Source organism: Ictidomys tridecemlineatus, chromosome 14, assembly GCF_052094955.1.
Source record: "Ictidomys tridecemlineatus isolate mIctTri1 chromosome 14, mIctTri1.hap1, whole genome shotgun sequence".
Classification (NCBI taxonomy): Eukaryota; Metazoa; Chordata; class Mammalia; order Rodentia; family Sciuridae; genus Ictidomys; species Ictidomys tridecemlineatus.
In genome coordinates this window covers 16,679,341-16,823,519 of record NC_135490.1, presented here as the reverse complement: position 1 = coordinate 16,823,519, position 144,179 = coordinate 16,679,341, and the positions used below count along the sequence as shown (strand labels likewise).

Below are 144,179 nucleotides of genomic sequence, written 5' to 3'. Positions count from 1 at the left end.
CATGACTTACAGAATGTTTTAGCAGCATGCTTGGATTTTATAGACTTAGGTGCCTGTGGCCTTGTTCCTCCTAGTTATGACAACCAAAAATATCTCCAGACATTGTCAAAGGACCCCTAAGGGTAAAACTGCCTCCTTCTGAAAACCACTATTATGCAGTAGCAGAGTAAAAACAAATAAAAAATAAATAAAAGGAAAAAAACATTTTTAAAAAACTTGGTGCCAAAGGAAGAGATATCCCCCTTTGTCCCTTATATCATTTCCTTTAGGAAACATGTAATTATATGTTCTTTCTCTATTCCTTCTAATTGTATGTAAGTCTTTAAAAATTAAGGACCTCTTGGCAGTTTTACAACCCTGGAGTATTTTTCTGAAGGGGCTTGGAGCCTTGTCTTTGAACTGCATGCATTCAGAAAATAGAACACCTTGTCCCTCTCTCTGTGGGAGTTTACCCCAGATGCCTGGTTCCAAGTTATAACTACCTGATTGCTATAGAGCCATAAGGCACTTATTTTTGATAAAGCTTAGCTAACACAGATGCCCATGCAGCACCAAGGGCATTTAGGATGAACCGTGCACAGAAAATGGTCTATCAAGTCCTCTTACCTATGGACAAGTTTCATTTATCTTGAGAGCATGTGGGTAATGGGGTGGCACCTACCTGTTTTTATAAAAAGGTGAGATCTCTTTCTGTCTTTACAATCTCTTTAGCAAATTTCCTGTGATGGGCGTTGCAATCTGGTTCAATATGTTCTAATAATAAAACTGCTTAATTCGTTTTTCCCATTGCCAAGGAACTTCACTTGGGCTGGCAGGAGACTTTTTTTTTTTCCTTCTCTAAGGACATCAAAAGTGAGGAGAAATGAGGAGAGATGAATTAAAATTGAAAGGGGCAAGTAAAACTCTATCGACCACCAGAGGTAAACACAAGGAGCAGTCGGCATTTAGCGTACCCTTTTCAAAGGCCACATTCATCTCATATTTGGCCAAAGATGCTCTCTTTCCCCTTCTCACTTCTGGTCTTCAATTAATACATGCTGAAAACTGCCTCCCACTGTGGCCTGTCTTCTTATCATTGTTCTGGGCTCCTGTAGCTGCTACCCTCTTTCTTTGCCTGGGACCTCCCTGACGTGAAGTATCATGCCACTTCATTTATCCCCAAAGTGACCCACTGACAGCAATACCAGTGGGTGCTGTAGGTTTCCCAGAAGCAAGAGGAGAGGGGGTTCGGAGGAAGAAGGCACTACTATAGCACAGCACAGACAACAGAGGAAACTGTATACGGCCTTCCATGTTCTACAGTTCCTCCCTCCCTCTGGGACTACCCTACCAGCCAACTTTCCTTTCTTCTCACCACTGGACTTCATTCTTGGGCCCTTCTGTCTCTAGACCAAGGGTAATACAATTGTCCAGTACATATGTTTTTGTATGTGACTATTTTTTTAGTCCACATTGGTTAAAAATACCGTGTACTTTGCAGGTCCTATGCTTGGTCCTAATTATGAAAAAATGAAGCACTTTAGCCATGTGAAGAAAGCTCAAAGGGTGCGATTAAGAGAGCCTAGATTTTATGTTTGGGATGCTGAGGGGTAATTTGTTGAGAAGAAGGGATGGTAATGGTCAGTGGAATTTTGGAGAAAGCAGGCAGGGAAGAACAGGGGGTGTGAGAGAGAAGACTGAATACATAAAGAGCTGATAGTTCACAGACAGGTGAGAAATAATTAAACGGACTCAGTTACTGGGTTCATAGTGCCTTGTGACTGAGTTCTCCAAATATATGTAATTCTTTGGGAGACCTTGCTATGTGTGTGTGTGTGTGTGTGTGTGTGTTCTGAGATTTGGTCTTAAAACATTTCTTATATTTTTGATCACCTGCTCTGTTTCAAGCCCCCAAAATAGACTTATTAGAACATAATAATGTCTAATTCAGACAGATCTCTGCCTTCAAGAGATTATATTCTAGTGAATGATCTCAAGAGTCCTTAGCTTTCTCTTGTGCCAGGTACCCTTATAGTTAACCCCGTGTTATTTAATAGAACTTAGAGTTTTTGTAAGCAAAGAAACCTAAACTCTACACAAAGATAAAGATGTGGAAGAAAGCAGACTTGAACAATTTGGAATCTTCTTACCTTTGTCTTCTTATTGTTCTGGGCTTGCTTGCTGTCAAGCAGACAGCCAGCTTTATTTATAAGGTGAAGCTGTACCCACACCATGAACGACTGAATATTGAGTATTAGTGGAATGGTTGAATATTGGTCAAAGTGATTGAAACATAGGCAATGCCATAGGTCAAACAGCATATTTTTCTCAGTGTGTACAGATTGTTCTACAAAGAAATTTCTTCTTTAAATTCTTGTTGACATTAAAATTTATTTTCAAGGTCATGCTTTGGGCTTAAAAAATATAAAATAAAATACCAAATCAAAGTAAAAAACCACCTGATACAAATCCTCTGGAAAGGAAAGAGTATAAGAAATTCCTGATGTTGGGGAGTAAGTGATGTAAGTGAAAGCTGAAAACTGACACTAGGATGTGTAAATATACTCAAATGCATATTAGAAACAATAATGTGGTCTTTAGAAAGTTAGCATCCAAAACCCCTGCAGGGGCCAGGTGTATAGCTCAGTGGTACAACATGTGCTTAGTGTGTACAAGGGCTGGCCCCCCCAAAAATTATAAAAATCAGTGAAAGCCAGTGGTGTCAGTAGAGCACCCCACAGCTGGTTTCTATATAATATTGAAGACTGACATCTGGTTCTTTCAATGTATGGTTTCCTTACACAGAGAAGGAGACATATTGGCATCAGGTTCTACTTCTCCTTATATTTAATGGCATTGCAATAAAACAGTGGATCTAGATGTAAGTTGGAATTTGAATGTTGAAATAGGTAGCCTCTTGAGTCTACTCACAGGGTGTTAGAAATCACATCCAAAAAAGTTGGAGTTCAAATAAGATTTAAAAAAAAAAAAAGTAAGTCCAAAAATATATTTCTGAGTTGGGGGAGAATGAATTCCTCCTTTTTGCAGGTTCTCTGGTCAGTTAGGACAATTCCAGCTTCTATACCTGTTTCTTGTCATGGTTGTCACTAATATTGGGAGGAAACTGAGAAAAGGTTCAGGCTCATTCTAGTACTCTGTGACCAGCCATAGTGACCAAGTTACCCATTACCTGGTGACAATTTAACCTCAAGGAGTATCCTTCTCCAAGAGGGACAGGTCCTTTTATCCTGTAATCAAATGGCAAGCCAGTTTACTGCAAAGAGCAAAAAAAGCAGAATAAGTAAAAATAAGCAGGAGGAATGCATGAAAATAGAGGTAAAAGAAACAATAGGTAAAAGAAAATCAGTCAAGCAGCCATCGCTAGTAATGAACAAACACATTCATCCACGAAAGAAATTGTCTCAATAAGTCCTATTAATGACAGTTGCTGGGACAACTGGATGTACACATAAAAAAATAATAATCCTGAGGCTCTGCTTCAAAACTTGTGCAAAGTGGATTATAGATCAAAATGTTAGAAAACTATCAAACTCTTAGGAGGAAAATTGGGAGCACATCTCTGAGAACTCTGGTTAGGCAATGGTTTCTTGGATATTACACTAAAAGATCAAGAGGCGAAGAACAACCAGACAAATTGGACTTCATCGAAGTTAGAAATCTTTGTGCTTCCAAGGACACCATCAAGAAAGTGAAACAACACCCCACAGAATGGGAGAACCATTTGCAAATCCTATGTCTGGGAGAATTTGTCCAGAATAGGAAAAAAACTCTGACAACTCAATGATACAAAAAAAAAAAAATAATAATAATAATAATAATAACCCAATTAAAAATACACAGAGCATTAGAGTAGATATGACCCCAAGGAAGATATACAGATGTCCAGGAGACTCATGAAAACTGTTCAACATCATTGGTCAAAACCATCAACAATATCACCCCATGCTAACAACCTAAATTTTTCCATCAACAGATGAATAAAGTGTGGTGAGTCAATACCTTGGAATATTAATTGACAACAAAAAAATGAGTGAGGTATTTGATACCACACGGATAATCTTTGAAAACATTTTATTGAGTGAAGCCAGCTGTAAAAGACACATATTGTATGATTCCATTTATATGAAATATCCAGAAAAGATAAAACCATAGAAACCATAGTAGATTAGCGGTTGTCAGAGAAGGGAGGAGGATAGCAGTAAGGAGTGACTGCTAATGGGCACAGGGACTTTGAGGGGATGAAAATGTTCTAAAGTTGGAGTGATGCAGTTACACAACTCTGTGACTACCCTCCCACCCACTGAGTTATGCACTTCAAAAAGAGCATGTGAAGGTGTATTACTTATGTCTCATTAAAGCTGTTATAAACCAACAGATCTTAATGTGATTGATAGAATAAGAGGAAGACAATCTGACTGTCTTCTGAGGCAATTCAAAGCTTTCTGTGAAAATTATGCAGTGAAAGTATCCGTTTCTTACGTTGACCTCTGTAAACCCTCACTGCCTGCCTATGCAGTAGGAGGACTTTTCTTTGCCCCTCCTTACTGAGGGCTGGCAGTGTATTCACGTTAATAAACATACCTGTTTATCCAGAGCCTAAGTGAAATGTTAAAAAAAAAAAAGTAAATTTTCCACAGTGACAAAGGCAGAGCCAAGTCAACCACACATTTGAATTATCTGTCCCCTGGCTCCCATCCCCATTCCTTAGATCACATTCCGAACAGCTTTTAAAATATTTGGAAATATCTGAAATGATCTGCCTCACTGGAAGAAGAGAAACAAAGAAAATTGAGTTTTGGTAAAGGAGAGGGAGAAAAAGTGGACATATGTTTAAAAAAAATTTAGGGATTGAAGGAAGACTCTAAATTCAGGTTTGTGCTGCCTAAAAGCAGATGGGACAGATATGGTGATAAAGTTCCCTGCTTGTGCCAGAGACCGCCCCTGGAAACAGTCAGGTTCAAACAAAAACCACATGTGTCCATAATCATGTTTAAGAAGTCAAAACAGAAAACTCTAATAAGAATTCCTTTTTTTTTCCAAGAAAAAATTATCGAAAATAAGGGTAAAGAGTAGTGTGCCCCAGTTCCAATCAAGCTGCAAAATAGACGAAAAAATGAAAAGATGTTGGGAAGACAACAGAAAAAAATAAGCTTATTTAACTAGAGGACAAAAAAGAGGTGAGACTGGTTGTTGGGAAAGAGGTGTCTAAATTGGTTACTGAGTGTAGAAGCGTAAGTCAGATCAAGAGCAGTCGGAGACCAAGAACCAATGGGCATAATCAAGTCTAAGAATACACTGAGCTCCCTCTGCCTGATTATTTCTTGTCTCTTGAATTTTTCCCAAACTTCCTAGCTCAGGACTATGTCAAGATACACATGAATGACATCTACTGACACTATCCAAGCTATTGCTTAATATAGTATTTTTTTTTAAATTTAGGATGAGGGGAAAATATTTTAAATAAACTTTAATAATATTCACTATCTGTAGAAGGATTTTTGTTGGAATAACTTTCGGTTTGCAGCTAGCAGCTATGAGCAGCTCAGAGCGCTAGGAAAACCTAAGCTCATACAGGCCTGGCAGGAACACCTGCAGGATGGGGAGCTCTGCTCCAGTGAGCCATCAGTGAAACCGCATCCTCAGTGATTGAGGTTGCCAGGCTACAAGGCCAGGAAACCAAGAGTTGGGTGCTTCAGGGCATGAAACCCCCAACTCATAAGGCCCCCTTTTCATAGGGACAATAATTCTTCCAGTCCGCCTTCCACTGCATAGCAATATTTAGCACTTCCTCATGGTGCGGCTACATTAATCATAAGATGATTGGTTTCTAGATGTTGTATAACCTGCTTGCTTATGTATGATTGGAAGGTGCATTCTATATCAACTAAACGAGCTTGCCTGGAGGTCGACTGAGGTTGTCACCTGCCAGCCCTCTCACCAGCTCCCGGTGTCTGTGTGTTGACTCCGCATCTCTATAGCTGAGTGACCAACTCAACCACACCAGTGGACTGACCATCCACAGATTTTGATCATTTTTACATTTGTGCATACTAACTAACTTTCTTTAAAATGAGTTGTAATAATGTCACAAATTCACTAATAAACATTATAGTTTTGATGGTATATTTTAAACTATAGATTTAAATGCAACAAATGTTTATGAGGTCAATAATACATACACACACACACACACACACACACACACACACACACACACACAAAACTTCAAACCTGCTTTTTACAATCCAATGTTTGAAAATATTTCAATTTGCACATCATAAACTCAAACTAAAAAATTTGCATTTTAATTCTAAATGATTAAATATACTGAAATTTAGGCTTTGATTTATAAAACATGCTTCTCTAAAGCCTTATTGTTAATGTGAATGACCAAGAAATCAAAAACCAAATAAGTCCAATTATTTACTTATTTTAACAATGTTCTTATTAGACATAGAGATATTTTAGCATGCTTTATAACAGTTTAAACTAGATAAGGTAACTTCTAAAGCTGTTGAGTAGCATCTGAGGACAAATTTTCAGATTTATCACCTATCACATTAGCTCTCCTCCTGAATTTGCAGTTCAACACAAGCCTCCTCATGTTTCCTATGAAATGGTGATCCACAGTACCTAACCCAACACTATGAATTAAAACTATCATAAACTTTATAAGGGTCTAAACTACCACTGTGGTTTACAGTGTTCTGCTAAGTGCTGTATCAAGAGTTATTGGTTCACAGTATGCTCTTCTACATTAACTACACTCTCTTTGGTTAAACATGCATATGGACACTCCAAACTATTTGGTTAAAGAAGGGAGAGTAAATAATAATAATATTTAAATAGCACCTATTAATTACTTTAATAATTTTAATGAACCAAAACACTTCCAGGAGCTACCTGGAGGTCTACAAAATGCAGCAAGAACTCACTGGCCCAAAGCAGTACTGGTCAGCAGTGTCCTTGAATGCAGGTATGCAGGTGAGACCATTCAAGTCAATTGCCTTCAGTGTGTCTAGGAAATGGTAAGTGTCCATTGGCAATGGTGACAACCAGGATGATTACAAAAGAAACTCCATATTTTTATCATATTAATTGCCAGTATAGTGTTCTCTAAGTGTTAGATTTTGATTCAGTTTTTTTTTTTCTAATGAGAATAGAGATTGTGAACAGATTAAGCAAGAGAATGGTCTGAAGCGGCAGACACTGGTGGGGTTCTAGTTTGGTACTATTTATTACTATTTATTAAAGTTCTTAACTCAGGATTTAAACACAGGTGATGAGTTCTAACCCGTGTCCTTTGTTATCATTATTGAGGAAGTTCAAACAGCCAAACACAGTGCCATAGGACTTCTCTCCCTCTAGGTTAGATGTGAATCACCCTTCATAGCACCCCTCCCTTCTGAGAAAAGAGGAGCCCTTTCAACCCTTGCTTCAAAGTGTCTACACACAGAATAATCAGAGTTGCTACTCTTGAAAAGTGCCAATGCCAACCTACAGTTCTTATCTAAAGGATTAGGGAATTTAAACTTGAGTAGGTTTCCCAAGTTACCATCTAAGAAAAAGATATGAGCTTTAGAACTTGGAGAGGACTAGGAGATTGAGAATCATGTGGTGGATCTATTGACTCTTTTTAGATACACATTTATACATCTAAGGATAGAGAGGATGTTTAAATAATTATTTATTAAAGCATGACTGATGGGAGATATGGAAGTAGTAACTACACAGATCATGTTTTCACAGTTAAGAGACTTTAGCTCAAAGTTTGGGGTCATGTATATTTAAAATATGAAGAAATCTTTATATTGGATATTAAAAATTTTGTGGCTATCTCTACATTATTTATTACCTCCAATATGGGTTAGAGTAACAATCAAGATAAAAATTATCAATAATCAAAAGTATTACTTAAGTATTAACATTTCTGCAGCAAAATACATGAATATATATATCTGTTAAGTGAGATAAATTAAAATTATAATAAGTTTTATATGGAGTTTAAATCAGACCATGACATTAATAATAGGGAAACAGAAACCTGTATCTAAGGTAGAATGTTAGGAACAAGAGGAATTTTCATGTATAAAACACAAGAGTGCCTTTGTAAATTCTTGATAACATTTTATCACTATCTTCCAAACCACTTCTATAGTGAATTTGAGAGAAGTACAGTACTCTGGCCACTGTAGTTTCTTAAAAATTATTTTCTAAAATATTTTCTGAATATCCACTAGTAAAAACTTATAGCTTTTAACTTTTTAAAAAACATATTTAATTGGCATTACACTGTATCAGTAGCACTAGCCTAATTTAGGCCAAATATGAAACTGTCTGAACTTCTATTTTTGGGGGGGTTGGTACTGGGGATTGAACCCAGGGTCACTTAACCACTAAGGACATCCCCAGCCCTTTTTGTTTGTTGTTTTTTGTTTTACTTTGAGATAGGGTCTTGCTAAGTCCTTAGGGCCATACTAAATTGCTAAGTTTGGTCTCAAAAATGCAATCCTCCTACCTCAGCCCCTGGAGTCCCTGGATTACAGTCATGTGCCACTGTGTCTGGCTGTTTGAACTTCCTCAATAATGATAACAAAGGACATGGATTAGAACTCATTACCTGTGTTTAAATCCATGAGTTAATCACTTTTGACAAGTAATAAATAAAGAGATACTACCAAAACTCTCATCCTTTCCTAGAATTGTACCATTGGGTAACCAAATAATGGATTGAAGAAGAGTATTGTTTTTAAACAATGCATTTACTCTAATAAATGTAAAAGAAATGATAAAATTAAAATGTTACCATTTTGCAAACCCCAGTGATTTATGCATACATACATAAAAGCACCCATCATTGTTAACAACAGGACAGAAGACAGGGGAACACAGTCTATCCTGTAGCTAGAGTGATCTTTTCAGTATAAGTGAGTCTACTTCCATGTCTTGTCAGTCCACACAATGGAGTCCCATTTTCCTAACGGAAAGTCAGCATCCTGACAAATGCTGTCAAGGACCTATGAGAACTGTCCTTGACTCAGCTCCTTCTGATGACAGCATTTCTGCTACAATGATTTCCTTCCTGTTCCTTCCTCACTTAAATTGTGGTCCCTCTTAGAAGTCTTCAAGCGGGCTGTGCCACCTTCCTGGAGTGCTCTTTTCTCTGATACACACAGTTTCCTCACCTTTTTCAAGTCTTTGTGTAACTTATCTTCTCAATGAAGGCTTTGGAGCCATCTCATCTGAAATTACATCTAAGTCTTCTCCTTCTCCTGCCTCATGCACACCTTTTCTGACCCTAGTCTATATGGTTCTAAGACTCTTATCATTAATACCCATCATTAAAATATGGCTATGGATTGTATTGTGCCACCTCCCCAAAATGCATCTATTAAAATCCTAGCCCCAAGTACCTCAGAATGTGACCTTAATTAAGTAGGGCTATTGCAGATGTAATTAAATTAGTAGAATCGAGGTTGGGGGCAATCCAACATGAGTGGTGTCCTCATAAGAAGAGGAATATTTGGACCCAGAGATACTGTGAGTTATGCAACTGCAAAGGAAAACAAAGATTTCCAGCTAACCCAGTAGCTGGAAAAGGGTGAGGAATGGTTCTCTATGGCTGCATAGGAACACAGAGATCGCAGACTTCCAGTCTCTAGAACTGTTAAGACAATACCTTTCTGTTACATTAAGCCACTGAGTTGTAGCATTTGTTGTTGCAGCTTAGGAAGCAGTGCGTCTATCTATATACTGGATCATTATTATATAATCAATTTTTATTGTTCTTATTGCTTATTGTCTGCCTGTCTTTTGTCACTGACTCTACTTCCCAGAAGGCAAGCTCCACAAGAGCTGGGATCTTTTGGGTCTTTTTTGTTCACTGATACATCCTCAGCACCAAGAACAGTTCCTGTCACATAGTGTATCTGCTGCTGTATCTGTAGTGTATCTGTAGCAGCCCAGTATCTGCTGCTGTCACATGCCACCACTGACTGGATAAATTATAAGGAAGAGAAATTTATTTCTCACATTTCTGGAGGTTTGGGAAGTCCCTTATCAAAGTGCCAACACCTGGGGAGGGCTAACCATTCTTGTTGGTACATAACATGGAATATCACGTGGTGAAGGAATATGCTAGAGAGCAAGAGGCAGGAAGTTAGGGAAGCCTGAGGAAGCTGAACCCACTTTTACTGAGACACCCTCTCCCAGTAACTAAGCCACATTTGCAATAAGAGCCCTCATGACTTTACCTCTTAGGATGCACCTCTTGATGCGACAGCAATTGAGTTTCAACCTGAATCTGGAAGTGACCATCAAACCATAGCAGTAGGTATTCAATTGGTATCTGTTGACTAAGAGAATATTAATATGTTTCTTCATCATTTAATCATGTTAGTTGCTCTTTGTACTTTGCCCCAGTTTAAAAAAAAAATTTTCCATGTTGTGTTTTGTTATTCACAGTAATAGGCAACATAGCTATCAAGAATAATTTAAATAACCACTAAAACCCAATTTAACCACTCTTCCTGAATGAAATATTATTAAATATTGTTAAAAAGCAATGAGGTTGACAGTTTTTAATTTCATCTCCATCTAGTTCCCTGGGCCATGCTTTTGTGAAGGTGCTATTGGACCACTAAATCATGTCAGACACCAGGAGAGAATAGAAACAAAATTATATAATCAGTCCTTGAGCAATGGAGAGTTGACGGAACATAAATTGTTTAACTCACTCAGCAAGTCTCCATGGAAGAAATTATCATTCATAATAATCTTATAAAAACCATTAATCCCAACCTTAATGGTTTCTATCCAACAACCCATTCAAACTCCTTAACTTTCAATTATTAAGAACATTCCATCATTTCTGGTTAAGGAAGATTAATTGCTTCCTTCAAGTTCAACAGTTTAAGATCCCCAAATTATAGTTTATCTGGTTTAACTAAATGCATCTATTAACAACTATAAAATCCATGAAGTATGACAGTTGTTGTACATTTGCTAATGTTAGGTACTCTAACTGGATCAAATATCTCCCTGTGTATTTATATTTGTCCTTATCGATATAAAGTTTGAACTCCAGGGCCCTAATGAACGTGAGCATGCTTACTGTTTTTTGAAAAAGATGTTCACTCTATAGCACAGAGATTTTGTTGTTTTTGGTTCATGGTGAGACAAGAGTCCTGGATCCCAGCATTGAAAGAGTAAAACATTTTTCATATGAAAGCTTCATTTTCCAAAAGCAACCCCTGATGTTCTGAACATAGCTTTAGGGTCAGCCATACACAGTTCCAAGAAAGAGCAAGATATTACTAGGGAATGTTCTTTCCAGACAGAAATGGGTAGAAAGCCTTAGGATAAATAGGAGAGATTAAAAAAGAGAGAAGCAAAAAATGAACTAGCTTTCTTCATTTTTCTTGATACAATATAAACACTTAGGGGAGGACTCTTATAGCAACAGAAAGATTAGAGAGAAGTTAAGAGCAGAGTGGGCTTGTTGACCAGATTGTGTTTGAAAACCCAGAAAGGAACTGAAAGCAGAGGATTCATGTACCAACGTGAAGTAGATACCACAAAGTAGATATGGCAGCTTATTGTGTTGGGCAGACAGAAAACCTGAGTAAGTCTAGGTTGCTTGTCTCAGTTCCTTGTGACCTACACAAGGAGCAGAATGTCATAAATTCCTACAGAATTCCCAGCCATGAATGTAAAATGTCCCAATAGTTCCCAGATTTAGCAAGGTACAGCATCACTAACATAGCAACCCCACAGTGTAGACAGACACCTGGGAACAAAATGGAGGTTGTGGTGGAAACTCAAGCAATGAAAGATTAAGTCCTAGCATGTCAGCAGAGATAGAGGATCCTGGGCTGACTCCCAGGCCCTAACTTTGCTAAGAGACCATGCATTACAGAGCAGAGGCAGAAGCTTATGTAACATGGAAACCAGGCAGGATTATTACTCCTCAGCTGGGGTTCAACAGGAGCCAGCAGAAGACACCTTGTGGGCCAGCACATTTCCCCATGGTATGAGATCCCACGGACTTCCTCCCCAGGTACACACATTCCAGGTAAGGAGGACATGACAGAAAGAAAACCCCATAGAGACTGTGAACTTTCAATTGATTAAACACGATGATCACCTATTACTCACAAACTTAAAGGGTTTGTTTTTTCTGTTTTATCGTTTTTCCTTGTCACAAGCAGGAATATGTATATAATGTTTAAATCAGTTATAGGCCCTGAAAATAACAGTATTACTTTGCATACTTTGCATATGTGCAAATATGCAATTCTTTTTTTTTTTTTTAAGCGACTTAGGAACTGGAAAAAATAGGGGCCAGGGTTGTAGCAGCTCAGTGGTAGAGTTCTCACCTAGTCCATGTGAGGCACTGGGTTTGACCCTCAGCACCATGTAAAAATAAATAAATAAAATAAAGGTATTATGTCCATCTACAACTAAAAAAATTTTTTTTAATGGCAAAAATAAGCAAATGAGCAAAAAGTTCAAATAGTCTGACTTCAACCTCAATTTAGTAGTACAGTATATGAGACTTCATATGCAGATCACATTGAAATAGCAAAGTATATTAATTATTCTATATTGGGGCAAATGTATTAACCTCATTTTCTGTCAACACTTAAAATTGTCTTCAAAATTATTTACTAACTGGAAACATCACTTAGACTTCATGTTTTGGAATATAAAAGTTGTGTATAAAAACATTATTTGATAGTATTTAATGTTATTTATAAGTCTAGAAAAGATTTAAAATCTTTTTTCATTATGTTAATAGATATGGCTTTTATTTCAAATCTAGAAAAAAAATGTTTTTACAGGCATTTCTCATTTTTTGTTCCTTTCTCATCCTGGCCTCAGATTTCTGGGTTTTCTGATGTGACTATGGGAGAATAGTGAAGGAAAAATACATAAGCCTGGGTCAAAATCTTTGAAAATAAACTCCTAGTTTTAGACCAGGCAAAATTTAAAGGGGCTTCAGAATTGGGAAGAGTCTTTTAACCCCAATAGCACACTGACAACGTAGAAGGCAAAGGAAATACCTCGGGAAAGAGGAGGAGCTCAGTGGGAAAACCTGTGAAGGTAGTGGTCTTTATGCTGAGGGTAACTGCTCTACTCTTTCAATTTATGGACTGTTCTGTCCAAATTACCTGGGGGAGCTCCTACATACTAACAAATCACAGTCATAGAAGGGTGTTTTGATTAAAATTTTTTATTTGCCAAATTAATTGCTTATAATTAGGAAAGTAGAGCTAAATTGATCATTTTACCAATTCTCAATAATATGAGATATTCATTTTCCTATAGGATTTCCAAAAATGTACCCAATGTTTAAAATGATGATGATTACTAGGCATACATCTGTCATTTAGTCATGAGTTCCTAGGCATATTAAATATGTTCTGTACTTTCACAAACTAAGCATTAAGAAGCCTGTGGAATAAAAATGAAGATAGATAACAAAGCTCCTCAATTATGAAATTAAATACTCTGCAGAAAAAAATAAGTTTTGTTTCTTCACACAAAAAAAATAGTACTGATTTGTTTGGATATCAGTTTTATTTTAAGCAAAAAACACCATCCATTGATTTATAGATAACATGAAATGGAAGGCAACATAACTACTATCTAACTACTTTAAAAAATGAAATTACATATGCGATTGACACTGACTCTGTACAACTGAATGAATTACTCATGTTATAACACATTAAAATTATCTTCCATATATTACAAACTGACATTAAAATCCAGAGCTCTTTAATGTAAATTAGATTCCACGTTATCAAAATTTATTATAAATACATCATTATCATGAAAATATAAATGAAAATATAAAATGGATATTTTAGATGACCTCAACATTTGTTCTTTCCTTGGTAAACAGTGAGATTTATGACATATGAAGACAGTGTATAAGGGACATTAAGTCAGCTTTGATGCCATTATTAAGAAATCCATAGAGAATTGGATTAAGACAACAGGACATCATGCCTAACAGATGACAAATGCAATACACCAGCTTGAAATGCCTATTGGAAATCAGGTTATCATTGAAATCAGTTACTACATGGAAAAGATGCAGGGGCATCCAGCTGACAGCAAACACTAATATCAGTATGGTCAGCCTGTAGAAAACACTTCGAGATCTCTTTTTGATTCTTGTGACGGAACGTTGTACTCTCATTTCATGAACATCTGAGTTTTCTTCAGGTTTCATCTCAAAGCAGGTTGGGACCCCTGGTATGAATTTACTGGATGAAGAGAGCTGACTTCTCGCAGAGCCAAAGTTTTCTGGAAGTGTTCTTGAGGGGTTCTCCTGGGAAGGTCTTGCTGGAGCAGGTAACACACATGCCGTCTTCTTGCTGTATCTTCTCCTGTGTTTTCGGATGAATGAATAACTCCACTTGTGGCTGCTGGGGAGTTTCAGCTGATTCCCATTCTTTTTGGATGGATGAAGAGTTAAGTTGATCATCTCATTTTCTTCTAGTCTGTTTTCTTTGTTGGACAAACCACAGCTTATACTTCTGCAGACACTAGTATGACTTACGGTTAGACACACCAAAGGCAGAATATACTGAACTAGCAATAAAGAGATAGTAAAAGCAATTCTGTATGAGTCAGATGGCCAGGACTCGACACATAAATACCTGCTGCTCAGCAATGCTGAATCGAAGGTTTCCTGAAGTTCCACAAGACTGTGGAACACTGGAAGGGGAGAACAAATTGCAAAACCTAGGGTCCACACTGTAGCTATCAGGAAGTAGCCATGATTTGCCGTTAAATTATTAGATATAGGATGCTTTATCATATGATACCTGACAACAGCAATTGATATTAAAATTAAGGTTGAAACCAGAACTGACACACATTGAAGGAAAGGCATAATATGGCACATGACTTTGCCAAACATCCACTGATCCAGTAAGACAGAGGTCAGTGTGAAAGGTGAGCAAAACAGCACAACTAAGATGTCAGAGAAGGCCAAATTTCCTATGAGAAAGTTTACCGTAGTCTTCTGATTACGCTTTTTCGTGAGAGCCATTAAAATGAGTAGATTCCCCATAAAACCAAGAAGACTTACTAATGTATAGAGCCCAATCAAGAAATACTGTAAGTCATCTACACTGCTTCTGTAGTCATCCCAGACGGGGAAATCGGAATTCCGAGTGGCAGCAGTATTGTTCCCTGTGGCAAGTGTCTTGTTATAATACTCCTTGAGCTCTAAATCCATATTAGAGTCCTGCTTGGAATAAAGAGACATTCATTAGAAACATAAAAACCATTACAAGACTACTGAACACAATCCATCCAGAGGGAAACTGTATTTTATAGTTTGCTCCCATTATCCTATCAATCTAAGAAAATTTAGTGAGGTCTTTACTTGGTTCCAGAGGGAGTACAAATCCAGCCAATAACAAACACAGTGAATTTAACTCTATCATCAGTTCTATGCAGTGTCAACTTGTGCTAAAGGAGCAGACTAAAGTCTTTTTTAATTTATGGTACAAATAATGTAGGGAAAGGGAAGATAAGAACTTTAAAATATATCACATAATAGCTCAATACTATTATTCTCTAGTCAAGATACCTGGTACATGGTATCATGACATAATCTTACCTTAAAAAAAATCCCTTTCTTTTCTTCCTGAATCAAAGCCAAATATAAAAGTCACCTATGCTATCTCTGATCTACCAAACTGAATGTGATCTCTCCTCAAAATTCCCATAATACCCTGAGTATAGCAGTCTGACGCTGTCACCATCTGCTTTACATTGCAATCATGCCTACAAGTCTCCCTTATTTATTTATAAGTAATGCTAAAGTACTTATTTCCCATGGCATTCATCACAACACATGGCAGAGTAGCTTCACCCACTCTAGGTGTTAGATCAATATTTAGGAAAGAACAAAAAATCCAAACAAAAATCAAGTAACCTAAATATAATCTAGTTCAGGCAGTGTTCACATTCAAGCTCCTTAAATGTAGAACACTGTTCCAAGACCTAGGTATATATAGTAAGCATTCAATAAGTGCTTATTAAGCTACACACTACATAGTGCTGAATGAAGTCATTCAATGATAGATTCTCAGTCCTTTGAGATGTGTTAGGTTACCATGAATTAGGACAATCACTGACTGACCAGTAGTGCTGTTGGTATTGTTAAAAATGAAGTTTATCTGTTTACTTGTCAATTTAAAATTAAATATTGTTCAGGAAAAAATATTTTTTGCTTCTTATATTTTAGGCAAAAAATACTGAATTTGTTAAATATGATTTTTATTTTAAGCTAAAAATACTATTCATCTAAATGTCAGCTTTAGAAAGCTTTCATGAATTCATATTGTTTAAGAAAAACATTATATTTTAAAGTTAAACATAGAAGTGATGCTAACACAACATTCCATAGTAAGTTTTTTCATTTCGAATAAAATTTATGTCATATAACAGTGGTATTATAGCTCTACCTCTACATTTTAGAGATTTTTGTCATATTGTTTAATGAAGCACTAAATTGCCTATAACAAATCAGTAAGGGGCAAAAGGAATCCCTACTTCTTTTTAATGAAAGTTAACAATTCCATTTTTTTCCAACAAGAATTTCCCACAGGAAACTCAAGACAATAATAGCTAATGAATTATGATGAGTACATACTGTTACAGATCTCTCCCTCCCTCCCTCTCTCTCTCTCTCTCTCTCTCTCTCTCTCTCTCTCTCTCTGTGTGTGTGTGTGTGTGTGTGTATGTGTGTGTTTGTGTGTGTATAATTGAATAATTGTTCTTAAACTATAAACTATAAAAAATTTATATTTAAATTAATAGTGTACAGTGTTTTCTTCAACTTATGAGGAACTTATAGGTCCTGGTTCATTATATTTCCAAAAAAATAAAAATAAATAAAAAAGAAATGATTTGTGTACATACATCCATTCATTATAAATAAGATTACTTTTAGCTTTATCTACAGCTATTTTTAAATACACTGTCATCATTGTGCTATGAGAAAAGTTGAAAAGTTTTTCACAACTTCTTCCACTAATTCCATGTGGATAAAATTACTTTCTGATGCCAGATATATCCCTTTAAAGATTAATCAATTCAAAAACCCAAGATCATATTCATTTATCCTTAGGTCTTAGCCAGTAAGTTACATCTACTCTACCTTGAGGGAAAGAGGATAACGGATACAAACGTGAATCATCCTGATTCTCCTGAATCATCTTATGTACCATATCACTGGGCAATGGCCTCCCAGCTACTCCCTTGGATAGGTCAGTGAGCATCTAATGAAAGCAGCTTTGACTGATGACTCTGCCTAATTTCCTGAGTTCTGATGACCATCCCGACCCCGGGTATAGCTTGTTCACAATCCTATTTACACTTACAATGTGCACAGGCTATTTGTAACTGTGCTCCTTATTAATTGCTCTTTTGACTCACTTTCTTGAATCATTCCCTTTCTCCTGACTTTGTAGTAGGGCATGGTTACTGATTGCCTTTCTCTACCTTCAGGCCCTTTTGCAATGGCTTTGTGCTTTTGAGCTAGAAGATTCATTGTAAAATTGCTGTCCAACACTTTTTGAAGATGAAGAAATGCAGCAGAGCTTTTGGCAATAGAAACAATGTGGTTTTGAATCTAAAATTCAGCTTATCTCCAAGATTTGGGTTCTATTCTCTTGATTAGATCCTAAGGGAGACAGGGGGAAAGTCCTAATAATTTGATGGTAGGGAGGTGATTAATAGAATATTATATATATGCAGATTCTAAATAAATATTTGTTATTAATTACTTTAGAAAAGTACTTTTAAATTTTTCCCAGACTTAAGATAACAGAAATGAATCATCAGAGGAAAATTTAGGATATGTATGTGTACGTTTGTTCACATATGCATATAGGGATACACTGAAATTGCATAAGTTTTTAAATGTTCCCTAAATAAAATGAAAGATACCTACGTAAAAATAATATTTTAGTACTTTAACTTTTTAAATTGAATGTCTTCATTGATCAAGGATATGGCATAGCCAACATGAAACTAAAATTGCAAAAACAAACTTACCATCTTTCTATTTAAATGAAAAGAAGTGCATCCTATTGGACAATCTGTTACTAAACTCTCCTATTTTAAACATAGGAACCTAAAATATTGAATTCATTAAGCTGTAAAAAATCACATTCTCCTTAGTAAGAAGTTGAAGGAAATGCCATTTGTTGAACACTGGGAAAATCAAAGATAACATTTCTTTCCTTCCCTAAAATATTCAAGTATTTTAAGAAATAGGTAGTTTGTGCATAATTTCAAAGGGGAGGCAGCTTTCACTAATGAATAGCTAAATAAGATTTGTTGTTCATTTATTGAACATCTAATATGGTAGGTGCTCTGCTCTGCCATGATGGCATAAAGATGACTAATATAATATATGACTAATTATGAAAGGAATATTCTATAAGTGATTAAGTCAAACTCATATAGTGAGAAGACTGCCTGAGATAAGAAAGTCCCCAAATGGGTGATGAATGAATGAAGGGCATCTTCTGGCTGCTGGTGATGTACTCTTTTCACTACAGCAGAAACACTTGCACTACTGCTGAATATAAGAGATTAAGGGGAAAAAATACACAACACACATATATATAGAATAGGTACTGAATATAACAGTACCTATTGATTGATTTATAAATTGTCTTTTTCTTATGTTTTTTCTCCCTTCTAATATTCACTCATTCAAATTTTATTTTTTCATTTTATTTTGGTTTGACTTTGTAGTCAATTTTCTCCTGTTCTCCTTTGAGCCACAGTCCTTCCATCTACCACACATGAACATGACACCTGATATAGTACTCTGCACAAAATATTAATTTGCTCCCATAAATATTTCTTCTCCCAACCAGGCCATGGGTATTGATATTGGGGGTGGGTGAACATGTTAATTAGCCCCTGCATATAATCAGGGGATAGTTTAAACATTAGGAAATTTTTTAAAATAAGATATGTTGTCTGTTTTAACATTGAAAATCTAAGGTAGAGGAGCTATTTTGAAACTAAATAAATAAAAGCTTAAAGGATTTATTTTCTTAAACTTAATCATTCACTTTCCTTTCCCTGAAAAATACAATAAGAAAACCTAGAGTGAAAATGTAAATCTGTTTAATAATTTTATTTTTCAAGAAGTTATGATGAATGCTGTATAATTTTATACAGGATAAATATTTTGTAATAATAGCAATGCCATATGTGAAACTTATTTCATCTCAGATTATTAAAGAAAAATGAAATAGAACCAAAGAGAGAGTGTTTAAACAATGAAATAAATATTATTTCAAGAAGAAATCTGGTACAAACTGAAAGCTTTGTTGTGCCTAATTGCCTAATTACTCTATATTGTTCTTCTCTTTTATATATGGATGTATCTTCCATCATCAGCAATTCCAGCTGAAATAATGAACTTTAATTCTCAGTTTAAAAAAGAAGTGAAAAATACATAAGTTCTTAGCTAAACTGTGGCAATTTAAAAAAAAAAAGGAAAGTCTTTGGAATATACTGTGGTTCAGTATTTATTGATCTATATCTGACACCTAGACAAATGGTCTTCTGAATAAACTTTAAATGTTTTAAGAAGGCAGATATTTCTCTTTTTTGAATTTTTAAATTATTATTGGTTGTTCAAAACATTACAAAGCTCTTAGAATAAGGGGAACTACAGTGGTCTGACAGTAAGAGATTGATTTATGCATTTTAAGTATGGGTTCTTTGTTAAGATAACTTTCTACCTTAAGAAAATACACATGATTCTTCTCACAAAAGATGTCAATCACATAAAAGAATAAAATATATGCAAGCTCTTCTTCTAGCAATGATAAAATATCAGCTGTTGCCTATATTGCTGTGATTTGAAACAATGACGAGATTCCAAAGTTCCCAAATTATTCCCATGATTCATTCTTAAAGGCAGAATTTGGCGAAATTGGAATTGGACAGATAAATACATCTCTGCTCAACGGACAAAACACGCAGGAACACTCTCTTCTCCATTCTGCCAGTAGAGTTTCTCTTACCTTGAGAAATCTGAAATTTAGCATTGCATTCAGTCTGCAAAATTCCCCTGAAAGAGCCAAGGCTATTTCCTTAGACTATGGCAAAATCCTTCCAGACTCTATCTAACAAGATGTTCGATTAAAATATAAACCAAAAGGTCTGTAAACTTGGGGATCACAATTCCCTTTTCTGAAATTCGAGGCACAGGGATGCATGTTTATTGCTCGCCTTTGTCAAAAGAGGCCACCTGGCAAATAGGAGCGCAAACCTAGGCGCGCAACTGCCTCTGGGTCTTGGGCCAGCTGCGGGACAGCGCGACAGTTGGACAGCCCAAGTGGCGCCGCACCCAGGGGCCTCGCTGGAGCTAGGGCTGGCCGGGGAACCCGCGCGGGGTGCCGCTCCCGGGCCTCCGACGCCTCTCTGGCTGCACCCTGGGCTGGCCAGCGGTGGGGAGAGCTTTGTCCACCCTCCTCCCCGCCTTCCAGACGAGGCTCCCCAGTGGATCCCGGACGGACATGCTCCTCCCGGGTTCGGCCAGTGCCTGCTCCACCCCGGGTGAGTTGAGGACTGGGGTACCTGCCCGGCCAGAAAAAATTCACCACGATCCCTTCCCGGCTTTCCGCGCCTGTGCTGCCACCCTACGCCCCCATTTTTCCAGCCGCGCTGCCTCCAGCTTCCCCACCCACTCTCTGGGAAGCCCCAACAGCATTCCAGGACCGAGGACAGGGGTGCGGGAGCCCGAAGCCCGGGCCGGTGCGGACAGGTCGCCCGCGACAAGACTGGACAGGGCCACTCGGTGCAGGCTCTCCAGGCATCAACGGGGGTGGCGGGGTCTGGAAAACGTACCTCGAGGCGTCCCGGGCGCTGCAGGTGCCTCGGCTCTCGGCTCCCCGGGACGTGGCCGAGCTTGGTGGCTTCTGCACTCAGGCAACAGCAGCTGTGACAGCGACAGCAGGAGCGGGACGTGGAGGTGGCGGTGGGGAGGAGGGGGCGGAGAACCGCGAGGGTTTTAGAGGCGCCTCGGGAACACGTGACTGCTCCGGGGACCCCAGAGACCCTGCTCTAGGGCGCCTGCTCACTCCATCTTTTCCCAACATAGGGGACTTGGGGCATCACAGTCTCTACCCGGCTGGTAGGAGTCCTAGGGAGAAGCTGCTGGGCTTCAGGACGTCGCTCAGTCATCCTGGCCTCCGGTTCCAGACCGAGTTAACTTGGTTCAAAAACCTGAAAATCGATTTTTTCCCCCCTGTCCTGCTCCTAGCCCCGTTGTGAACTATGTGGAAGTGGGTGAATCTTTAAGAGCTTAGACTTCCAGAGAAAAAGCTTCAAGGCCCAGGTTTTCTCTTTGTTCAGAGATAACTAAAGCAAAAACAAAACAACACCGCTCTTGCACCTTTTTGAAGTGAGCAAGATTATGGGCTAGGCGGGGAGATAGCACTGAACTTGCAGGGTATTCCAGGGAGTCAGCGGTAATGCATTGCAAGGAGCAGACTAAGGAGTAGAAGTTACAGGTGTGGGCAAGCTGTCTGGAGCTGGCGAGTGAGGCAGAAATGGAGCTAACTCTAACTGGGCTCAAGAGGATACTCAATAACAGGAAGAGTTCCTTTAAGGGTTGCCACTGGTTTGAAAAAGAGACAACAAAAAGACATACAACAAACAAACAAAAAACTCTGTTCTGTTCCTCTTCAACATAATTTCCCGCCTTAATATTTCAAAATCTGTATTTCATATTTGCATTGGGCAATTTTGCCTTAAAGTTAGTTAATCATTAGTTGGCAGATAATTTAGGCCGTGTGTGTGTGTGTGTGTGTGTGTGTGTGTGTGTGTGAGAGAGAGAGAGAGAGAGAGAGAGAGAGAGAGAGAGAGAGAGAGAAAGGGAGAGGTCCACATGTCTCTGGACACAGCCAAGTGGTGAAAAAGGGCACTATTTATTGTGCTCTTAAAATCAGAACTATTATGTGACAATCACAGCATGGCCTGATATTACAAGTCTGTGGAACTGGCCCTCAATCTACTGAAGACAATTTTATTCCTCAGCAACAATCCAATTTATAAACTTAATTTCTGGGCCAGTAATTGCTGTTACTCCAAAGGTCAGGCAACAATTCTTGTGCCCCTTTTCTGCTGACTTAGCATTAAGAACTCATGGGGGCTATGTTGTTTGTTGTTCTATCAGCCATAGAATCACCCAAGAAATTCTAAATGCCTCCAGAACCTACAGTTCCAATTCCATTCTTCTATGCTCTCTTTCTGTCCAATAGCTTAGCACAAGAGGTATCTGAGCAGGCCCATGGGATTCTGCAGTAGGGGAAGGGAGATATAGAGACGCTGAACATGATATTGAGAACGAGTGTTTGGTCTCGAACTCTCTTAACTCCAGCTTCTATACAATTAGCATACTACCCATTGCCACACAAATTTCCATCCTTCCATCCCTTCTACAGTCATAGATAGCACACACCTTTCAAATACACCTTGACTTTAAAACAGCTTCCAAATTAAACCCACCATGACTATCTCCAAAAACCAATCTATGCTACACGCTATTGAGTGTTAAAATATGATAAATTTCATTTTTTTCTTTATCAAATTCATTTTTTTACTATATAAACCTGTGGGATCTATAGGATGAAGTACTGTTATTATTAGAGTATTGGGAATAAAAGTCCCTTATGCCATTAAGATGAATATTCTATTGAACCTATATATTTTCCCTTCCCATCACACCTCCAAAAACCTCAGAGAGAGGAGTGATAGTTTTTTCTTCAAAAATTCATCATAACATACAGTCTTACAGTTCCATAGAGTGAACAAATTATTAACTATCTTTTATTTTGAAAAAATCATCAGTTTAAAATAATCAGCAATATGTTGCATAAAGAAGAACATGCAACCATGAGTAGGCTTTTGCCTACTTAAAATTTCCCCAGAGAGATTAAGGACTGATCATCATGACTCTTTGTAGCACATAACAGAAAAATTTTGTTTGTGTTTTATGGAGTAGGATTGCAGGGCTTACTACCTCTGGGAACAGAAGTAGTAATGTCCACTTCTGCTCTATGTATTTTTCCTACTCTCAATTTATAAAATGCTCACTTGGGAAATTAAGTTGGATTTTATGCATGTTACAAAATTAAACTGACTATTTCCCAGTTTTCATGATTCGTTATCAGTGATGAAAGAAAGCTTATCTGTAAAGATGAAAGTTATAGAACCCTTGGGACTCCTAAGACAAATTACTGAGGAATTGTGCCTGGGGTAACATTTTGCTTAGGAACATGCTTGTTTTTATCAGTGTTATTGCTCCATTTTGATAATTGCTACCATTTGTGGAGGATAGTTGCTGAAGTGTTTTGATAGAATCTCAAATGATAAATGATTCCGATATATTAGTTATAAGGGTAAGGGGCATAAACTAGAGAAAATAGTATTACTTTTACTAGATGCATTTTTTTCTCTAAGAATTTTTTTTGTATGCATTAAGAGTAAATATTTGTGTCCACTTTTTCTACCATGGCAAATTTAAGTCCTTAATATATAAAGATATGGAAAGGGCCATTCCTGTGTGTTAACAAAAATATTGTTACAGTTCTGTTTTTTGTCTAGATTCCTTTGGAATAGAAGTAATTTTCCATGTAAATTAGTATCTTATTAATCATTATTAATAATTAATAAGATACTTATTATTAATGTGTTTTCTCATTTCAGGTCCTTAAAATGAGGAACTTATTAATGTGAAAGTCATCCAATTGCTTTTATGGAACAAAAACTATTTTTTAAAAGTTAACACAGAGTACTATAAGTATAGAGTCACTTTCTCAAGTATTTCTGTGATAATTTTGAAGGTCTAAGGGAGCACCATAAATACCTTATTGACTTCTATAAACACTGCACTCTTAAAGCAATATATTATTCTCTTTTGATGTCCTAATGATTAAATCTTAAATACCAAGCAGTAACTGATTTCCAGACAGATGCAAAATTCCTTTTGAAAAAATAATTTTCTATGTAAAAAGTACCTACACGTATATATGTGACCTACATATCTATGGTTATACAATCACACGTTACATATATATTTGAATAATAAACCCTTAAAACACCTGGTTTACTGCCAGGTTTTATCCCAAATTAGTTGTGTGGATTTAGACAAGGCAATTAATTGTTTAGTGTTTACAATATGTGTGTGTGTGTGTATGTGTGTGTGTGTGTGTGTGTGTGTGTGTGTGTGTGTGTATGCAGATCTGAAGCTCCTTTAAGCTCTGGATATCTACGACTTTATTTCATTAACATAAGGGCATTCATGGCATATGTGTGGAAAAACAACCTTTTTTATCTTAAGAAAATTTTGATAATCATAAATATTGTTTGTTTATAAATTTGCTTATTGCCTCTCCATATTAGAAAAAGAAAATAAAGAGAAGGAATAAAAGTTTTTCCATTATTACTGGTATATTCTTTTTTCTGTAGCTATTAATAACTATACAACTAGATTTGATTCTTTTCAAAAAGTTGTGGGTATCTCACATATCAACAGATCATCCTGTATCTAATTATATTATTTTACAACTTTAGGGGCTGGGGATGTGGCTCAAGCGGTAGCATGCTCGCCTGGCATGCATGAAGCCCGGGTTCGATCCTCAGCACCACACACAAAAACAAAGATGTTGTGTCCACCAAAAACTAAAAAATAAATATTAAAAAATTCTCTCTCTCTCTCTCTCTCTCTCTCTCTCTCTCTCTCTCTTAAAAAAAAAACAAGTTTGTGGTACAAAATATATATAAAGGAAGAGAACATGGATTTCTCATGAATCATAATATTTTATCATATAAATCCATATATAGGTCATATAATTCCTTCCTTTTTCAGATCAAAGCTCCTCTAAAAAGTGGTGTTGTTGAGAATATTTTCCAAAAGCTTTTTAAATAAACTTTTTTATTTGCTATTTACTTTTAATCAGTTAATAGTTTAATTCTAGTTGTAAGTCTAAATATAGCTTTACTATATTTAAGTGGAATTTATTTATTTATTTATTTTGGTACGTTGGTTTGTTTTGAATAGTTTTTAAAAAGACTATTTGGAGAACTGTCCAAAGCCAAAGCTCAGAATTAGTAGTTAACATCACTGGAAAACATGTTCTTCCAAAATCCATGTTACTGTATTCTTACTCTTATCATTTCCACAGGTAATTCAACTTTAACAAATACGTTCGGTAGGTAGAAAAATGTGAGGGATTTCTTTCAGCACAGATTTTTCAAAGGCACCAGGGGTCCATTGTTCAAGCTTATGCCTATGGGGGTGGTCCAGCAGGGTTTGATTTGTGATGTTCAAATGTTTTTTGGTCCTACTCTGTTCCTAGTTTTTCAGTCTTTCAACAAAACCTATTTGGTTTACAGATATTAGTCTAGTCTCTAATTTCAAAGAGGTTGAAAAAAATACAGTGTATTTGTAGGTCTGTGCAAATAATTAATGATAGTACAATATGATAAGTTCTGCATTAGAAGTCAAGCTATGCAGGGATTGGGGAGATGGAGATGAGAGAGGACTTTATGGTTGAGAAGATACTTGAACTAAAGTTTGAGGGATTGGTAAGAATTAAACAGGCAGATGGAGGAGGTGAGCAAGTAGGCAAGTGAGATGTGGGTCAGTAACACGAAGGGGTGAGAGTGTCACATTCAGAGAACTGCCAAGTAGTCCAGGGTGACTTGAATGTTGATACTGAAAGTGATTATAAAGGACATTGTTTGCACTTTGCTTAGGTATCTGGAAGGAGAGCAACTGCCTAATGTTAACTGAGAGATACAATTGGATAGGGGCTGAGACCATTAATAGAGAAATAAATAGAGGTGGGTGGAGGAGAAAGAACACATGTGGGAAACATTCAGAAAATTAAAAGAAAATGAGAATCTGTAATGCATTGGATTCCAGAGTGTGAGAGAAGGGAATAATTGGGATGATTCTTAAGTTTGGGCGTGAGGGAGGAGGACGATGCTAATTGAGGTCAGATCCATGAGCTAAGAAGGAAATGTCAAGCAAATTTGAAGAAGATCAGTACTTTTTAGTAGAGACTTGAGCTTATAGACATACAAGAACATAATTGATGGCAGACAATATGATTATTCATTAATACTGAATAAAGAAGATTAAGATTGGCATCTCTAGAAAGTTTGATTTCAGGCTTGAACAAAGAAAGAAACAGGACCACAGCAGGCTCAAGCCTGACTGGTCTTGGAAGGTGAACAGCATGACAGGGGTAGTGTCTCCTAGCAAGAGAAGTTACAGAAATAGCAGGGTGGGGATACCACCTACTAGGGTGTTAGGACAAAAGACAGTCTTGGGGAGAAGGGGAGATGTGATGTGAAGAAGTAAACAATATGGTGACCTGCTTAGACTAAGGAGACAGGGGTAGTGTCTCCAAGCTTTGGCCATTGGTGTCCTATGAAGAATCAGGTTTGATTAGTCCATATTTGAAGAGTAAGTGAGAAGACAGTAAATGTACCTTACCCTTGGAGAATTTAGCCAGGAAAGAGAAGGTAGCTAGAGAAGATGTGATATAGGTAAGTTAGTGACTCTGAGAAAGATTTGAGCAATTTTGCTTTTTTTAAAATTGATTCTTTTTAGTTATGCATGCCAATAGAATCCATTTTGATAAATTACATAAGCATGAAATGTATCTTATTCTAATTAGGACCCCAGTCTTGTGGAATGTGGTGAGATTCACTGTGGGGTATTCACATATACACCTAGGAAAATTATGTCAGATTCATTCCACTATGTTGTCTTCTTTCATTTAAAAAAAATATTTGTTTTTTAGTTATAGGTGGACACAATATCTATTTTATTTTTATGTGGTGCTGAAGATCGAACCTGGTGCCTCACGCATGCTAGGCAAGCCCTCCACTTCTGAGCCACAACTCCAGAATTCGTTTTTATTTTAGTGCTGAGACAGAAAAAAAAAAGTGAATTATTGAATAAACAAATGTGATGGTTACCATGTCATTGTTTAACAAATCTCAACAAAACTTCGTGGAATATGACAACTCACAGCTGGTGTGGTCCTGGGTTGGGTGGATCAGCACCTCTGTAGAGCATAGTGGAGATGACTTGTCTCTGTCTCATGGTGTTTGGAGCCTTGGCTGGTAAATCTAGGTGGACAAGGTTGACTCAAAGTCTGGGGGCTAGAACAGCTGTTTGGAAGATCCATTGCTAAAATGAGGTTTATGAAAGTTGGGGAGTAAATCTATGATGGCCTTTACTCATCTGAAAAAGAAGGATTCCATTGCAATTGAGGATATGAAGTAGGAGGCTGGAAGACAGGAGTGAAATTTTAGAATAGTTTAGAAGAGGAGAGGAATTTGGAGTGACTCAGTCTCAAGAATTTCTGAGTGATATTTAAGGCTCAACTAAGGTTTTAAATTTGTAGTTGTAACAATCTGTGCCGTTGAGTTAGTTGTTTTCGCCCACAAGCTATGCTAGTGGAGAGTGGTAGCTAATGATCTGAGTTCACAAGAGTCCGATTATACTATCAGCATCCTTAGAGATTTTAATATTTTCAATTATTAAATGTGTCGGAGTCCAGCTCCAACAGGGGGTCTCAGGAGAATGGATAGTGAGGAGTCGGCGAAAGGGGGGTGGAGAAACAACACAGACACCAAAGTGAAGGTGCTGAATCCCAATCCTTACTTGTGAAGTTGATCATATACTTTTCATTTTGGCAGGCTCACAGTACTTTGTGGTTACAAAACAGGAATCATTATTGAAAGAAACAAAATATTACATAGTTACAATTAGAATAGAAGAATGTATCTTGGCTTATGCATAAGCAAGCATTTATACTTTCAGTTCGCATTTTGCCTTGAGCTGTTTCTGCTAAGTTAACTTTTAATAATAGTTAGAAATGTCCCAAACTATTGGCCTATACCTTGACTATTCTTTCTTGACTTACTGACTGGAACTGGTGCCATGGTTACAGCAAGTGGTTGACTTGTTATTAATTTTAATCAAACAAGAGTAAGAGCACAAACCATTGTGCACAGGAACAAGAACAAGTTGCCCAGTACTAAGCACTAATCTGTCTTCTTAACATTAATTTTTCTTCTCTAGATTTTAATTTAATTTCTCAAAAACTTCCTTGACAGGAATACAGGGAGTTTTTCATTAGACATTAACAATTTAGGCTCCATAGCTGAATCATTGCATTTAGAGCAAACAGATCTATTCTTAGAAGTAGTTGCATTAATTGGGAAAGTCATGTTTTTTCCTTCATACTTAATGGTCATATGGGAAATCACAACTATACTTATTAAAGGAACACAAAAACAAGTCAGCCCATTCCCAGAAACATACTGCGCTCCTCCAGAGGATGGACGCCTTGTGCCATCCACCTCAGTAGGGCCTTGCCATTGCCTGAGTCAAGGGAGGGGTGCAGCATAAATGCATCTGGGAAAAAATAACAACTATGCCTTAAATAAAGGACTAAAGGAAGGATACTTCTCTTAGCAAAATAATGACCAGTCTGTACCCATTTGTGATATTATTTAAATATATATAAGGAATCTTTCTCCTATCTTTGGGAAAAATAGTCCTATCACAACTTCACTTCCTGGGCCAGGTCTGATCTACTGCTAGGGGCTCCCTTAGGTACTGTGTTGTGAAGGAATCTTAAGACCAAGCCTGAATTATGGGGATGGGGGCCAGGGTAGGGGCCAAGATGAGCAGTTAGAGATGTTTGTCATAGATGATGTGGGGCCCAGTGGGGATTCATGCTTGCTTGGCCTACTCATCAGCTATTCCTACCCTGTCTCTTTGACAGAAGATATGAAGGGGAAGAGTAATAATGATTATTAAAAGCAATAACGCTAACAATGGTTCATCTTTTTTCATCTTATCATGTAATGAACACATAATGTTAAATTATTGTAACATGGCATTGCATTTGATGAATGTCTAAAGTTTGTATAACAATATGAATCCTGAAGAAAAATTTTTGGATATTTATTTAATTTTAAGACCTTAATTTTCTAGAATATTATTCCAACGGTGTTGAAAAATGACTTAAATATGTAGCCTATGTGACCAAAGAAAAACTTTACTGAAGTGCATTCTCTTTTCACATGAAGAACAAATATGTAAATATTTGAAATTTTTACACATGGAGAGTTGCTTGTTTAGGTACTTATATACTTATATTTTAACTAAATTAATTGTTATTTATTCTGTTAGTTGTTTCTCTCAAAATACAATTGAATAAAATGATTGTGTTGACTACTTAATTGTAGTTACCAATCTAGTCAAAGCTATGTACCAGCTGTATTGCATTAGTGCTAAGATGTGGCCTTTTAAAAAAGAAATCTTAATACTTTGTAGTTCCTTTAAAACTGATGGTATGCTATTGCTTTCCCAAAGCATCTTCTCTTATTGTTTCGTAACTTCAATATTATTCCATAAAATAACATTTTCAATTTACATTCTTTGACATCATCGACTTAGAGAAATGCAGTAAGTAATTTAGAGAAAGATGGGAAAATAACACATAATCAATGTGTAGGCCATAAATTGATTTGGCAGTGTGCTTCATAGTAAGCTCTACCCCAGGGGAATTTCTTCCTTCCCATTTTACTTTTCATGTGGAGTATTAATACCTATCTGGATTCTTCTGGATGATAAATTATGATAATTTCCCTGTATCAGGGCCTAGTAGTATTTTAGAAACTTTAACCCTTGCAGCAGAAATTTATCATAAGACTAATAAAGTAATTACAATGTTTAAGCTACAGAAATTATCTGAGAAATGTACTTTTATCACAACAGGAGTTGGATCATGGAATTTAAAGCCTGAACCAGACTATAAAAATTTTCCATTTTATTAGATGATAAAAACTAAGATTTGCTTTGATTTAATGAGTAGATCACATCCTTCAGTTCAAATGACAGTGCAAGACTGTTGCTCAAGAGAAAATGAAGATACATCATTAATTTATTTATCTTAGTCATGGTTTATAGGTCAGGCTGTTATGAAATTTTATAAGGAAACACACAGAATTCAAAATATTTCTCTCTCCTTAGCAACAGAGAAGTTTTATCTAGTCTGAGACCCAAATAGGAAAGTATTCAACTGACAGTTCACTAAAAAGAAGAAAAGTAAGTGATCTTGAAATTTAACATATAGTTTCTGAGGAACTCAGATTACTTTATTTCAAACCTCCCATAAAATTACATTATAGAGGCTGGGGTTGTAGCTCCTAGCACTTGCCTAGGACATGTGAGGTACTGACTTCCATCCTCAGCACCACATAAAAATAAATAAATACAATGAAGGCATTGTGTCTATTTACAACTAAAACAATTTTTTAAAAAAAGAAAAAAGAAAAAGATGACATTGTACAAGGATCTCACCCAGCTTGGTAGTGCTCTCCTGTAATCCCAGCAACTGCGGACTCTGAAGCAGAAGAATTGCAAACTGGAGGCCAGCCTCAGCAATTTAGTGAGAACCTTAGCACCTTAGTAAGACCCTGTTTCAAATAAAAAATTTTTAAAAAAGGGCTGGGGATGTAGCTCACTGGTAAAGTGCCATTGGGTTCAATTCCCAATACAAAAAAAAAAATTACATTATAAGAGGATCTTATGTTGTATTTGGTCATTATACCAAATCTAATTTTTCTAGTTTACACATTGGAATGACTCCTCAGTAAATGATATTTCTAGAGAGCTACAGGATTTTGTTTTCAATTTTCACAACTTTTCTTTGTATCACTATCATGTAAAAAAGGGGGGGGGGCTTTGACACAGACAATCTTTCAAATATCAGTATTTGTTTTTAATTAATATCTCAAGAATGCAGCTTTATAGATTTGCCTTAGTGCAATACTCCCTAAAAACAAGAGTTATTAAAATGATAAAATACAATGGCCATTTTAATATAGCCATTTTTTTAGCATGGAATATACACAAAATAAAGTACCTGAGTCCAAATTATATTCTCAAATCCAAAATATTTGCTTAATCAATGAAGAATTTTACATAGAAATATATTCTTAGTAGAGAGTTATATCATTTCATTTCTAGTACTTGCAATAGGCTAAAACTAACCAGTATGATGATCAAAAGCTTTAGAAAACGTCAAGAACATCAGAATTAATGGAGTGGAGTTGATAGAAGACGAATAGAAATATAATGAACACAAATAAGTATGCTATCGCTCTTTAAAGGCTTTGAAATTCCTAAATTATATTTATATTTTCATCCTTGGTGTATGTGAGTGTGTGTGTATTATATCTGTAAGAATGATATCAGTTAGGGTCTGACATTTTACTCTCTTTAACAAGAAGTGGGATCTTCAAGTGAATACTCATCTGTTATTGTGTACACATAAGACATTTACAGCATGATCACAGAATTTTAATTCTTAATCATACTCCTTTACCAACTATGTAAAAGTGGGTATAGTGACAAATACTTTAGAAAGCTTTTTTTTGGGGGGGACACCCCCAGAGATTGTGTGCATCACTATCTATATAAATAAATGAGTTTATATTGAACTTCAAGTAATTTTTATTCAGGCTGAAAATCAGAAAAAGAAAACATTTCAAACAGTGTAAAGTTCAGGTGATCCCATCTGTTTTGAAATTAATTTTGCTTTTAGTTTGAAGACAGAAGGTGATGCATATTTTAGGCAGTGCCCGTACCTTTATTGGAAAAGCATTTACTTTTTTTTTTTTTTTTGAGTTTGACTTGGAAGACATTCCAGTCATCTGTATCAGTAAATCACGTGTGTGTGTGCGTGTTTATTATACAATCTTGACTTTAAAACTGGAATAGACACATGTAAAACATCTCAGTGTGAGTAGTTAGCCTGAATCACCAACACCACCTTGCACCATTGAAGTCCTCTCTGTACCTTCTTTTCTTCATAACGTTCCTTACTGTGGTGGATTAAGCACCAAAGAAATTGCACTGGCTTTTGGGGACCACAAGGGAAATGTTCACTTCATCGTGCCCGCGCCCCAAATAAAAAGCAGCTAGGCGATGGGAACAAATCTAAGTCAACGTATTATTTTCTCAGTAGAAAGGAAGGAGGGTGAAAAAGCCAGACTGTCATCCAAGATTTGCTCGCTTGGCCTTTTAAAGGTCTTCTTTTTGTTCAAGTATCAACTTCAGAAAATAAATTCTGTGTACCAGCATGAGGAATATTCGAGCGTCAGAAAACAAAGTAAAAAACATATTAGTGGCGTCGTTGCAGCGAATTACACGTTCCCTCTTCCCGTAAATAACCTGCCCTTTCATTCTAGAGCCCTGCTGACGCTCGAGCTATCAGACCAAGTACGACTTCGGCCACCAGATGGCACTGACCTGCAAACAAAAGAAATCACGGTGGCACTGACTTTTTTAAAGCCTTGTAAAATTGCCTTGCCAACTCGGAGTCCAGGACTGTGTGGGGATGCGGGCTCACTTCCCCCGGCACGGTGGCATGGTGGCACGGTGGCACGGTGCGTGTGTCTGACAGCGTGCGTTCAGGCTGATGGTCTTTCTCTCCCGAATTCCTAGGCAACGTACCTTCGAGGTGTACATCCAAGGTGAGGTGTTGGGGGCGTGGGGGAGCCTCCGGCGCTCCCCGCGGGGCGCCGTCACGTGATCGGGATGAGGTGGAGTTGGGCTTTAAGGGGGCGTCCCTTCCTATCTTCAGCAATCTTTAGGATTCGAGCAGGAGAAATACCGGAGGATCTTTCCTCCCCTCTCTGCGCCTTTCCATGACTCCCTTCTCGCTTTAACAAACAGGGGCGGAAAAGACGAATTCGAAAGAGGGTAAGTTTCAAGTTTACGCTTTTTAAAGGACTTTGGAGAAATCTCAGTGACGGGGCGACGGATGAGAGAGGAAGGGAAAGGATGCGAGGGCTGCAAACTGGTGGTGCGGACCGAGGTGCGGCGCGGAGTCCGCCTCTTGCTTTGGTGTCCAGCGCGGGCAGGTGGCTGGATGCCCCAGATTACCGGAGCGCTCCCGGACTCCTGCCGCAGGGCTGGGGGCCGACGCTGGCCAAGGAGCGGGCACCTTATCCCGAGTTCGCGCTTCCCCGCGCCCCGCTGCCGGGGCTCGGGACGGGGATCCAAGTTTCCCTCTCCTCGGGCTCTCTTAAAGCCGAGCGAGGGAGCGGGAAGGAGCCCTGCGGGGTCTCCCCGCACCTATTGCAGCTTTCGCCTTTCCCCGGAGCTGGCTTGATCCGCCGCAGGGGGCGGCTGTGCCGTTCCCTTGGAGAGGGGCTGGGGTGCGTTGAACCCCTGGGCCCCGCGAGGAGTGGGCCTTCGCGCCAGTCCCGCAGCACTTGTCCCATTGGCCCCTGCCGGCCCCTGGGGCGCGGATCCCAGCTCCTGCCCCACTTGTCTGGTCTGGAATAGAACCTGGATCCCCCGGTAGTTGGCCCTTCAGTCTGTCGCTGCGCTCTGGTAGACACCCTGAACCCTGTCCTAATATTTCAGAGTTTTAATCGTGGAACTCTTTCTTTAGCTGCTTCTTCTAGACCAGTAATGTGCGAACATGCTGGGATAGAAGATTGAGGATGGACCTACGTGGAGGTGGCTTAGTAAGTGTCCTGTTGGTCCCCAGATGGAATGCAGAGATGAGAATGTTTTAAGGACGGATATTGGGCTAAGGAGAGAAGTGACTTAGGATTTGGCCATGGTGTGTGTGTGTGTGTGTGTGTGTGTGTGTGTGTGTGTGTGTGTGTAATGTGTGTGTGTAGTGGGTCAGGAATAGGGGGGAAGATCCAGGCAATTCGCCTAGTTACACAATATGAGAAGGGTGGGCGGTTAAGCCTGCCACAGAAATTTTGACATATACCATTTCATTCTTTGGTAACTCCTAGAGCACAGAAAAACCTAGAGAAGCGAGGAGAGGGAGTAGGTTTCTACGTTCCTTTGCCATGCCCACCTGGATCCTCTGAGAAAGCTTAGCTCCGGGTTGACACACAAAGGCAGGAGCTAGTGCAGAGTTCTCCTCTCTGCGCTGGACCTGAGACCAGTAGCCCTCATTTCCCAAGACCCTGAGCAGGTTCTCTGGTGAAACAAGAGAGAATAGACAGCTCTGGGTCCCGGGTCCCAGTTCCCAGCCCGTGGCTAGAGACTGAGCACTTTTCCTGGCTACTATCTTAATATTAGTCTTTCTTAGTGTCTTAAGGCAGCTGTCTGTTGAACAAGCTCTCTCCTCACTCAGGAAGGCAGGAGAATTATGTAATTCGTTTAGATAAGCTAGCAGTAACTTTCAGGGGCTGTGTGTAACACAACTGACATTTCTTTTCCAAAACGGTTGTGGTGAACAGACAATCCGGGTATTTGAAATACATTTGCAGCAGGTTATGCCCAGACAGCTGTATTTTCAGATGGGAATAACACTGCCAATAGCAGGCAGTGAGAGGCCAGGGTTTTACTTGAAAAGAAGAATAAGGGAATTTCCCTCAGTAAGGGGCCTAATTTGCCAAATGGTGATGTTTGTAGGTCTCTATTTGGTTTCTAAAGGTACACAGACAGCTAAATTTAACAGTCTTGCTAAGCTCTGCAATGTCTGCAGTTGTGTAGCTTATTTTATAAATATATATTCGAATAGAAATGTATTGTTTACTTTTGCAAAGATAAGGCATGTTAACTATTTTTTAAGACTGTTATCTTCTAAAAATTATTTTTCTGGTAATTATATGAAGATAAACAAAATATGCATTTTATCCAATGCAAACTCATTTACCCAAGTGGAATGGCTAACAACCCTACACTTAGCAGAAGAAGCTTAGAAACACTTTTTAAAAAGTTTTCATTTTCTGTATAGCTAAATTTCCTTCTACTGAATAGGAAAACCTCTATTTTCTGTAGGACATGTATATCAAACATAATTTCAAAGGTATCTGAGTAGAGTTTTAATATATTTACCTAAACTCTTCTGCAAGAAGTCTCTTTGTAGCCCATAGATTGAAATAATTTAATAAGTGTTTGCACAAATTCCCATAATTGTCAAAGTAAGTCAGCTGATATAAAATTTCTTTTTTCTTCCTATCCATTTCAAACACCTTCACCTATACCCCATAAACTCCTGTCTAGATTATTAAATTAGCCCCTAACAAATTTCTCTACATCTTTTCTTTCCCTTTTTAAATGCCCCTGTGATATCTACATGGCTTCCTTACTCACCTTTCTTAGGTCTTAATTTACAGGCCGTTTTCTTAGGCAGTTAGAGGCCTTTTTCTACCACCCAGTAATAAATTGTAATTCCTGACAATCCCAGTTTCCCTTCCCTGATCTATTGTTCTCCATAGCACTTATTATCATCTAGCATACTATACCTTTTATTAGTTTATTTTTCTCTTGTCTTTTTCTCTCCATCAGATTTGAAGTGCAATGAAAGGATCACTGTTCTCTCTACTAAATCCATATCTGACAAAATAAGTGTTACATAATTATTCATTGGAAAAAATGAAAATTCTTTCATAAACAATTCCTTTTTTATACAAAGTGTAACATTCTCTACTTTGTACTTGACCTAACAGAATGATTATTGTAACTAACATTCATTTTGGATGCAAAAGGATGATGATAGATTGAGCCATTGCTGTAAGATTAATTTATACAAAACCCTACTATTCCATCTCTACATCTATCAGTCAACATATTTTTATTCTAAATCTAATATTTCAAGGTACTATGAAATATGCACAATGTCAACACTCACAGATGTTATATTGAAATGGATGGGCACCAATTAAGGCTTCAAGGGACTAACGGTGCTTTGAAGGGTGGGTAGAATTTGGATTGGTAATGGGAGACAACACTCAGGAAGAGGAATGGAAGAGCTATATGTGAAGACAGAGTTATATTTGAGAACTGTGAATCATTTTGCCTGCCCAGAAGGGCATTCACATTGGGGTTATTAGAGCAAAGAGTGGAAGGAAGGCTTATCGTAGAGGTCTTTAATGCCAGGCTGAGGAATACACTCAATAGTCCATGCCTCATGACTCTCATACCAGGATCCCCATTCATGGTGGAATTTGGCAACAAGGAGCCAAGAGAAACTATAGATAATGAGGATACACTTAGCTACTGTGCAAGTGTTACTTTAAATAATGAAAATTCATAACTGATAAGCAATGTTAAAGATCTCTATAGTAACCTGAATACAAAACATGATGCTAAACTTTCTTGAAATCTCTAAGAAATACGAGATTTCAAAACTAAAATTATTACCTGCTTCAGCGCTGGGGTTGTGGCTCAGCGGTAGAGCACTCACCTAGCATGTGCGAGGCCTTGGGTTCGATCCTCAGCATCACATAAAAAAAAAAAAAATAAAACAAAATAAATAAAGGTATTGTGTCCAACTACAACTAAAAAATAAATATTTTTTTTAAATATTACCTGCTTCTTCCAGGCTTGTTCTCTCATTCCAAATGACATAAGTGGTCATGCTCACTGCTTTTGCAATTCTCAAGAGAACAAGTGTAATTACCCCTTAAGTAATAGGTTGTGCATAAAGGAAGAGAGAGCAGTGTTTGTCATGATGTCCACATGCAAAATCATTCCATTACCATGCCTTAATGCTTTCTTTTTACTTAGTGATAACAACCTTTATTTTTACCTTCTTCAGTTTTATAAGGCCAAAATGCAGTTTCATAATAGAAAACCACCCCATATTCTAAAAAACAAAAGCACTGAAGGAAAGGTTTACAAAAGGCATCATATAAAAGGCAAATACATTTTTAATACATTCTTATTTTTCTTTCAATGGAAGTAAATTTATGCAATAGTCTTTGTTGTTCTTATGTAAGAAAGAAATGCAATTCAGTTTCTCAACACAGGCATGGAGATCTGTTAGTTAACTTAAGAAATCTCATCTTGGAAACTTACTTAGTTATCTAGGAGAAATCAGATATTTTTTAAAAAATTAGATTTGAACCTCTATACAAGACTATTGTCTATGATTTGTCTTGGTAAGAAGAGAAGAATGTATATATCACAAATAATTGGCTGCCTCTTCAAAGGTCTGTTGTCACATTCTAACTGACATTTTTACCAGTCATTCTCTCTGCCTTTTGAATTCTCAGAGTGTGATTACAGTTGATAGTATAACTAACATCTAGACCCTTCCCCTGGAGACATATAAGTCTTGTAGGAAAGGGGGGATATTTACATGGATAAAACCTTAGAAATTCTTTGAAAGCTTCTGATATATTAATAACCATTATAGAGGCTTAGAGTCTCCTGTGCAATACAAGAACTTCTCAAAGTGCCCTTTCATGTAGTGCTTATAAAATTTTATGCATGGAGTACCTGCTGCTTTGCAGATGGTATATTTCATTTGATTGAAGTTTTGTTTTTTGTAATGATGTGATCTTATAAAAAATTTAGCATGCATCCCTTAGTCCTACCTCTAAGTTGTATAGTAGACATAACATTCTCCAAGTGGTTCCCTATTTTCTATAGACCACAATTAAAATATGAAATGGCATTTTTACCATTATTTTTCTGCATTAAGCGTCATCTGGTCTTTCAACAGTATCTCATATGATAAAGTTTTACAAATGTTCTGTCTGATATGAAAAATTGAGCTCCATTGTATACAATGAGTCAAAATGCATTCTGCTGTAATGTATAACTAATTGGAACAAAAAAAGATCTCATTTTAAGTATACTTGTGCTAAATAATTTCTGCTATAAGAAGCACCCCAGTATATGTTGATTTATTGCTACTTTAGACCTCTATTCTAATCCATTCATTTCTATAGTAGGAGGAAAAAACTATGTATTTTTGTTGTCCTTTTGCTTTGCTTGTTCCATATTTTCTGTTTTAATCTGTGAATTAAGTTGTTACACATTTGCATTCTCACTATGTTTAGGGGTATGCTGATAGTATTTGTATAAAATTTTTGGAGGCATGAAGTTTATGTACACCTTACTAACATGTAGACCACTGACACTCAATGTATAAGCAGAACCAATTAAAAATATTTCCAGGTTTTTAAAAATTCAAAATGTCTGCTTGGCCTCCGCTATTTAAAAAATATATTTACAAAATTACATTTTGTTTACTTATTTCAGTGTCTTCACATTAAAGAGTACTATGCGTCAGAATTATATTTTGACTACCCTCAATAAAATTTGTAATGCGATTGATCATTTTCTCTTTACAGATTGTTCAGTTCAAGGGAATGAAGAATTCAGAATAATTGTGGTAAATGGATTCCAATATGGAGCATAAGAATAAGCTGTACAGTTGACCTGCTTTGAAGAAACATACTGTTCTCTTGTGAAATCTGTAAAAACAAAACCAATCAAAATGAATTCAACATTACTTTCTCAGGTTGAAAATCATTCAGTGCACTATAATTTGTCAGAGGAGAGTTCCCCATTTTTGGCTTTTGAAAACGATGATTGTCACCTGCCCTTGGCTGTGATATTTACCCTAGCTCTTGCTTATGGAGCTGTGATCATTCTTGGGGTCTCTGGAAACCTGGCTTTGATCATAATCATCTTGAAGCAGAAAGAGATGAGGAATGTCACCAACATCCTGATTGTGAACCTTTCCTTCTCAGACTTGCTCGTCGCCATCATGTGTCTCCCGTTCACGTTTGTGTACACGCTGATGGACCACTGGGTCTTTGGTGAGACCATGTGCAAGCTGAATCCTTTTGTGCAATGTGTTTCCATCACCGTGTCCATTTTCTCTCTGGTTCTCATTGCGGTGGAACGCCATCAGCTGATAATCAACCCACGAGGGTGGAGACCAAGTAATAGACATGCTTACATAGGTATTGCTGTCATTTGGGTCCTTGCTGTGGCTTCTTCTCTGCCCTTCCTGATCTATCAAGTCTTGACCGATGAGCCATTCCAAAATCTAACGCTTGATGCATTCAAAGACAAGTATGTGTGCTTTGATAAATTTCCCTCGGACTCTCATAGGTTGTCTTACACTACTCTCCTCTTGGTGCTGCAGTACTTTGGCCCACTCTGCTTTATATTTATATGCTACTTCAAGGTAAGAAAATCTTTTCTCCCTATCATCTCCCTTTTTTACTTCTTGGCAAAGAAATGCCTCATTCAACAAGTGGTTCTATTGAACTCATTCTTTGTTCCTTTACAGATATACATTCGCTTAAAAAGGAGAAATAACATGATGGACAAGATGAGAGACAATAAATACAGGTCAAGTGAAACCAAAAGAATCAACATCATGCTGCTGTCCATCGTGGTAGCGTTTGCAGTCTGCTGGCTGCCTCTCACCATCTTTAACACTGTGTTTGATTGGAATCATCAGATCATTGCTACGTGCAACCACAATCTGTTATTCCTGCTCTGCCACCTCACGGCAATGATCTCCACCTGCGTCAACCCTGTATTTTATGGATTCCTCAACAAAAACTTCCAGAGAGACTTGCAGTTCTTCTTTAACTTTTGTGATTTCCGGTCTCGGGATGATGACTATGAGACAATAGCCATGTCCACCATGCACACGGATGTTTCTAAGACTTCTTTGAAACAAGCAAGCCCAGTCGCATTTAAAAAAATCAATAATGATGATAACGAAAAAATCTGAAACTCCTTGGAGTGTATGGTCCCAGAATACGTCTGCTTAAAAGCAAGCGTAGCCAGACATGTATACTTTCATTACCTGTTCTCCATGGAACAGGACTAAAGTCATTTAAGAAAGACTGAGATCTCCCTGTCTTGCATTTTACTGCTTTTGTTATGGTTGTCATGATTACATTTGGAACAAAATGTATGGGTTTTGGCATCTCCTGGTAATCATATTCACCAGACTTTCTTCAAGTGCTTTTTGAGGAATTATGCATTTAACAACTTTTAAGACTATATTTATTGGAATGAAATTTCTCTGAAGTATAACTTTGAACCAATGTCAGAAGCCCTAGCGACTGATACCTTCATTACATTGGGCCATTCTGAGTGTCAGTAGATTGAGCTACCCTTCTTTAATGATAGGTGTCATTTTAGTCTGAAACAGAGGTGACAGCATGCAAAAAATCTACATTCAGGATGTTGAACCAAAAAAGAGGTGAAATTAATCAGGAGTGATCTGCTTTTTTTTAATCTTTTTTTTTTTTAAGAGAAGTTACTTTGCTCCTCCCAATGAAGTATCACTTAAATTAAGATGAGAATACACAAAATGCTTTTCAGCTGTGAATATCATAGGGTTTTGGACCACCCACAAGAATCAGTGGGAAAATAGTTTCCTAATTTCAAAACTATTTTGGAACCTGACAACCAAAGCATTTCAGGATAATTAGTTTAATAAGTAAATTAATATTGCTACAAATAAGTAAATTGTATTCATTTGAATTGAGAGTGAAGAGTTTTTACATTCCTTACAGACTGCTCAGTGTTTGTCAAGCTTTTTGGCGTAAACATATAATTCAAAAGGCTTTTCCAGCTTACAATGTATTTTCTTCACAGCAGTGCCTATAGTAGTCGCTCACTTTTAAATTTCACTGTACGTCTTTCAAAGCAGAGGACACCAAGGGACAATGTTAAAAGGATATTCATTGTAGCTTGCAGGGATGAATACTTAACCACTTCTTATAGCCCATGTTAACTTGTATAAACTGTGTGACTTGTGGAGTTTATGAATCATGCACTACATAGAGTACTGACTGAGTAGTTGTGTCACCTTGATATATTTAATTTCATGTACCTTGTGATCACAGTTGAGCCTCAGAATCATTTGTAGAAAAGACATTTTGAAGAACAAGTCATATTTTCAATGTATTATACAAAGTATTAAATGTATTTTGTTTAAAAGAAGGGCAAACACTTTCTCTATTAAAATTGTTTTTGCTTTTCCTGGGGGCACGGCGGGATCTACTGTTTCTGTCTTCAGCTTCGTGTTTTTTTTCTCGTGCCATGACTCTCATAGTGTCCCCACGGCCCCAGTTTCAGCTTGATAAATGAGACATTTTCTACTCTGGAAGAACCACTTTTGGCCGAGTCACCCTGCCTTGCTGGATTGAAAGTTTCTTGAAGGCAAGGATTATCTAATGTGACTGTCCCCAGTGCATATGGCACAGGACCAAGTACTTAGAAGTTTTTCAAAAAGTAATTCTAAATTGAATGAATGAAAGACCAAATTTTTTCCTTCCCTCCCATTTATGATCATATTGAATTCTCATCCCGATGTTTGCTTGACTACTTCTTCCTAAATTCCTCTTTACCAAGAAAGTGTTTTTTCTTCTACTGTATTATTTTCATTCCTCATTGAAGCAAAAGTGACATTGTAGATCTTGGAAACATGTCATTAGCCTTGTAAGTCAAATATCTAACTTTTTCCATTGAATGTTAATATGAAATTAAATCATAGCCTAAGAATGTCCTTTAGTTACATGAATAAAGAAAAAAACAGTTGTAACCAACTTTAACTGTTTGTTGGAAAATATCATCACCTTTTCTTACCTAAATGTGGGATTCTTAACTACTTGATATTTTTCTGCTTTCAGGGACCAATTCTGACTTTCTCTACTTAGGTGCCATAGAAACAAATTGCTACTTGGGAACAGTCTCCACATGTAGGTGCTTCTTTGTCAGCACATTTGCTGAGATGGCCATTTTAAGGATTCCCACTCAATTGTGTAAGCTGCTGATTTCTCAACTATACATAAATAATGAACAGTAAATTCTATTTTATCCAAAGATGACAATGAGCAAGTAGTTAAGTTTAGGGTCAGCACCAGTGTAAGAAGGAATAAATAATCACATTAAATACAAACTTCACAGGCTAGGGTTGTGGCTCAGAGGTAGAGTGCTCACCTAGCCAGTGTGCGGCACTGGGTTCGATCCTCAGCACTACATACAAATAAAATAAAGATAAAAAGAAATACAAACTTTGGAATCATTGGTTTGTCTTACATCCAAGAACAAATCGATTTTTCAGTTTAGTAGAAGACCATAATTATAGCTTATTGGGTGGAAATTACTACGGCCATTTTACAAAATTATTACTGCCATTTTACAAAAGAGGAAACCAAAGTTCAAGTTGAAATATTGATCTGAGCTAAGAAATAAATGGAGTAGGAATGAAATCCAGATTTGTGCAGTGTGATTAAATTGTAACAAATACTTATGATATAGTTTTAAAAAATATTTCTCCATCTCTTCACAAGTCACATGACACGAATATCACAATACCCTAAGGCAGAAAACTGCAGAAAAGAATGGAATGAAGTAGAACAGTTGAAAGAAAATGGCCAACATGATTTCATGCATCCATAATCCACTTCCGAATTAGACAATTGTTGAACATTCATATTAATTTAATTTCTTTTTTGTTAACTGGATGGTCCTTTTCGTATTTCACAAAGTTTCCATGGAAATAAAACTTTATATTATATTGTAATTTCAAAATTTGGCAGCCAAATAAATTAGATACTGTGACAATGAGAATACTTATTCACACCACACACAGTAAAAGTGGCAGAGAAAGGCAAGCTTAAGCTGAGCTTCTAGAGATAACACTGGCCTTGTGCCAACACCGAAATTCAGTAAAGTTATGGGCACTACTAGGATTTTTGTCACAGGATTTCTTTCCTCAGTAATCAAGGATTCTTCAGGAATTAAGATAGTTTCTTAATGAGGTTTAAATTATTGCCAGTCTCCATATTTTTTTCTTTATTCCTGTGATCTATAAAACAACATGTTGGACTTAAGTACTTGAGCTAGTAACAGCATAATTTACCAAGAAAAATCTGTTTCCCAGATTTAATTCACCTGATGATTCCTTTATTAATTTATGTGTGTGTCAAGAAGTGAACACATGCTACACATGGTATGGATGTGTGTGTATGTGTGTGTATTGTATAATTTTTTTTGTGGGTGGGCAGTACCAGGGATTGAACTCAGGGATATTCAACCACTGAGCCACATCCCTAGCCCTATTTTGTATTTTATTTAGAGTCAAGGTCACACTGAGTTGCTTAGCACCTCAATTTTGCTGAGGCTGTCTTTGAGCTTGAGATCCTCCTGCCTCAGCCTTCCAAGCTGCTGGGATTATAGGTGTGTGCCACTGCACCCAGCATATAATTCTTCAGTGGCTTTATTTTCATCGTTATTCGTTTCTTTCTTAAGAAAACTACCCTATAAAATAGTTCTTTTCCCCTCATTTCATAGATAAGGAAGCTGAGGTCTGAGAGATTATATAACTTGCCCCAATATCACCCAACTAGTAAATCACAGAGGCAAGATTCAGATCCAGGCAGTTTGGTTTCTGAATCTTCATATGCAGCCTTTAATCAGCACACACTGAAAACCTTCCCCATGGCCAGCCTCTGCCCTAGTCCTCCAACCTCTGCCTATCTTCTCTTATACAAGTGGATTCCCTCATGATCCCATTTTCAGTCCATGTCTTCTCCAATCCCTAATAATCTCAGAAAGATTTTAAAAAATTGAAGCCTAAACATATATTCCTTTCATGGTGATTTAGGGACAGTTACAGATTGAGAGACACCTCTGTTTCACCCAAGGATTATCACTGTAAATCTGTTCCTTCTTTCCTGTTGTTCTTATTTCCTCTGCCCTCCTTGCAGAGGAGTCTGTAATCTTTTTAGTTTCCTAGCCAAGGCCTGAGTCATCTTTGGGGAACATTTTTCTAATAAGTGACCGGGGCTCTGAACACATTTAGTTTTATTAAGCTGCTTCTTTGGAGGCTACATGGTCTCCTATTCAAGCCCATAGGTAGGGAGCTGTCATCGGTGAATAGTTTCATAACAAGGCTTGCTCAAGCCTGCCTGACTTCTACATCTTGAATCCTGTCTAGGAAAGCACAAAAAGAGTTAGCAGTCAAAATTGTTGACTAAAGGTGAACAGTATTTCATTTAAGCAGAAAAGCAGACTGAAGCCACGTAACTGATGGGATCACAACTGCCCTGTCACCCAGCAGCATTGCATGATGGACTGCAACATAGGCTTTGAAAAACAAAACAACAGCCACATGTTACTACTGCTTTTTTCAAAAATAGCACTGCCTAAGCTTCCATTTGCCTTATCATGGGTAATGAAAAATTGTGAGGGTCATTCAAATTTATGGCCAATTTTTTTCCATAATTTATTGGCGAGATATACTTGATATACCATAAAATTTACTTTTTAGAAAAGTATACAATTCAGTAGCTTTTTCAGTGTATTTGTGAAATTGTCCCACCATCATTCCTATCTAATTCCAGAGGATTTTCATCACTCCAAAAAGAAACCCCAACTTTCAGTTTCCAATCTGGCAGGTAAGGAGCTTCAAAGTTGCCACTCTGTTTCTAATGAGTAAAAAGCTAAACAAACTGAAAAAATCAGTACCTCTTCTTAGATTTTTGAGGGAGGGCACAGATTTTTGAGAGTGGTCACAGGGAAAACTGCTGCCTCTAAATGGTGGAGATGCCAATATTGAAAATTACAAGTCACTAGGGCAGGAGCCCCTGTGCAGAAACCTGGGACAAGTCTGAGAGCTAAACACTCCAGGGCCACCAGAACATAGTCAGGCTCCCACACTCTTGAGTTTTATCTTTGGGAACTCAACTGAGTTTTTGCAGTACTAAGGAAAAGCAATCCAATTGTGCTTCTAGCAGTGAGGGAGAAAAGGAGCCATTTTTAAATAGGCCAGAGCATTCTTTTTAACAAGGTCAGTCCAAAAGAGAAAGTATTGTATCAGAGTATAAACTGTTAGGTATTAAGCAACCTGGGAGAAGGGAAATACTCAACTCTGACCTCCTCCAAACATCCTACCCCACCTAAGTGAGGAGAAAAGACTGAGAAGCACTTTGGAAGAGGACTGTTTAGAGGCTCACTAACAGTTGGAGATCAAAATTTAGAGCTAAAGGTTGTTTCCCCATCTCCACATCATATCACCACATTGCTAAAGGCACGTTTATAGCAATTCCTTTACTGTTACTCATGTGCAGCTATCCAGAAAAATTTGTAAGTCATACCAGAAGGCAAAAAGCACAATTTGAAAAAACTGAAACCTTCAAAACCAGACAGGGATGTTGGAATTATCAGGGAATTTGAAACAACTATGATTAACATTTGAAGCATTCTAATTGATAAAGGAAGCAGTGTGTTAGAACAGATGGGAAATGCAAATAGAGGGAGATGGAAATTCTAAGAAAGAATCGAAAGAAATTCTTGAGAATAAACACTGTCAGAAATGAAGGCCTTTGAGGATCTCATTAGTAGAATGGACATAGCTAAGGAAAGAATCTCTGAGCTGCTGATATGTCAATAGAAACATCCAAAATAGAAAAGTAAAGAGAATAAAGGATTAAAAAAACCAGTACAGAATGTATAAGAACTATAGGACAATTATAAAAGACAATGACATAGGCAGAATGGAAAGCCAGAGGAGAGGAAAGAAAATAAGAAATAAAACTGTTAATCCATGTGAGTGCCAAACCATAGAGTCAGGAAACTCAAAGAACTCCAAGCAGGATAAATGTTTTATTTTTTTAAAGAGCTATAACTATGCATATAATTTCAAAACTAACAAAAATCAAAGAAAAAAGTCCCCAAAGAAGCCAGCAGAAAACAATACCATACCTATAGAAGAACAAAGGTACAAATTATATTTGACATATTCTCAGAAATCATAAAAGCAAGAAAGGGAGTGAAGGAAATTTAAATGTTGGAAGAACCTTCAAATATTATCCTGCAAAAGTGAAGTAGAAATAAACACTTTTTGAGACAGGGCATGTTTTGCCAGTAGACTTGCTTTGTAAGAAATGCTAAAAGAAATTTTTTAGAGAAAAGGAAAGTAATATAAATCAGAAACTCAGATCTTTATGAAGAAAGGAAGAGCTTCAAAGAAGAAAAAAGTAAAGGTAAAACTAAAACTTTTATTTTTCTTGTTCTTTATTGGCCTGATAACTATTTGTTCAAAGTATTAATAGCAGCAGTCTATTCAGTTATGTATATGGTCATGTGCTGCATAATGTTTTGGTCATATTCACATTGGTGTACCACAAGATTATAATGGAAGTGATACATTCCTAGTTCCAGTGATGTTGTAGCCATTGTACAGTCATGGTATAATCCATTACTCCTATGTTTGTCATAATTCTGGTGTAAAAAAACCTACTGGATTGCCAGCCCTATAAAAGTACAGCACATAGAATTATATATAGTATTTGCTTGACAGTAGTAACAAAAGTAACCATGTAATGTAATGTAACCATGTTACTGATTTATATACTTAATACCATGTTTTTTATCATTATTTTACAGTGTACTCTAATTCACAAAAAAAGCTGTTTACTATTAAACAAAGTGCTATTATACAAGCAGCAACTTCACACAACTGATGTTTATGTAAGTACTCTATGATGTTTACACAACAAAATAGTCTAATGACTAGTTCTCAGAATACATTCCTGTTGTTAAGCAATACAAAACTGTAATTATCTATCTATACACACACACGTACACACACACACACACACACACACACACACACGGGCTCATGTATGCTCATACAAAAGTGAAATGAATGACAGCAACCATATAGTGAGGAGAGGCAGGAATTAGTATTATTTTATTATTACACATAAACTAGCTGTGACACAGTAGAATGCTATTGAGATGGGCTTAGATTAATGTATATTGCAAACTACTATCTGTACTAAAATAGTTTTAAATATGTATGTATGTATATATATATATATATATATATATATGTAGATAGATACCATATAGCTATAACATAGCTATACTGTAATATACAAGTTTATGGATAAGCAGACTCAATATTTTTAAAGTGTCAGTTTTTCCCAATTTGGTCTATATATTTGATATAATTCCAAACAAAATCACTGTAAGTTATTTTGTGAATGTTAAAAAACTAACTTTGAAGTCCATATGTTGAGGCAAAAGCCTCAGAATAGACAAAACATTATTACAGGAGAAGAATAAAGTCAGAAGGCTGACACCACCCTACTTCAAGATTTACTCTAAATCTCAAGTAACCAAGATGAAATATTGGGCAAAGAATAGGCAGATCAGCCGGATGCAGTGGGGCATACCTGTAATCCCAGCGGCTCAGAAGGCTGAGGCAGGAGGATCTTGAGTTCAAAGCCAGCCTCAGCAAAGTTGAGGTACTAAGCAACTCAGTGAGACTCTTGTCTCTAAATAAAATACAAAATAGGGCTGGGGATGTGGTTCAGTAGTCCAGTGCCCCTGGGTTTAATCCCTGGTACCCTCCCCCACCTAAAAAATAAGCAAAAATTAACAGCCAGATATAGACTGACATAAACAGTCAAGTATTACTCTTTGACAAAGGAAGAAAAGTTGATACCATAGAGCAAAGGCAGTATTTTCAACAAATGGTGCTAGAACAACTGAACACCCACAAGCAATAAACATTCTAAGGACACATCTTATGTCCCTCACAAAAATTAACTTAAAATGAATTACAGACCTAAGTGTAAAATTCAAAAGTATAAAACTTTTTGAAGATAGAACAGAAGAAAATCTAGGAGACCTTGATATGGTAATGGATTTTTAGATACTAAAAGCAAGAGCAATGAAAGAAAATATTGATAACCTGAACTCACTAAAATAAAAATTTTCCCTGGTAAAAAAGACAAGAGAATGAGAAGTCATAAACCTGGGGAAAATATTTTCAAAAGTCATATCTTGTAAACTTTACCTAATCATACAAAGTACTCTTAAAACCCAGTGATAAGAAAACAACAAACTTGACTAATATATGAGCAAGTCCTGAATAGATACCTCATCAAAGAAATTATATAAATATCAAATAAATGTATGAAAAATTTTCAGATTCACATATCATTAGGGAATTTCAAATTGAAATAACAAAAAAAATCACTACATACCTATTATAATGGTCAAAATGGTGGTGAAGATCAAGCAGAAGGAGAACTTTCATTCATTGCTGGTGAGAATAAACAAGGCTACAGTCACTTTTAAAGACAGTTTGTAAGTTCTTACAAATCTGAACAAACTCATACCAAATGACCCAACCAGCATATCCTTGGTATTTACTTAAATAGGCTGAAAACTTACACCTATAAAAAATGCATATTGATAGCAACTTTTCTCATAATTATCAAAACTTGGAAGCAGCCATCATGTCCTTCAGAAGATGAATGGATTTATAGTGGTGAAATGGTATATTATTTAGTGCTACAGAGAAATAAGCCATCAAGCCATAGAAAGACTTGGAGAAAATTCAAATGCCTTTTACTAAATGAAAGAAGCCAATCTGTAAATGCTACCAGTGATAGCTACGTCACATTCTGGGGAAAGTAAAACTAAACACTAAAAAAAAAAAAAGAAAAAAAAATCAGTGTTTTATAGGAGTAAGAGAGGATGAGGAATGAACAGTCAAGGCAAAGAGGATTTTTAGGGCAGTGGAACTACTGTGTATGACCCTATAATGGTAGATACATGTCATTATACGTTTTCTAAACACAAAAAACATATAACACCAAGAGTGAATCCTGATGTAAACCATGGACTTTGGGTGCCAAGGACATTTCAATGAAGGTTCACCACTGTAACAAATATACCACTCCAGTGTGAGATCATGAGGGTGGGAAAAGTGTGCATGTGGGCATGGCAAGGGGTATATGGGGACATCTCCAAGAGAAAGGATTCTTCTCGATCCTTTCTCTTTCCCTGGCAACCAAAATCCATGCTCTGTCTCTATATATTCTGGGTATTTCCTATAAATAAAAGAAGATACGAACTTCTGTGCTTTGTCTCATTTAGATCACATATTTGTAGGGTTCATAGAGATCAATATTTTGTTTTCCTTTGTAAATGGTATTTCTGGACACACTGTATTTTGTTTATCCATTCACATGTTGATGTACATTTAGTTTACCTCCACTTAGGTTACTTTGCCTATTCTGCTGCTGTGAACATTCATGCAGAATTTTTGTTTGTTTGTTTACCTTTCTCTTGGACCTATACTAGGAGTGGCATTGTCATGCCATCCTGCTAACTCTATGCTTAGATTCTGATGCACTACCAAATGGTTTCCCGAAGCAGCTGCACATTTTACATTCCTACCATCAATGTATGAAGGTTCCAACTCTCCATTAATGTCTGTCATTTGGTTTATGCTCATCCTAATGGCTGTGAAGTAATAGCCCATTGTGATTTTGATTTACCTCCCCCTAATGACTGTATCATTGAGCATGCTTAATGGACATTTATGTATTTTCTTTGAAGAAATGTTTATTCAAATCCTTTACTCATTTTTCATTGGGATTACTTCTTTTTTAATTTTTGAGTTGTAAGAACTTTTTGTTTGCTTGTTTTGTTTTAAAATATTCTGGATTCTAGTTTCTTATTAGATATATCCTTGGTAAATATTTTCTCTCATTTTGTTGGAATAAAATTATGAAAGTGTTATGTTTAACAATTTAATTTAAAAACATGTTTCGAGGAGGGAAAATGACATGAGTCTTCTGAATTATAATTCAAATCTAATTTCATTTTCATAGTGCCTTATGAAAATGAAAAAGGTACAGAAGGCCAGAGAGAACTAGCCTTAGAGTACCTATGATGTGAATGACATTTTCTATAAGCCATCTCATTTGATCCTCACAAAATGCCTGCAATGTCACCTCTTTTATCCTCATTTCACAGGTTAGAAAATGGAGGCTCAGGAAAATCAACCAGATTTCCAAATTCACTGAGTTCATAAAATACAAAGCAGGGATTTAATTGCATGTGCTTGGCTCAACAGCCTGTGCCAGTTCCAGCTTATCAATGTCCTCTCATTTCTAAACATTCTAAACTTGGTCAGAACAAAATCGTTCAGCTGATTACTGTTTGCCTTTAGTGAGAGAATTCTGTGCAATGCTTCAGCTTCTCCCAGTGAAAATGACTGTATTAATGCCTCATACGCCTTCACCAGGTATGCACTAAATATCCCCTGGAGACAGTCACAGATCTAAGATTTGTGTCAATAATAGACTTCGCATTTATAAAGTGCCATCCTGCTAACTATGCTTAAGATTTCGAAGCACTATCAAATGGTACATTTACACTCCCAAGGCAGGTAGAATAGAATTTTTAAAAAATTCCTCTTGGGAATATTGCAATAAAATATATATCTGATTCAAGGATTTTTTTTGCCAGATGCTTTTTTAAATTTTATTATGCTTTTATTATATCATTCTTTTATTATGCTTTTATTACATCATGCTATTTAAATATGAGGTGATATGATTTAAATCTAGACCCTTGAGGCAAAAACTGCCCGGGTTTTTCTTCTATATCTTTATACCAGTGAGCAATTGACATCATACAATTTACTTACTTTTGTCTATATTCCATATAATCAAAACTGCTAGTGCAAAAAAAAAAATGAGTAAAAGCAATCAAGTAAAGTACTGTGTTTCCCCCAAATGACTGAAAGAAAGAAGGAAAGAAGGAAGGAAGGAAGGAATGGAGAAAGAGAGGAAGGGATAGAAGGAGGGAGGGAGGGAGGGAGGGAGGGAGGAAGGAAGGAAGGAAGGAAGGAAGGAAGGAAGGAAGGAAGGAAGGAAGGAAGGAAGGAAGGAAGGAAGGAAAAAATTGTGATTTTTTTTTAAAACCAAGTTTTACTAGTTATATGGGCATAACATCATCTTTAGTCTCCCTTCCCTACAACTGTATTTTTTATTTTCTCATCTTGAGCTTTAGTATTTTGTATTTTTTTTAAAGTATGTATCATCAATATCAAGTAGTCTTTCTCTGGTTTCATCAGATTTGTTTTATTGTCTATTTCCCTTTGAAATGTGACTTTGGAAACTGTTGTATCTATCCTAGAATATATGCCCATACTTATATCTAATAAATTTTAATTATAGCCGATAATTGTGAAACACATATGTGGCAGTTAGTTATGAACATTTATATCTAATTCCCACTTCAGGCTCATGGTATTGTCCACACTGGAGCCCAGAGAGAGGTTAAGTGAGTTAACCAAGCTAGTAAAGTGGTAGATTAAAATCCAGATCTTCCCAGCCCCAAAGTCCACAATCTCTTTGCTATATATAACACTGCTCTTTATGGCCACTGAGTTGATCCAAAGGCCTAACAGATGGCAGGGGACGATCACAGAAAAATGGTACAGGAAAAGGTTTCAGGTCACCTTCTGCTACTGGTTTTAAGCATTACCATAGCACCATATTTCAATCACAGTGTTTTCCTATGTAGCCTCTAAAATTATACCAAAATCTTATAGACTGTTAATTATTTTCTCAGCTCCAGAGCATAGTTAGGTTTTGTAGATGCATGAAGATATGCATAAAATGTAATCTTTGCTCTTGAGGAATGCTTATAATTGGAAAGAAAAGTCAGGCAGTGTCTGGTTAGATTCCAATGCCTCTAGGCCTTAGCACCATCATTAGCAAAATGAGAAAATTAGATTAAATACTATCTATGATAGATAGTAGTTGCAAATATTTGTGATTCTCCTTAAATAAATCTAGGGATGATTTACAGAAAAGGGGAGATATGGTAAGGGTTTGTGTGAATAACACAATCTACCTATAGCAAACTCTATAAAAGGCAGTATCCTGAAAAATAGAGAGACATGGCATAGTAAAGTAAGGGAGAAACCTATGCCATATGTAAGCACAGATTAGAAAAATATGCAGAAGGTGAAAAGTGACCGAAGGGAAGCACGTTTGGTTGCAACTGAGACAGGATGGGAGGAGCAGGGGATTTGAAGGAGCTGCCTAAAAGAACACACATCATGTTCAAAACAGACAATACATTTAAAGACCATGAAGGACATTTTTCTATTGGAAATCGAGCAAGATATTCATAAATGTATATGGGCTAATTTGAAGAGAGTAAAGCAAATTGGCCAAACTAACTAACCAAGTGAAATTCAAATTCAGAGAGGAGGTAGAAAAAAAATAATTATTAGTATGAAGTAGGAAGCCTGTGCTCTGTCTTTCCTTTAAAAGTACTGAAATTGGAAAATATCCAATTAGAAATTACTAATGCAACACGAAAATACACAACATTAACAATAGAAATAAAACAGCCTCATTAAGAATAGAGGAAAGAGGCTTTAGGAAAAGAAATCCTTTGTCATTAAGTGAGTAGTAATAAAAATTATTTCATACAGGGTATACTAATAGCTACCAGTTGAGCATTTAGCAGCTCACAACAAGCCATAAAGTATATAGTGTTATTATTTTGCAGATGAGAAAGTGGTATCACAAAGACATTACATTGCATTCCCTAAAGTCTCAGTTAGTAATTTGCAGTTGAATTTAACCCCACATTGGAGTAACTCCAGAGCCCATCTACTTAAATCCTGAATTATTATACTTCCCACTATCACCCAATGAAAATTTTAAAAATTGCATAAATGAACAAATTGCATTAATGGCTTTCAGCTTGAGCACATCTATACAACTAGTCTATTTTTTTCCAAATAAATCTCAAGATACTGTATTTAGTCTATATTTAATGCTAATTTAGAACACAAGATAATTTTGGAAAAATGTGCACATTTTTTTAAAGAATTGTTTCTTTCCCATTTAAGTATTTCTTTAGAAAAAAATGTTCCTGAATATAATGAAACAATTTAATACTTATAAATCATGTCTTGAAAGAAAATATAATTTATAATTAAATAGCCACAATAATATTCTAAATACTTAGGCATTACTAGAGTGTCTCCAAATAGGTCACTTAAACACTTAAATAAGGTGAAAATGACCCATGTTATTACATTACCAGCTATTGTACAATTAAGAGTCTTATTCATGTGTTTTCTTTTTCAGGAAATCACAAACTTGGTACTTTGAAAATATGTCCATTATTCCTGGTTTCCAAGTGATCTTAACACTAACTTTATGCCTCTAAAAATTATTTTATTTCTTTTTCATGCTTCCTGTAGTTTGGACATAATGTTCCCTTGGCAGCCAGCTTTTTTTGGGTTTCCAACAGCTTGTTCAGCATTCTTGTCTGCAGCACAGGTGAGGAAGAAATAGTAGACTATAAACTTAAGAACCCATTTAGTCTATTTTTAGCACAATATGTTCATGCCACTATTAATTTATCTAAATAGAAGAATGGATTTTGGCAAAAGGTAGTATCAGTTCAGTTCCATTCAAATGATATTTAATGGATAACCCAGCTGCCAAGTTCTGTGGAAGATGCTGGGAGGAAAAGGAGACTCTTTACTCCTGATGGGCATTAACTTCAATGGGGAGGCATATACAGAATTATATCGCTTCATAGGTGGCACATGGATGATGGAGCCCTGCATGTATGTCCTTGTGTTCTGGGAGATATTAGGGCTAAACAAACACTTAGCTGAGACAGGACTGAAGAAAAACTCTTGAAGACTGACATAAGAGGCACCTGAACCAAGCCTTAAAAGTAAGTTAGAGCTCCTACTACTTCATAATAGGAAAAATTATAGAGCATCTTAAACTGTCCAGGTATTTAACATACAAGAAAATTTTAAATCTTTTTTTTTTTACTCTTTATCTTTGTATATGTTATACATAATTTGTGCTTTTAAAGCAAAAATTAACTTTAAATATTTAATAGGCACAAGAAACACTTTAGCTGAGAAAGGAGCTAACGTTAATCACATATAAGTGTAATCAAATTTTGGCTAATGTTCATAGTGCTAGAAAAATAATTATCACATCCAAGAATCGTGCTTTTCTTTTCATGTTGTTGGTTCCAAGTTCAATCATTTTTGGAATGGTTCTTCCCTGAATATAGCTGTTGGCACATGAACACCTAGGATAGTGCTAGGGACTCTGCAGTGTGTTAAATACATATAGGCTGATTGACTGGTAAATATATTTAGACTGATTTATTATGGGTATCTATTGTACCCTTTAGAAATTTGAAGATGATAACTACATGCAAGTACACTTTTTTAAACTTCAAGTAGAAATTCTTTTTTATTCAAATTAATGAACTGGTATAGAAGCCAGTTCATTAATAAGGATGAAAAGACTTTCTTAGGTATCTATGGGTATGTAGCTAGTTTACTATTTCTAACTATTCTGACTGGCACTTAACTTTGCTAATTCTAATTCTCCATTCAAGCCACTTTGGCTGCCAAGTAATAACTAAGTAAACCAGGAGAAGATCAGGTGGGCAGAGACTGTAAGTGAGATGCATTAGGGAGATCCATAGTATGTTGATTTGATATTAGGGCTAAACAGTTATTCCTACCCTTCCCACTGCTGTTGACAAATGGCCACATGGACAAGAAGGTGGTGCCTCAGAAGGGACACAAAAGGCCTTTTTAGTGTCACTTAGAAACTGACACTAAATCCCTCAAAGTTTTTATTCATCCCTGTGTTAAGTAAATTCACTTTCCCCTGTTTTCTAGCCTATCCTTGATCTGATAGCTCTTTAGGTAAAAATATCTTGTATTTAAAAAACATTTTGCAGTTCATATACCACTTTCATGTAATTTGTTTTATTTTTTTTTATTTTTTTTATTTTTTTTTTTCAGAGTGGAAGGCAGAAGTTTATTAAAGGACAGCAGAAAAGACTTCTCCAGGAGGAAGAAGGGGACCCAAGAGGTGGAATCCTAATTTGTTTTATTTAGGTACTTTTGACAACTCTTTGTACCAGACGATTATTCATTCCATTTCACAGATTAGGAAATCCACATTAAAGGAGGAAGAGAAATAAAATTTATTGATGCCTGTCAGTCTTTAAAAACTCATAAAAGTATGTCATTTGCTCCCATCTTACAGTTGAGGAAAGTAAAAGTTTAAATAATACATTCAAAGTTATAAGGGCATTTGCAGGGAAATGGATGGCATTAGAGCAGATTATGCTAAGTGAAGTTAGCCAATCCCCCAAAAAACAAATGCCGAATGTCTTCTCTGATATAAGGGGCGTGACTCAAAATGGGGAAAAGAGGAAGAGCATGGGAAGAAGATTATCTCTACATAGGGAAAAGGGTTGGGAGGGAAAGGGAGGGAGAAAGGGAACTGCATGGATGGTGGAAGGAGACCCTCATTGTTATACAAAATCCATGTATGAAGATGTGAAAAAAAAAAAAGCCTTACCCTAGATTAAGAGAGAAGAGATGGGAGGGGAGGGGAGTGGTTGGGGAGATAGGAAGGATAATAGAATGAAACACATTATTATTACTGTGTGTATATATGTGACTGCATGACCAATGTGATTCTGCCACCTGTGTACTCAGAAAAATGAGAAATTATATCCCATCTGATTCAAATGTATGATATGTCAAGATCATTGTACTGTCATATGTAACTAAGTAAAACAAATTTTAAAAAGTTATAAGCTAACTGATGTTGGATGTGACACTTAAAATTAATCTTTTGATTCTTTGGGGTAATTATCAACATGAGTGATGATTGAAATCACATTTAGAGCTGCATAAAAATGCACATGTCTAAACTATATTCTGGACTTCCTTGGGACAAACCAACTATTTGTGAATTTTGAAAGCATCCAAATTTATTAGGATGTGCACCCCTGTTTAAGACCTACTGCTTACCTACTTGATTCTTTATAATAATTTATCTTATTGAAGATGATTATTAAGAATCATTCATCATCTTTTAAAAATAGTTTCTTGACATAACTACATTTAAACATCTTACATAGATTCTGATCATCAACTTGAGCATTAAAAATTATGAAACTTGGTTATGGCTTAGTAGTAGAGCACTCGTCTAGCATACCTGAGGCATTGGGTTTGATCCCCAGCACCACATGTACAAAGAAAATAAAGGATCCTTTGAAAACAATTATGAAACTTGATGAAGAGATATCTGGTATCCTGTAATACCATCAATATATTTTTATATTATAATGACTTAAAACATCCAAGGCACATATAAAGTCATAATATTTTAGACAATATTGACACACAAATAGAAAAAACAAACACAGAACATTAATACACTACTATAACTAGAGAAAGAGCCAAGAAAGAGATCTACATTTTTAAAGAGTATATTTGAGTATCCAAAATGAAGATATGAAATGAGCACCATATTTTCTATCATTGTTATTTTCACCATTATTATTAACAGACGTTACACTACAAAAAAAATGAGTAAGGGATGATCTTTCCAATATAATTGCCTATATGAAAAAATGCTTCCTGGATTTAAAAAGAGAAGAAAACAAAGGGAAATAAATTGTACCCCATTATGGTTTGGATATGAGGTATATCCCTACAAGCTCATGTGTTAGGCAATGCAGGAATGTTTAGGGGTGAAATGATAAGAGTATGAGAGCTTTAACCTCATCATTTAAGGAATTAATAATTTGAATGGGATACTTGGCAATAACAAGGCAGGTGGATCATAGCTGGAAAAGTAGGCCACTGGGTGTGTGACCTTGGACAATATCTTGTCCCTGGCTCCTTGTTCTTTCTCCTTCTGCTTCCTGATTGCCTGAGCTGAGCAGGTTTCCTCTGCCATGCCCTTCCACCATCATGTTCCACCTCACCTCAGACCTAGAGCAATGGAGCTGGTCAACCATGGACTGAACTTCTGAAACCATGAGCCCCAAATAAACTTTGCCTCCTTTAAGTTGTTCTTGTCAAGTATTTTAGTCACAGCAGTGAAATGCTGACTAACACATACTCCTACCTCAAATCATAAAATAGTTAGTTCCAGGTGGGTTACAGACTTATATTAAAAGATAAAAAATTATGACTTTTAAAAGATACTTTGGAGATTCTCTTCAAGAACTTGGGATTAGGGAAAGATTTCTTTCTTTAATGAGTCACAATAATGCACATTTAAGAGAACAAATTAGTAAGTTTTACTACACTGAAATCATTGAAATAAGAACACTTACCTATCAAGTGACATCCTTAATAGATAAAGTATTTGCATACATATTTTAGAACAAATATGATATAAAAGAAGAAGAAAACTCAGTAGAAAAATTGACAAATATCTGAGCATGAATTCAACAAAACAAAAGGAAATTTTCAAAGTGTTGCTAAACATCTAACTATTGTTTATCATTAGTAATCAGGAAAAAGCAAATTATGACTATAATAAAATTCCATTAAAGATCCCCTTGTCCAGGAAAAGTGTATGAGTTGCATACATTAATAGTAGGCTTATAAATTGATTTAACCACTTTGGGAAACAGTTTGGAATTAGCTAGTAAAGTTGATGATATGCATATCTTATCATCCCACAACTTCAACTCTAGGAATAGAACTCATTAAATCTGTTCATGTGGACTAGAATACATTATATGTAAAAGAAAGTCTACAGCATCATTGTTACTAATTATCCCAAACTAAAAAACAATTCAAATGCTTAGAAACAGTAGAATGGGTAACTATCATATATTTATAGATTGAACATTTTATAATATAAAATGGGATAAATCTGGTTCTATTCCAAAATCTTCCAAAGATGCTATTGAATAAATGAAGCCAGAACATATAACATTTTGTATGACTCCACTCATATAAATTTCAAGAACAGCACAAACCTGAACTACATTATTAGTGATGTGCATATATTTGGGAAACTGAAGAAAATGGTTATTGTAAAATCAACACAACTGTTGTCTCAAGAAGGAAATGAAGAGAGTAAAATCTATAAGAAACATAGTAGCATAAAGAGCTTCTAACAGTGCAGCAATATTTAATTTCACCTAAAGGGTGTTCCCTTTATAATTATTCATTGTGATCTTCATTTATGCTTTATGTACTTTTCTATATGTGCGTGTTGTATTTCACATTATCTAAAAGGTTATAATAAACCTACTTAATCAAAAATATACCTTGAACTGTTTATTACAAATATATTTGAGTATAATTTGAATTTAGGGTTAGGCATTGGAAATGATAAAGCATATAAGTTATGTAAGTTCAGTTTGATGTTGAAATGGTAGACATATATGTATGTATAATTGTAAGTACCCATAAGTATGGTAATTTTGGAGCTGCATTTTTAGCTTTAAATAAAACATTCCATATAATATCTCTAGAAATTAGAGAATGACAATACAGCTGTACTGCTGGTGGAAATAACAATGAAGAGCCTGCAGGCAAGGCATGGTGAGTGAGATTTTAATTAATCAGCATGTTTATTTTAGTATGAATTACACTCCCACCACTTCCTGTGTTTAGAGTCTATTATTAATATTTCTATAGATGACATGTCTTCCTTTCTAAGACCCTGATTCCTTCTTTGTTGTCTTAGTTATTTAGGAAAGGGTTGTTATTAAACTCTAGCTGATTCTCACATGAATCTTTTAACAAGAAGAATCTGATAAAAGGATAAGCCAGTGGACTAGTATGAAAATATAAAAAATAAAATTATGTGCAGCACGGCAACAGATTTGGTCATAAAACCAAGAGCACATTATGTCAGGACTAAAACATATTTACACATTAAATGAGAACATTATGAACGAGCACACAGAAAATAGAGCTATCATAACAATGTAAATGGAAACCAGCCTCTTATCTCATTTGACACTTACAGAATTCTTCACCCTTTACCATCCAGGGAAATAGAAATTAACTAAATAACAAATGGAAGTGTTCCTTCCAACACCTTTATTTTTTTTCTGTTTCACCAAGAAGCGAGTGGTGGGTCTTGATACTATCAAGCCAAACAAAAATAGATGACTTTCCTGGAATGAGAGCAATTTTTGACTCTTCAACTGTGTGCAGTGAGAAATATAATATTCATTTATTACTTTCTTTATCTTATAGATAGTGTCTTATAGGTATTATTTTCCTTAATCTCCACAAAATTTCATAAAATAAAACACATTTTGCTCCCCTTCTTCACATTGGGGAAGAAATCAAGGCATTGAAAAACTGAATATTTTGCACATAGTGATCTGCTACTTGTGGAAGAATCAGAATCCAACCCCAGGAGCCTGTGTCCAGAGGCCACAGTGAAACCATGACATATATGAACTATCTATTCCCCATCAACTAAGGGCCCCTCAAACCTCCATAGAATTTCCTGTCACATATGTGCTTTCAGTTCTCTATTTTCATCATCTCTAGAATAGCACCTAGGTGGCCTCCTTCAAAGCCTGAAGAAATTATGGCAGATTTTAGAAGCATAGAATTTCTATTCCCAGAAATCTTATCCATAGTGAGCCTGGTGTAGGATGGGAAAAATTGCTGAAGGTCTGCATGAATGGAAAAACATTTAATTATATAGACATCTGAAAGCTTGATATTGTCTAGAGTGATGTCTCTTTTGGCACCCCAGGTTGTGGACCCATGTCCCTTTGCCACTGCACTTTTTACAATACAGTAGTCCTCCCTTATCCGTGGTTCTTCTTCTCACGATTTCAGTTACCCACAGTAAACTGTGTTCCAAAATCCTGAAATGGAAAATGTCAGCAATAAACATTTCATAAAGTTTCAGTTGAATGCTGTTCTGAGTAGCATGGTGAAATCTCACACCACGCACTCCATCCTACCAGGGATGTGAGGCACCCCTTTATCCAGTGTATCCAACTTGTATATACTATTTACCCTGTAATCACTTAGTAGCCAGCCATTAAGTTACAGGATAAACTATCACCATCTCACTGTATTTATGCTCAAGTAACCCTTATTTTATTTAATAATGTCCCCACACACAGGAGTAGTGATGTTGATAATCAAAATATGCCACATAGAAGCCATAAAGTGCCTTTTTTTTCAACTCAAAAGGTGAGAATTTTCAACCTAAGGGAAAAAAAGCTTTATAATAAGGCTGCTAACATGTATGGTAAGAATAAATCTTCTATCCAAGAAGAAAGAAAAAGAGATTCACGTTGATTTTGCTGTCATACCTCAAACTACAAAGTTGCAGCTACTATGCATGATGTATCCTTAATTAAGGTAGAAAAAGTATGAAATCTTTGTGTCTGCATACAAGACAAAACAAACTTTGTATCTATAGGGTTCAGTACGATTTGAGGTTTCAGACAATCACTGGAAGACATATATTCCTCAGACAAAGGGGAACTACTGTATGCTGACATTTGGTTGTATGTCCCTCTCTGCTAGATTTTAAGATCCAATAAAGACAGAAACTTCAAACTCTCATACTTCTAGGACCATGCATGAGGTCTGAACTATAGCAGACACAATAATATTCCTAGAAGGCAAGATTAAACAATAAAGTAATAGTGCTTAATATTTTTGTGTCAATTATGTGTTCAGTACTATAGGAGGGTTTTTTTTATGAGATGCTTCATTTATTCCTCACAAGAATTTGATAAGGTTTAAAATTCATATTTGCTTTATTTGTAGTTGGTAATTATAAGCTTAAATTTAAATATAAATAACTTGCTCATGGCAAATGTGAATATGAAACCAAAATCTGAACTCAGTATTCTCTGGATCTACATCTTCTTAAACTTCTTAAATTCTGCACTGCCCTGTTTTTGTGTCTAAAAATTAGTAAATTTTATTAGATGAAGTTGGTCATATTCCATTAATAGGCTGTCTTTTTTTAATGTGACCTTATGATAATTTGCACTGTTTAGATTATAAGTAGTAATGTTTCTTGAAATATTTAAAATTTACTAGATGAATGGTTACTTCAAAGTGAGACTCTTTTACTTCTTTATAACCCTCTTTCATAATTACATATGTGAGAAATTAATAATGCTCATTCTTTCTGGGGTGTAAAGACTAAATACTTGAATAGTGAAAACAAGTTCCTGATTACTGTGTGTTAAGTATCAAAATGGAATCATAGACAACACAAATTATTCCTCTGAAATATATCATTCTGATCCTTCTCATATATGAACCCTATGTTTAAGGAAACAGGAAATGAAATAAAAGAACAGTCCACTTTGAGGGGAAAAAATGATTCCCAAGAACCACATTGGAAGGCTGGAATATTACCTAGACATTGTAGGCCTGGTTCTATCTAGGATCAGTTGTTTTTACTAAAGTTACTTTTTTCTATACAGTATACTTCTGTACTTTGTTTTTAATAAGAAATTTAAGAAGCATTACCAGAGCTGTGGGAACAATTTCACACTTTAAGCAAGAGCTTGGGAAAAACATCAAACAGTGTACTTGAAATAGATTTTTAAAAGAAACCACTTGTTTCTACTTTGGAAACCATTTTTTTCCCAAAGTTGGTCACAATAATGTGAAATTTTGAGAAATATGAAATAGCTTTCCCTACAATGATAAAAGTCAAAATAAGCCCAAAGGGAAATACTAAGTATTGCTCACCAAGAATTGCTTAGCCATAGCAATTCATGGCTCCTAGGGTTAAATTATTTCTGCAAATAAAACTAATAAAACTATGATACTGTCAAACCATTAGGCCAAGTGTTCAGCAAGAGCTACAATTCTCTTCTGGTTTTGCTTTTACTTCCCCCTCAAACTATTGCACAAGAAAAATATGAGAAAATCAAGAATAGTCCACAGACAACAACACAATTAGGAAAGGAGAAAATTAAATGCCTTGTTCCAGGAGATGGTGAATCATCTACCATGAGGTATATTGAAGCAGAGTAGACAACTGCTGGCCAGGATATTGTAGGATATTAAGGACTGGGTCACAGTGACTGTCCTTTCCCAAACCAGAGGGTCTGTGATTCTAGAGTTCTTTTGTGTGCATTGTTTGTATATATCTGCTGTGAGGCCTTCTATCTTCTCTTGACTTCATTTCTTAAGGACAGGTTGCACTGTCAAACTTCTGATTCCTGCCTGGTTGGAATTCAGACCTTTGGATCAAGGAGCATCTCCATCAAGAAGGAAGTTTAAAATGGAGCAGAGAAAAAAACCCATTTCTATTCTTGTTCTCAGGATTTTATCTGGAGTTCACCCAGCCTGGTCCTCCAGTTGTTCTGATTCACTTATCTATGTGTAATCACAAGCTAAAAAGAAGTGGTTTGGGATTTAAACTAAGGTTTGACTTCAAATCTCATGGTCCTCTGTTGCACCGTGCATCATCTATTATTCTGGAGTTTTGGTAAAGGAGTGGAATCTCAATTTGTTGGCAAAGCTCACAGCCTGTCAAAGGATGGCTTGCCTGGAGTGTGTGAAGGTCAGGGATGTGGCTAGGCCAGACTGTCATAGATGAAAAGATTTTCTGGTCATTCATCCAGGCTAGCACTGTTGCCTCAAGCTAATCAATTGCCTTCTTTCAAATAAATGAAACTGTATTCCTGCTGATAATATCCTAGGAAACACTGGCTATGGGACTGAATTTACATACCCTAGCTGAATTGGAGAATCTCAGAAATATCAAATTAAAAGAAATATATCTTTGAAGCCCTTGAACTTTTTTTAACTTAGATTTTTTTTCAAGATGGAAAACAGAGGTTTGATAGAGTCTCAGTAGTACTCTACTTAGGAATTAGGGATCCAGTCTGAACTCTTCTACAGCCTAGTCCATCCACACCACATAATGGAACCAGCCTGGGGTCAGCGCTGTCTCTGCGTGTCAGAAGGAACTCAGACATTGCCTTTCCCACCAGAGTTCCAGACCAACAATAATAATAGGCTTGTCCTGAGATCAGGGTGTGCAGAGAAAGTGCTCAAAACAATACTAAAGCAGACAAGATCCATGAACAGGTAAAAGAAATGAAAACTGTAAATTTAGAGAACATAGAATTTCTTGAAACATCTGTTCAGATGTCAGTAGGCAGATTCTCAAGTACCAATTTTCATTTTTTAATACTTTCATGGCTGTCTTAACTATATTCCTTTGCATCAACTTTAACCATAAAAAATGGGATAAATTTCTGGATGTTGGACAAATGATAATTGTTTTTTAATGCTGAAAATATCTTAAGCTGTTCTAAGTAAGGCAACAAGAACATAAAACAAGCTTATTATCCAAGATCAGGTTTCATCTTGTTAAAATTTCAGCCCAGAAAAAAAATTTTAGCCAAAATTTTAGGTGGAAAGTCACCTTAATTATGAAAAACGGACAGCTTCTTTTTCTAAGGATTAAGACAAACTCTTGAGACTATAAACACACAATGTACCAAGGTCAAATTCCTAATTTTGATATAGTACAATAGTTATATAAGATGTAAAAACCAGGGAAATTTTGCTGAAAGACAGCACCACATAAATCTATAATTGTTTCTAAATAAAAGGGTTTTAAAAATCACTCTTAACTCTGTACATTACTTCATGACCTTATTAATAGTGTAGCCAATTGTCATTATTAGTACAATGTGTGTTTTGGCTTCTGTTGTTGCAAATATTTTAGCCCAAGACTGGCACTATCAAAAAGCTAAGGTAGATAGATTATTTCCATATTAGCATAACAAAAAATTCACTAAATACTAAATATATTTTTCCATGTATTTAGTCTTTTATTCAAACAATTTAGGTATGGAAGACTTCATATTGGTTCATGTTTTACTTTAACTAAAACTACTCATTTTTCAAAAAGAAGTACTTTAGTCTCAAGCCACAGAAAAATTTCAAGATCATTAATGTTGATAAAAATCCCTTTTGATGCTATACATTAACTAAAAATTCCTAATTGAGAAGGTGAAAATCCCAGTTTAAGAAATTTTTAGTTTTAAAATAAATTGTAAATAGATCATGACTCCTATATCAAACACATACTGATTATTTATTTGAGGACATTAGTAGGTGACTCATGTGATGTTGGAGGTAGAAGAGACTATAAGAATCACCTACTTTACACACCACACATTCTAGATAATGTACCTGAAGCCTAGAAGACCCTAGAAGAACTTGCATTCTAAGACCACTGGTTATAACTGAAAAACCCAAGGTGTTTTTTATCACTGTAAACAATTTGCAGCATGGTTTTGTTTGCCTGAGTTTAAACATCATCCCCACCAGGTAATAACTATGTGACTTTAGGCCAAGTTATTTGCTCTCTCTGTACCTGTTTCTATATCTGTAATATAGTGGTACTAGACGTGGTTTGATACTCTTAATTGTAGATTTTAGCTGAGGTGACTTTATACTTGTAATTCTGAATATGCTTGGGTTTTTCAGTCTTTCCCTTATGTAGATTTTCTATTTTAAGAACCATTATTTATTATATAACATTGTTAATTCAAAATGGAAGAGGTGTACTGCAAGATCCACCTCTGTAGCAAACACTGCTTGTCCGTACACCTAACATCCACTCCTCTTCTCCCAGGCTCACAGGTTGGGAGGACTCTGCACAACATTCTGTTTCTCCCATTAGTCAGATGGACCCTTACCTTTGCTTTGGGAATGGGTCATATTTTTTCCCTAGAATCTTGATTTTCTCCAGTATCTTGGCTCTCATCCAACCCAGAGGGGGAAAGGTCAGTAGCTACACTCTCATTCAGAATCCCAACAGGGCCATCCTCCTTTCTAACTTTGTCTGACCTCAGCCCCAACAGCTGCTCCTCTCAAGTTATGCATTCGTAGCTAGGGGACACCAGCACAGTCATCGTCAAGCCATAATCTTCCTAGAATCTTCTAGTGACTTTTGGAAAGGTAAGAAACTGAATTATTAATTTGTTGGACCCACAAGCCAGATTCCAAACCCAGAGCACTGACTGTCTTAAAAGGAGATAAATCATGTACATAACTCACTACAATTTCAACAATTATATGCTAAATGCTATGTGAGAGATGTAAACTCAATGTCACAGGAATATAGAGAGAATATAGAAAAATGTGAGGGAAACATTAAAGAGTCACGGATGTTCTTCAGGTCAATAAGTGGAGATGGAAAAGAATGTGCTACACCACCACCCCAAAAAGGGACAACTTTTCAAAAAAAAGCATGGGTGAAGAAAATCTATTATGTATATTTGAGAAATAAAACAAATAGAAAAGTAGATTTATAAGGAGGTAAGATAAACAGTGATCAGATCATAAAGAGGTCTGAATAATAGGTTGAGGAGTTTGCATTTTGTTCAGCAGCAAAAGGAAAGTTATTTAAAATTTTACGTTGAGTGGGGACATATTCAACTGCTATAAACTCAAAAGAAGAAATTGGACAAGAATAGTATAGATCAGGAATGTTATCAAATTGGCTTTGAATTTGGATGGTTATACTGGAAATGGAAAAGAATGGATGATCAGAGGTTCCAATTTGGGCTCCTTGGAATACTGAGTACCTGGTACTATTTCTAGAAGTAGAAGACTCTGAATGTATACATATAATAGTACTCATGTATTTTTAAGAGAAAGAATTTGCAGCTTTTATTAGATATCTCAAAGAAGTCTTTAAATCCCAAAATTTTCAGTAAACTGGTTTTCTTGACCCTAGTGCTCTTTTCTGTGGCTATGTAGAAATCTTTATCTAGGCTGGCTTTAGTCTTCCCTTATTTTTCTGATTCATTTGGTTGACTAAGACACTCTAGTCAAATTAGTTTGGATTTAGAACATGGATTGAACATAGATGTAATGTATTCCATTTATATTCATTTCTTTCCATTCAGAATGGAATATTTATCTTTCTCACTGAGGTTCATGAACCTAAAGCTAAGTATTCACATTCATTGGATTAAATATGCCAACTGACCCTTTTAAACTAACATCCATTAGTCTTGTTATGATAGTTGTAAATTACATTCCAAGCCTGCAACATGATGACCATATGCTCCAGCCTTACACCCACGTTACTTTTCTAGTACCTAGATCAGTGAACACAAATAACAGGTTTATAAACAATGAAGTAAAATGCTTCAGTCCTGTATTCCAAAGTCTGTTTACTTCTTTCAATTTTCAGGAATTGTTTATTTTCCATCAAGGAAATTTGAATCAGTAATGGTCTCTTGTCATGGCTTTCTTGGGTGCAGATATGAACCTGGGGAGACTGTTTTTCTCAGTGACTGAAGACACATCTTGGAAATGTTGGTATTGGCCCATTTTTGAAGTTCATGCTCTGGTATGCCATCAGACAATCTCTCCTACAGGACTCAAGCACTCATTCCTTCCTGCTGTGGGACTATGGTAATTCCAAGGCTTGCCATGGCTAACAAGAACTCTTCCAGCCATGCTCCCCCTATAGTTCAAGGAGTTCAAAGGCCAAAACTGCATGCTCATGTGGAGTCCAGGCCTATCTGTCCATATCACTGTCTTGAGTACTCAGGAGTCTGGAATCCTGACCAAATAGACTCAATATCACTTCCTTGAGAGAAAGTAATAGAAGTACTATAATTTTTCTATAAATTTCTGCACATTTAATAGAAGGGATATGAAACTTTTCAGCAATAAAAATATGTTGTGATTTAGGGCCTAAAAAATAACAGCAAAAATTTGTAGGAGAAACTTATTTACTGTACTGAGATCAGCAGGTCATTTCTTTTAAGATTTTTAATTTTTCTTTCTTATAATTAAGACATAATATATGGGGGAGTAGACTGAAGATGGCAAAATAGAGAGGTCACTTACCTGGTTGCTCTATGGCATGAAACCAAGAACATCAGACAGGCAGCTTCTCATCAAGGTGGGTAAACAAACAAAAAATTAGGGGTGACTTTACTGGAATTTAATACTGGACACTTAGAAGAGATTGGGGACTCAGGAGATTAAATATAATGAAATAAGAAAGAAATTCTTAGTGCCACAGATGCAGCAGCAGCCAGAGGCACAAGCCATAATGGTCCCCCTCTGAATGCAGTAAAGCCATAAAATAACTAAAGGAACCCATATTTTGGGGAGGACTGAGACATGTCTGGGTATGGAGAGTTTAGAGGTCAAAGGCACTTCCTGACTAAACAGTAAGGTGCACTGCACAATATCCTTCTATGGGAAAGAAACATCTGGTGACATGCAGAGGACAGAGGAAGGAACCATATTGTAGCTGCAACACAGAGGCCAACAGCTGAGGGACTGGCAGACCTGAGTCTGGCCCTAAAAACAAGCAGGGCAAACACATAGATAGTGTGCCTAAGTAACCAGGAGAAAATCAAACATGTAGAGAGGTTGACACAGGGGAATACTGTTCATGGAAACCCACCCAACATCCCCTCCCTTCCAATCCAGCTGCTTGAAAAATGGCTAGGAGAGAAGCACTTGGCTAGGAATTTGAAAGCACAGGGATGGGAGAGATTGAGTTTTTAGACTGGACATGAGACTAGGAGTCAGGTGTTTGCAGGTGACATTGTGGATCAAGAATTGGCTCCTAAACCACAGAAGTGGAACCCAAGGGAGATCTCTGGGCAGAGGGGCAGTTTTCCAGCATGGACCGGCAATTGTCAGGCCCTAGAGTTGTGCTGATTTAAAATATCCAGACCAATTGGCAACCAGCAAAGAGACTGGAGCATACCTAAGCCTACATCCTGCCTCCAGGCATGCTGCTTCCAAGAATAACCATCTCACCCTAACAACCTCATCTGAGGGTGGAACAAGAATCACACACCAGACCTAACATTGTGGAGAAGGTAAGCTGAAAATCTTTTGATAACTAATGAAAACAATCATTCAACTTTTCATCAAGATCTTTTTTTTCTCTTACACTTCTACCATTTTTGAAACAAATTATTTTTCATGGATCAGTTTATTGAGGATGAGGATGTCTGATTAGTATATTTCAATTTTGTTTGTATTCTTTAATTTTTAATTTTTATTTTTAATTTTTTACTTTACATATATATTTTCTCTCACTTACTATTTCCCTTATTTCCCTTTCTCTATTTTATCCTGCTAACAGCCAACCTCTATTGTTACATCTTTCACTCCTTTAATTTTTACATCTGTCTCTCTCATCCTTCTTCATAATCATCACATCCTATACCACTTCTGTTCTTTCCTTGTCCATGATTCAAAATTTATAAAACCTTTTGCAAACTTACTTTTTTATTGCAGGCAATAACTGAACATATCAGTTCTGTTCATTGTGACAGAACTATAGATGTTTTAGCAGGAGCTATTTGGTTTAAGACTGGATATTGTTTGCAATGGTTGCTGTCATTATTTGTCTCCTTTTAATGGCAAGGCACTGGAAAACTTCAGAAACACTGTACTGTTTCAGATCCATGCTGCTAGATGGGTAGACACACAAACAGCATGAAAAAACAAGGGAACAAATCACCCCAAACAAAACAAGATACTTCAATAGAATCCATTGACACCACAGTGGGAGAAATGTCAGAGAAAGAGTTTAGAATGTACGTAGTTAAACTGATCCATGAGATAAAGGAATATGTAAGGAAGGAAATCAGAGATAAAATTTGGAAGGTGAAAGATCATTTCAATAGAGATAGAGATTCTGAAAAAAATTAAGCAGAAATCCTCAAAATAAAGGAATCAATGAACAAATCAAAAAATCAGACCACTTGACAGAAAGAAATTCAGGCAATGAAGACAAAATATATAATCTTGAAAATAAAGTTGACCATGGACAGCAAATATTAAGAGACCCTTAAAAGAACTTCCAAGAAATATGGGATAACATAAAAAGACCAAATTTAATATTTATCAGGATAGATGAAGAATACAAAGCAAAAGAATGAACAGTATTTTTAAAAAATTAAATAATACCAGAAAAATTCTCAAATCTAAAAAATGAAATGGAAAATCAAATTCAAGAGACTTATAAGACCCCAAATGTAAAAATTACAACAGATCACCACCAAGGCATATTATTATGAAAATGCCTAACATAGAACATGATAGAATTTTAAAGGATGCCAGGAAAACAGCAGGTAACTTAGAAGGAAACCAATCCAGGTCTCAGATGATTTCTCAGTCCAGACCCTCAAAGCCAGGAGGTCTTGGAATAATATATAGAAAGTTCTGAAAGAAAATGAATGCCAACCAAGAATACTATACCTAGAAGAATCAAGCTTCAGAATTAATGATGAAATAAAAACCTTCCATGATAAACAAAAGTCAAAAAAATTCACAACTAGAAAGCCTGTACTATAGAACATTCTCAGCAAACTATTTCATGAAGAAGAAATGAAAGATAAAATTGAAAGTCAGAAAAGGGAGAAATAACACTAAAGTAATAGCCAACCAAAAGAGAAAAACACTAAAGTAATAGTCAACCAAAGGAGAAACTAATTCAAAGTAAAACCCAGAAATAAACCAAAATGACTGGGAATACAAATCATATCTTAATAATAATTTTGAATGTATATGGTCTAAACTCATCAATCAAAAGACATGTGGACTGGAAGATTAGATTAAAAAACAAGACCCAACTATATGCTATCTCAAAGAGAGTCACCTTATAGGCAAAGACATCCACAGACTGAAGGTGAAAGAATGGGAAAAAACACATCACTCACATGGATCTCCTAAACAAGCAGAGGTTTCTAACCTCATATCAAATAAAGTGGACTTAAAGCCAAAGTTAATCAGAAGGAACAAAAAAGAACATTTTATACTGCTTAAAGGAATTATACATCAACAAGACATTACAACTATAAATATTTATGCCCCAAACAATGGAACATCTACATACATTAAAGAAAACCTTCTCAATTTACAGAATCAAATAGACCACAACCCCAAAATACTGGCTGACTTTAACATATCTCTCTCACAACTGGATATATCCTCCAAACAAAAACTAAATAAAAAGGCTATAGAACCAAATAATATAATCAATATTTTAAATTTAAATATATATATTATATATAATATATATATATATATATAGTATTTCATCCATAAATTATTGAATACACTTTCTTCCTAGCAGCACATGAATCCTTCTCTAAAATCAAACATATCTTAGGCCACAATGCAACTCTAAGTAAATACAAAAAAAATAGAGAAATTACCTTGCATTCTATCAGATCATGATGGAGTAAAATTAGAAATCAATGATAAAACAAAAAATAGAATCTAATACCTGTAGACTAAATAATATGCCATTGAATGACCAATGGATAGCAGAAGAAATAAAAAATAAAATTTAAAAAATACTTAAAGGTAAATAATAATAGCAACCCAACATATCAAAACCTCTGGAAAACCATGAGGGCATTTCTCAAAGGAAAGTTTGTTGTATTGAGCTCATTCATTAAAGAATATAAAATCATCAAATAAATGCCTAACATTATATCTAAAAGCCCTAGAAAAATAAGAACAAATCAATACCAAAAGCAGTAGAAGATAGAAAATAATTAAAATCAGAGCTAAAATCAATGAAATTGAAACAAAGAAAAAAATTCAAAAAAGTAAAAGTTGGTTCTTTGAAAACATAAATAAAATTGATAAATCCTTAGCCAAGCTAATGAAGAGAAAGAGAGAGAAAATTCAAATTACTAAAATTTGTGATGAGAAAGAAAATATCACGGTGAACACTACGAAAATACAGGTGATAATCAGAACCTATTTTGAAAATTTATACTCTTTTATACTCTTTAATTAGCAAAAATCTTCAAGACTTCAACAAATTTCTAGAAACATATGACCTCCCCAAACTGAATCAAGGACATACTCAATTTAAACAGATCAATTTTAAGCAATGAAATAGAAGATCATCAAAAGCCTACCAACTAAGAAAAGCCCGGGACCAGATGGATTCTCAGCCAAGTTCTACGACACATTCAAAGAAGAACTAACACAAATACTCCCCCAATATTCCATGAAATGGAAAACAAGGTAAACCTTCCAAACTCATTCTATGAATGTAGAATCACCCTGATACCAAATCAGACAAAGACACATTGAGAAAAGAAAATATCAGACCAATATCCCTGATGAACATAGACACAAAAATTATTAATAAAATTCTGGCAAATCACATACAAAAACATATTTTAAAAGGTAATGCACCATGATCAAATGTTGCTCATCCCAGAGATGCAAGATTGTTTCAACATATGGAAATCAATAAACATAATTCATCTCATCAAAGACTTAAAGACAAGAATCATATGATTATCTCAATAGATGCAGAAAAAGCATTTGATAAAATACAACTCCCATTTATATTCAAAACACTGGAAAAAACTAGGAATAGTAGGAAGATACTTCAACAATGTAAAAGCTATCTGTGCTAAACTGAAGGCCAGCATCATTCTAACTGGAGAAATACTGAAATCATTCCCTCTAAAAACTGGCACAAACAAGAGATGCCCTCTTCTCTTCAACATTGTCCCTGAATCTCTAGCTAGAGCAATTAGAAGAAGAAATTAAAGGGATATAAATAGGAAAAGAAGAGCTCAAACTATCCCTATTTGCCAGTAAAATGATTCTATATTTAGAAGACCCCTCTGCGCGCACACACACACACACACACACACACACACACACACACACACACAAAAACAACCCTCCATCAGAGAACTTCTAGAGTTTATAAATGATTTATCAAAGTAGCAGGATATAAAAGTAACAACCATAAATTAATTGCATTCCTATCCATCAGTGATTAATTAACTGAAAGAGAAATTAGTAAAACTACCCCATTCACAATAGCCTCAAAAGAAAAACAAACTTGGGGATAATCTAACAAAAGAGGTGAAAGACCTCTACAATGAAAACTACAGAACACGAAAAAAGAAATTAAAGAAAACCTTAGAGGATGGAAAGATCTCCCAGATTCTTGGATAGGCAGAATTAACATTGTCAAAATGACCATACTATCAAAAGCACTATAGGAATTTAATGTAATTTCTATTAAAATCCCAATGACATGCTTTATAGAAATAGAAAAAGCGGTCATGAAATTTATTTGGAAAAATAAGAATCCCAGAATAACCAAAGCCACCCTTAGCAAGAGAAGTGAAGCAGAAGGCATCACAATATCACACCTTAAATTATACTACAGAGCTATATTAACAAAAACAGCATGGAATTGGCACCAAACAGACATGAGACCAATGGTACAAAATAAAAAAGGCACAGATAAACTCACATAAATACGGTTATCTCACAGTAGATAAAGGCATCATAAACATACATTGGAGAAAAGATAGCCTCTTCAACAAATGGTGATGGGAAAACTGGAAATCTACATGTAGGAAAATGTAATTAAAACCCTCTCTCTAACCCTGCACAAAACTCAACTCAAAATGTAAGGACCTAGTCATTAGACCAGAGACCCTGTGCCTACAAGAAGAAAAAGTAGCCCAACTCTGCATCATGTCAGCTTAGAAACTGACTTCCTTAATAAGACTCCTAAAGTGCAAGAAGTAAAATCAAACTAAAAAAATTTCTTCACAAAAAAAGGAAACAATGAAGAATATGAAGAGAGCCTACAGAATGGGAGAGAAATCTTTGCCACTACACCTCAGATAGAGCATTAATCTCCAAGATATATGAAGAACTTAAAAAAACCTAACCAAAGAAACCGAATCATCCAATCAATAAATGGACAGAGGAACTGAATAGGAACTTCACAGAAGAATAAATATGATCAGTCAAAAAATATATGAAAAGAAATTCAACATCTCTAGCACTTAGAGAAATGTAAATTAAAACTACACTGAGATTTCATCTCACTTTAGTGAGATGGCAATTATCAAAAATACAAGTAACAATAAAAATTGTAAGGATGTGGGGAAAAAGTTATACATTGCTGAAGGGACTAAAAATTGGTGCAATCACTATAGAAAGCAAAATGGAGATTCATCAGAAAACTTGGAATGGAACCATCATTTGACTCAGTTATGTCACTCCTCAGTTTATACTCAAAGACTTAAAATCAGCATACTACAATGAAACAGCACATCAATGTTTAATAGCTAAACTATTCACAATAGCTATACTGTAGAACCAAACTAGATGTCCTTCAATAGATGAATGGATAAGGAAACTGTGGTACATATACACAATGGAGTACTACTCAGCCATAAAGAAAAGTGAAATTATAGCATTTGCCAGCAAATTCCTGAAACTGGAGGCTATCATGCTAAGTGAAATAAGCCAATCCCCCCAAAAGCTAAATGTTATCTCTGATATGTGAATGTTAACTCATAATATGGCGGGGTATAGAAGAATAGAAGTACTTTGTATTAGACAAAGGAGAATGAAGGCATGGGAGGAGGAATGGGAATAGGAAAGGTGGTAGTAGAATGAATCAGACATTACTTTCCTATGAGCATATATGAATACAGGACCATTTAATTCCACATCATGTATAACCAGAAAAAAAACGGAAGTTATACTCCATACATGTATAATATGTCAAAATACATTCTACTTTCACAGGTAACTAATAAGAACAAATAAAATGTTTTATGTTTTAAAAAAAGACATAATATGTTCCATATTTATGGGTACAGTATGACAATTTGGCACATGTGTGCAATGTATAAGGGTAATAAGCCTTTCTGTCTCCTCAAATATTCATCATTTCTGTTTTGAGAACTCTTTGTACTCTTTTTTCCTAATTGTTTTGAAATAGATCGGAGATTGCTGTTTTTACCCTGCTGTGTTATAGTAAACTAGAACTAATTCCTCCTATCCAACTCTAGTCTCTTTTTTTCATACACCCTCCACACTTCTTCCCAGTGTCTATTAACCACTATCCCACTTTTTTTCTGTGAGATTGACTTTCTTCTTTCAATAAAATGGAAGGGGACTTTGTATATTGTAAGGACACACAGTGGTTTAAGTTTGTGTTTTACAGTGCTTCTCACAGTAGAACATGGACAATGCTTTAAACTTGTGGTCCAGAGCACATCTCTCTGTTGTTCAAGTGTGCAAGAAGACAATCAAGATTGCCTAGAGTAGTAAATGAAGTGCACATACCTCAAAAATATTCAACAAATGCTATTTTTATCATGACATTTTAAAGATTTCCTGTTTTAAATGCTCCCCAAATTAGGCCAAATTGATTATAAAAGCACAATTCCATTAAAGAGTGGAGCAAATATAAAGTCTACAAAAACTTTAAATGAAATAAAACTAAGAATGTGTTTTTACCTGTATTAAACATAAAGAAGTAAATTTGCAAGCTCAGTTAAATCATATTATCTCTAAATATCTCCAAGTTCTTAAAACCTATTCTGAAGCCTAGATAACTTTATTTCTGTCTCACTAGAATTGTTCCCAGAATTATAGCAAAACTCTCCACATCCACTCTTGACCCTTTTCCATTTATTACACAAAATTCAGGTAAAGTTATATTTAAAAAATACATATTGACTCACCAGTCCTGTTAATAAAGTTCTTGAAATTCTAGCCAGAACAATCAGGAAAGAAAAGGAAATTAAAGAGATACAAATAAGAAAAGAAAAAAATCAAATTATGGGTTTGCTGATGACATGAAGCTATATTTAGAAGACACAAAAAACTCTGCCAGAAAAAAAAAATTCTAGAGCTGATAAACAAATTCAGCAAAGCAGCAAGATACAAGATCAATGTACAAAAATCAATAGCTTTTCTATATCCAATAAGAAATCTGCTGAGAAAGAAATCAAGAAAACAATTCCATTTACAACAGGCTCAAAAAGTAAAATACTTGGGAATAAATCTAAGAAGGTGAAAAAACCTCTACAATACAAATTATAAAACACGGAAGAAAGAAATTGAAAAACTTAGGTGGAAATACCTCCCATGTTCTTGAATAGGCAGAATTAATCCTGTCAAAATGGCCATACCACCAAAAGCAATCTCCATATTCAATGGGATCAGCATCAAAATACCAACGACATTCCTCAGAGAACTAGGGAAAATATCCCTAAAGTTGATATGGAAAAATAGGAATCCCAGATAGTCAAAGCAATCCTGAGAAATAAGTGATGCTGGTGGTATCATGATACTGATCTGAAATTATACTACAGAGCTGTAGTAATGAAAATAACATGATAATGGCATAAAAACAAAAGTGAAGACCAATGCAATAGAATAGAAGACACAGAGATGAATTCATATAGACCCCGTCATCTCATACTTGACAAAGGTGCCAAAACATACATTGGAAAAAAGACAGCCTTTTAAACAAATTGTTTTGAGAAAATATTCATATGTAGAAGAATAAAATTAGATCTTTGTCTCTCATCCTACACAAAACCAACTCAATGTGAATCAAAGACCTAGGAATTAGAACAGAAACATTGCCACCACTAGAAGAAAACGTATCATCAATAGTCCACCATATTGGCACAGACACTAACTTCTTTAATAAGCCCCCTAAAGCTCAAAAATCAAAAGCAAGAATCAATAAGTGCTATTTTATCATGTTAAAAAAGTTTTTTTACAGCAAAGGAAACAACTAAGAGCCTAAAGAGAGAGCCCACAAAAAGAGAGGGCTAAATCTTTACAGCTGCTCCTCTGACAGGGGATTAATATCCAGAATATAAAAAGAAGTAAAAAAAATTAACAACAAAACCCAATTAATAAATAGGCAAAAGAGGAGGCATTTCTCAAAAGAAAAAATACAAATGGCCAACTAATATATTAAAAAATATTCAACAGCCTTTGCAAATAGATAAATTGAAACTGCACTGAGATTTCACTCCAGTTAGAATGACAATCATCAAGAATACAAATAACAATAAATGCTGGAAAGGATGTGGGGGAAACATATACTTATGCATTATCAGTGAAATTACAAGGCAGTATAAACAATTTGGAAAACAGTATGGAGGGTCCTCATAAAACTAGGCATGGAACCACCATATGACCCAAAATAACTAAAATCAGCACACTTATAGTAATACCTGTATATGAATGTTTATATGTTTATGGCAGCACAATTCACAACCACCTAGGTGCCTGTCATCAGATTAATGGATAAATAAAACATTATGTATATCATATATAATCATGCTATATATATATGTATATATATATATCATGCTATACAGTAATATATATATCATGCTATATAGCATGATATGTATCGTGTGTGTGTATATACACATACATACATACACAATGTAGTTTTATTCCGCCATAAAGAGAGAAGAAATTGTCATTTGCCATTATATATATATAAACATATATTGTGTGTTTGTGTGTGTGTGTGTAAACTCCATAGAAGTCCTCCAATAGAATCTCAATGCAATTTTCTTGCTAAAGAGATCTGGTCCTATATCTTCTTCAGTTTCACTGAACAGACACACTGTATTCCATCAATTCTTGAGTAGTCACTACCATGATTTCCTTAGTTTCTCATCCACAATAATTAATGGAATAAATCTCTTCCTGAAACTTTGAAATCCCTCTTTTTCCTGGTTCACCTTTGAACAAAGAAATTGGAGGTTTTTTTTTTTTTTTTGGAATAAAAGCATTTTTACCTCCCAGTATTTTATTTCTATCAGAACAAAAAATAACTTTTGAATCTAAATTTTCCTTTTAATCGCATCTAAAGTCTATAATTAGACATAAAGATCTATATTCTCTTCTTAAGTTGCCTCACAAGAACATGAGACATTTGCCCACATATTTTTGCAAATTGGAGGTTTTAAGGAAGAATTTTCTTGCTTTCTAACCTAAACTAAAACAATTTGTGAATAATTAAAAAGAATTTTAGAGTCTCACCAACTTTAATATACTTTTAATAAACTGCTTCAGGATCTAAAAGAAAAAATAAAAATTACAAACCATGTAGAAAATCACCAGTTAGCATCTGGACATATGAAGAAGCAGGCTTATTACTGAACAAATAATTATGTTATCAACTCTTTATCTGGTGTGAGGTTCTGAAACTATGTAAGAGACTACTAGCATATAAACTTTCTTTTATTTGTTGTGAAAAACACAGGTACTAATGAGCTATAGAGAAAGAATTATTTACTAAACAAAAGCAAAACTTGGATGTTTTCAAAAGATATCATTTCCTTTTAGTTTAATTACCAGCTACCTGATTTATAAATGTATAATTGAATATCATATAAATATGCCTGAAGTCACTTGATTATAGATTAAGCATTTTCTGTTGTCTACCTAAATATTACTGTAAATTTTCCCCTGAGTAAATGAATTTGATTTTTAGATAAATTAAGACTCACATGCAGTGATAAGAAATCTTATAGAAAACACACATGACCTTTGTCAAGTGACCCCTAATATAATATGTACCCTAGGGGCTGGGGATGTGGCTCAAGCGGTAGCGCGCTCGCCTGGCATGCGTGCGGCCCAGGTTCAATCCTCAGCACCACATACCAACAAAGATGTTGTGTCCGCCGAGAACTAAAAAATAAATATTAAAAAAATTCTCTGTCTCTCTCTCTCTCTCTCTCTCCTCTCTCACTCTCTCTTTAAAAAAAAATGTACCCTAACTACAATACAATATCATAACCAGGAAGATGATATTGAAACAATCCATCCATTCTACTCAGAATTCACCAGTTTTGTGTGTGTGTGTGTATGTATGTGTGTGTGTATTTAGTTATAGACAATTCTATCATATGTTCTTGCACACATAATAACTTGTGCAGCTCTTTTATAACTTAACAGACTTCCCTCCCACTTTTCCCTACTTGTTTTTAGCCCATGACAACTACTAATCTATTCTTCAATTCTATTTTTTTCATGAATACTACATAAATAAGATACAGTGTTTTAATCATTTGAGGTTGGGCTTTGGTTGTTTTTTTTTTTAACTCAGTATGATTTCTTAGAGATTCATCCAGGAAGTTATGTTTGTCAATAATTTATTATTTTTGTATCAGGAGAAGTGTTCTCTGATATGGATGTATCAAAGTTGGTTTAACTATTTAGCCATTTTAGAGCATCTTAGATAATTTCTATTTGGAGTCATCATCAATAAAGCTGCTATGAACATTTCTGTATAGGTTTTTCATGTGAACAAAAATTTCTACTTTTTTCTGGTATAAATAACTAGGGGTGCAATTTTTGGATAGTATAATAATCGTATGCTTAGATTTTCAAGAAACTACCAAACTGTTTTCTGTATTGTCTGCCTACATTATTATAGAAACTCTGTTTAAAAGTAATAACTAAGCATAAGATATTTCCTTCTTTTTAGAATATTTTTTAGTTGTAGATGTACACAATAACTTTATTTAATTTATTTATTTTTATGTGGTGCTGAGGTTCGAACCCATGCTTCACACTGTGAGGTAAGTGCTCTAAAACTGAGCCACAACCCCAGTCCCAAGATTATTTCCTTTCTTATTATAGTTATTGTTATTATTATTAAATAGAAGACAATATTCCACTGAGGATGTAGTGATTACCCTTGTTTAAAAAAAAAAATGTGCTCTTATTACTATAGGTCTGCTTTCAAGAACAGAGCATTTGGGAACATATAGAATTCTGGTAGCATCTTATAGCCACCATTGCTTGAGAAAATAGAGAAAAGACTAATCATGGCATCTTGTTGTGGACATGTGTGAAAAATGTAGCAAAATTTGGTAACAGAACATAGTTTTTGACACTGTCCTTTTTCTTTTCTGTTTAAGGTTACAGTAGCCTTGTGAGAGGACTGAAGTCATCAAAGGACTGCCTTTCCCTGCTCTGAGATAAAGAAAAAGCTATCTAGCCTGCAGCTGAGATAAGATAGCTTTGGGCTTTCTATTTTGTCATAGGCACAATACCATGTCCTCAAACCTGGACGGTAATTCAAAAACTCTTTCATTTAATTTTTTTTCTATCCTATTCCGCATACCTCTTCCAAACAATTTTTATTCCTGAATCCTTTCACCCTGTTGATAGCTTGTGGTAGCTAATTTGGGAGATGCTCTCTCAGCCCATAGCCAGCCTTTCCAGAAAAGCATGTTTTCAGTATATGACCTTCTGCTAACTCCACTGTGTCCACAGATGGATGGACAGAGATAAATACATGACCTTAGCTCTTTCCCTTATTTTGTCTCTCCCAGGAGTTTGGAATCCGAAATAGTGTATATTATCCAACCTGAGGACATATCAACCTGGCAGCCCAGGTTGTCACTGTGAGGAAGTTATCTTTAGCCAACACCCGCTGACTCCACTTAGACCAATTTTCTGAGACCAGTGATAATAAATACTGGGTTGGATCTTGCCAATGGAAAAATGCATTAGGACACAGACTAGCGCAGGGAAATGTCTCAAGTGCAAATAATAAGTGCAAATTTCCCTCTAAAATATAGGGGACAAAAAGAGAAAGATTTCTTTGAACATGTGAATATGGAAAAGGATAAATTATATCTGGAAAAAAAATGCCCCAAGGATATATTTCCAAATTCAGAAGTGTGGGTGGTTTCCTGGGAGCAAAATGTGCTACATGGTTGGTTTGTTTTTTTTTTTGTCATTCTTGTTTTCATGCTATTTTCCCCCAAAAGATGTATCTTATTGTTGTACATTATATAAGAAGTTATATTAAAGAGATTGTAATAGGCCCTTACCATCCTTTTATATTTTTCCCTTCAAATAGCCTCCACATTGTGCCTTGTCAATTTGTCTTTCATATTTTTTTTTAGTAAAGCTTCAATCAGGAGCGAATTTATCAGATGCATAATACATACGCATGTAGAAAAGAAAACGATATGGGGGAGCTGTCTGGTATTTTAAAATACATAATTTTAACAGTACTTATTTTAAGAAAACTATAAGACATAAAAAAGCTTTAAGAAGGAATAGCTGACAATTTAGAGGAGGCATATAAATATCTAGAAAGTTGAGAGAAAGAATCAGGTCGTTTTTGTAGTTCATAAACTGAACCCAGCATCAATCACATTGCAGGGGGTGATACTGCTCCTAAATGATTTCACAGTTCTCTTTTCTTTCCTTTAACAGAAGATACAGACAGGGATTTTTTTTTCTTTTGAGGAGGAGGGAGGGGGAGTAAGGGGTTGGGGAACTGTTTCTCTGTTTTTTATTTGAAACTTATGATTTGACATCTTTTATTTTTTAATCCTCTCATTTTCTGAACTTCCCCTTCCCTCCCTCTGACTCTGCAGGTTTCCGCCCACATCTTCTCCTGCACATGGTGAGCTGACTCTCTAAAGCTAATTTGCTCTGGTTTAGAATGTATCACAAGAAACCCCCCCCAAAACAAATCCTTCCCTCAGTTTCTTGCAATTGAGGTTTTTAAATTACATTTGAGTCAAGCCTGTTTTGGTTTCCAGTTTTTATGATCTCTTCTTTTGTCGTCCACACAGATCAGAATTGTATCAGGATTGCAAGGAAAACCCATACTGGTGGCTGGTTGTTTACTGAAATACCAAACAGTTAAATTATCCACAGATGAAATTTTTTAAAAAAATACTAAATACTATTATTTTATTGAACGATGAAGACTTGTATTTCTCTAGGAAAAAAACATGCACATATTCACCTTACTTCAAACTCATCAAAATGAACAAATTTTACTTGGGCTATGTGCCAACTTTGGGCTCACTTGCTATAGATACAAAAGGGAATTTGAAATTATTCTTCTAGGCATTCTGAAGACTTCATGACAGAATAACAAAATTACTGTTCATTTTAAATAATGTGTAGTGAACACTTTCTAGATGTTAAACTCTCTTTTTAATGCTTACCTTGTAATAGCACATTTTATTCTTACAAAAATCCTACTGTAGTTAGTTATCCCCAAATTATCATTTTCATTTTACATGCGAGGTCACAAAATACAGGGAGCTTAAGTGAATCATTCAAAATCACACAACCATGGAGAGACAGAGCTGAGAGTAAAGCATTCAGTCCATTCCAGAAAACACCTTAACTTCAATCCTACATTGCCTTTTAGCAATGTGGTTGGAATACGTGAAAAGATCTTTTTTAAGGAAATATTCTGTTTAAATATGGTTTTGAAGAATTCTTTATGCATCATTTTTTCATTTTTCACTGCTAAAACTGGCTTTTTAATTGTTAGATCATGTACATGGTTCTTGCTATATTATAAAAAATATGATGTGGTGTTTTATACTCAACAGAATGAGAAGAAAAATTTTACACTTTGATATCAGATAAATATAGTGTAGGAGACAATCTATGAAAATATAAACAAGGTCAATTATATCACTCTCCAACTTAGACTTCTTTTCTTTAAACATCCATTTCTAAATACCTGTTGGACATCTCTATGTCCAACATATGGACATCTCTCTCACAAGCAATGCAAATCTACCCTCTATGACTGTTCCACTGGTCTCCACCTTGCATACAAACCCAAACAAGCTTTTCTGTTCAGTTTTCCTGGTTTCAGTTAGTGCAATTACCAATCACAAGGAGAAAAGAATTATCAACTTAATTTTCTTTCTCTTATTCCCTCTTTTTCTACCTCTTGTCATTTCTTGTTTAGACTTCTAACCATGTCTTAGTTGAAATTGAAAATGAAATTGAAAATCATTGAAAATGATCTTTCAATCTACCTCCTCACAGCTACCAGATGACTTTCCTAACATGCAAATTCTATCATGCTCTGCATTTACTTTATTTCTTTAGCAACGATGCATACATTTAAGACAAAGTTCAAACTCTGGCTACATTGCTAGATTTAGCTTCCCAAATGTCCACACACATATCCTCTACTTCAGTCTTAGCAAGGCCCACTTAGTTTCTCCATAAGCCAAATGTTCCTATGTCTCTGTCTCTACCACTGGGTTCATAATCTCATGGATTCCCGCTCCTACTTAATTGCCTGTTGACTATATCTCTATATTTTCCCTGGATGGATTACTTGCTACCCACTTTCAGAAATAATTTCTCATTGAAACTATATATATCCCAGCTAAATTAAGTATTCTTTTTGTATGCTTTCACTTTGCAGTGGTTACTTTTATTTATCTCCTATTTATATATGATGCAATTTAATTATACTTTCTCTACCTATACATCTATGTGTACGAATTCTCATCATGAGATTTCAGAAGACAGAGACTATATGTTAATTAATTATCTTTGTATCCTGATTCTGCCTGATACATTTCAAGTTCTCAATATATGTTTGTTGAATTGAACTAAAATGCTAATACTGGCCTTAAAATTGTGATTAATAATAAATGGAAATGCTGTTGGCTTCCATGAACAATAATAGCAAAATTATGGAAAATTAAATATAAGAAAAAATAATTTTCAAGACATTATGGTACTTTGCATTTTAAATCCAATTGCTTCCCTATTCTTCTTCTACATTTATGCTAATTTATAATACAAGCAGTTCTCAAAGATTTCTGATTATAGTATTAAGACTTTCAATCACCAAGACTCAATTATTTGCAATATACTCTATCTCAAAAATATTTAATGCACATTTATATAGATGTAATATGGATCACATCAACAAAGAAATAAAGAAAATTATAATTATTATTATGAACCATTTTTCTTTCCCTAAATTGCTCTTGAGAAGCTCTAGAGTCTTCACAAATCCTTCCAGAATAGTTCTGGGAGGCTGCAGGCAGGTTCCTAAGTGTATTGGATAAGGAAGCCCTCCTGAACATCTGTGATACCTGCCATGCTTCTCTCTTGCTGTAGCTTGTCTGGTTGAGATTTCTGTTCTGCTGATGCCTTCCGGTGGCATAATGGTCTTTGTTTTGATCAAGGTAGTCTTTGCAACCTACTAATGCTCAACTCTTTCTTCCAAAGGGACACTATTAAAGTCAGCTTGGATTATCCTGAGCATGTGCTCAGGACGCTAACTGCTTTAATCAGCTTTTGCTTTGCTGTAACCAAAAACCTGACAAGAACAACTTAAAGGAAGAAAATTTTATTTTGGCTCACAGTGGTGGAGGTTCAGTCCATAGTCAGCTGACTCCATAGCTCTGGGCCTGAGGTGAGGTAGAAGATCATGGTGGAGGCGGGTAGTGGAAGAAAGTAGCTCATACATGAGAGCCTGTCCACTCATCAGGGACAAAATATATACCTCAATGTTATGCCCCCAGTGACCCATTTCCTCCACAGCCTGCCTGCCTACAGGTACCAACCAGTTAGTCCATATCAGCGGATTAATCCACTATTAGGTCATAGTTCTCATAATCTAATTGTTTCTCCTTTGAACATTCCTGTATTCTCTCATACATGAGTTTTTTTTTGAAACCTCATATATAAATCATAACACTAACAAAAATAGGGATCAGAAAAACTTGTGATATTTGTTACTAAAAAACTCATTGACATAACTTTTATAGCAAAACCAGAATTTCAATTTTAATTTTCTTCTACTTATTTAACAATTTACAGTGATTATTTCTGAACCATGGAAGTAGTTAAAAATCTTAAGGCAGCCCTATTGACACTAATGTATACTGATATCCAGCAGAATCTGCAGGTTTCCAGAAGGAAGGGTGCTATTGTCTATGATGCTTGCTTTGCCTCATGTTTGAAACCCAGGCATGTACTTGACATTTCACAGATCTCTTTGTTTCTTTTCTTTTCCTGTTTTTATTGGAAAGATAACTCTTTTTTCTATTCCTTTTAATTGACAACTGCACTGAGACAAAGAAAAATAAACTGGAAAGGCAGATTTGGTTTTGCATGCAAGGTAGAGGCTAGTGGAAGTAGGGAAGTCAGAGAAGGTGAATTTGCAATGCTTGTGAGAGAGCCCTGTGGAGATGCCTCAGAGGCACTGAGGAAATGTCTAGGAAGGTGAAGGATATATTGAATTCCTGCTGTGGACTCCAGTGTAAGTTCATGAATGTGGAACTAAAGGACAATCAGAAAATTATATTCAGAAATGCCTAAACCTCAGCCTATGCTTTTTGATGATCTTTCTTCCTTAAGATACTTTGCTTATAGGGAGGCAGACACCTTATACTTTCTGGCTTTAGATAGATCTACTCCAGGTAGGCTTAGGACAAGTGTTGCTAAAATTAGGTTCTAAATGGGAATCCTATAGTGTTGTTAGTCAGCTTTTCATTGCTATGAACAAAATACCTGATACGAACAACTCAGAGGAGAAAAATATTATTTTGGCTTATGATTTCAGAGATTTAGTTCATGGCCAATGGATTCCATTTGCTCTTGGTCCAAGATGAGGCAGAACATCATGGCAGAAGAGCCTGGTGAAGGAGTGCTGCTCCTGCTCATCTATTCCAGGAACTGGGGGGTCGGGTAGGAAGGGACCTCAGGGTAGATGAACCCTTTGGGGGCACACCCCCAGTGACCTACCTCTTCCAGCCGTGCCTTACCTTCTTATAGTTGACACCCAGCTACTTGATTCAAACTAGAATTGACTGATTAGATTACAGCTCTCATAATCTAACCATTTAACCTCTCAATATTTCCTTACAAACCATGGAGCTTAGGTGACACCTCATATCATTTTTGAGTAGCAGTTTTTGAAATAATATTTTATTTTGTCAAACTCCGGTTACCAATACTATCCCTTATTCAAGCAAATAATTCTAATCTCAGAATCTTAAATATAAGACTTTAGAAATAGTCAGTAAACACTTACAAGCTTCCAAAGAATAAACATAAACTTATCAAATATAACCAATGTCTGAATCCTCTCTAGATAGTCAGAGGCCAAGTAGGAGCTACAGAAGTTAAATGATGAATACACTGTCCTTACCTAATTATTCCACATGTAATACCCAGGTGGCCTCCTGTGTCAATGGGATAAGATGTGGATAAGCACGAGAGGATTTTCTTCTAATCCCCATCTCAGGTTTTACTAAAATGTCCCTGGGTTTTACCAAGTCAGTGGGAAAATTTCCAAAACCTAACTATAATGATTTTTCTCATTTAAAAGCAAAAGAAGTGGCAATGGCAGTCACAATGAGAGCCAAATTTGCTTTGGTTCTTTTTCTAGGCCATCTGCTCTTCTCTTTGTGCTCTGTATTATAGCATGTGTTGAGATCATTGAACAAGATAAATGAGAATAAGCAAAATAAGACTCTACTTCATTGAGTCCTAAATTGCTAAAATATCTAATCGTGCTTTTTAAGAAATCATCTTTAAATATAAAACTAAAATAAAGACAGAAAAATCAAATGATTTCGTAAGGTATGCTATATTCATTTAGCCAAAAGCTAAGCTGCTGTTGTTAAGAAACAAACAAATATATATTTTTAAAAAATCCAAATCAAACAAAAAACAAAAAACACCCAATGGTGGCTTTTAAAAAGGGAACAGTTTATTTCTTTATCATGCAATAATTAGAAGGGAGTTGTCCAGAGCCAGCTGGAAGAGTCTGCCATTGGCACATTTTACTTATTTTAATTATTTATTTATTGGTTTGTGTTCCACCAGGCTAGAGAAGCCATAGCTAGGCCTGATGGAAAAGATAAAATAGGGCTGGGGTTGTGGCTCAAGCGGTAGCGCGCTCGCCTGGCATGCGTGTGGCCCGGGTTCCATCCTCAGCACCACATACAAAGATGTTTTATCCGCTGAAAACTAAAAAATAAATATTAAAATTCATTCTCTCTCTCTCTCTCTCTCTCTCTCTCTCTCTCTCTCTCTCTCTCTCTCTAAAAAAGATAAAATAGCACACAAAAATTCTGACTTTGTGCTGCATGAAGAAATTAAACAAAAATTGGGGCTGTCATCTTTAAAGAAGAGGGAGTGAGAGTCATATTGATGGAAAGAAGAGTGCATGTATAAAATTTGGGCAAGAAGAAAATTAAGAGGGGCAGATGAAGTCTTGTAGGCCCTCTGCCTTGAGGTTTCCACTTATCTACTCTTAGCAAGAGAATTTCCCAACCTTTCCCTGGGCTTAGGTATCCCTTTGCTCCTTGCCAGCTACACACCATTCTCCTGGGCTCTGACAGTCATGGTAACTCATGTGACTGTTGAAGCTCGTGAGAATGTAAGAATCTGAGGAAGGCAGTTTCCAGGTGTTTCTTCACGGAAGCTTACTCTGCACAGTTCTCTTCATAATGTCTATAAGATGGAGACAATCGGAGAAACTATAGGCTAAGGACAAAAAATCCACTCTTAACTCTAATATGTTCACCTTTGGGGTGTTTTCTTTATTGAACACCTTCTGACAGTTTTAAAACATAACATTAAGAAATAGAGACTATGCCCCCCGCCCCTGCCACTCTTGAAGGGCTTATGACTTCCCAATAGACCAATGCTATGTGACCTCCAAGGCTTGGCCAGAACAGGCCATGTGACTTCCACCTGTTCAACTTCAGACTGGCCCCCTCTAAAACCCTGCCACCCTGCTATGTTAGATTTAAGCCCCAAGGACAGGCCATGTGAGGGTGTTTTGTTGATGGCTCCAGATGAGCCTACCCAGATGCAGACATAGCAGTAGAGAAACACTCAGAAAGTTCTTGTCCCCAGTAATTTAAATCACTTCCAGACATTCAAGTCTTCCCAGCTGAGGGGCCAGACGTCTTGAAACAAAGCAAGCCATCTCTGTTCAATTCAAATTCCTGACCCATAGCATCTGTGAGCATAATAAAATGCTTTAAGTATTTTTGGGGTGTCCTTACAAAATCAAATTAGGCTGTACCCTAACTAATAAAAGTGCCATATCCAAAATGATTTAAATGATTAATGTGTCAAAACAAAACAAAACAATTTTAAGGACTCAAAACAATGTCAACTGCTCGTTAGCTATCTCAGATAACAACCATTTACCTATACCTAAGCAATCAGGAAATTATAGCAATTCTGTTAAAAACTGTTCTTATTTCTGAAGGAAAATAGAGACTGCTCTGAAATTTGAACCCTCTAATATCGTATCATAGGAATTTGTCTGATTTGCTGAACCAATAACATTAATACCTCTAACTTCTTTCCTTTCCTTTGTAACTTATTGCTCAGAGGTCTGAGAATAGATGAGGTTTGAGCTAAGTCTAGTGTATGCTATATACTGACATAATAAAGTTGTAAATTGAGAACTTTCCTGTTCACCGTTATTTCTGGGCTGCTACATAGTTCTACAGTAATTAGATAGTTAACTGCTTAACTCTGAGTTGCCCTTTGAGTCCTGGATATATATATATATATATAACATTGATTGCCCTTATTGTGATGGGGTCCACAGCAATTATATCCTAATCCCATAAACTTAAAATTTCCTTTTGAGCAGGGTGATTCTCATTGCTTTTATTTTTCTGTCTTTATCATCAATAGGATGGAGACACACACACTGTAAATGTTACACCGCAATTTATAACACTGTCTGCCTACAGAGATAGGTGTAGATGTAAATTATATTACATTCCTGGGCCATGGGCACCACAATTGAGAGAAAGAAAAGTGCTTGTGGTCAGTAAAATTAACCTCCAAGAGATTGTGGGCATCAAAATGTCAATGCAGGGACATGGTATATATATATTATTTACTTTCTCTGAGTCCCATTTTCCTCTTCAACAAGAGGACACAATTGAATCTCCATTTCATCTCTCCCAGAATGGTGGTGAGGAAGAAATTGCATGGTGTGAAGACTTCTGAGCTATTCTAATAAGAGACCCTAGCAATGTTGTGATACATCCAATTGAAGATCAGTGGTAACTCAGGAAACGAAACACATCTCCCAAATTGCACAAAAACAAGAGCCCAAAATTGAAAGGTTTCTGTATCTTGTCATTTGTTTTTATATAACCAAAATCCTAACTAGTGAGAGACTAAAGATGAAAATCCAACGGCCATACCTTTCCATATTTGGAGACATGGTGAATAAACAGAACAAGATTTAATTCTATTATATCCTCTTTTCTCTATTCCCTTCTGCTTTATTATCTTTCATTTTAATGCAGAAGATAAAATAAAATTCCTGCAGGCCAGGTTTAATTTGTTTTATTAGTTTATATAAACTATCCAAACCATATAAAAACCTTTTCTTAAAACAAATACTCTTTTGTTTGCTTTCCTGAAAATGCTTGGACAACTCAACAAGTGTCCACCCTGTGTAGGGAAGGCTCTTTCAGTGCCACATGAGATACGCACCATTCTAGATATGTCCTAGATATGGACAGACAGGAGAGCTGGCTCCTTCTCCTGGGTCTGTAACTCACTGGTGACTCCAGGCTCCTAAAGTCTCTGAAGCCCAGATTTCTAACTTATAAATGACAAGTTGCACTGAACCATTTCTAACATGTCTTCCATTTCTAAGATTTTGCAATCATATTTATTTAAAGAATAGTGGTTCAGAGTGTGGGTTCTTGAGCCCATTGCCTGGGCTGGAATCCTAATTCTCCCACTTCCCATCTGTGTAACCCTGGGTGAATGACTTAACTTTATGCATTTCAACTATGAAAAATGTACAAGTGGTCCTTCCTGCCTCATCCCTCCCTCATAGGGTAATATGAGGAGTCAATGAGGCAATATGTGAATAACAAATTGCACAGAGCCTGATAGATGTGGGGCTCAATTTCTATTTAATCACCTCAGATAAAAAAACAGCTATCCCTTAATCTTTGCACTTTCATATATCACAACAATTTGAAGTATGATTTTGACTTCTCTCATGAGGAAAATAAAGTTTAGAGAGCTAAAAATCCTAAGACCACAAAACTACTAGATTGTGGGCATGGCTGACTATAAATACCTTGTCCTTTGAACTTGCAAATCCATAAAGGTTGAGATAGTTAAGATTCCAAAAAGTGGCAATGTGTACTATATCCACATCGTTAGAATCATGGAATTACTCAAGGATGATGAAGTTTGCACTCCTGAGTTTGTTGTTAAAAACAAAAAGGAGACCAAGAAATGCCTGATGTCTCAGTGTCCCTTTTTGGCAAGCTTTATACCCCTCATTTTTCTTTGGCAGTGAGAGTCACTTGTTTTATTTTTTGTTCTGTTTCTGTGAAACAGTCCAAATCCTACAACTCAACACTTTCTTGAAGGATTTTCCCAGGGGCACGTACAAGAGAAGTATATGATTTTGTGTCCTTACATTAACCAGGAAGTTTGAATGTCTGCAATGTCCAAAGTAACTTTTTTTTTTAATTAGTAGGGTGATTTTTCTTTATTCATCTGTTGTATTTATTTATTTTCACAAGCCAGGGAGGGGAGATGAACCAAAAGACAAAAGGACAGGTGATCCTGAGCCAGATGAAAGGGATAAAGGAATAAAGTCAGACTGGGGCAAAGCCAGGGTTTAATAGTAAAAGACAACGATGATTTTAAAAACAGTGGGCTTGAATAAAGCTCACCCCCTACTATTTTTGAGCTCCCACTCCTGTGAGCAGATCTACACTCCTCATTACTCAGAGCAACACTTACAAAATCAAACAAACTGTGATCTAGATGTTCAGCCCTGTTTCCCCTGCCAAGAAACTGAAGGAAATCTTACTGTCTGTTACCTTCAAATGTTATTTCAGATGATGGTGAAATGGTCTCCTACTCAATTATTTTCCTTTAAGAAATATTCACAAAGAGCCAAACATATGCCAATTCTGAGCCAAGCCCAGGAGAGGTTGGGAGGTGGGAGTGAGAGGTTATACTCAGGCACATGATTCTGAGACTCGACACACACCGTAGGCCTGGTCATCTTTACCAGGATGGACATGCCATCATACCAGTGATAATGATGATGATCATGACAATTGAAGGCAGTGGTCCCCAGAGTGGAAGGAGAAAAACTGATTGTGATGACTTGGTTGTTCAAGAGCTAGCTCCCCATTGGCAAGCTGCTGTTGGTCAGGGAAGGGTCACAGGGCATGATCTCAATGTGGCCCTTCAGGATTAGTCAATGTTCCAAAGACCTGACAAGGTCTAGCAGTAAAATGGCATTTTAAATCCCCTCACAAAAGCTTATCAGATGCCACAGGATTTAGGATGAACATTCATAAAATTAAATTATATTTCCTGAATATACACAGGCTGAGAGACAAGTTGGCTCAGACTTGGAGAATGACAGAAAAAGGTGTGTTAGGCAAAATGTGATCACTTGAATGTGGCTACATCAGTTTTGTCTGGAGCTCTAAAAGCAATGTGAAATAGGCTAGTGGAGCAGGCCTCATTCACACAACCAAAGAGGAGTGGGGTTTTGGCAAAATGGGTGAAGCTGATGAAGTCTGACTTGGAAACCCCGCAGCATACTTCCAGCTCCTTTTCTGCCCTGCCTGGCAAGCAGGGGACTCTTCAGACCCCTCCTCTCTCACCACCCTTTCTCTTGTTGACAGCTCTTTGTCCGGAAGTCCCCTTCTGAAGCACAAGCTGAAGAGCAAGTAACTGTCCTTCACTCCTTCTTCTCAGAAGCACCCTGTTTGACCCAGTCTTCAGAAGAGCGGAACTCACTGGGGCTTTGAGACACTGTTGTCTACGTGTGGGTTTTCAGGTTCTGGTGAAGGAGTTATCAGGGCCAAAGGGCTTTCCAGCCCTCCTAAGAGCCCAGCACATGGGAAACATCTCTCCATCTTCTGTCAGGCAGCCTGCCTGCATGCCAACTACTCTCTGGAACAGAGCCATCAGTTGGAATCCCTTCAGTCTTCCATAGTGATTCCTAAAATTAAGTCTTTTTAAAAATCCATTGTGAGTGATAACCACTAAGTTCATTACTTCCCCGCCCCCCACCCTTTGTTTAGTGAAAAGGCTGAGGCAGAAATGTCGAAGAAAAATCTCCTTATGGAGCTGTTTCACAATATCAGTGTCTTTACAAACTGGTCACTCACCAGGGCTACAAAACAACTCAGTGCCGTTGCTGACCCTTGACTGGATCACTGTTCTCCCTAGGCCCTTCATGTCCCTCTCCATCAAGTTTCAGTGCAAAGCAAAATTATTTTAGGATGCCCTCAAAATGGGTTCGAAGATTTATCTAACACATAGTTTTCGTCTTCTCAAGAGATAGTTGAAATCTTTGGCCCACTGCTTTCCACGTTTCTCTCTCCCCAAACCAGGATGTATATTTAAAATAACATTTATTTACAAAACTGTATCTTAGCAACAGTGGCACAGCACAAGAGTGTGTTATCTAAAGCAAACCAATTCTGGCCATAAACTACATAAGCAAAGCAACCAAATGTGATTGGTATATAACTTTGCTGTGATACTGGGAGCCTGAGGTGTTATGTGAGATTAAAGGCATATTTTTCAGACCTGTGGTGATCCATTATTCATGTTTAACTCAAGGGATGAGCAACACTTTTTATTCATAATTAGGGAATCATAAAATTTTAGAGCTAAAATGGATTGCAGAGGCTGACTAGTCCAATCTTGTTATGTTACAATCAGGTAAGGAAAAAAAAAAAGATGATTTGCTTTCTTCATGGCACACAGGTGGCTAGAACAAAAAATAAGGTTTCCTGATTTTTGTCCAATTATTCCAGTGGCTTTTTTAAAAAATTCTTTTAAAAAGGAATAGATGAATTTACAAGATGGCTAAGCAGGTTTCAAATCTGTGGCTTTGAAAAACAAGAAATAAAACAACAGAAAAGAACCTTACCTTTCTTGTGATGTAAAAACTCAAGGTTTTAAACTCATCAATATAATTACAACTAAGTCAGCCAGTTTTTTTTTAATGTACTGAAAGTTTATTTACAACTAAGTGAAAAAACTGAGGTTCTAAAAGATTAGATACTTATTTTAAAATTAAAAAAACCCATTCACAATTTTACTCTAATAATGCCTTGCAAGGAATTTTAAATGAAAAGAATCTAATTTTTTTATTTTACTCAGGAATCTAAAAAGCAGTCTCCCAATATTTTCATATGTATTAAGACAAGATTGCACAAAACATTCTCTTGCAGATTGCCAGCCTATCTAAAAAGTGAACCAAAGGTCAGAAAAATTAAAGCAACATTGATAATGAGAAGAAATTCTTTGTATGCCTATGTATCATTGATAAATAACAAAAATCTATTGCACCAAAACTACTTGAGCACTTAAAAAATTATTACAAATAATTACAAGTGTCTTTGATAATTATAAATGGAACATAGATACTAAAGTTAATGTGGAAAAAAATTACCTTGATGTTTAACTAACACTAATAATTTTTCTCTTTTTCTTAAAGTCTATACTGATATTTACAATATAAAAATGGCATAGTTTATTCAAAAACATAAACTCAAGTGTTCACTGGAATCCACTAATAACGATATATTCTCTAATTTAGGGCATATTCTTGATTCAGGTAGTCTGTAACTTTTGCATAGTTTATAATTATAAAAAAAATCCATTCTAGTACCACAAACATTTATTTTTATTTTTTTAATTGTTCTTTTTAGTTGTACATGACAGTAGAATATATTTTGGCATTTATACATACATGGAGTGAAACTTATTGTAATTATGATCCTATTCCTGCGGTTGTAAGTAATGTGGAGTAACCCTGGTCATTTATTCAAATACAAGACTAGGAAACTATGTCTGATTAATTCTACTGTCCTTCCTATTACCCTCCCCCTCCCTTCCCTTTGTTCACCTTTGTCTAATCCCATGAACTTCTGTTCTTCCCCTCTCCACCCTTCCTTGCTGTGGGTTAGTGTCCACATATCAGAGAACATTTTAAAAGCATATTTACTCTAATTACTTATCTCCTTAGAAGGAAAGTGTAAATCAGAATAAGATAAATTAGACAAAAGACCCTGAAGAAGCATAGCCAGTGATGGAGTCAAAACAGGAATCTAGGTCTCCTTAATCTCAGGCTAGAACTTTTATCAAAAAACAAACAACAACAACAAAAATCATTGCTTTCAAATCTAATGAAGTGTTTCCAATGCCTTTTCTTTTCTCATCCCAGTTCTCTTGCCCAGTGCTGTGCTTCTGGCTAGGATGCATCAACAGACCACAATTCCTAGTTGTTAGCTCTTATATGAATTAAGGGATACCTCAAGTTATAAACAAAAACTATCCTCAAAAATGTTATTCAGTGTTTTTGCTAAAACTGATTTTCTAGACCTCACCCTAGACCCACTGAACCAGCACATGTAGGGTTTGGCCTTTAACAAGCTTCACAGGTCATTCTTTTTACACAAGCTACAGAGAATCGCTGGCCAACAGGATAAAGTTCAGTTCTTTAGTTTCAAATACAAGGCTCTCCATGTGTGGCTCCTGCCTAATATCCTCAAGCTTATCTTAATAGCAACTCCCTGCATAGAACTTTGTGCTCCAGCACAATGTTTCTGTTTACAGCTGTCTGGCCAAACCTGTTCATTCACACCTTTGAGCTTCTGCACCCATTCCTTGTGTCTGGAAATCTCTTTCCTCACCCATCTCCATCTTCTTGGCAAACTAAATCCTTCCTGAAACTAGGTCAGGCAGCTCCTACTTTTCCTGTCCTCCCCTGTATCAAAATCAATCACTTCTTCAACTCTTCCTCTGTTTATCTATTTGTTTACATCTTGGGCCACCTGGTGTTCTCAGTTCCCAAATGGGAAGGAAATAAATGCTTGAAGAAAGAAAGTGCACACGCTGACTATTCAACTATGGAGCATGAGCACTTTTCAGATGATATCCTGGTTCCAAAATATAAAGCCATTATCTACAGTATTCATGGCTATTTGCAGAAGCAAAAACATGTTCAAAATAAATAGAAATCTTCCCTTTAGACACAATTTGACATCAATTACAACAACACCAGCAACTTTCTCCTCCTCCTCCTCCTAATTCTTCCTGTGTCAGAGCTGCCTCTCAAGGTCAGAGACTATTGCTTCCAATATGAACAAGCAGTGTCTATGGTTTCATTAGTATTACACACAGATGAGAGGACTTGAAAATGTAATCTTCTCTCATGGTCTTCATGTCTCTTTTTTTCTTTTGTTCTTACAGACCAGATAATTGTTTGCTGACCAGTATTATTTGAGTTTCAACTCATTTCCTCTGGAATTTGATATTGATTTCATTGTAACTGTCCTTTCAGGATACTGCCTCGGAAATTCCCTTAGATAAAATGCTTTATTTTGTGTATTCCTCTTTTAGCCAAGGATAATTGCACACTTGATTTTGAATTTTAAATGTGACCCATATGAGTAGAATTACCATATAATGGTGCTTGAACCACTTATTACAAACACTTATTTGTTGGATACTTTTATTAGAAAAATCAGATGGAGAGCAAAGAAAATGACCATGAAAAGTACAAGACAAAAGTGATGAATAGGATCCAATCCTGAGAAAATATCCTCGATCTCGCTGGCCATAAAGATAACCTTGCATATTATAAAGATAGGTCACTGGTTACTTTTCTCAGAGTAGGGTATTCATAATATGGTAAAGTTATGACAGAGTTAAATAAGTATTAGATCAGAGGGATAATCACAGGAAAGAAGAACCACCTGACTTGAGTATTTGAATAAGAATATAAAATATGAAAGAATAGAAAAGAAAGGATACAAAGTTTAGGAATTTCATTTTGGAGGCCACATTTTGCCATTAGCATTTTACAGTTGCTAAAGACTAGAGATTGGTTTGTAAGATAAGACTGCCTTACAATGGCCTGCAGAGTTTGTAAGGGCACTGACTGCTCTGCTCATAACTTTCCAGAATCCAGAGGTTATGATAAGGGTAAATTGATAAATATTGAAAAGGGTGAATCTAAAAATGATCAAGGTAGAAGGTCATGGTTCTACTCAGCAGTCTACCTAAATTACACATTGCTCACTTCCCCCAGTGTCTTGAAAAGTGAAAAATTTAAAAATAGGCCAGATGTGATGGCACAGGCCTGGAATCCCAGCAGCTCGGGTGGCTGAGGCATGAGGATTGCACGTTCAAAGCTGGACTTAGCAATTCAGCGAGGTTCTAAGCATCTCAGTGAGACCGTGTCTCTAAATAAAATACAAAAAGGCCTGGGATGTGGCTCCATGGTTGAGTGCCTCTGGGTTCAATCCCTGGTACCAAAGAAATAAAATTTAAAAAAATAAACAGCATTGATTTTTCTCAAGGGGGGAAATTATTATTGACTAAACGGTGCATAAAAATGAATTAGTGTATAATTTATTCCTATTGTCTTTTTGATGCTGCTTGGTTTTTTGTTGATATATTTTGATTTCTTTGATTCCAGAAATAAATGTACTGAGTGGAATTGCAGCTGTGCAGGAATCAGGGTCTCCTGGATTGCCAGCAACTTTTCCTTGATACAGAATAGAATGAAGCCTTGCTTTTTCTAGTGTTATTGCTCTCTGCAGCTGTGCCCCGGTCCTGCATGGTGTGTGCCTGCTGCTCCCCACACTGGTAACAACGCGTCCCAGGTTGCTGCATGCTCTGACTAGCCCTCTGACTCACTCCAATCCTCAGCTACTGTTGCTGCAGGTTGCTTTTTTGCTCAGTTGATATAATTAAATTCCATCAATCACCCAAGTGATTCCAGTGTTTGTGAATCATTAGTTTTAGAAATGAGAATCTAGAGGAATTCTTTGTATGCATAAAACACAAAATTTAAGAAAAATCTGTGAAAGAAATTTAGAAAGCATGGGCTTAAAAAGAACTTCTCTTAAGTGGTGATATTTCAGTTTAATAACACCTTATGGAGTAAAATGGAGTAGGTGATATGCATAAGCCAAACAATTCAATTTAAAATATAAAGTCTGTGATGATATAAATAAAAATTTTTAAGACAATGTTGCTAAACAAAAAACCCAAAATAAATTAATAAATTAAAAGAAGCACTTTACTGTTCCTTTTGCGTCATAACAAATGAGTGTCAGTTCAAATACTGCCAGAGGGTACATCTCTCTAGCAGAGTCAAATGTCACCTAATATGTTAATAACAATTTGAGCACCATCTTAGCTGAAGTTTTAGTGAAAGTTCCATTTTTAACAAGTATAATTTTTTCTTTAGAACATTTTCTTCATTAATTCATTCATAATTCTCTGCCTGTTTTTCATGACCTAATACTGAAATATTCACTTACTAGAAAACACACTGCAACAGGTAAACAAATACATCTGAAGCTATGATTTTTCTTTTTCTTAATCCCTAAGGGATTTTAAAACTATAAGATAGAGTTCACTGACATTTATGCACCATAATATTTATATTTAACTTCACATTTTTAAAATGAATTGGGACTAAATAAATGGTTTTAGAAATGAGGAAAATGTCATTGGACAAAAAGTTTCAATTGATACACATCTGCAACTTATTCTTTAAAAATGTATAATTTTATTTACAAATGTATAAGTAGCACAGAAGTATGTCTTTTATAAAACACTTATTCAGAACATGGAACACAACTAAGAATATTTAAGAGATTCAGAAAGAACAGTGAGCTAAAACTTTTTAAAAATGCCCTGAATGATGAAAAGGTTATAGACCCTGTAATATTTACTCTGAAAACAAAATGCTCTGAATTTGAAAGAAAGAAAACATCAGTAACCTTCCAAATAAAACAATCACTTGGCAGGAGCTGGAATGGGAAGAAAGAAATACCACTATCCCTAGATTCTCTTTAATGTAGAAACAGCTGAATAGGAAAATATTGTTTCACAGTGTGCAATAGGGCTGGTCAGGTATTAGGTATATATGGAAGGCCTGGTGGCATTGGAGCCATGGAGGCAAGGAAGGTTTCAAAAATGTAAGTTAGAGGATGCTATGTGGTCTTTCTCTCCCTTTCTCTCCTCTTCTTTCCTCTCTCTGCCACTTCTCTCTTTCCTTCCCTTCCTCCCTCTCCATTTCTTTGTTTTGTTTTTAACCAATGGGTTTTACTCAATGCGATGAGTCTTCAGAGCAATGAGGTTTGCTGACACTCAGGGATGTATGTTGTGCCCAGGAAGGAGCTCTTCAAGTAGAGAGAAAGAACTGGTCATCAACTGTGCTCTCAAAATCCTAAATCACATTCCTACCTAAGAATGCATTTGGAAAAAACCAGTCATTTCTCTCTTGTTTAATCAGCCATGTTTTGAGATAGATGTGGCACAATATTATGACACTTATTATAGGTAGTTGCCAATTATTAGTTGTTAAATGCTGGGTGATTATTAATGACAATGCTTGATTTTAAAGAAAGTCTTCTTAAAAATTATTCTTTCTGATTTACTTCTCTCAAATTAAATGCTAGTCATAGTCATTAGGAAACAATACCATAAGATTTTGAATGTTTTAATTTCTAATAAATAATATTTTAAAGATTTCCTTGCTATTTCATTGTTATTCTTGGAATAGTCTAATGATTTTCTTTTCTCACCCACCCATCCAATGATTTCTAAATATAGCATTTCACTACTATTCTGTTCCTACTAAGACATTCTAAACTTATTTATTCTTGGTGGAAAAATGCTCTAAAATACTACTGAGTTCTATATGAAGGGACCCTTTTTATTTTTTATTAAATTCATGGACCCATAAAGTCAATTTATTTTGTTGCAATCCTATTGACATGAATTTTGATATTTAGCAGATTTTTTATATTTTGGCATCATATTTTGTACTTTTAGTAAAGCCTAGCTTTTTGCAATGTATATGGTTTTACTCTTTGGCTGTATTATTAAAAGTATATATAATCAAACAAATCATATATGAAAAATATCCTCTGGAACTAAAAATTCAGATTACTAAGTTACAGTTGAAAATATTACCTGCCAAAATGTACATTTCATGAGGTCAGGGATTTTTTTCTTTGTTCACATATGTAACCTAGGTTCTAAGAATAGTTTGGCACATAACAGATACTCAGTAAAAAATATAAGCATTCAGGCATTTGAAGATGGCAGAATAGAAAGTCACTTTCCTGGTTGCTCTGTGGGTTGAAACCAAAAAAGCAGATAAGCAGCTTCTCAGCAAGGTGGGTGAAAAACAAAAGCAAGGAGTGGCTTTACTGGAATTTAATACTGAGCATTCGAAACAGATCAGGAACTCAAGATACAATAAAATCAAGAAGTCAAGAAGAAGTCCCCAGGTGCCACAACCTCTGGGGCAGCTTGAATCACCAGCAGGAGCAGTCATCTGTGAGCACAAAGGAGGAATAAAAGACTTAAAGGAACCCTCACTTACAGGAGGCCTGAGGCATGACAAGGTATGGTGAGATCAGAGATTAAAGACGCTGCCCTATGAAACCGAAAAGATTTCCATTCAATATCCTTGTGCAGAAAAGAAGCTGCCTCTCTCCTGGCTGCCTGAGGAGGACAGAGGAAGAAATCGTTTTGCAGCCCCTCTACAGGGTCGGCAGCTGAGGGAGGCAATTCCTGACAAACCAGAGTTTGTCCTGAAATACAGACCTGGCAAATCCATACTGCACTACACAGAGTAGGCCTAAGTGACTAGGAGAAAATCAAACATGAAGGGGTTTACACAGGGGAATACTGGTTGTGAAAACCCACTCAGTTCTCTCTGTCCCCCTTCAGCCTGGCTGCTTGCAGGACCAGCTGGGAGAAACATGGGCGTCCTGGAATTCCAAAGGACACGGTGGGGAGAGATTGAGTTTGGAAACTAAATCTAAGAGCAGGAACTGTGAGGTTCCAAAGTGATGGTGTGGACTAAGAATTGGCTCCTCCATGGCACAAGTGGAAGTCAGGGGAGATTCCTGGGCTGGAGTACACCAGTATGAACTGCAATTGCTGGGTCCTGAATGAGTGCTGATTTAAAATCTGCAGACCACTTGGCATTTAGCAAAGAACCTGGAGCCTACAGAAGCATCAACCTCACCTCTAAGAGTTCTACCTACAGGTTTACCACTTATTCCATCAACCCCATCCTGAGTGTGAACCAACTGTCACACTCAGGATGACCCCCCTAACACTGCTGAGAAGGGAAGGTGAGAATCTTTTGAAGTCCAGTGGAATAATATCATTGAGATCTTTCTTTCTTTCTTTTTTCTTTTCTCTGTTTAACTTTGACCTTAAGCGTTCATGGAATACTCATATTTGTGGGGGTTTTTAAAAAATAATTTCTAGCATATTTGAAGCCCATTATTTTTCATGAATCAGTATTTTGAGGACTAGCATGTTGGATTAGTAGACATCAGTTTTGTTTTGCATTCTTTTATTTTCATTTTTTAATTTTTACTTGATTCTCTTGATTCTCTTTCTTGCTTTTATTCTTGTAAGAGCCAAACTCTATTGTTCTCTCCTTCAATTTTCCTTTAATTTTTTACTTTCATCTTCTCTCTGCCTCCCTCAAAATGGACATATCTTACATCATTTTTATTCTCTCTCTATCCCCCATTTGAAATTGTAGATCCTTTTGCAAACTTGCTGTTATTACTGTGGGAAATAACTGATCATCATTTCTGTTTATTGTGACAATTAAATTGTAAATGTCATAGCAGGAAATATTTGATTTAATGCTATATATGCTTTGCATTGGTTGTTGTTATTATTTATCTCCCCATAAATAGTGAGTTACTGGAAAACTTCAGGGACACTCTAAGTTGACAGGGTAGAAATTCTACTGCCTCAGTAGAATTAGATGTTAGATGGACACACATACAAACAACATAAAAAAATCAAGAGAACAAATCACCTCAAACAAACCAAGATTGTCAATAACAGAATCCAATGATACCACAGTGGAAGAAAAGCCAGAGAAGGAGTTTAGAATGTACATAGATAGTTAAACTGATCTGCGTGGAAAAGGATGATGTAAGGAGTGAAATCAAAGAGAAAATATAGGAAATGAAAGATCACTTCAATAAAGAGAGATTCTGAAAAAACTCAAGCAGAAATCCTCAAAATGAAGGAATCAATAAACCAAATTAAAAATACAATGGAAAGCATCACTAACAGACTAGACCACTAGAAGACGGAGTTTCAGGCAATGAAGACAAAATAAATAATCTTGAAAATAAAGTTGACCATGGAGAAAAGATGTTTAGAGACCATGAACAGAACTTTCAAGAAATATGGGGTAACATGAAAAGACCAAACTTAAGATTTATCAGGATAGATGAAGAGCACAAAGCAAAAGAATGCACAATATTTTCAATTAAATAATATCAGAAAATTTTCCAAACCTGAAGAATGAAATGGAAAATCAGATACAGGAGGCTTACAAGACCCCAAATATACAAAATTACAATAGATCCACACCAAGACATAATATTTAAAAATGCCTAACATACAGTATAAGGTTATAATTTTAGAAGGCTTCCAGGAAAAAAAAGACCAATCACATTTAGAGGGAAAACGATCCAGATCTCAGCTGATTTCTCAACCCATACCTTGGAAGCTAGGTCTTAGAATAATATGTACCAAGCTCTGAAAATGGATGTCAGCCAAGAATACTATACCCAGAAAAATTAGGCTTCATAATTAATGATGAAATAAAAACTTTCCATGATAAACAAAAGTTAAAAGAATCCACAACTAGAAAGCCTGTACTACAAAACACACTCAAGAAGATATTTCATGAAGAAGAAATGAAAAATAAAGTGGGGAGAGAATAACAGAAGTTCATAGGGTTAGACCAAGGGGAATAAATTGAAGAGATGGGGAGGGGAATAGGAAAGATAATAGAATGAATTGGACATTACTTTCTTATATTCATACATGAATACACAACCAGTATAACTCCATATCATGTACAACCACAAGATGGGAAGTTAAACTCCATATATGCATAATATGTAAAAACATACCCTACTGTCATGTATATCTAAAAAGAACAAACTGAAAAATAAAAAAACAAATTATAAGCATTCTTTTCAAAAATAATATGATCAAAAATTTTTCTTATGAATTGAAAAATATTTATTTAAATATTTTATATACTATGATCATAAATGCAAATCAAAGTAAATTCTTAATTGGAAGGGAAAGAATAAACTGAAAGGTAATCAGTAATATAATGGTAAGGGAAGAACTTTAAGTTTATTTATTTATTATTTGGGGGGATGTAAGAGGAAATATATAAGTCAATTAATGCAGTTTAATGTATTCATCTTGAAGAAATATTTAATATTCCTACATGCCATAAAAATACCACAGAAATAGATATCACAGATGTCTCATGCTTTTAAAAAAGCTAAGCATACTTCTAAGACAGCCGTGAATCTATTTAGATAACTCTTTGCAATTATTTACCTACTCTATAGATTATTTCATGTTGTTTCCCTATATTTAATCTACTTAATTTTCACTACTGTTCTTACCATTTCAGTAATTAAAGATTAAAATGTTAAAATAGTATGAAAATATCTAGAAAAATTGAAATCTTTTTGGATGATTTTTATTTTATTCTTCCCACACTTTTACTTTATTCCATTAAGGGTATTTCATGTGCTCAGGTCTATGACTTTAGCTTACAATTATAAAATTGCAAAATACATAGTCATATAGTCATGAATTCTCATCATTTAAGAATTATTTATTAATTAATATGTGTCTGGCATGACATCAATCCTGAGACCATGGATGTTACTGGTCAATGAGGGAGAGTCTACCACTAAGTGAACAATTCATATAATTTCAGAAATTGTAATCAAGTGGTAGGAAGAAAAGCTACAGGTTACATTTAATGTGTAGAAAGTGGCCACTTTGCCAGGTCTGGGGGCTCAGCTAAGTTCTCCAAGGGTAAACAGCATTTAACACACATCCTGGAAAATAACTACATTAGACAGGTCAGGGGGAAAAACCAGTAGTGGAAACGCAGATTGTGCCCACATGGGAGGAAAACCCTGCAGGAAATAGACTGTGCTTGTTTTATAAAAGTATTTTGTAAGAATAATCAGATTTCTTCAGCACCTTGTATCATACAAAGGTCTTTTAAAGTAATTTATTTATTATTATTGTCCATTTCCTTAATAAAAACATTCTTCCACATGTCTTAGCATAATATTTTAAAATTAAAACTAAATTTATTTTTAACTCAAAGGTAACTATACATATCTATGGGGTACCAGGTGATCTTTTGGTGTGTGTATACATTTTGCAATGTTTAATCAAATTAAACATATCTATATTACCTTTTCATGTTGGAAACTTTTTCTCCTCCTAGTTTTTTGAAACATATAATACATTATTGTTAGCTATAGTCGCCCTACTAGACAATAATAGAATACCAGAATTTCTTACTTCTACCAAACTATAACTTCTTCCTCTCCCTAAATCATTTTACTAATCTTTTAATTCTTCAAGATGATTGAACAAATGGTTCACAAAAGTTGAATTTTTTTTTCAAAATTGTAATGTTACATGTAAGAGCTGTTATGACCTGAACAGCATCCTGTCTCCTTCCCTGAAAATAGAAAGGTAAGGGTAGAAGAGAAGGAAGAGTGCAGATGCAACTCCCCTGGGAAGGTCATTTTAATTAGTAAAGAAATTTTACAGGAAGCAATATATGTGAACTGAACCGTAAAGGTTATTAGACTCAAAAGATGATGAGTGAAATTCTAGGTGGAGATACACTTAACAGAGCTTACCTGGACTACTTGTTACCATAGCACCATGCAGTATTTAAAACACTATTATATTAGATTCTAAAGGAACCCTTACAATTTGGAAAACGATTCACTGGAATGCATGAAAAAATAAACCACCTATGTTTATTTTTTGTTGAAGTCTTTTAAAAAGCATCTTTAATGATATACTAGTATGTGGTAGAATTCTATAAAATAGCCATTTTTATATATGGCATACCAGCTCTTTGATATGATTCAGCCTCAATATAATGAAAAGACCAAAGATAGTCTCTCATTCTGTAGGTTCTCTCTTCACATTTGTGATTTCTTTGCTGAGCAGAAGCTTTTACTTGATGCCATCCCATTTGTTAATTCTTGATATTATTTCTTGGCTTTAGGAGTCCTGTTGAGGAGTTGTTGCCTGCATCTCTGATGGACTGTTGACCCTGTATTTCCTTCTAGCCATTGCACTTTCTGGTCCAATTCTCAGGTCTTTGATCCATTCTGAGTTGACTTTTGTGCCAGGTGAGAGATAGGGATCTAGTTTCATTCTTCTACATAGGGATTCCAATTTCCCTAGAATCCCATGTTTAAAAGGTTAACCTTTTCTTCTATGTATGTTTTTGGCACCTTTGTCAAGGATCAAATGACTGTGTCTGTGTGGGTTTGTCTCAGTGTCTTCTGTTCTATTCTATTGGTCTATGTGTCTGTTGTTACTCCAGTACCCCACAGTTATTAGCAGTAGAATTTCAAATAAAAATTTTTATAGAGAGGTCAAGGCTTAATTTTTTATCCAGGTAGAACTGTTGAAAACTTTGGAGAACCCTTGTCTAATTCATTTGTAGAATAAATGTCTCCAAATAAACATATCCAATCTGCCTCCCTTAAGAAAAAATTGAAAAGGAAGATGTCTTAAAAGAGAAAAGACATTTGCTTTCTCCCTCCTTTTTAATCATGATTATATTAAACTCTATAATCTGTTTCTAATAAGTATTTTCTTAATTATTCAAGTTAGCATTTTCATCTCTCTCTGTCTCTCTCTCTCTCTCTCTCTCTCTCTCTCTCTCTCTCTCTCTCATATCATTCTGCAAGTTTTCCTTTTAAGTCCAATTTCCAAAAATTGCCTCACAAAACCATTCTTGCTGATTGCAACGACTCAGCAAGGGGGCTCAAGAAGTTCAATCGCTGGTGTTGTAGAAGAAACATTCGGCCAATTGCTATGCTCTCAAAGAATCACTGACTAAAACTTCATTTCAACTTTTTCTTTCTTCAGTTGTCTTGAAGCCCAAGTTTTTTTTTTAATTATTTATGTATTTTATTGGTGCATTACAGTTATATGTAATAGAGGATTTCATTATGCTGTATTCGTACATGCATACATAACATAGTTTTTTTTATGTTTTTAAATGAACTTTATTTCTTAGAGCACTTTTAGGTTAACAACAAAATTGAGCAGAAAGTCCAGATATTTTCTGTTTACCACCTGACTCATACACACATAGCCTTCACCCTTACATAACATAATTTGATCAATCTCATTCCCAAGTACTTCCCTTTTTCCTTTCCTCCTTCTTCCTTCTGATCTGCTTACTCTACTCACCTCCCTTCTATTATTATTTTAAATAGTGAGTTATGATTTTATACATACGTGTGTGCGTGCGTGTGTGTGTGTGTGTGTGTGTGTGTGTGTATGCAGGTTTCATTGTGGTATATTTGTACATGGACTTAGCACAATTTGGTAGACATATTTCTACATGCCTTCTCTCCTTTCTCCTTCCCTCTCAATCCCTTTCTTCTACTCTAAAAGTCCAAGGTTTTTAAAACTGGAAAATTATTTTCATCAGTTTAAAATTATATGAATTGACATTCTATGTTGGAAACATCCTCTGTGGAAGTTTCAAATCACTTCCATTTATTGTCAGAGGGTTTGGTTTGCCTCTTTGGGACTGTTGGCTTTGAAAGCTTTGACTTGGACACATCTAATATATACGATGAAGAGCCTTCACCCAAATTAGGAACCAGTCCTTAAAATGGCACTCCTTAGAATGGCAAATTCCAAGGTATTTATGCACGCACAAGGTGGCTAGTAAAACAATTAGCATTCAGTTATAAACCTGTACAATAAAAAAGGATGTGGATTTCAAGATACCCAGCTTATTGACTGAAAACATAATAGTTTAATCTGTGGAAAATAATAGTTTCCACAGATTAAAGACATTGTGTTTTTGCTACAAGAGATTGCACCCTGGGGCACTTAACCACTGATCCACATCCCCAGCCCTTTTTATTTTGAGATAAAGTCTTGCTAAATTTCTTAGGGCCTTGCTAAGTTGCTGAGGCTAAACTTGTGATCCTCCTGCCTCAGCCTTCCTTTGACTATTCTGCCTTCTCTATGTAAACCAATTTAACATTTCTTATCCCTATCTTTTGACTTATATTTTTCTTAGCTTTTAACATCATATGACATTTTACATATTTTAATTCTGTCTTATTTTTGTCTCTAGCACTAAGATATAAATTCACTGAACTTTTTTTTTAACTCACTTATGCCCAGCACCTAAAATACTCTGACACATAGAAGGCATATTTATTGACTGACTACATGGACAATTGCTGAACTGGATGTTAAAAGCTGTGTAGGTTTTTATGAGTTTGGAGGCCTACTGAGAATGATTAAATCCATTTATTCATTTGTTCAACAAATATTTACGAAGTACATACTTTGTCCCAGATACTGTACTCAGCTTAGATATGCAATATTGAACGAGAGATGGCTGCTGTCCAGATAGACCGATTTTCAAATAACCCTAAAAATAAGAGTGGCTTCAGCCCTGCATAATCACTATTTCACCTGGGACTTTGCCAGATCTGTAACCTGCCCAGGCTTGATGCACAGATTTTTCAATCCTCACATTGGTAAGGAAATACCTTCCCATGTGCCTCATGAACTGCAGGCAGCCTCAACCCACCCACTCATAGGGTAAAGGCCTCTTTCTGGAAGATGAATTAAAATGTAAACAATATCTTTGCGACTTGAAAAAAACAAAGATATTTGAAAACAGAATGACTAAGGCTTTAACTTCAACTGGCCCATGATCACTACATTAAGTTCTGAGATGTTTCCAAAAAATATAAGTAAAGTTTTTATTGTTGACCTACCCAGTTCCTTGGGCCTCCAAGAAGATCCACGCTTTTTGAATCAAATAAAGAAAACACACGGGGCTGGGGATGTGGCTCAAGCGGTAGCGCGCTCGCCTGGCATGCGTGCGGCCCGGGTTCGATCCTCAGCACCACATACCAACAAAGATGTGTCTGCAGAGAACTAGAAAATAAATATTGAAAATTCTCTCTCTCTCTCTCTCTCTCTCTCTCTCCTCTTTAAAAAAAAAGAAAACACACATAATGGAAATCAGAATAAAGTAAAATAGCTCTGGTTCTGGAGTCAGGGGAGTTGGATTCAGATGAAATCAAAATGTGTATTTTAATTATGACTCGCCATGTGAACTTCCATTCTGATTCTGGGTTACTGCAACAGTAAAATAGCTATTATAGCTATTTTACCTTATTATACACACAACCTTGGAATCTTTTGAGAACAAAGTAAGATTATATTTATGAAAATGCTTGTTAACCATAAAGACTATGAGAAATCAGGATGTAAGTGTCCTGTGCAACGGTGATTCACTTTATGCTCAAGGGAACATTGGAAGCAATTTTCTTTTTCTCACCTTGTGCAAACTCACAAAATTCCAGAATTAGACTTCTTATAAAAGTAAAACAATTTCTATTTTTTCTATCCAATTAACACTTCAAATTTACCACTGGGTTTTCTATCTTCTTTTTTTTTCTCTAATTCTAGGGACTACTGTTTATAACACAACCTCCCCAAACCCTGTATGACTTTCTTAAAAAAAACTAAGTTCATGTCAATAGTCAGTGCAATTAACCAAAGTATTTTCTGCAGAAACAGATTGTTGCCAGAGATGATACTTCTATAAATCTTTCCCTTGGCTTTGAAAAACCATGCTACAAATAAACCAAGATTATTAGCTCTTTGTGCTGAGATATATATATTTGGGGGGGGGGGTGCTGGGGATCAAATCCGGGGCTTTGTGCATGCAAGGCAAGCACTCTACCCACTGAGCTATATCCCTAGTCCCTGTGCTGAGATATTATAGCCTATTTGTGTGATCCTTAGCTTCATAATTTTTGATAGTTGACTTCTCAGATTTATCTTTCATGTCTTCACAATGGAGATACTTTTGAAAATTTAGATTTGCCTCTAAACACACAGCTGTAATAATATTCACAATTATAATAAATTTACTCTGTTAGAATTTGAGCTTTGAAGAGTACAATGTAGTTATACATCTAATGGAAGTGAAAAAATTCAAGCTTTTTTTCTTTTAGTAAGAAAAAGATAATTAACCTGGAGGCATAAACCTCTCTTCAGAAGTCAGAATTCTTAATATATTGGTGATAGAATTTTTTAAGCTTATTTGATAACCAAGACTAGTAACAATTAATGTCACAGAGTCATAAAAATAATTGAACCAATGTTAGCTCACTGATTAATTACCCACTGAGAAGAAGGTGAATCAAGCCTAGAAGATCTTATTCATTGCAAAGTGAGAGAGCACTATTTACTGTACAGTAACTCAATTTGTCTCATATTGACTTCAGTTTTTATTCATATATTCAGGATGTACTTGTAAAAATTGTTCTCTAATTCTTCTGTCACCTTATTTGACGTCTCAGCAGCTCTGACCATGTTAATAACTCTAGTTCTCTAATGACCCTCTCCTGTTCATGATCTCGACCACACCTCCAAACCCCAAGAACAGCAACAACAAAAACCAAAAGACTCTTATCCTGGTTCATCATTTCCGTGACTAGCATAATTATTCAATAACTACACAAATCAGAAAAGTCAGAACCAATGGAGGCACATCTGTGTCTTTGTATTTACTTGAGAAGACTTACAAAGCAGTTACCATGTGCTGGATACTTCTTTACAAAATTAACTTATTCCATAGTTGACACTAGGTCAAAATCCAAGGAATATGTATAACTGTTAAAGGTTACGAAACTTGTACATTGGCAAAGCCAGATCTTGAACTCACATGCCCTGGCTCCAGAGTCCATGCATTTTAACCTGATGCCATGCTGCCTCTAAATCTGTGATCATGTTCTGTAACTTTTTCCTCATACATATCTCTTCAATTCTTCCATTTTCCTCCATCTCCCATGCTATCACACTAATTGATCTTTTGACATCTTCACTTCATTCTTCCAACTTATTACACATTACCAGGCTCAGTTATTTCTTAAGAACATAAATTTGATCATGTGGGTCCCTAGCATAGAAACTTTCAACAGCTTTCCATTAATATAAAAATCATCTTCCTTTACATTGCTTCCTTTGCAGATTCCCTCCTCTCCCCTCCATTCCCAGTTACTTTGTATGTTCAAATACATTGAGTTTCTACTTCCTCCAAATTCCAATCCACTTCTCAGAGGCTCCTTCCCACCCCAGAGCCTGTCCATATACCATTCCTTAGTCCAGGGTTTCTCAACTTGGTACCATCAACACTTTGGATGGAATAATTCTTTGCTGCAGATGGCTACTCTGTGCATTCTAAGATGTTTTGTAGCATTCATGACCTCTACTAACTCAGATGTTAGTGCCAATCCCAAGTTGAAACTACCCAAAATGACCAAATTCTCACTGGGTTCAAGAGAATCACTCCTACTGACGACCAATGCCTTCTACTTAACTGCTCTAGCCCCCTCTTTTGGTTTGTTCTTATTCCCTCTGCAAAATTCATCAGCCATGGTCTCTACTTCAGAAAAGCCATCTCTGGATTTGGATAAGATGTTGCAGATAAGGCTCCCTGGGAAGTGGATTCTAGGGATGAAATTAGTTTGCAAAGAATTTATTATAAAGGGCTCTTGGAGTAAACTCTTGAGGAAGAGAAGGAAAGGAAGCAGAAGGAAACCATGAGCTGCCATGATATTTCAAAAAGATTCCAGTTGACCCTCTAGCATCTCTAAAGCTGGCATGACCTTTCCATCTTGGCAGGACTGAAGTGAGGGAGAAGGCCTTTCTACTTCCAGGATGACCAGTCAAAGGCCACAGGTTGTGCTGGGAACATGATCTTGTTCATAAACTATCTTTGGTGAAGACAATTCACTAAGAAAGCTGAGACTTGAGGCTGTGTTTCAGCAACACTTAGAAAACTCAGGGAAATAAGTCTCTCAATCCTGAAGAGAGAGTTGGGCAGTATGCCAGACCATTCACTGCTGGCCAATTCTTGGACTTCTCTTATCCACTTACTAATACAAGTTCTTGTAGACTTCTTTTCCTAGAGTCAATTCACAAAAGAAACAAATTACACTCCCTACTACTATAGCTGATCTTAGGGCTGCATCTGATATTCATTGTCTCCCTCCTCCATATTTATTTGAGACACTGTCACCTTAAGCTATCTCAGTGTTTTTGTTGTGACACAGATACTTGAGGAAATCTTCAACCTTTTCAGTCTGTGGCCACTGCACTGTTCATCACAACTGGATGAAAGAGTAGTAAGAAGAATCTAAGTAAGCTACCTCAGAGCCAATCACATCCTTCCCTGCCTCTAGTGGCACCAAGGTTTCTATAGCAACTCCAAATAAAACAGTATTTTCAGGGCTGGGGGACTCAGTCCTTCCATCTGGAAGAGTATCTGTTGGTACATTCTATAGTTTGGATCTGGGATGTCCCCTAAAGGCCCATGTGTTAAAGGTGTGTTCCCCAACTTGGGACAACTGGGAAGTGGTGAAACCTTTAACGTGAGTGGCCTGAGTTAGAGGTCTTCTGAGTCATTGGGAGCATGCCTTTGAGAGGGATAGTGGGACCCTAACCTCTTCTTTCTTTCTCTTACTGTCTCTCTTCCCTTTCCATGATGTGAGTGATTCTGATCTGCCACACATTTCCACCATGATGGACTGCCTCACGACAGGCCCAAAAGCAATGAGGCCAACTGCTCATGGGCTGAAATCTCCAACGCTGTTCTAGTGATGAAAAGCTCACTAACACAGCCACACCACAGCATCCACTACACCAGGTCAGATCCCAAAGGTAGTTGCTCTCATAACATTTATCGCAATTGCGATAAAATATTTGCTTGTATTGCAGTTCACATCAGAAGATCCTTTTTGCTTTTCAGACATTTAATTCTGAGACCCTTGAGAGACTTGTAGTGTCTACCCACTCTCTCTTGGATTGACTAGATGGGAACTAAATAGAAAAAAATTAGCGTAATTCAGAATTCTGAGGGAGGCCAGGGAGATTAAAGGACTCAGAAGAAGATGAGGTAAAGGAAGAAGGAAGGGCTCCTCAATACATACCTGAAGTGGATGCTGTGACATCTAATAAGCCACGGAGGAAGTAAAAACCACCCTGAACCATTCTCTTGAGTTTCTTCCATGGCGCAGAGTCAGGTTACATATGTGACATGTGCTGTGAACAAGGTGCAGGCAGAGAGACCAGCCTGGGCCAGGGGGCTAGACAGAAAGCTGGACACACCACAGAGAAGCCCCTCACACGTGGGAATGAGTACAACCCTGAAGCTATGTCACATATTTATAGGCTATCTAAGAGGGGAACATCCAGTTTTTCTAAGTAACAAGAAATGCATCAAAGGCTCTCCAGAAATAGCACAAGGCAATGTGCATACAGAAGGCCAAGGTCTGAACACCGAAAGCTCTGGGAACAGCCTTGCTTGACAGGGATACTGACGTCACCCCAAGTCTTGTCTGTCTGCAGCGGAGCCAACAGTCAGCTAAACTACCAAAAGGGGAAAGGAAATATTCTTTCAGGGCCTTCTGGATTTGTGTCTTATTAACTTCCTCTCATGGCAACCCAGCGTGCCCTTCCCTCACCACATTTCTGTGCCTGGGCTTCTTCAGTGACTGCTCTTTATTGCCTTTCCAATTCCATTGCAGTCTTGGACTGCTTTCTTTTCTTCCCCCTCCTTTTTGTTTTGCTTTGGCCATCCTTTATTTTTAGTACCTTCTTAAACAGACTCTTCCATAATTGATTATTATAGCTCCAAATATTTTCCATCTTGGATGTGATGTATGTGTGATCGCTCTACGACGCTTGTCACATTGGTACTAGGAATTCTGTGAGAACTCTGACCTTGCCACACACTCAAGTGATTTAGCTTCTTGGTGCCTCATTACTTCTCACACATACTATTAAGTGATTATTAAGAGAGGTAATTTGGGAGAAAACACTTTAGACAGTATAAGTGCTGTTCAAATCAAGAACTTTGTTGAAGCTATTTTAATAGCAGGGTGGAGAACTGGTTTGTAGAGGCCAGATCTTCCCTTTCACCTGATTTCATAAAGCTGGGTAATACACCTCTGAAAACAGCTTACAGGAAACTCAACAAATGTTTTCTACTGGTAAACTACATTAGTCTTAAAAAAGACATGAAATTTGCTTATTAAAGAGAAGAGCTTTGAATAAAGGTTAAGCAATACTTAGGAACAACTGCTATGGTTCTGAAACCCACATCTTAACCAGAGTGTCTTGAGCTAGCCCTCTCTAAACCCAATGGTCTTCTTTCCATTTCTCTTTCTCCCAATGTCTGTCACTGCTCCTATGGCGGAATGACATAAAAAGATGAATCACTAAGTTACGAACTCACAGCCATTTTTAGTTTTACTATACTAGACACATATCTTAAACTTGCTGAACCTCAATTTTCTTAAATAGGAAAGGTGACAATATCTACCTTGTTGATTTCCTTTGAACATGTGTATTCATGAATATCCTTTCATTGCAGCTAATAACTAAGAGAGGCTAAAGTAATGAATATATGTATTATCTTATTAGATGGAGAGCCCAGGAGTTGGGATAATTATTGGGTTGTTAATTCACAGACTTCATAGTGCCATGAAGAGCTGAGACTTTTCCAAATTTTTCTTCAGATTGGCTTTTATCTGCAGAACTGCACTGCAGACAAGATGGCTGCCAAACGCCAACCTTGATCTCCCACAACTGCCTCTAAGTAAGAAAGAGGACTCCTCTCTATCAGTCTGTATGCCTTGGTCCTCTAGCTAAGATTGGATCACATATAAATACAGTGGCTCTTGGGGCACCTGGAGATGTCAGTATCTGTCATGGCAGTCTCTCTTTAGAGAGTAAGCTCTTACTACTGCAGGAGCAGCAGATGTTGGCACTGACTGGGATACCAACCTATTCTGCCCTGAGTTGTACTGATGTGTGGACAGGACTTTATATATCCTAGTTTTCAAATTTCTCCTCATATCTATGTTGTTCTCTCTTAATTTTTTTATATTTTTAAAATTATCTTTCTTTCTTCTTCACACCACTATTCTTCATTTTATTCTTTTATACCCCTAATACAGAAATAAAATGTATTCTTAAATTTTTAAACATAATAAAGGTATTGTTTTCTTAATTTCACATATAAAAACAAACTATTTTATGTTTCTCCCCAGGAAAAGGAAAACAAAATATCATTTGTTAAGTAACATTGATTGCTTTTAACTCTCATTGCTTTCACATATAAAGGATTCCCATCTCTAGGTATGACATAGATGTAGTGACAACTAGGAGAAAAATGGCAGAACAGCAGCAGGAAGGAGGACCTAGATTTAAAAGGAGAGTTTTCAGGAATCAGAAGGAATGGACTGTACTACCAGCTATTACATTCACTAACTTTATGATTTTAGCCAAATGCATCCAACTTTCTTTCTATAAAATGAGAATAATAAAAGTAGCTGCATCATGGATTTGAGTGTGTGTGTGTGTGTGTGTGTGTGTGTGTGTGTGTGTGTGAGAGAGAGAGAGAGAGAGAGAGAGAGAGAGAGAGAGAGAGAGAGAATTAAGAAAATGCATGTAATATTCTTAGACAAGCTCCAAGTAAGGAGTTATTCATCTTAACCCTCCCAAATAATAAAATACATGAAGAATGAAGCATCTGGATTCAAATGTGGGCACTACAACCTAGCTTCCAGGTTCTGCCAGAGTAGCTCTCCAATGACCAGAATTGTGCCCTCTTATCTACCTTGTGGCCCCCTTTCACTGAAGAATTTGCTTTTTATTTTTATCTTCTATTCTTTCCTATGCACACATTCACAACTGCTCTTTTAAATTTTATGAGAAAGAATTTTAGATCTATAAAGCTAACTCTCAACTTTTTAATGAAATCTACGTTCACATTTCCAGCATCTTTTTAGAAGTTTCCATTGCAACATCCTGTCAGTAACTTAAAAATACAACCAAGGCACTGTGTGGATTTTGACACACTCGCTATAACTAGGTCATGTCTGGGTTCTCAGAATTAAAGCAAGCAAACAAACAAACAAGCTAGAATAGTTAAGGGTGTGCATTAAAGAAATAACTTCTAATGCTTCCCAAAATTACAAACTGTTAGTTTGTAATTCCGTATCTAAAATTAAAACGTGTGCCCCTTTCCAAACTGCTTCTACTATTGTCTTTCCTATCTCGAATTTTTAACATTGGACCTAGGATAATATTTAAAATCAAATGTAATTTTGTAACTGTCATGCTCAAAGCACTTTACCAGTTGTTTCTTATTACCCGGAGAAAACAATCCTCCTCAGTCTGCCTCCCACCAGCCTGCCTTTTCAGACTAACCCCCACCATCTCTCTTACTGCACTTCATGTTCCGGCAGTTTGTCAGTGCAGGGGAAGAAAATGTTCTTTTTTTCCTCAAGTCACATTAAGTTCATGGGCTGGGGCTTTACAAAGACAGACTTCAAACAAACAGAAGTTTCTTAGCATGTGATGGTGTATAGATGGAAACACTCAGTTCTGAAGCACTCGGGGTGATTAGAAAAGGAGAGTCCACATACCTAGTTTAGCATTGGAAAGGGAGGAGGAGGAGGAGAGAGGACACTGATAAAAAAGCAAATGAGTTTTTGGAAAGATAAATAGACCCTTAGGAGAATAGATGGAGACATGACCGGTTTTGATTTTTCATCTTTTAAGAGGCTTGGAGCTGCCCCTGGGAGGGAATTTATGACGCTTGGGCTCTTTTGGGAGTCTCTGCTTTGAGGCAGATAAGAGATTGGAATTCAAATGGTTTCAGCTCAAAATGATTTTTATGCCAGAGTTTCCTATTTGAGAGTGGCATATCCTGATCCCCTTTATCAGTCATTAATGTCATTTCATAAATGTCATTTCACAACACTTCAAATTTATTTCCTCCAATACCAGCTTGGGAAATCCAATATTACTTCAAATATGGCTCAATGGCTCCTTCCAGTGCTAATTCTTTTGGCACCTCCTTTACCTCCTCATCACACATCTGGCTAATCTAGAGCTGTTCACATGTTTTATTTCCTTCATTAGTCACTGACGTGGTTTGGACAAGTGACTCCCAAGGGAGGTGATGTCTTGGTCTCCAGGGTGGCTCTTGGAAGGGTGGACCCTTTAGGAGGTGTGGGAGGTCCTAAGGTAACTGGGAACATACCTTCCAAGGGGATTGTGGGACCCTACCACGCTCCTTCTCTTTGTTTCCTGGCTCATATGATGTTGGGGCTACTGTACCATACAATCCCACCATGATGTGCTACTCTGTGCCCTGAGCCCCATAAAGTGATGAGGCTGCCTAACTTTGGACTGAAAAGTCCAGAACCATGAGTCAAAATAAACATTTTCTTTTTATAAGTTAATTTATTCATTATAGTAAAAGGAAGCTAACAGGGTTGGTAAATTCCTTAAAGCAGTAGTCATATTTTTGTTCGCATAACCAAGAATTCACAGTGTTTTAAAAACTTTGTATTATAGTTTACATCATACAAAATTAAATGCATGTGTAACAGACTCATCTTTATAATGTGCAAATTTGCATGAAGTTTTGATCAGACATTTTATTCAACTGGGTCAGTGAGATGTCTTAAAGTTCTAAGAAGTTTATTTGAGTATTTTGTGGTATTTTCTCTTTCAATATTTTATTATTATACATATTTTTATTCCAATTATAATGTTGTCACTTAGGGGAGTTATAACAGAAGAAAATGATATTACCTGCTCTCATTTAGTGGATAATATATTTGTAATGCATTTTGATTTCCTTGAATTAAAACATGTAAAAGTGCTAAGTATTATTATGTCTTATCATTAGCATTTTGGCTGGAAACCTCTCCCTCTAGGCACATATGGGATTTTTATTTTTATGCATAAATTTGCATAACCTCTTCACTATCTTTCACAGATGAAAGTCTGAAGACATTAACTTGACAAATATCATGATGAAGACATCAGTTTCAGTGGGTTTGAAGCTACTTAATGGAGATATTTTCCTATCTATTTAGGCTTCAATAGTTTTTCTCTCTCAATTCCAAAGAGGAATTTGATTCACTTAATTAGTAGTGACTGTAGATGGACTTAATGAACACACTTTATTTCCGAGAATAATTTACATGGTTTTACTTGATATTTTCAAATAATCCTATGGCAACATAAAATACTCAGGAACAAGTTTCTTCAGAAAGTAATTACCAATTTTGTACAGGAGCTATTTTGCACAGGCAAGTGAGTGATTGTGCTGTGGCATTTCATAGCTTATTTATTCTTTTTAATCTTTATGTAACATAAATGTCCTAGCTTCATCAGCCCACACTCGAAATATCTTGACACTTACATTAACATTTTAATCCCTAAACCCTCATCTGATTGGCTGCAAAGTTCCTCTCTGCATCTCCTCTCAAATATCTAAGAGTACTGCTTGCTGGTCCTTGTCACAACTCACTGGGTCCACAGACAGAGTAAGACTTCTGCTCCCACTACCCAGTGAAAATGTATTGGTGACATAATCATCTGACCTTGGCACTTTGGAGCAGAGGCTGACTCATCACACTTGCCAACCAAAAGGAATCCTATTCTCTGTCTTGCCTCAGTCAGGTCCCACAAATTGGCTTAAATGCCAAAGTCAATGGAAAGAGCTCTTTTCTCTCTCACACCGTCCTCTTCTGCACAAATCACACAGATAAACAAAAGAACTGGTACCTGTCACCCAGTTGGACTCTGAGCCCTGCCAAGGCCAATGTCTCGGCTTGGCACCAGAATCACGAGGCACTCACAGCTTTGTAGGTTCAAACAGCAATTCTTTATTCCCGCTCTCACACCGCCTCCACACAGGTCCAGGGGCAAACACGTTCTGCCGTCTACCCGCACAATCACCTACTCCACGAGGCTATCTCCAAATCCCATTTTAATCTCACGAGAACTCAACGGGAACAAGCAGCAGGAACACCCTAATCCCAGCAATAATCTTCAACTTCCAACTTCCCTAAAACCCATTATCTTAAACTGGCAACGCCTTAAACTCAAGGAGCCGGTTACTTCCTCAAACCTGATCAGCTCTAAACCCGGATCTGCCTAGGTCCTTGAGCAAGGTCACCTCATTAAAGCATGCATGCAATGTTCCATCAAATGTCCTCTAAGCAGCATGGGGTACGCTTGGCAAGGAAATTTCGATGCGTCATTCCTACTTGGTAATGGCCCTCAGCAGAGCCCCTGCTTTGCTTTCACTCTGGAACTTCACTTAAAGTCTGGATGATTGAGCTAGATGTTGTCTCTTCTCATGGCAAGTCCAGGGTCAAGATCTTCCTTAGCTCCCCTTCACACAAATGCTGCTGGGTCTTCTATCAGACTTGTTGTTTTAGGCATTTTTTTTTCTACTGTGACCAAAAGACCTGACAAAAACAATTTTAGAGGAGGAAAAGTTTATTTTGTTTTCTGAGATCTCAGTCCCTAGATAGCTAACTCCATTCCTCAGGGGTTCAGGTGAGGCAGAACATCATGGCAGAAGAGTGTGGTGGAGGAAAGCAGTTGGAAACATGGCACCAGGAAGCAGAGAGAGCTATTTCAATTCACAAAATACATACCCCAAAGTCACAACTCCAGGGATCCACCTCCTCCAGCCACACCCTACCTGCCTAGTTACCACTTAATTAATCCCTATCAGGGGATGAATTCACTGATAGGGTTAAGGTGCTGATAAGCTAATTATTTCACCTCCAAACATTCTTGCATTGTCTCACACATGAGCTTTTGGGGGACACTTAATATCTAAACCATAATACTTGTCTTTGTCCGAATACCAGTTATGGGCAAAATCCAAGCCTTCTCCCCAATGAAGAATACTCTCTCAAATCTCTATTTATCAATGGATGCAAATAAATACTCCCAAATTCAACTAGATGAATGTATCTTACTCCAATCAAATACTTATTGTTTTAATTATATTTGGAATCTTTCACAAAGGCTCATGTGCTGAAGGCTTGGTCCCATTGAAGCAATGTTCAGAGCTGGGGCTCTGTTGGATCATGAGGACTCTGACCTCAACAGTGGATTAATCCACTTGTAGATGAATAATTTGATAGCCTTACTGGGAAATAGTGAAGAAGGTGGGACCTAGATGGAGAAAGCCGGTTACTATAGAGGTATACCCAGGAAGGGTGTGTCTTGTCCCAAGCCCCTTCCTCCCTCTTTCTCTTTCTGCTCTGGCTGCCATGTGACAAGCAGCTTTCCTCAATCATACCCTGACACTAAGATGTTCTGCCTTGCCTGAGGCACAAAGCAATGGAACCAGTTATCCATGGACTGAAACTATGAGACAAAATAAATCTTTCCTTCCCTAAGGTTTTTCCCCTCAGGTATTCTCCCCCAGCAATGAAAAGCAGACTAACACACTTATGATATTTGATAACTCATTACTTGTGGCTTTTATCATAGTAAATTTCTATAATTATAACTGTTATTAGAGAGTGACCACTGAAGCACATAAAAAAGGCATCTTAATTTTAAAACTTCTAAAATTGTAGCTGTTGGCATAAAATTCCCAAATCAGAGCCAGGCTAACAACTTCATATCCTTGCTCCTCAACTTTCTGCTTGTATGACCTTAAACATGCATATAAATTATATAACTCTCTGTAACAAATTACCACAAAGTTGGGCAGCTTCAAACATCACGTATTCATTATCTCATGGTTTGTCTGATTCAGAAATCTCGGTGTCACTTAACTGGGTTCCCTGCTTCAGGATCTTTTTACAAGGCTGAAACCAAGGTGTTAGCTGGGACTGCAGTCACATCTGAGACTGGGCTGAGGAAAGATCCATTTTCAAGATTACATTGTTATTAGGAGAATTTAGTCCTTTCTAGGTGATTTGACAGAGGACAGCTTCTTTTGATAGCTTTTAGCAAGACCCCTCTCAAACACTTTCTGTGTGGATCTTTCCATATGGCAAGGTACTTCATCAAGGATAATACAAGAAATAATCAATAGACAATCCTATCTCAAAAAAAAAAAAAAGAACCAATAGAGTTAACTATCTAGATGGAAGTTTTCATCTTGTATCATATAATCAATGAAGTGACATCCAACCATCTCTGCCATACTCTGTTGTGGCAAGAAGCAAGTCACAAGTCCTACTGCATAGAAAGCAAAGATAATAGAAAATCATTTCTAAGTCTGCCTGCCAAAATTCATCACTTAATTTATTTCATGTATCTTTTCAATATGTAAAATGAAGAGACTAAACAAGACAGTAGTACTACCTAGTAATACCTACTTCACAGATTTTCATTAAATCCAACAAGTCCACTAATAATGTGTGTAAATAACAGAACTTGCCTTACAAGTAGTCAAAATTAATTAATTTTATTTTTATTATTGTAGCTTGAACTTAACTAAATATTTAGACACAGCCAGGCCCTCTTTCTTTGATTATGCAGCTATGAATCATGTTTACCTCTTTCCTAATTTAGAATAATGTTACTTGCTATGAAGATCTGTTTGAATATACCTCATCTAGGGTTGTTGATTCCTAAGACTCTATAGTTGTAAATCTGTTCATTCTCCACTATGCTGCCATGCTTCACTTATAGAAATTGTTATTTTATATCTAGTTTTTTATATGCATGCATGTTTCTATCTATAAAGTATTTGGTTAGATTTGCTATTGATTGTTTCCCTACAATGGTTATAAGTTCAATAAAGTTTCATTGTTAATAAGCCAAAAGTTAGACTTGGGTCAAAAATTTGGGTATGATCAGAAAACTAGGAAAAAAGATGTCAGAAAGAATCATGGAACCAGTATAAGTTGAGTAAGATTTAAGGAATTAGTCTGAAAATTGTCTCAGGAGAAGGTAAGATTTACAAGTAGTCTTCTGTAAGTGCTGCTTTATTCCAGTTCTCTTCTCTCACAAATTTCTTATGTAATTTTGCATAGCACTGCCACAGTCTGGTTGGGCACAAATAACTGAGCCTCCACAAAGACTTGTAGGTTCAAACAGCAACTCTTTATTCCCAAACTCTCACCGGCACTCTACACACATTTCCCGGAACACTCCCGAATGCCCCCCCACTCGGCCCCCAGGAACACCACACGCCAACCGGAACTCCCTCCAGTGGGTTGTGCGCGCTTTCACTCTCGGAATCCCGAGAGAACTCAACAGGAACTCCAAATTAGCGGGTGCCCGAGGCAGCAAGAGCCGTCCTATTACTGGTGTAAAGGTCTAATATACAATTGAATCAATCCAGCATCATCTTAATGGCTTGCCTCTCAACCATTACCTCTGGCAAAATGTCAGGGGCCATTCCGACTCGGCTATGACTCTCAACATAGCACAAATCCCTTTACAAACTGGAAGAATTTAAACATTTATTCCTCTCATGAATGAACCTTATGCTTCATGAAAAAAAGAATGTTTGGATCAACATTTAACATAGTAAGTAAATTAAGCAATTCAGTTAGAAAACTGTGAAATGGTACCTCAGTCACATTTCTAACCATTTAACCACTTTTCCCCACTATTTCAAGTGTCTAGAAATATTACATGGCCTCTCTAACCAAGAGGTCTATGTCTAACCACTTCCAATGTAGTCCTATCTCAGCCTCTTTGCCTCATTAACTCCTCATTTAGAATCTCAAACAGTTTTCAACTGATGATCTTGGTGTTATGTGGTGTTCTTTCACTTCAGGGTTAGGTTGTGAGATTCTGCCTCCCATATATTGGATTTCTCCTAAGAAGAAAAGAAATTTGGATATTAGATAGCCATAAGATGAATATTCATAATGTTTTATTAATTTTAAATCTAGTATTTCTCTACATGGTCACAAGATCCTTTATTTACAATGTCATATTACACTTTTAATTTAAAGATTAAAATTTTAATTTAGTCCTTTAAGGTGCACAATTACAATTTTATTAGTTTTATAAGGATAAAAGCAATTAATGTTTTATTGAAAATAGATTGCCAATTTATTTCTAAGTTCCCACTGAGAAGAAAATTTATTTCTGATTGTAATATACTAAACACTTAAACACAAACCAAGTAGTTTGTGGGATTTGCAATAGTTATACTCTAAAAATGGATGTAATAATAAATGTATCTTTAGTTGTTAGAACTCTGTTTTAAAATTAAAGTATTGAAGACATATTCACAGAATAGTAGATTAAGGATGTACAAACTTCTAACATTCCACAACAGCAGAACACAGGTAAAAATCACAAAATTACTATTTCAGAACTCTGGAAACTAATCAAAGGCTTGTGACAAAATATGAATTAAACAATAGTCTTAAATAACTAATGAGTGAAAAAAGAATTCACCTGGGAATTTAAAAACACTGATCCTAAACAAACTGTTACATATAAAGCAAATATGGAACATGTCTTATTTTATTCTCTGAAGCCAGTATTAACTCCAATATTAAAGCTAGGCAAAGCCATTATGCACATAAAAAAGCTGCACATCAGTATCTGTTGTGAACACAGGTGCAAAACTCAACTAGATAAAAACAAACCAGGTCCCATAAATTACAAAAAGATTTGGGTACCATAACTAATTGATTTATCCCAATAGTGAAAGGTCAGCTAATATACAAAAATCAGTCATGATACATCATATTAATAAAGAACAAACACTACATGCTCATTTTACTAGAGCAAAGCATTTGACAAAAATCCCACCATTTTTCATTATAAACCGAGAATAGAAGGAAATGTTCCCAACCTGAAAAGGGACATTTATAAAAACCTCACAGCTTGTTTTTTATATTTCTTGTATTCCTGCATTGGGTTTATACATATGCGTCAGAAGGAATTTCTCTTCTACTCTTATGTGTGGGTCTTTTTAGAGCCCAGTCTTCACTTGTCAAAGTGTCCTATGGTGATCCAAATTGAGACCCTCTTTGTAGTGTGGTGTTCAAAGCCTTTGCTAAAGTAATGGATGTCAGTAGGTAGGATCTCCTAGGCATTTCTACTTGGGGCCTGGTCATTAGTTTGGGATTTTGTCTCTTCTAATTTTTTTTTTTTTTGCATTAAGGTTTAGCTGAAAATTGAGTGTCATTAATTTGTGTGTGGAGCAAGGTGCCCTGCCTTTGATTGAGTTCAGTTCAGCAGAGGATTTCCACTGTGAACTTGTAGTGTCTTGTTGGTTCCCAGCACCTCATAAAATAGGGGAAAACAAAACAATAGCAACAATCAATGCAACAATATACAGCATTAAACTAAAGAGTTGGTTCCTACTATGACATCTACAATGTTAATTACCACAGAGAGAAAAAAAAAACAGAAATAGTAAAGTCAGTAATTGCCAACAGCAAAAATGATGTATAACCATGAACTATATATAAACTATATATAACGTTAAAGCAAACAACAGGTGTCAACTATGTCATCCATAGCAGTAATAATTGCAACAATACTAATGGTGGGGACAGGAGGTATACAAACCAATTAGTGCTAAAAGATGGCAAGAATATAGTTAATTAAGAAAAAAGAAAATGTGATAGGAAGTAGAACAGAGTTCAGAATTTCAAAAAGTGAAAAGAGAGAATGCAGAAGAGATGTGGTAGGTGATGTTTATAAGGAAGGAGGAAAAACAATAGAATTAAAAAAGTAAAGGGAGAGTGGGTGCATCATTTTCATTGTCACCTTTCTATTGCTTTTGGCATTGGGGGTGAACTTGGGAGTGTTTGACCACTGAGCCACATCCCCAGCCCTTTTTATTTTTTTATTTTGAGACAGGATCTCACTAAGTTGCTTAGGGTCTCACTAAGTTGCTAAGGCTGGCCTTGATCTTGAGATACTCCTGCTTCAGCCTCCCAAGGAGCTGGGATTACTGGTATATGCCACCTGGCCTGGCTTTTTCTCTCTCTCTCTCTCTCTCTCTCTCTCTTTTTTTTTTTTTTTTTTAGATTCAAACTGTCTTTATTTCTACAGCAGCACTTGAAAATAGAAAGCAACTGCCTCTCCCCTCAACTGGGACAGTTCTTCCTGCCACAGGCGACCATCACTGGCCCTCTTGAAAAGCTATGAGCACAGAAGGAGGCATGGCAGGATGGTTCAATAGATGGTGTGGGGGCGGGGGGCAGGCAGGAGAGGCAGTGCATAAAGCCAGGATGAGGCAGGGCCTGGTGGAGGGGGGACAGGCTAACACAACACTGCCTACAATTCATAATTCACCAGCAAATGACCCCAAAAATACTGAGGTGGAGGGAATATCAGAGAGAACAAAAATACTTGCCAACGCAAAAACATGTATACAATGTTCACAGCAGAAATATTCAGAAAAGCCAAAAGGTAGCAATAATCCAAATGCCTATCCACTGATGAGTCGTTAGACAAAATATGGCATACTCATACATTGATTATCATTTGTCAACAAAAGGAATTATTTGTTGACAAAAAGGAATGAAGTACTGATTTATGCTACATACAAGGTGAACCTTAAAAACGTTGATAAGTGAAAGAAAAGGCTATGGATTGTATGCTTCTATTTATATGAAACATCAGAAAAGACAAACACATAGAAACAGAGGTAAATTCACTGTTTCTGAGTTTGGGGGAGAAAGCATTCCTACTAATGTGGAAAGGGTTTTTGGAGGGCCATTAAAATATTCTGAAATTGCTGGGTGCATTGGCACACACCTGTAATCCCAGCGGCTTGGGAGGCTGAGGAAGGAGGATCACAAGTTCAAAGCCAGCCTCAGCAAACATGAAGCACTAAGCCACTCATTGAGACTTTGTCTCTAAATAAGATACAAATAGGGATGGGGATGTGGCTCAGTGGCTGAATGCCCCTGAGTTCTATCCCTGGTACCCCCCAAAAATATATATATTCTGAAATTACAGAGCAGTAATAGTGATCTTTCAACTTCTAATGTAGTATAAACTGTTGAATCAATTAACTTTATGGTCTATTAATTCTATTTCAATATAGTTGTTATTTTTAAAAAATGCATTGGATAATACTAAATATATCTAAAGAGGAAGAGAAACTTTTATACTTGTATTAATCCATTTTTCATGACTATAATGAAATATACAAGGCTGTGTAATTTTATAAAGAATTTATTTAGCTTACAGTTCTGGAGCTCAAGGTATTGTGCCAGCATCAGTTCAGCTCTGGTTTAAAGGCCTCTCAGGGCAGATAGTGAAAGTGCCTGTGAGAAGCAGAGATCACATGGCCAAACAGGAAGCCAAAGAGAGTGATTCTGGAGTCAGGCTTTCCTTCATAATGATCCTTCCCTGAGAATTAACTAAGGGACCCATAAGAACTACCTTACCACCTTATAAGTGGTAAGGCAATTCTTACATTATACCCCCAAGGACCTCCCACAAGGTACCACTTTTTAAAGATCTCACAGAATCCCAATGTTGCAACAATGAGAACTAAGCTAGCAACACAGAAGACCTTGACACACAAACCATATCCAGCTATAGTAATATGTTTGTGAAAAAAATGTTTTTGCTGAATATGCTATATTTTTTAATTTTTAAATTGTTATACATTTATTCAACCAGATTATTTCAGTCACTGTTTGTCTGTATAATTATGTCTAAGAGATTTTAAAATTCATTCGTTCTCTGAATTCCACATTATCAAAATCAGCTATGCTTACCAAAATTGTCAGACTATACAAAACAAATGTGAAAACAGGCTGGAATATATTCACTTTAGCAAAAATGCCACAACTTTCTATTAATTACTGGAGCCACTGTTCAACTTGGATATATATTAACCTAAGTACATAACTTTTTATATAAAAATACAGTTACTCTAAATCTCAAAATAAAAACACTTGCTAGCCAGGAATAGTGGTGCATGTCTGTAATCCCAGGAGCTCAGGAGGCTGAGGCAGGAGGTTTGCAAGTTCAAAGTCAACCTCATCAATTTAGTGAGGCCCTGTCTCAAAATAAAAAATAGAAAGGGCTACGGATGTGGCCCAGTGGTTAAGCTCCCATGGGTTCCATCCCTGGTACCAATAACAAAAAAACAAAAAATTGCTTTGCCAGGAGCAAGGAAAAAGCAAGAGAAGAGGAAGCATCAGAAAAAAAATAATAAAAATTGTTTATCTCCACCTCATGTTAGGTTACTTTCTTTCTTTGAAAATAATTTAAGTGAAGTCTCCTTTCTAAATCAAAAACAAGCTCCTAAACATTTCATTTGGAGAAATTAGTCATGGACAGTTTGTTTCAAACATAATGAAATGCTGCTAGGCTATCCAATAATGATACATTTATTTTTTAACCACCTGGGAACTGTGGGTGGTGTGGGTTCTCCAACCATCTCTTGATTATATCCTTGGAAAGGAGTAGCAGGTGCCATGCCAATGTTCCTTTGGTAGACGCTTAATGTCACTAGACCAAGTTTTGTATCACTGTCAATGTCATCCCTTACACTGACAAATTCAGCCATGGTCATTAAATAGTATCATAATATGTAATGGTGGGGTTACAGCAGCATTCACATAATTGTGGCCAGGAAAATAGAACTGAGAATAAAGTGGCAGTAAGCTGGTTTTTTTTCCTCCATTCTCCTCTGAGCTGTACAGTATATCTATATAATCTAATTACAGAAGCAATGTGCTTATAATCCTCCCTCTAGTAGAGTTCTATTAAAAATCAGGTTGCTTAAATATTTCAGTACCAATGTATTTCAGCTATAGAGACTGAAGTGTAGGACTCACAGTATCATCTCATTTGTTTTTTGAAAACAACCCATCTTAATCACAAGTCTGCATATCCCACACAGATTAACTTAATTAGTACTTTTTAAATGTCATAGATTCACCTGGAGGCCTTTGAATTATGAGCTTAATCTTAAAAAAGTTAAGCAAAAAGTAATAATAAATCTATTCTCCTCACCAGAATTTTAAAATATTTCTTTGGTATCTTTTAATTTTTATTTATACAATCCTAAGAGTAACATATTGAAATGTATGCATAATTTACTTCTGAATAAGAATAAAGCAGATTGCCAAACGCAGTGGTGCGCGCCTGTAATCCCAGTGGCTCACGGGCTAAAGCAGGAGGCTAGCGAGCTCAAAGCCAGCCTAAGCAAAAGCGAGGCACTAAGCAACTCAGTGAGACCCTGTCTCTAAATAAAATACAAAACAGGGCTGGGGATGTGGCTCAGTGGTCGAGTTCCCTTGAGTTCAGTCCATGGTAGCAAATAAATAAATAAATAAACAAAAAATTAAAGCAAATCCATAAAGGAAACATTTCATTTTTCTATTCTAAATTTAATAAAAATTCAAATATAAATTTATTTTCAAATTTTTTGAGCAATGTTTAAAATAGCCCATGACTGCAAAATTAAAACAAAATACAGAAAGCTATCCATTGCTGGACCCAATCTCACAAAGATAACAGATAATTAGAACAAGTTAATATATTCATTTGATCACTTATTAATTAATCATCATCTGTCACATGTCTGTTATGTTAGATACTATGTACATGGGTCACACTGGCAACTACATAATCTATTTAATAATATTGATGATAATTGACATTGAGGGCTTCTATGTGATGGGTTCTGTCTATACTATTCCAATTTTACAGATATGGAAACTGAAATACCAAGTGGCCAAGTCACTTGCCCAAAGTTACATGTTTAGAAATGCAAAGCTGAAATCCTAACAGAGGTAACCTGGGTCTGAAGTCCTCATGCTTCAACACTTCACCACTTTTATTTCTTCAGTCATTTCTGGTTTTCCCCTCAACCCTCTGTTTCTGGCTGAAGCATCCCTGGCTCCAGGTCACATTGCTATCAGAGACTTTGCAGAACCCTAATCCTGCCTTCATTATCTGATTCTGTTTCTTCCTCTTTCATGAGGATCTTAAGGCCTTTCATGGTAAAAGGTTTTATGTACTTTGCAGTTTTGTCTACTGAGTCATCATGATTTGACCAGTCTGAGTAACTAGACAAGGCTACTCATCTTATTCTCCATTCACTCTGACAATTTGCATTAAGGGTAAATAGAACAATTCTTATGTCATACAAGAATCCTTTCAGTCAGTATTCCTTAATGATATCTCTAGAAAACCATTTAATTTCCCAAGGGTTGGGATCATATTAGTGACACATCTAGACTAAGTCATGCTTCTTTTCTAAAATAAAGAGATACCATAATCTCCAAGGCATACATGCCTCAATAAAAATAAATAAATAGATAGAGAGATAGATAGATTTTCAGGAACTTGGTGGAAACTCCATTGTACCAAAAAGCAGGCAATACTTCAGATACTGTGAAATTTGGGCATTTTTAATCAATGAAAACAAATATACTTTTTGTTTCTACATGAAAAAGTAACACAAGTAAAAGGTATTAAATAAGCATCACAATCATGATAGAAAAATATCAGTATTTAATAGTGGCATCATTTACAAATAGTTACTCACTATTCTATTTCTTGGTTTTAATTCACGCCTTTTGAAAATGAAATGATGTTTCCAAAAATTGTTTAACCTACTTTAAGAGTATGGGGTTAGCCTTAACAACAAATACTTTTATCACAGGAAATAAAGGGTGGGTGCAATCCTATTATCTTAACCCCACAAGAACCTAGTGTCACTGAGGAACCTGGGACTCATTCATGTCCAGATAAAGACATTTTGCTAAGACACAGCAGAGCCCACTTTTTTAGAGCCTCAAACTGGTGCACTTTCTATCTATTTAGTTGATTCTAAACTCCTCAGGGAATAGAGAGGTCCCAAGGTCATCCCTACAGCTTCCTTCCTCTCAGTACAGTCGAAAACATGAGTATATGCAAATTGCTAAAATACAGATGCCTGGGTTCTTCATTTCAATGGCCATGATTAGGGTCAAGGAATCAGCATTTTGGCAGTCATAACTGTTGATTCGGTTGCTAGTTCAAAGGCTGAAAGTAGAAATATTCCCATGTGCTAATTCTACTGAAATTTTTCTTCGATGTAGGCAAATTACAGGAATCATTAGATAAAGAATATAATGGCCAAACTTTGAGGTTTTGACTAAATGTATGGGCAGCTGCAGACCTAGAGAGAGAGAAGACTTATTTAATTTCAAGAATACATTTGAATATAAGTAGCTTCCTATAAACTTTATTATCTTTTCTTACAGTAACTGGTTTTTTTTTCTCCTTGAAAATTCCAAACTAGGCTGGGATTTCAAAAGCAGTTTTCTTCATAACACTTTTCATTCCTATCCAAACAATTAGAAAAAGAATGTGTTTTGTGCTATTTTTTGACATTTCTAATTGTTGTGTGCCTGAAAAAAATTAGCAGTGAAAACAAATAAAATGGAAATTTTCAAAATCCAATCATCAAATTAAATGTAAATTCTGTTCTAGAAAAAGACAACCCATTTCCAGAATTCTTCCCAAACTATTTATTTGCTTAATTTTTGTTTCTAGTTCTTCTCTGGTTGGGGATTATTTCTAGGTGGAATTAATAATTTAAAGATGTTTCCTAGTTCACCATAAAAATGTAGCCATCTTTGAAATTTAACTCTTCAGTGTATATACTACTGTATTAAAAGCAGACTTGGAGCTTTATTAAATGGTGTAACTACTGCTTAATAAATCTGGTACCCTTTAATTTGTAAAACTTGAAGTTGAGAATAATTATAAACTGATTTCTTCACAAAATATCTTTGTTTCTGATCTATGTCAATTGATTTAAATCTTCTTTAATCAATTGACTTACTCAGAAATGATGAAGCTATATTTAACACTTTCAAACAATAAATTCTTTAAGGCCTAAGTTTGACCCATTTGTGTCATTTTTCCCATTGCATACATAAGGTCATCAATATATGTTTATGTAAGTTTTGGAGACATACAGAGCAGCAATCAGGTTTTGAAATTTCCACTTTATGCAAATTAGATAACCTTTCATTTATTCATCTGTAAAGAAGGGATAATAATAATTTTAAAACTGCCTTTATAGAGTCAGTAATTGAATGAGATAATGTATGTAAAGCACTTTATATGGTGCTAAAATAATGCTAAGTGTTCAGTTGAAGTTAGCTATTAATACATGAAGGAAAAATTGCAAATTATTTTTAATAGCCATATGTACATTATAATGACAAGCTATAAGAAACCGCCTAAATATAAATCTAGAGGAAAGTGGTTGAAAAAAATTACAATACACACATACACACACAAAGCAATGTTCTTTCACCATGAAGGATGATAAAGTGCTTTATGTACTGATAATGGAATTGTAAACTATAAGCAATACTGATATTTAAAAGCAAAACAAAAACAAAAATAGTACAACATGTGTGTGTTATATGCATATATATAAACTGATTATATGTATAAAACAGGGTGTGTGTATATATATATATACATATACATATTTAAATATACATTAAATATTTTTGTAAATACACACAGAAAAAGATAATATCCTACTGCTTCAGGGCAGGGGAATTTAGGACTTGACATCTTGGACACAGAGCATAGGATGGTAATTTTTCCCTGTATTCACTTACAGCTTTTAAATTTTGAAACAAAATATATTACTTATCCAAAAATGACTTAATATAATCAAAATTCTTTGGAACAGCAAACAGGAAAGTGAATTTAAACTAAGGCTGAAAAAAGAAAATAATTATTATTAAAGAAAATTACTAGTCATCTGTGATAAAAAGACACACATTGTAGAATGGTTTCTTATGGGAAAATTTTAAGGTATATATGTGTGTGAAAAATAAACAAGAAAAAAATTTCTTTCTTCACATCAATAGGCTTATTTTCTCCTTGTGCTACTGTTGGAATAGTCTTTGTATTTCATGCAATAAACATCTTTGAAAATCTCATTAACCTCATCATTATTATACTATTTTAAATAATCTATTATCATATTTATGTTACCATTTAGTGAAAGTTGACCAAGAGTGCTTTTGCATAAGAATTTTTTCTTACATATCTGTATTCCTCCTGTTCCATATGATTAAGAATGATATGAGTTTTAAGTTATTTATGAATAAGGAATAAGTTTTTACAAAGTCCAACATCAGGGTCCACTCAAATCAACGTAATGTTTCCTCTGATATATACTGTACATCTACAAGTGATATGCAAAGAAATTTAGGAATAATTTACTTAATTATTTTAAAAAATAAATCAGCGTCTTTAAAAGTTTAAGAATAGTATAAATTGAAATCACAGCAAAAATTGTTGGCTTGAGTAACCATGAATTTATATTTGAGACTTGTTAGAGAATTGCAAATGAATTCTTTGTGCTAGAAAAAAATTCTGATAAAAAATATCCCATCCTTTTTACAAGCAAGATTAGTAATATAATAGAGACTTTGTATGTTGGGACTAAAATGTGGTGTCACTTATCATGAATCAATGGAAAAAAATAGGCTCAATATAATTTTTGAAATGTTCTTTAATTATGGGGTTTTGTGTGGGAGGGGAAACAGCTTTTCATACACATCAAAGACATTGAGCTTATCTCAAAAACATCAAGTATATTAAATTTATTATAATATGTAGGAAACACTTTACTTGTTCCTGGAAGCAGTTTAATCACTTCTGTGTTGATTTAACTCTAAAAACATCACATGGTAGGAAAAAATCTCTTAAGCTAGGTACAATCATACTCCCAAGGATAAATATTTTTACATTTGACTATCAAATTGACAAATTTCTGTATAAAAAAACCCAAAATTGAAATATAAAAACATGAATTCACTTAAAGCCTTTTAAACCATGCCTTGCACATCATAAGGACTCAGTATTTGTTTATCAAGTACTTTTGGGCAATAGAACCTGAAATCTAAACTTATGGGAAAGGAAAATCATATCTTTCTTTAATTGTGTTTAATTGAACTAGTCATGCAAAAAAGTACATATATCCTAACTACAGTGCAAGAAATTTCCAAAAAGTGAGCACACTTACCTGGACCAAGAAATAAATAAAGCATTATCAGATTTTAGAAACTCCCTCACACCTAATTATTACCCTCCACCTTACTTTTCCAAGGAACCACTGACATTCAACAGCAGCGTATAGATTTGCATAGGCTTGAATTCTCTCTGAATGGAATCATACAGTATTTATTTACATTAGGTTCTTATTCTGTGTAAAAATTTGCCACAGATTTAGCAGGTTGAATGGACACAAATTTATCATCTTTCATTTTCCACTGGTCAGTAGTCCTGCATGGCTGGAGTCTTTACTTAAAGTCTCATGTGCCAAGGCTGGCTTCGAACTAGCAATCCTTCTGTCTAAATATCCTGAACCTCAGGGATTACAGGTGTGTGCTACCACACCTGGATTATAGAAATAATTTCGAGAGCCTTTGATTTTGACCAAAAACATTTTCTTCTAGCACGCCCTTTCAGGTTTTCTCACTCTTTCGTTGTCTTTGTACTAGTTCATGGTTTCATAAGTTGTGGGTAATTGAAAGTAATGCAAGGATTTTCCCCTTACAAATTATATTTTACCAGGTAGAATGCAATTGATTACTGCTTGTGAATAGATTTATTATGCATCTGCTTGTAAATTTATTTCAGCATATAAGTATATTGCGTATATATGCATAGTTGTTTGAATTTTCTTTTGAAATTGGTTGTAGCAGATCACTGATTCCATCATCAATTACTGAATTGAATAAATTCTTTGATGTGTGTCATGTTATAATCATAAGGGTTTTGATTTTAGTTTTTAAAAATAATCTGTTCTTTAGCACAAGTTATAATACTTTATTTTGTATCATATGCGTGTCTATTTTATAGAAACTAGTATAAATTACTGATCAACTGGATTTAAAGATTTATTAATATTATTTATGCATATCCCAATTTTTATTTAGATACATTTTAATCATTTTAGTGATTTATTTGTTTCTAAATTATTGGATAGGAATGAAATTAACTTTTAAGTTACTATTGGGATGGACAACAAAGTCTGTTTTAGGATATCCAGGCATACATAATGCAGCAAAAATATACATTTAATCATAGGATTTGATTCCCTCTTTTTTTTAAGAGAGAAAGATAATTTTTTAATATTTATTTTTTAGTTTTCTGTGGACACAACATCTTTATTTTATTTTTATGTGGCGCTGAGGATCAAACCCAGCACCCCGCGCATGCCAGGCGAGCACACTACCACTTAAGCCACACCCCCAGCCCAATTCCCTTGTTTTAATAATGTCACTATTGTGACAAAATTCCAGGTTAGAAACCCACCCCACTCTACCTTTCCTGAAAAGTTTTCCACATTCCAGAAATACTTTTATTTTCAGTCTCTGACATACAACTTGCATATTCCTAAATTCAGAATCTTTGTACATGCTATTGGTTCTATCTGGAAATTCTTTACCACCTATAATTCTCCCTTTTATTCCTTCCTATCTCCCTTCCTTCCTTACCTTTACATTTTCACTCTTTCTTTCCCTTTCTATTCTCCCACATCTGCTTTATTCCTTCCTATTCAGCCTTCATTTCAAGTCATGTTCCTCCCCCTCCCACAAATTTTATTTTATTTATTTTATTTTTTTAAGAGAGGGAGAGAGAGAGAATTCTTAATATTTATTATTATTTTTTTAAGTTATCAGCGGACACAACATCTTTGTTGGTATGTGGTGCTGAGGATCGAACCCTGGCCGCAGGCATGCCAGGCGAGCGCGCTACCGCTTGAGCCACATCCCCAGCCCTCACAAATTTTATTTCAACTCAATAGTCTGGGCTAAGGTTAGCATTTAGGGAAGAAGACCAACTTTACTTTTTTGTTTTGATTTTTTGTAGTGCTGGGGATCAAACCTGTGCATGCTAGGTAAGCATACCCCTAGCCCAGAAGACCAAATATAATATAGTATATTTCAGAACAAGCATATATAGTTAGGAAAGTCCATATCTAATATGTTTTTAAAAGATCAGTATATATAGAAAAAACTTCTTTTATGATTCTTAATTATGCCTCTGAATAATGATGTAACCTGAGACACATTGCTATTTACTTTAATAGTTTGAAATATTTCCTTAAAATAACACTGCAAATATTGTGTATTTCCCAGTTTATATTGTCATAGGTCATTCTTTAATTATGGCACTTACAAAAAAACTTGACATACTTTTATGTCTTTTGCTCTGTGATCTCTTTACATTGAAATGTAATTGAAGATTTTAATGCTTCAATAGTAATTGAGGATGTATAAAGACAACGTTTTTATAACAGTTTTTTTTTTAAACAAGAGACTCCTTAACATAAAAATATCTGCCAGCCTTGAAACAACATTTGATTTACTGGATGCAGATATCATAAGTACTCAGGAGAGTGTATTAGGTTTAAGATGTCTATTAATTTATGTGTGGCAAAGACCATTAATTATCCACTATATATTCTTGCTCAAGACATTAACTATCCATTAAATATTCTTCCTATTATTCTATAATGTGAGTCATTGCTGGTAAGAATCTGAACACTCAGGGATTTCATTTCCCAACCTATTTCATCTAGGTGAGGCCATATCATTGGTTCTGACCAATGGAAAATAAAACATGGTGCTAGGTGTCATTTCCAAGCCAAGTACCTCTTACTTTATGGATGTTTATGTTACTCCACAAGCAACCTTTCACTTTGTAAGTTGTGTCATCATTTGTGACACAGATCTCCAAGCTTGCTTCCAGGATTTGCTATCTATAAATGCTGATTATTGTGTTATATTTTTTCTAAAAACTTATAAGTAAAATTATAACTAAATTAATGCATAAAACTCTAACTCATACAGATATAAAATTGAACACACAGTAAGATTTTATTTTACTTATTAAGAGGTAACTATGCAGATGTTAATAATGAGTTTAAATGAAAAGTCCGCAAACCACACATGTATATGAAGTAAAGGAAATGCTGAAATAAATTGAAAATGAAGGCAGAACTACTTTTTGAGGGAGAGGAAGAAAGCCGGAAAAGTCAATTAAATCTCTAGTAGGATATAATTTACAAGTTCATCAGTTACTACAACAAAAGCATTATAAAATAGACAATGAAATGTGAGAATCAGATAACCCAGAAGGATGATTGATGAATAGGCATTGGACAGCGTTTCACTGAAAGACAAATTGTGCGGAAAGAGATGAATCAGAAGCCAGTCTGCTGCTTAATGCTCTTCTTTTAGCCAAGTAACAACAGCTTAAATTAATATGTTTTAAAGTGTTTTAAGTTGTCTTTATTTTAAACATACCATCTTATAAGATGCATTAAGAAACTAAAATATATATTACTACTAGGTTTTTACAATATTTTGATACTTGCATTTCCATATGCAAGTAACTTATTTTCTTTTTATCTGCATTTGTGTTTCATATTTTAAAAATTCTATGAGGAAGTTAATAGAATTTTGTAGACTACCAAAGAGATTCATGGGAAAAATATTAAGACCCTCTGCAATAGGAGAAAATAATTGGGAAGGCATATGAGCAATGTGGGTGGGTTGTTATTGTCTGTATTTGGCAGGGTATTAAAAGAAAGAGATCTGCTTAGATCCAAATTGGCCAATTTGCAAGCAAAACTGAAAACGAATAGAGCCCAGAGAGATAGGATATTTCAGAACTAGAAAAAAATACCATTTCAGACACCAAACAATATTGTAATTGAAAATCATTGAGTAATAGAGGCTCATTAAATATGAATTTGCTATCCAAGCATATAGTTTTAGATTTCCTCAAAGTGACTACTACCAAGTTAAAAGAGAGAAGTATTGGGTCAGGAAAATATGAATAAAACTGATCTGAGAACTACAATCTAAATAAATTTGGATATGGTTTCAGTACATGGAACTGGAAACAAATCAGAAGACTGAAAATTTTTGATAAATCATATTACTAAGAAAACCTATCCTTGAATGCCAGACATGGTGATGCACACCTGTAATCCCAGGAGACTGAGGCAAATTCAAGGCCAGCCTCAGCAATTCAGTGAGATCCTCTCTCAAAATAAAAAAAAAAAAACAAAAGAAATGGGGATTGTAGCTCAGTGGAAATGTGTGCCTGGATTCAATCTCCACTACCAAACAATAGTAGTAAAATCCTTTATAGTTTATCTTTGACTCATCAAAACTTTAAACATCCGTTGAGATCTCAAACTTACATGACCAGGAAGAAGACTGCATAAGAAGTCCACCCCCAAGAAAGGGCATGCATTAGCAAATCCAATCAGATGCGGTCATCAAGATGATGGACCAGATAATACATCTCTGAAGATATTCTGGCCCATGGAGACAGGGGTCATGGAAGACAATGAACAAATAAATTCTTCCTAGAAAGCAGGATTAGACTCTTAAATAATAAATTTCTCTCCTTACCTAGGTAAAAACCTCACAGTGCCTACTATTTAGGGTTTTCATCATTACTATGGACTCATAGTAACTGCTACATCTCCCATTCTTCCCTTGTCAGATGTGAGCTTTTGTTCCATGTTGTTCCGTCTTCGCCATGTAGTCAATGTTTTCATGTACAGAGTAGATAACTTTTCTGTTAGTTCACATGTTTCAGAGCACAAAGAACCATATTCACCTTTGCTAGAGAGAATCATTCTTTACCAAGAGATACTTGTATCCTCGCTGGATGCAGGAGCTGATGAAATTTTTAGTTGTAATCTTCAAAAAGCAATGACTGTATTTTGTGTAGGAGAAGAAAGGATTGGGACATTTATCTGGTAGTAAGAAAGCAGTGTGTGGCAGAGATGGCTAGCTGCTCACCAAGGTTTGTACTCCTCATAGTATAATATAGTCATTGCTGGTGAATAGCTTTTCAACTAGAGATATTTACCAGATTGTACTGCATGGGGCCAATTGACTACTTGTTACCAGTGGAATAATGAAGAACACATTGTGTGTGTGCTGTTCTGGACAGAGGAGACCCAGATATACATATCTTTTATGTACTCTGTCTTCTCTCTCTTATCAGGTCCCTGATAAGGGTAAAATATAAGAGAGAAAGAGTCTAGGATTTCTACCATGAAGAAAAGATGCTTATGGAAACACCCCAATATGTACCATTTATGTAAGTGGAAAATAAATGTTTATTATTATATTAAGCCACTGAAATTTGGAAGGCTAGTTTATTGAAGTAGCTAATGTTGCTCCAACTAATACATTACACAAGAGGGGATTCTAGGTAGGCAGTTAGATTGAGTCTAGAGCTCAAAAGGGAGGTTGAGGCAAGAGATATAAATGTAAAAGTGAACATATAGAATGTTTTTAAGGGCATACAACCAGAGTGGGTATTCATGAGAACTATATTCAAGGATCAGCTCTGAGAACTCCAACATTAGAGTTCAGTTAGAAAATATGAACTCTGGAAGGATCATGAGACTGCCTTGAAGTAGAAAACAAAAAGAATAGCAAAAGAAAGTTATGTTCTAGAAACAGGAAATACATTATTTCAAGAAGCAGAGAGGGTTCCGTGACATCTAACACTGCTGAGAGCCCCATAAAGATTAATATTCAGTCCATTACATTTAATAACTCTGAAAAGTATTTGAAACTTTGACAAAAATAATGTCAGTAAATTCGATGGGGAGAGAAGCCCAGTTTAAATAGGTTCAAGAATAAATGGGAAAGAAGACATCAAAAAAGACAAAGTCAAAGAGAGCAAGTAGGATGGAAAGCAAAGTCAAGGAAAGACAATGCTGAGATAGACATGTGTGCTAAAGAGAACAGGAAGGACCTAATAGGAAGAGCTGCAGCAGGGGAGAGAGCAAGAGGAGAAAGGATCCAGTGTGTTATGGCAGGGTTGGCTTTTGAAGGAAACCGACACTTATTCCTTGGTGATAGAAGAAAAATACATACAATATGAATATGGATACATATAGTTTTGTTGATTTATTGGTTATTTTTGGTTTTGAGTATTTTTAAAACAACATGTGGAAAAGTCAGCACTAAAGAGAATGAAGAAAGGCCTATGAGAAGTTATGAAATGGTCATCTCAGAAAAGGTAAAAGTAAAATTTCTAGCCCAATAGGAAAGAATTTCTAGGCACTTCTGAATAGTAGTTTAATTCAGTTATGATTTTTATAGCATGTAATCATTTAATCACAAGTTATGTGGGCATATATATTTTTGTCTCTTGTAAATGGAACAAAGATAGCTGGGTTCAACAAAGGGCGTGGTTTGTTTTTTTCTAGTATGTCTATGAGTGAGACAATGTGAAAGAAAGATATCTGGGGTGTTTGCATGAAAGTGATATGCTGGCCATTGACCATGAATAAAGAGGGCATTGAAGAAAGAAGAAACTTGTGATATTGAAAATGTTGATTGGGTGAAATCAGAGAGTTGTGGCAGATTGGACTATTAGAGTAATTAAACTGGCAGAAGCTACCAAAGCTGGATGAGCAGGTCAGAGTGTGAGATGCATGAAACAGAAACTTCTGTGACAGTGCTAGGTAATGAAAGGGTCTAGGGTAGAGTGGAACCATGGAAATGTCTAGAAAAGGTGATAGTGAAAATTGAACATAATGGAATATGAGAACCAAGAAGCCAATACATTCACCTTGGAAATGATCAGTGAAAGAAAAGGATTTCATCTGTGAATGAAGGACAGTGATCCAGAGAATAGTCTGTGACAGAAATGAAGTTTTGGATAGTATATCAAGTAGATAAGCTTCAAAGAAGCCATGTTTTTGAAGGAGGAAGCAAAAATAAGAAGTTCACTAATCCCATACTTTGATCTGCAGCATATGCATAAGTGAGATTGAGACATGCTTTGTGTTTTGAGCATTTTTTTTTGTAATTGGGGTTCATAACTAAACAGAATAAAATAAAATCTAAATATTAACCAAATAATCTTCCTTCAAAAATGTCCCATATGGTACTCTGTGCCCCTTTCCCACAGTGGAGGCTTCTTGTAGAACACAATTTATCTCAAAAAAATGGATTCTACTATAGGACTTGAAAGTAAGATTTTTTTATAATATATTCTAAAAATTTATGTATGCAAATTATCTTGAAAGAAAAGAATGTGGTTTAGAAAAACAGAGCTTCTCAGATCAATGAAAAGATTTGGAAAATTGTATGGTAATATAAGAATCTAATTTCTTCCTTAGACTCGGTGAAGATTTTTATAAGCAGAGACTTTTATTTCTGGCAATAAAGAGTTTAAGTGTTCAGAGAAACCTTTCCAGTATAGCACATATAAAATGCTAGAGGTATTTTTGAAACATTTTTTAAGATTAAAAAAATGAAAAATTCTCATAGAATGAAAACAATAACAAAGTAAAAATCTACATGGCACATGAGAGAGAAAGCTGGTAATTGCCTTAGGTCTAACTGGTGCTTCCCCTCCCCCACCTCTTCCTGTCCTGTTTTTTCTACCTTTCTTCCTTCCCTCCCTCCCACTGATTTTTCCTTCCTTTGCTATATATTTCTTCTGAAACTTCTGGATTTTTTTTTTTTTAACAGATTGGATTTCTCTTATTTCTAACTCTCCCAGTTTCTTTCCTACCTTATGTTCTGTCTTCATGGCTAATTTGTGCTGTTTTTGCTGCTGGTAACTTTTCAGCATCAATCAGCTTTACCCTTCTGAGTCAACCAAATCCATTGAAAACTTTTATTGAGTTTGTTTTACTCTTTCTTAACTTAAAAAACTATAATGTCATCTTTAGCATTGTCATACTTTTTTGCAGTTTTTTCTTTTGAAGTACCTACTATGAATGCCTTTTATCTAAAGATGTTAATGAAACTTCCATCATTGATAAAACCTGCTCCAATACTCTGCCACCTTATTCTGTACTATTCATTTTGCTACATATACTCATTTGACTGAAGATGTTTGTTTTATTTGTGGTCTTTTGGATATGTGTCTTTCTGCATTCATCTTTAATTCTAGTACTTCTTGCATGCAGAGGTTTTCTATGTGTATGCTCAGCAAGGAGAAAGTGTTATACATTATTATTATGTGAGTATCTTATTGGAAGTGCCTTCATCTTATTCTCTTTGATGCTATTTCTAATACATTGGGAATTTGTTATATTTCTCTAATAGTAAAAACCATAAAATATCAATTACCCTGATTTAATAACACACTGTAGATGAGTATCAAACTATAATGTTAAACTCTATAAATAAGTACAAACACCATGTCAATTAAAAAAATTAAATATAACATGGAAAAAGGCAAAAGAGTAAAAAGTAAATAAGATGATTAAATAATATCTTTATATTTACATTCTGAACATCTACTTTATTCAAATACCTATTATATTAATCAGTTTCAAAACGGAAAAATTGCATACTATAATTGCAAACACCCTAAGGCCCAGGAACAGATTTGTCCTCAGTATTTGCTACTACATTAGACTTAATCCAGTTGAAATTGCCTGCTGAAAAAGACATTTCCTGCATCTGAGGAGCAGTACAGAATTCCTGTTGTGGGGTGGGGATGAGAAGGAGTTAAGCATCTTGTATAAATTTTTTTCAAGTTCTGAAATGTATGGTAGTCTATTGAAAGCTGAATTTATAAGGAAAGGATTCAGCTGCTTTCTAGATTTCATTTAAAGATTCATAAAGATCAAAATAAAACAGGTACAGAAGCCCAAGGATAACATTTCTGCTGCCATGAACAGAAAGCACAGAAAATGATGGGTGCTGTAAAAGCATTTTCCAGTTAAACACAGATTGGTTAGACCATTGTTAAGCACATACTTATTATTTACACTCCCTACCTTTTCGGGAGAAAGAGACCTCCTTATCCTTTTTGATAGTGGCCTTCACCATGGCACTTGTTTTGGTCAATGGAATGTGGGTGGAAGTGATAGTGTGCACATTTTACTTCAGATATTAAATGTCATTATCTATTTCTACGTATTCCTCTTGACAATTTAGACCTCTTTCACTTTGGGGGCTCCAGAATGAACACACATAGATTAGAGCCACCTCTGACAAAAAAAACCTATAAATTAATTCACATAATCTTTAATATGAGAATAAATATTTATTTTCATGACACAGCAATTACAGGGTTGTTTTATGTACCATCCAAACTGACTAATATAAATACCTAAAAATTAATCAGAGCGCTCAATATTTTCTCCTCAGATACTCTGTTAGATATAATTTAGCCCCTTCAAGCAGAATGTTGTGGTACAAGCCTGCAATTGCAGCAGTTCAGAAGGCTGAGGCAGGAGGATCACAAGTTCAAAGCCAGCCTCAGCAACTTAGTGAGCTCCTCAGCAACTTTTTTTTAAAAATATTTATTTTTTAGTTTTTAGGTGGACACAATACCTTTATTTTTTTTTAATGTGGTATTGAGGATCGAACACAGTGCCCCACACATGCCAGGTGAGTGCACTACAGCTTGAGCCACATCCCCAGCCCACCCTCAACAACTTAACAAGGCCTTGTCACAAAAGAAAATATAAAAAGGGCTGAGGATGCAGCTCAATGGTTAATTGTCCCTAGGTTCAATCCCTGGTACCAAAAAACAAAAGCTTAGTCCCCTCAACACTGGAATTTAATATATGTTGTTTCTTAAGATTTACTTGTCTTCTTAATAGCTGCCTACCCATTGTTTGTCAAATTGTGGTCTCCTCTGACCCTTCACTGTTCAGTTTACATCTATCTCACTCAAGGTATACTTTTATATTTGCTAAAGTTCTACATTTCTTAGGATAGTAGTATTATAGTGAAGGGATTCTGCTAAGATAATTGAAATCATATATATTTGGAGCAACTGACTAGCTTAAATGAGAGAAAATAAAATATAAAATAAACAAGATGACTACTCAACAAATAGAAAAATGATAGAATGAAACACAAACAAATCAGTTATTAACTTAAATAAAATTGAACTTATTTATTCAATTAAAATGCAAAGATTACCATATTGAACAACAGTAACAACAAAGTCAACTACATACTGCTTCTAGGTTATTCACATAAAATATGTCAAAGAAAGCTAAGAAAAGAGGTATTGAAAAGATATACCATGTAAACATTATCTAAACGGTTTGTGCAAATGTATTAAAATCAAACTAGTAGACTTTCAGGCAAAAAACCACAAATATTAGTAAAAATAATATACACATACACACTTCTCTCACATATATATTATAAAGAATTTTTTATAAAGTTAAGTAGTTAATACAAAGTGATATTGGTGAAACAATATACATATAGACAATGAAACAGAATAAAGGTTACTGAAGGAGATCCACACATATATGAATGCCAGTTTATGATTTAAATATACCTCCTAAGGAAGAAAAGCAAATAGTAGAGACTACTAAATGGAATCTTAACTACATGATAAAACCAGATATTAATTAATAATAATGTGTAAGGAATTTACAAAAAAGAAATGTAGCTTGAATTCTTAATATAGAATTTCTAAGTCTAATTGAAAAAAATTTTGAGTATTCTTTTAAAATAAAAATTCAACAAAAACCATTTCCCTCCCCAAGATCCTAAATTATCCTGTAGCTAGGAGAAGCTCAGCTGAGTTTCAAGAAGGAAATGGTTAGAAATCCAGGCTGGTGATCAACAGTGTTAAAAGTCTGGTAGCAATATGAGTGTTATGAAGTTGAGGTTCAGGGATAAGACATAGGATTCAAGCAAGACCAATATGTACAGTTATACAGTTGTGAACACAAAGTTATCCAACAAGGGAGTCAGTAAGGGCTAAATTCCAATCCTGTACTTCTCCAAACCCCAGCTTTTCTTCCCAGAGAGGATAACTTTTTCTAATTCCCTCAAAAATATTATGTAGACTAGTGATAGCTATACAATTAGGGTAATTAGCAAGTGACACATAGCCCCAACCCCAGCGGACACACAGGTAGAGTTTTTGGCATGATTGTGAGAACAAAGCAGCATCCAGATTATTAAATTTAGGACACAAAGTCAGAATAAGAAGAGTATTCCTGCTTGTCTTCCAGGCTCTCAGATCTCCCTTCTTAATTACTTCTCAATATAGACAGATTTGCTCCTAAGTCCTGGGGCAAAGGCAGTGCTTAAGGTAGGATTCAAATGGCTCCAATTCAAGTATAAAACAAAGGAAGAGAATAATTAGAGAAGTCATTATGTCATGTTCCAGTTTGCCTCTACTCCATAACTCCAAATTAAGAGACAACAAAACATCTTGCTACTAGCCTGTTGACTTTTTCAAATCCATTCTCCAGATCAGTGCCATATAGTATCTGCCTCAGCATATCATTTCTTTGCTAAGACACCTCTGCTGACTCCCCACCATATGTATGTGAAATAAATCTTGAAGTGGCTTACAAATGCATACATGACATGATGCATTCATATTTCTTGAACTCTATTTGTTCTTTTCTCTATGTCTCAATTATATTCTGTAACCACAAACCAAGTGTTCCAAAATTTTGTAAACAGTTCTATTTTCCTGAAATGCTAAACTTGCTCCCACTTCTTCAAATTTTACCTGATATCTGTTCCCTTTGTGTTTGTATACTACCCATCTACATCTTTGAGATTCCCTTCAGTTTTGCTCATTCACTTGTATTTATATTATATTCACTAAGTCATATTCACTGCATTCGAAGCTGGAGATATACAAAATAGAATACAAAATAGGCAGACTTTGACTTAGAATACTTTCAGTCCAGTTGGCAAATCTAACAAAGAAATTACAGTTATAGGTCATGACCACTACACCAGCACAAAGTATTATCATTATTTGGTTTTTGCTTTTTCTCCCACTGAAGTGCAAATTCTCTGTTTTATGATCTCTGCATCTCTAATATCTAGTGTACTCTAAGTATCCACATTGAGAGGTGCCTGATTTTCTCTTCCAAACATATTTAATTTAAACTATTCTGCCTCCATTAAAATAATTCCATTGTCTCCTCCTCATGGGTTCCTCCTCTTGCTAGTGAGGCCAGTTTTCTCATTTTTTTTTTTATCACGTTGTCTCCTGCTCACAACTCTCTGGAGGCTTTTATAAATTCCTTAGGTAAGTTTATAATGCTTTTTATTTTCTCATGATCTTACAACTTCATTTCCTTCCCCTATCTTCTGGAATAGGTATTTGCTTTTTGGATATATTGAATTTGAGGTGCCTATTAAACATGCAAGATGAGATGTGAAGTAGGTGGTTGAATACGAGCCTGAAGTTCATGAGGAAGATTGAAAGGAGAATGAAGTGGACATGGAGAAGGTAACTCCTTCCTAGTAATGATTTTCCTCCCTTTCATACATTAATTTTCTATTGATCATGTATTCTAAGGTTTTATGAAAAGTCTTTATGGAAAGGGGATTTTGCAAAGTCTAGTGTTCTCCAAATACTTCTAAAATCAGTGACAAACATAAAAAACTTCTGAAACAAATAAGTTTTTATTTTTTGAAGTTATTTCTCATAATTTGAATCTGGGGAAAATCTAACTATTTTGAAGTAGTTATCATCAGATAACCACTGATCATGTCTGGGAAAAAATGTCTGACTTATATTTTACTTTCTGATTTTTCTTTTTTGCTAGCATCTAATCTAAGCTATTAATGAGGTTAGAGCAGCTTTTAGTTCTAAAAAGAACACATGCAAAGCACAGATTTGTGATAATTAGAGCTAAAAATAAGGAAAAAAGAACAATATGCTGATTAAATAAGTATATGACATGGAAGCTGATTCTATTTGTGACCAGGAGTGTCTTCATGATCCAGTAATACAAAGAAAATAAACTTACAACTGTCTACTTAAGTATATCCTCAAGCTAGGATTTCACAAAGATGCTGGTAAATTATTATTATCCTTTATAAGTATCAAATTCTGACAGTATGATTTCAGAGAACTAAACATTCCCCCAAATGCTACATCTTTTTCTAGAAATGTATTTCTGAGTACATTTTCTTCTAGGAAATTGTAATGTACTTAGTTTATTTGGAGGTAGAAGAAGGGCAAGTGTAGTCCTATTGTTCATCTTTTTATAAATTTTTCGTCTCCCTTTCACACTCTGTGCATGAGTGACTACATGGTCCCAGCTCACACTGTTAATTTATTTTATTTGTAACTTGCTACTCTTCTGTCTTATTTCTGTTTTTTTTTTTCCAGTCATTTTTTTTCTCCTTAACTGTCACTGGAGTCTTAGACAGTTTAGGATATAATGGGAAATTAAGAGTAGTTTGACAACAGAGAATCAGTGGGGGGGAAAAAGATGCCCATCAACAAATCCCTAAGAATTTTCAAAGAATTTGTTAATTTTTTTTATTTTGATAAAACCACCCAGTATCAAAGTTGTTTAGAGTGAAAATAATAAGTGATCTGATCTTAAAACCTAAACTTAAGTTGGCATGCAAGAACTCCTTGCCATTTAATTGGTTTTGGACCTAGTAATTGAACTTTTTATATGAGAAAGGATCCCTGACAAGAAGCTCTGCTGATTCCTCCTCATACTGGGATATGTGGATCTCTACTCAGCTGGAATCCTAAGAATCTTTAATCAAACCTTTTGGGTGTGCCATGTAGCTACTCCCTCTGCAGGCCCTGTCATCTCCCCTTGAAGGCCCTGTTACCTCCTCATTCCATCTGCTCACAAAACACAGATGCCTTTTCCTTCCTCCAGTCCTGAAGGGAAAGCTTTTCCAGATCCAGCAACTTCCTCCTTCTGGCTACTTGATGTAATTTTGGTCTTGGAGTAGGAGTGCCAGGAATATTCTACTTTAGAGTTAATATTCTGTCTGTCAAACAACTGTATTTCTCCATTCAAAACATTAAATTGAATAAGCTTAAATTTGTTAATAACATCACTTGTCTGCACACAGCAGTGTAATTTAATGTGCACTATAGATTTTTGTTAGTTTCTGTATCATGTCTTTCTAAAATGTAATCAGCAAATTTTAACCAAGTATGTTTGTAAATTTTCTTTTTGTAAAGTATGTTTGTAAAGTCACACAGCAAGTTAATGGTCAAAAATGCACCTAGAAATATTGGCAATTTATTTTCTGTTGAATTTATGCATGGAAAATTTTTGTTATTACTCATATCAAACTCCATTGGTAGTAGCAGATATTGCTTACTTTAATGTAATTGGCCAGATGAAACTTAAAAATCTGTTAATGTAATTTTTAGATAAGAATTAGGAAAATCTTTTGTTTATGTGAATCTAATATAATTATTTTGAGAATCTATTAGCATTTAAAATATATTTCAAGTAGCATTTTTAAATGCAATAAATAGATTTTCTCAGGAAAAATATCCATCACTACAATCTCAAAGAATACCTATATTTTGTGCATTCAAAAAGAAAATTATATGTTTCTAAAGGTAGATAAGCTCATACTTGTAATCCCAGGACTTTTTAGCACCTAGAAGGGATAATTTACACATCTTAAAAACTAAAAATATGTAAAATTCTCAGAAGTGATCTGTTTGCAAGTGAAAGAAAAATCAGGTAAGGTAAGTTGTGAAACCAATCCCTATACAAATTTTGTAGTCCATGACCTCAGAGAGGCTCAGATGACAGATGATGAAACCAAAATTTCTGAATATCTGCAGATTGATATTCTCCTGCTCTACTCAAAATTGCAACTGAGGAAGTAACCTCAGTTCTCAGATCTCTGGAGATCATATTTAAAATTGTGTCAAGCCACTTTGCAGGCTTAGCTTTTTCCATGACCTTTTAGCATACTATAAACTGTACTTATTTATCGTGTTTATTATTTGCCCTCTCTCTTAAGACCCATGAGAGCAGACATTTTACCCTACTTTGCTCATCATACAAAAAGAGTGCCCAGACCAGTGTTTGACACATAGTAGATAGGCAGGAAATATCTGCTGGCTGAATGAACAAAGGAGGGAGATAAGGTGTGAACTGAGTTAGATCTTATTTTCTCAAAGGTAAGATGCATCCTTTAATCACAGGAATAAGATGGATTAAGAATTTAAAGATATAAGAAAGAGAAGCAGCATATTAGAATTAATACTTTTGTGTTCAGAAGGAAAGTGTACACCAAA

The 144,179-nt window shown here is 35.8% G+C and overlaps 2 protein-coding genes and 1 long non-coding RNA gene across 6 annotated transcripts; 1 reads left to right on the top strand and 2 right to left on the bottom strand.

Moving 5' to 3' along the window:
- Positions 1-13,765: 13,765 nt before the first annotated feature.
- Npy5r (neuropeptide Y receptor Y5) lies at positions 13,766-21,035 on the bottom strand. The gene is made up of 2 exons (XM_040293407.2): positions 20,911-21,035; positions 13,766-15,265 (listed from the first exon to the last, which is right to left on the bottom strand). The coding sequence occupies exon 2, from the start codon at positions 15,254-15,256 to the stop codon at positions 13,916-13,918; it is 1,341 nt and encodes a 446-aa protein (XP_040149341.2). The 5' UTR covers positions 15,257-15,265; positions 20,911-21,035; the 3' UTR covers positions 13,766-13,915.
- Positions 21,036-29,401: 8,366 nt separating this feature from the next.
- Positions 29,402-109,646, bottom strand: LOC144370299 (uncharacterized). 2 transcript variants are annotated; one of them, XR_013430246.1, is made up of 6 exons: positions 109,310-109,646; positions 47,911-47,969; positions 47,095-47,196; positions 36,284-36,355; positions 35,386-35,476; positions 29,402-30,576 (listed from the first exon to the last, which is right to left on the bottom strand). It is a non-coding gene; the product is annotated as an uncharacterized LOC144370299 (long non-coding RNA). The 2 variants fall into 2 exon arrangements; XR_013430245.1 differs by lacking the exon at positions 29,402-30,576 and having other exon boundaries at positions 35,145-35,476.
- Npy1r (neuropeptide Y receptor Y1) lies at positions 32,397-41,454 on the top strand. Of its 3 annotated transcripts, XM_040293417.2 has the most exons (4): positions 32,707-32,866; positions 33,564-33,639; positions 38,224-39,068; positions 39,174-41,454. In XM_040293417.2, the coding sequence occupies exons 3-4, from the start codon at positions 38,370-38,372 to the stop codon at positions 39,624-39,626; spliced, it is 1,152 nt and encodes a 383-aa protein (XP_040149351.1). In that variant the 5' UTR covers positions 32,707-32,866; positions 33,564-33,639; positions 38,224-38,369; the 3' UTR covers positions 39,627-41,454. The 3 variants fall into 3 exon arrangements, with proteins under 3 accessions (XP_021584763.1, XP_040149351.1, XP_005329335.1); XM_021729088.3 differs by lacking the exons at positions 32,707-32,866; positions 33,564-33,639 and adding an exon at positions 32,397-32,637; XM_005329278.4 differs by lacking the exon at positions 33,564-33,639.
- Positions 109,647-144,179: the final 34,533 nt, after the last annotated feature.

What these genes read in the sequence shown, in the direction of transcription:
- Npy5r (XM_040293407.2), bottom strand. Translation starts at nt 15,256, where the DNA reads ATGGATTTAGAGCTCAAGGAGTATTATAACAAGACACTTGCCACAGGG.
- Npy1r (XM_021729088.3), top strand. Translation starts at nt 38,370, where the DNA reads ATGAATTCAACATTACTTTCTCAGGTTGAAAATCATTCAGTGCACTAT. An exon ending in TATTTATATGCTACTTCAAG is followed by an intron (nt 39,069 to 39,173) that starts GTAAGAAAATCT and finishes GTTCCTTTACAG; the next exon opens with ATATACATTCGCTTAAAAAG.